This window comes from Vicia villosa, linkage group LG5 (genome assembly GCF_029867415.1).
Source record: "Vicia villosa cultivar HV-30 ecotype Madison, WI linkage group LG5, Vvil1.0, whole genome shotgun sequence".
NCBI classification, from domain to species: domain Eukaryota; kingdom Viridiplantae; phylum Streptophyta; class Magnoliopsida; order Fabales; family Fabaceae; genus Vicia; species Vicia villosa.
Window position 1 is genome coordinate 154,710,068 of NC_081184.1, and position 144,179 is coordinate 154,854,246.

Below are 144,179 nucleotides of genomic sequence, written 5' to 3' on the forward strand. Positions count from 1 at the left end.
CGAAGAACCATATATTTGCAAAACGAAATCTTCAGCTAACACGTACCCATTACAAATGATCTGAAACTCAAATCTCAGTTTGCTACACTATCTCTTTAAATCTGATTTCCCTTCTTCATAATAAAATCTAGCCGCTACAAGCTTTCAAGCGTTGTTCCCACTGCCGCACAGGGGTGACCCTGAGCACGGACTCGCATGGCGGCAGCTCAGGCCACCATACTTTTAGGGGCACCAAAAAATTTTTATATATATATATATATATATATATATATATATATATATATATATATATATATATATATATATATATATATATATATATTGAAAGGTAATTTTTTATGGTTAAGTATGTTTTTGGTCTCTGTAAAAAAATGACATATTTTAGTCCCTACAAAAATTTTATGCATGCAGTTTTAGTCCTTACTATTTTTAAAAATTTTGAAAAACGTTTAATAACCCTTAAACTTTTAAATTTTTGAAGGATTTTTTTATACGTGTTTAGATTACTATAACATTTTTCTTTACCAAATTATAGAATTTTTTAAAAATGAGAGGAATTAAATATGAATTATTTAAATTTCAACAAATAATAGTAAAAGTAATCATTAAAAAATCTCGACTTTTCAACAAATCTCGACTTAGAAATCAAATTTTGAACTTCTTTTTTTCGAGAAACTTTTTATAACGTTCTAAACATGCCTGTAAAATAATCATTAAAAAATTCACATTGATTTAACAGTAGGGACTAAAACTACGTGCATAATAATTTAGTAGGGACCAAAAAATATCATTTTTTTAATAAGGATCAAAACCAAAATTTGATAATTTTATAGGGACCAAAAATATACTTAACCAAATTTTTTATTATGAAAATATTTGCTAGAATTTATTTTTTTAAAAATACTGGCTGACAAAATTATAGAGACACTACAAAGTCAAAATTAATAAATAAATTTAATTTTTCTTAAATAAAATATAGAGTAGACTAAAACCAATTAATTCTCCTAAATTAAATCAATTAATATTTCCTATAATTTTAGCTACTAAAGAGTCTAATTGGGCCAATAAAATTAAAATAATAATATATGAAATATGAATCATTGAAAAGATAGATTTGTAACTCTTTATTAAGACTCAAAAGTCAAATAAGGTTACTCTAGTTTATGAATTTTTTAAAGTCTATGACACAACAATTCAAGGATAGTTTGAGGAATTACAAAATATATTGGAAACTCTTGGTATAAATATTAATAATGTGAGAGGACAAGGATATGATAATGGATTAAACATGAAAGGTAAACATCAAGGTGTACAAAGAAAATTATTAGATATTAGCCATAGGGTATTATACACACCATGTAGTTGTCATAGCCTTAATTTGACACTTTGTGATATTGCAAATTCTTGTACTAAAGTTAAAGATTTTTTCGGAGTGTTACAACGTATTTATACTATATTTTCCCATTCGACAAAACGTTGAAAAATTCTTATAGACAATGTGAAAGGTTTAACTATTAAACCATTGTCGCAAACACGTTTGGAAAGTCATGTGAATAGTGTATATGCAATTAAATCTCAAATTCCAGATGTAAGAGAATCACTACTTCAACTAGTTGAACAAGATAATGATCCCAAAACTAAAAGTGAAGTCGAGTCTTTAGCAACTCATGGAATTGGAAACTTTAAATTATTAGTAGTTATGACTATTTAGTTTGAATTATTAATTGTTGTTAATGAAATTAGCAAAAATTTGCAAAAACAAAAAGACATGACCAATCGTTAGTTGGTCTAGTGGTGATTGGCGCTAGACTTGGTAGGGAGACCCACGGTTCGATCCCCCGCAATTGCGATCGGGAGGGGGCTGGAACCACTTGATGCCAAAATTGACCCCCGAACCGGACTAAACCGGTGGTGATAAACCAAAAAAAAAGACATGTGTATTGATTTTTGGATTCTTGCTTAGTATTGAAAGACTTAGATCATTATCTAAAAAGGACTTGAAAGCATGTTGTAAACATCTTGAAACTTGTTTAAAACACGACAGTGCTCTTAATCTGGAAGGTGAAATTTTGTTTGAATAATTGAAAGTTATTAGAGAAGTTTTAACAGTTGAATCAAAATGAACTATATGATATTGAGCTCTTTAAAATTTTTAATTGTTTTCCTAATGCATGCATAGCTTATAGAATAATTTTAAATTTTTTTTTTTGGAAATAAGGAATATATTAATATTACCAAAAAAACAGTTACAAAACAAGCGACCCATAGGGTCCAGCAGAAATGGGATCAAACCCACTCATTACATCAGTAAGTATCCAAGCTTTTCTCTAAGCTTTGGCCTAGCCCAAGCTCTATTGACAACATTCTCTATAATATGGGTAACTATATCACTATCTATGGTATCTTTCCTATACACTCTTCTATTTCTCTTCAACCATATGGCATATATACATTCAGCCAAAGCTATCTTGTAGAATTCTTTTCTCCAGTTCTTACTCTTGCACAGTTTGATCGACCAGTTCTTCACTTGCATCCATCCTCCCTCTTGATTCTCAATATGAAGCCATCTCATTACCTCCTTCCAAATGCTCCTAGTTGCACTGCATTCAAAAAACATATGCTGCAAAGTTTCACTTTCCAGACAGAAATCACGCTTTGTATCACTAATCATGCCAAATTTCACCAACCTATCTTTTGTAGCAAGTCTACCATGGCAGGCTAACCACAAGATAATTTTTGCACGGGGTCTAGCTTGATTCCCCATAATCAGCCCTTTCCAGTCCATATCTTCAGATTGCTCCATCAAGCTAGTATACATTTTCTTCATCTTAAACTGCTGGCTCTGTTTCATATGATTCCACTGAGCAGAGTTTTTTACTTGGTCCCTTATTTGCAACAGCACTTTAAACATCCAAGAGAAGGAGTTTTTCCTTTGCATCTCCATTATTGAGTCATTCTTCACATAATATGTGTGAATCCACCTCACCCACATACTATCCTCTTTCCTGCAGAGATTCCAAAGAAGTTTAGTCATACAAGTTCTATTCCAAACAGACATGTTGATAATATTTAAGCCTCCTTTCTGCTGCACTTTGCAAACCTGATCCCAAGCAACTGGGGACTTCTTTGCATTGCTGTCTTTTCCAGTCCAGAAAAATATTCGACACATAGTATCAATCTGCTTCAGTACTCCTTTAGGGAGGGGGATGCACTGCATCCAGTAATTTGCAATACCAAAAATTGTACTTTGAATCAACTGCACTCTCCCAGCATAGCTGAGGAGATGTGAGCTCCAATGCCTCATACGATCCCCAATTTTATCACACAAAGCAAGACAATGTTGGCTACTGAGTTTCCTACTCATCAAAGGTATACCAAGATACCTAAAAGGCAGGTTACCAGTGCTGAACCCAGTGACCTCTCCAAGGCATTGCTGCTCAGCAGCCTTCAGTCCTCCATAATAGGCCTTGCATTTTGCTGGATTAACCCTCAGCCCAGTTGACATAGAAAAACTATTAAAGGTATCCATCATCAATTGAACAGACTTAGTCTCCCCCTTAGAAAATAGCAAAAGATCATCAGCAAAGCTGAGATCAATCAGGTCAATATCTTTGCACTTGCTATGATACTTGAAATCAGTATGTTTCAGCTTATCCATCTTCCTGTGCAAGTATTCCATGACTATGACAAACAACAAGGGGGAGATTGGATCCCCTTGTCTCAGCCCTTTAGCAGCATTCAATTTACTAGTTCTCTTACCATTGATGCTGAATTGATATGTCACAGTGGTAACAGCTTTCATGATCAATCCAATAAAACTTCTAGGGAACCCTATCTCAATCAGGATATGTTCGAGGGCCATCCAACTCACAGAATCATAAGCCTTCTTTATATCCATCTGCAGCATGCTCCTTGGTGTCCCCCCTTTTCTATTGTACCCTCTAATGAGCTCATATGCAACCAGAACATGATCATGGATATTCTTCCCTGGGATGAATGCAACCTGGTTCCTGCTAATGATAGTATTCAGTACACCACTAATCCTTCTAGCCATAACCTTAGAAATCAGTTTGTAAATTGTTGAGCAGCAAGATATGGGCCTAAAGTCCTTCAACATACAAGCCTGGCTGTGTTTAGGAATTAGAGTGACTAAGGTTGAATTGATCCTAGGATCCATCTTACCTTCATTAAAAAACATCTCCACAGTCTTCATCACATCCTCTTTCACAGTTCTCCAAGAGTGCTTGAAAAATTTAGCTCCAAAACCATCAGTCCCTGGGGCTTTTAAATCTCCAAGGCTCTTTAGGGCTGATTCCACTTCTTGTTCAGTGACTGGTCTGATAAGCTCTCTCCTTTGATCCCTGTTCAGTTGCCTACCACTCCTCATAGCCACAACATCAATCCCTTCCAGCTCTTTGTCCTCAGTCCCCAGCAGCCTACCATAGAAATCCAGGATTTCTCTTTCAATATCATCCTGTTCAACTAGCTCAGTACCATCTTCTTTACATAACTTGTTTATCATTTTCTGCTTATTCTTACTTTTCAGGGCAGCATAGAAAAATGCATTATTCCCATCTCCAAGCCTTATCCAATCAATCTTTGCCCTTTGTCTAAGAATTTTCTCCTCTGTTTCTATAAGACTTAGGACCTCCTCAGTACACATTTTCTCTTTCAAAATCATAGCCAGATTCATCTTATCCTGTCTCAGCTCCATTTGAGCCTTAGCAAGATTCTCTCTAGCTTCCTCTATCTGCCTCTTTATACCAATCAAAGGCTTGCTCAAGCTTCTAATGACATGTTGCACTCTCATCAGTTTATTCCACAACTGGTTTTGGGGGGCTCCTTTCATATGCTTCTTCCAGTTCTTATCAACAGCCTCATGATAACCATTTCTCTCAACAACAACATTTATGAACTTGAAATGACTCTTCCTCTTTATCCTCTCTTCATCACTTTTAATGCATAACAGGGCATGGTCAGAAACACCAGGCTCCATCACATACACAGTCTTGTCATAGTTTTGTTGTATCCAGTCCATATTCCCAAGAACCCTATCAATGCAAGAGTAAATAGGATCCTTAGAATGTTTGTTAAACCAGGTAAATTTCTCCCCTTTTCTATCAATCTCAAACAGGCCAGCATCAGTCATCATATCCCTTAGGTCACAGAATTCTGCCTCTCTCACCTCTTTCCCTCCAATTCTATCATGCACTCCTAAGACATTGTTAAAATCACCAAGAATACTCCAGGAACCAGACAGGCTATCACCAATCCCACCAATGTCTCTCCATAATCTTTTCCTCATTACAAGCTTATTCGAGGCATACACAGCAGTAATCCAGTTCACAAGGTCCCCCTTAGTATTATGCACACTACAATGTATCATTTGATCAGTTTGGAGACATTCCTTAAGTTGTACTCTACTGTCATCCCAAAGAATCCAAATCCCGCCATTACTGTGACTCTCATAGTTATCAATATAACTCCATTTATTACCAAACCATCTCCTACAGTCCTTAGCTTTTTCTTTTTTCACACGAGTTTCTAGTAAAATAGCAATATCAGGTTGCAAATTAAAGAGACGGGAGCTAATCTCTTTTACTTTTGCAATCTTATTTAACCCCCTCACATTCCAAGATATAATCATTTATCAATAAGAGGATTCACCTGTGGCCCTCTCCATTCTCCTAAGGTATCAAATCCATTCTGACTAAAAATATGTTTTAGACTATCATCCAGAATTGCCTTTTTACCTCTATTGCTTCCTCGAGTTACTGAAGTCCAGGCTTCCTCTTCCTCTTGATGCTGCTTTGGCTTCTCTGAACTTTTTGCTATGTCAGGCTTGCTCTGCATGATCTCCTCTGACTGTTTTCTCATCTCATTTTGTTCTGCAGGTTGACCCTCCACAGTGTTGCTGGGTTCTCCTTCAGATACTTGGCTATCTTTCTTTTGCTTCCAGATTTTGATGGCAGGTTTTTTCTCAACATTGCATACATGCCCTACTCGTTGGCACTTCTCACAATAGCTAGGCCTCCATTCATACTCCACCTTTTGTTTCCTCTTGTTTCCCTCATAATCTCTAATAACAATTTCCTCACTCAATTTTTGTGTAACATCAACTTCCACAAGAATACGTGCATACGTAACACGAAGCTTCCTTGCAGTGCACTCATCTGTATACAACGGATTCCCAATAACACTACCTATCTTCCCCAGGCTTCTTTCTCCCCATAGATGCAATGGCAGCTGTGGCAGTGTTACCCATATAGGCACCGTGCGAAGCATGTCCCTAGCCATGGAGAAATCAGGCCTCCATTCCAATATAACCATAGGCATATTGTGAATTGTGTAAGGCCCCTTCAGCATCACCTCCTCTCTCTCTTCATCACTCTTAAACTTCAGAATGAAATATCCTTCTTCATTATAGAGCATCTCCGGCATTTGCACAAAGTTCCACATCTTCCTCATATAGTTCTTCACTGCGTGCATACTGAGATTACCTCCAATCGCATACATGATTAGTGCAGTATCCCAGTATCGAATCTCTGCTTCAACATCCTCCATCTCTATAGCCACCTCCTTGACGCCATCCACAATCATCGGTGCTACAAATGGAATAGCCTTGCCATTTGCAGTTTGACGATTCCCTTTGATGACATCAACCCACAATTTCACCTCACCCTTTGTACTCCCATCAATTTCAATTTCAAGATTAGGGTTTAGCACGCTCTCACCGCGCGCGCTTTGCTTCCCTTCCTTCTCCTCCACCGTCCTCTCTACCTTCTCCTCCAAAACCTCGATAGTTCCTTCAGTACCTTCCTTTTCCGCCGTCTCCGCGCCGGAAATTGGTGTCACCGGTGAGCACGAAACCTTCTTCGGTGGTCGCCCTCTCTTGCGTGACATCGCAGCTTAAAAATATTGACTATTTCTATCAGTGCTGCATCCACTAAAAGAAGTTTTTCTAAACTAAACTTATTAAAGTCTTATTTGAGATCTACTATGTCACAAGATAGATTAAACAGTCTTGCGTTGATTTTAATTGATTTTTTTTTTGAAGAACCTTTATTATGAACGAATTATTAATAATTTTGCAACAAAAAATGCTAAAGGATGATATTTAAATAATTTTAAAGGTTTGGTCAATTTCTTTATAGGAAAAAATATCGGATCAAGAAGAAGAATGAAAAGAAGAAGAATAAGTCTCTTTATAGTGGCTTATGTTTTGATGTAGCATAACATTGATTCAAAGATCCATATATGTATTCTTTTGCACAATGTCAAATGAAAAATTGTTTTTTATCAAATTATTTCTTCTATCATTATGTATTTATTGTTAAAAAATAATTATAGGGGCGTCACTCTTTTGATTCGCCCAATGCACCCAAGTTCAAAGGATCGACCCTGCTGCCGCACATACAAATGAGAAAAATGAATGTCGGATTTGAAATCTTTGTTGCGATGTCTTTCCATTGGACCGAATAATTTCATGTTTTCAACAACCTCTCGTTTCTCCTCTGGAATATGTAATGAACAAAAACCTCGTGCAGTAAAGTTTTTCTTACGCAAATTTATGCTTCAAATTTAAAATGATTAAATATACAAAACCCCCTGTAGTGTTAGCGAGTTTTGATTTTAGTCCCTGTAAAAAAAATTGGATTCCCCTTGTAATATTAAGATTCCATATCTTTAGCCCCTCAGATGACCAAGTGTTATAAAATCTTCAAATTTGCTTATGTGGCATGTCCACGTGGATTTTCTTTTATTTTTTATTTATTTTTTAAAATTCACGTGGATTTTTTTAAAAATAATTTTTTTATGAGGGGGGTAAATCAAAATTCGTTAATATTGTAGGAGGTAAAATACATTTTTTTGGATATAAAAACAATTATCTATTTGAATTTTTTAATTAAATGACATTTTTTTATATAAAATATAGTCCTTGTTTTGAATTTTTGCGTTTGCGTTGTCTGCTGCCACTCTCTATTCTTGGTTGTCTTATTTAGCCCCCTAATATTTCATGAATCATTTATTCAGTAAGAGATCCTTTGAAGGGTCATCCCAAACCCTCTGAGAGCCAAATCCATTAGAACATGTTAACTGGTTACTTGCTCCTCCTTCCATAATTCTCTTGCCTGTGTCTCTCAGCCCCATATTAACTACAGTCCATTTGCTTCATCATCTGAAGTTTCATTGTCTATGTTTTTTGCTTGTTCTCAATTACTTCAGGTTGTTATGTGTTCATTGTTTCTTCTCTTTATGGCACTTATGACTTACCTTTTGACATTTATCACAATATTGAGGCCTCCATTCATACTTCACCTTTTGCTGAATTTTCTTTCAATCAATGTTTTTGATGGTGATCGTTTCACACAGCTCCTGCGTCACATTCACTTCCACCAATATTCAGGCATAGGTTACTCTTAATTTATCCATTGTGCACTCATATGTGAATATAGTGTTACCAATAACGCTCCCTGTCTTTCCCAAGCTCCTAGCTCCCCACAAATGGAGAGGCAAATGTGGTAGTTTATAAGGGTTATTCATCATCAGTACATCCATTTGTTGCATCATTTTGAATTTGAGGATGAAATATTATTTCTCATTGTAGTACATAGCAGACATTTGGACGAAATTCCAGTATTTAAGCATATAATTCTTCGTAACACTCATGGTCATGGAAGTCCCAACGACGTATATAATTAGCGAGGTTTCCCATAGTCGCGTCTTTGATTCAACATCAGCTTCTTCAATCTCCACTTCAATCGCTCAATCTACAACTTCGTTCCATTCTCCTTAACCTCTAAAGGTTGTCCCTCTCCAGTCCTAGAAGGAGTCGATTTCTCTCCAAACCCTAATTATTGTTGCTTTGTGTTACTTCCTTGCTTTGAATCATTATCCCTTTATGTTACGTTGTTAACTAGTGTACCTTGATCGTCTCTCGCCATTCATGTTGAGCATGTCGCCGGCGATCGGGCCGCTTTCTTTTTCGGTCGCCCCCTCTCCCTTGACATCAAAACCCTTAAATGATAAAATTCAAATAGATAATTGTTTTTATATCCAAAACAAAAAGTATATATTTTACCTTATGCAATATTAGCGAATTTTGATTTACCCCCCTCATAATAAACAACAGTAATAAAATTATTTAAAAAACATCAAAAAAATCACGTGAATTTAAAAAATAATAATAAATCCACGTGGACATACCACATAAGCAAATTTGAAGATTCGATGCCACTTTGTCAACTGAGGGGCTAAAAATATGGAAACTTAACATTTTAAGGGGAAATCCAATTTTTTTTTACAAAAGTTAAAATTAAAACTCGCTAATGTTACAACAAGATTTTGTATATTTAACTCAATTTAAAATGTCCAAATTTATTTTGAAACTCTATTTTATCATTTTATCTCAAATCTAAATTTAACTTCCATAAATTTTTGGTTATTAGATAACTTTAATTTTTATTTAGTTCTGATTTGAGTAAAAAATTAAAAAGTCCATTTCCAATTTTGAAACTTTTCCCCTCTCACCATATAATCTAAAAGTTTACCACATTGATTGATTATCGTTTATATTAGCGGGATATCCGTGCGTCCGCACACGTACTGATTTGATACACGCACTTTTTTAGCAGATATAAATTATTGGTTATAAAAATATTTGTATCATCAATATACTTCATTTCAATTCTAAAAATAATTGTATCAATAATAGACTTTTTCTAATTTATTAAAATATTTGTATCAACAATACACTTTTCTCTTTTATAAAATATTTGTGTCAACAATACTTTTTTCCCATTTATAATAATAATTATATCAACAATATATTGTTTTCCATTTATAAAAATGATTGTGTAAAATTAAATACAATATATTTTGTAAAGATAAAAATATTATATGAAAAGTTAATGATGAACTAATGTTTTATAAAATTAAATACTATTATTCATGTAATTTTATCTCTATTTACATAATTTGTAGAGAAACTTTTGCTATGTTGGAAATCCAAACATGCATTGGAACCCCAATACATAACACATTTCTATTCTAAGTGATAATGTTTGCTTGCTGCTTTTATCCCTCTTTTTTCTCCCTCACGTATTGCTATAATCAATACCCACTCACACACATCTTTTTATTAATAATGAAACTCTCACACATGCATCAATGTATAATATTATAGATTACTTACATTCTATTGTGCATATTTGACCGGGTTCGGTTACCGATGGTCGATGGATAGCTTTTTTGTTGTAATTTTTTAGAGTAGTGCTATTTAGTACGAAGTAATTTGAAGAAGAAATGAAAAAATGAGTACGTGTCACTATTTTAGTGGTAAATTTTAAATTAATTTTAAATTTAACTTCCTTTTTAATAGGGATCATGGGGTTGTGATGATAATGGATGGTTGGGATCTATTCTTGCATTTCTTGTTTTTCCACTTTCTTACTAATAAGCATTTTCCAATTTTTTATACTCTATTAATCAATTTATAATTGTCACATTTTCTTCTTGTATTTAAATTAATAGTACACTTTCACATATTTATAGTAATGATACACATTTATATTGTTACTATTTTAATTGTATAAATTTTAATTTGTTATATACATTATATTGTAAACAAATTAAACTAATTGAAAAATGACACACATTTTTAATCATATATAAGATAAATAAAAAATGTGAGCTAAATTAAGTTATTAAAAGCGAGGAAAGTTTAAAAAAAATGAAAAGAAAATAAAAGATATCAAAGATCGAGAGCATGCAATATATATATATATATATATATAAAGAGAGGGATGAGAGATATATTTACTCCAAGAGTCAGGGTCGCCCCAACACATATTGAGACTCTAGGCAAAATTAAAAATAATTTATAAATATTATTCATAAATGTTTACTTTTAGTTTTAATATTTGGATTTTTTTAAATATAAAATCACTTATTATTTGCTAATACTTAATTTAATTTTTAAATCAATAATAAAATTATTTAATCTAATATTTATTGAAATATTATTAATTATAAATAATTATTCATTTTAATTTATAATTTTAACTTTCAATAAACATAACAGCTATATAAATTATTAGCATTATTATCTTATAAAAGTTACATATATTTAGAAGAAAATAGAATAAATTATATTTATATAATAAATATAATTTTTGTATATTTTTCATTAATATTTTTTTAAATATTTACAATAGACTCCTAAAAAGAAAGAAATGATATAAAAAATAATATACGAAACATGGACAAATAACTTGACCAATGATAAATTAATACTAAGAAATGAGATGGTGTTTTTCATTGAATAATAAAGCCACGTAATATTATACCACTTTTAAACATATTTATTTTCAATTTATGGAAAAGGAACATAAAGCATCACATAAATATTAATACTATTAAGGGTTAAATAAGTTTTTGGTCCCTATAAATATCTCAATTTTGGTTTTTAGTCCCTATATAAAAAAAGTTGACTTTTAGTCCCTATAAAATATTTTTTGCACTCACTTTTAGTCCCTGTAGAGGGACTAAAAATGAGTACAAAAGTAATTTTATAGAGACTAAAAGTCGACTATTTTTTTAGAGGGACTAAAAGTATTTTTTGATAATTTTATAGGGACTAGAAACATATTTAACCCTACTATTAATGCTACAAAATATGGAAAAGGAACATAGAGCATCAGAGAAGTACTGATGCTGCTAATACTATAGGGTATAGGTAGTAAAAAAAATTAGAGGCCCTAGGCCATTGCCTAGCTTATCTGCCCTTTGGATCGGGTCTCCCAAGAGTAAGTGTAGAAGACTTACTCCAAATCTTAACCATTGATTTTCATTAATCTAACAGTTTTAATTGATCATTTAATTTAATTATTTTTGGAAATATTTTTTTATATAAAAAATTAATTAAATGCGCTAGATTAATGATAATCAATTGTTAAGATTTGGAGTAAGTCTTCAACACTTACACAAGTGAGAGCATTTTATAACGAGAGATAAGAAGAACAAATATCAATCATTGAATTCTTCAAAAGAGAGAATGTTAATACATTAGCATGGCTATAAAAAGATAAAGAGGTGGGAGAATTGAGTTTTGAATTCAAAATAAGTTGGTAAAAGAGAAAAAAGTATTGAAGTGACCTATGAGGAAAAGTTGATGTACTATGGTAACAAAAGATGAAAATAGTGTACTATCATGTCACATTGCATGTTAGTTACAAAAGTGTACGAAATTGATAACAAAGTACAATATATTATTTGTTTAAGACCAGGCGTGTAGCAACTACAGTATTATTTAACTTGACCGTGATATACTTATATTCTTTCCTACAAAATAATCTTAATAGTTGAATTTGAAAAATAATAAATTAAAGATATTCAAAAAGTCAAATAATATTTAATCATTTATTAGATACACATATGTCATTTATTATTTTTCTAACTATGAACAGATTATAAAGGAAATGAGATATCATTGATAGCATTGATTATTACATACACAAACGGTATATTCTTCTTTCCATTATATATTTTTTGTAAATATATAATGTATCTATCTTTTTCCATGATATACTTTTTATATCCTCATTTTATAAATACAATTTTTCCTTTTATAATTTTAATTTTCTAACAATCTATTTTTTTATAATAATAATAATAATAGCCTGTTTAATGTATCTTTTATTAGTTGATAAATAACTAAATAAAATTTAATTTAAATAATATGAACTATTATTTTGTACAAAAGAATACTAAAATATTAATATTTTTTAAAAAACATTAAGAATTATAAAATAAAAATATAACTTTATTGATCATGCCTGAAAATCAAATTTGTCAATTAACAAAAGTAGAGTTAAAGATAATCAATTGTTAGTTGATTCAGTGGTGATTGACGCTGAACTTGATAGGCAAGACCACGGTTCGATCCCCGCAACTTGGTAGAAGGAGTCGATTGTCCCTCACCAAAAAAAAAGTAGAGTTAAAGATGGTGTATAGTTGGAGATGAACAGAGAAAAAAGAAAGTAAAAGTAAGAAAACAATGTATGCCATCAAACTGTAAACTACACAGAAGGTCTACACAGCTAAGTTTTTTTTGGATACTTTTTACAGCTTAGTTTTGCTATTCAAAATAAAAGAAAAGTTATTCTCTTCCTTCTCACTCACGTTCCTCACTTCTTTCTCCATCTCTCTTTCTCCTTCTTTAGACAATGGGTCTAAATATTTTATCTTCATTGCCTTCAAGTAAAATTCAATCCCTTAAAGTTCATGCACCTGCAAAACAATGAATCTAACTACATTAATTAATTAAGTTGACATATTATTATAAAGAATTTTTGAAGTTGTTAAAATATTCCAGAGATGATAACTAAAGATTGAAGTTGTGCATAATGATTCAAAGACAATAGCTAAAGTAAAGCAAATATGAAAGATTGAAAACACACAAAAAATGAAGAAAAAAATGTTGAGGAGAAAAATAAGTAGAAGAAAGAAGAAAGGGAATGATGAAAGAGAAAATGGAGCGAGATTAAAAAAGAAAGAGAAGAAAAGTTATAGTGTTGTGAAGAGAGATGGAAGGGTGGAGAGATAAAGTGTATTTTATGAGAAGCAGAGATAAATGGCAGACAAAAACTTTTTTAAAAAGACTTTATTGGGAAACTGCATTTTGTAAACTTTTGGTTTCAAATGTATTTTTCTCTTTGAATGAAATCACTAAAGAAACAATTTCATTGGATAAAACGAAAAACATGTAGTTGAGATAGGACAATGCCATAATTTAGTCCCAAAAAGTAATATTTGGACACAAATTAACCTTGTTTTTCAATAGGTGGCTTTTTTTGAGCAAAGGGCAAAGTTGACTTAACCAGGTACATTTGTTTTCTTATATTATATATATATATATATATATATATATATATATATATATATATATATATATATATATATATATATAGATATATTGTTGTTAAATCAATTTTTTGGCCTATGATTTGGTTTCCTATTCATTATAATTTAATTTAACCTTTGTCCTAATTAATCTTTTTGCATAGTTTTATTTTGAAATCAAAACCTGTTGTGTTAAACCTATGAAAAAATTTTACTAAAAAAAATATAGTATTCATTTTATTTTAGTAATGGAGACATTTAGTAACTTGAACTTATTTGGATTGAGAGAATAATTGTATAGTGTTAGACATTAGAATAATATAATGATACTTATATTAAATATTAGTAGAATGTTACATATAAAATTATACACAACATTAGAGTGAGATGTATTATGTATAGAAAATTAAGCATACGTGTTAATCTATATGCTTAATTAGGTTTTATTAGAATCCTGGATCCGATTGGATCGTTATGTACTTCACTATTTTTTTGGTTAATGAGAATTAATGCTTTGATTCCAAAAAAAAAAAAGAAGTAATAATAGAATGCTGATTTATGATTAGTGAGTTTTAAAATTGAAATTTCACAAATTTTGCTATGAAATTGTAACAAACAAATATACTTTGAAGAATATGAACTTGTGAAACTTGATCATTTAATTAGAAGGATTATGTTTTCAGTTTGGCAATTGAAAACAAAAAGCACTTTATGATCGTATTGGTAATCTACTATTAGCGATTTTAAAATCATTTTAATTTGGATTGTCAAATATGTTTGACCTACAGGTTGATTTTTGGAGTGAAATTTTAAATGAGTTGTATTGGGATAAGAATCTTAAGTATAGTGTATTTATTTAAGGATGAGTTTGGGAAAGAGATTCAGTTTTGAACTCATATTTAGAGTGTTGTGAATACAATGCCACGAACAAAGTATAAAATAAGGGATGAATAAAGGACAAGGAAGAAGAGGAACACAAGATTGGTTACAACAGCTATTCTTTTACTTTCTCTTAAAACAAGATTACAAGTTTACAAGAATAACAAATAACCTCTCTCACCCCAAATTAAGATTTGCAGCTTAGCAATGATGAGAGACTAGTATGCTATTTATTATAAAACCTAACATACTAACTAATGGGCTTTTTCAGCAAGGCCCATTACACAAGCCAACTTAATAAACAAGCTAACTTAACAAATTAGGGTTTAAACACTAAAACCTATTTTAACATGCTAACAACCCTAGCATCTTCGACATCTGCATGCTAGACCCATCTTCGATTACAGCATGCACACTTCGACACCAGCATGTGAACAACCTTCGACTTCATGCTTAACTCTGTCGAACTGTCGAACCAAGAAGCTACCTTTCGACCATACTAGAGTTCGATCCAATATCTCACAAATCTCCACCTTGGACCTAACTCTACAACGTCAAGGGAACAAACTAGCTTTCTTCATGCAGCTTTATCAACTGCATACAGTGGAAAAACTTGCGACTCGGCAATGTCTTGGTGATCATATCAGCAGCATTATCTTCAGTCGAAACCTTCAGCACTTGGACTTCTCCATGCTCGATTACTCCTCTGACGAAATGCAGCCTCACATCAACGTGCTTAGTTCGCTCATGATAGGCTGAATTCTTCGACAAGTGTATTGCACTTTGACTATCACATTTAACAGTGATACCTCGACCTTGAAGTTTCAGCTCCTTCGCAAAACCTTCAAGCCACAATGCTTCTTTCACAGCTTCAGTTAATGCAATATACTCCGCTTCAGTGGTTGATAGAGCAACAACCTTTTGAAGTGTTGCTTTCCAACTAATTGTTGTGCCAAACATAGTGAAAACATATCCAGAAATAGATTTTCTGGAATCCATACAACCTGCATAATCAGAGTCGACATATCCTCTAATTACTGCTTTACCATCTTCACCCAAGGCTCCAACATAAATTAGGACTCTTTTCAGAGACCCATTTATGTACCTTAAAATCCACTTTAATGCTTTCCAGTGAGCCTTTCCAGGATTCGCCATGTACCTGCTTACAAGACTTACTGCGTATGCTATGTCGGGTCTAGTACAGACCATATCATACATCAAAGAACCAACTATATTAGCATATGGGATGCTATTCATATAGGCTCTTTCGACATCAGTACTGAGACACTGATCAATACTCAGCTTGAATTGAGGGTTTGTTGGAGTCACAACTGGCTTCGAATTCGACATACCAAACTTTTCGAGAATCTTCCGTAGATATGCCTCTTGAGATAAGCATAACTTAGACTTCTTTCTATCTCTTCGAATGCCAATTCCAAGAATTCTGGAAGCAGCTCCCAGATCCTTCATATCGAACTCCTTATTGAGTTCAGCCTTCTGTAACACCCTGGATTTCCGCTTACCCCGCAGGGATTCCGGCCTACCAAGCATGTCACCGGCTTAATCAATAATCCCCCCTAGGTCCGCTTATCGGCTGCCCAGGAAATATTGTTTTTGCCTCCCGCAGGAATCGAACCATGTACCTAGGGGTTAAGTACATATTCATAGCAATTCCTGCTACCACTTGACCACATGGTCAATTGGTAGCAGGAATTGCTATGAATACGTACTTAACCCCTAGGTACATGGTTCGATTCCTGCGGGAGGCAAAAACAATATTTCCTGGGCAGCCGATAAGCGGACCTAGGGGGGATTATTGATTAAGCCGGTAACATGCTCGGTTGGCCGACACGGTTGATGCGTGCAGCGGATATCAGGGTGTTACATCTTCAACATTGTTGCTTGCTATGAGAATATCGTCCACATAAAGCAACAAAATAACAAATGAATTACCAGGTAGAAATCTGAAGTAAACGCAGTGGTCGAACTGACTTCTAATGAAACTTATGCGTGCCATGAACTTGTCGAATCTCCTATTCCACTGTCGAGGAGATTGTTTCAGCCCATACAAAGATCTCTTTAACTTGCACACATAACCTTCCTTCCCCTTTTCGACATACCCTTCAGGTTGCCTCATCAGGATCGTTTCATCTAGATCACCATACAAGAACGCAGTCTTCACATCCATCTGTTCCAGTTCAAGATCGAACTGTGCTACCATGGCAAGTAACATTCGAATGGACCTATGCTTCACAGCAGGAGAAAACGCATCATTGAAGTCGACACCTTCTTTCTGAGTGAAACCCCTTGAAACTAACCCTGCCTTGTATCTTGTCGACGTCACTCCTTCAATTCCTTCCTTAACTTTGAAAATCCATTTACAACTGACTAACCTTGCCCCAACAGGTTTCTTTATCAGTTCCCAAGTATGATTATCATGAAGAGATTTCATCTCATCATCCATGGCCTTCAGCCATTCAGTCTTATTTCGACTCCTCATAACTTCCTTGTAGGATCTAGGTTCTTCGTTTAGAACCTCACTTGCAGAGATTAAGGCATAAGCTATAAGATCTGCATACCCAAGCCTCTGAGGTGCCTTTATGACTCTTCTTGACCTATCTCTTGACAATAGGTAGTCATCGTCAGTTTCCTCAACTTCCTCAACATCTTCTGCTTCTTCTTCGTCTTCATCAGGGATATGCAATTCAGCATCAACATGCTCCACCTCAATAGGAATCTCTACCTGTTCCAGCTCTTCGTCAGATGTTTCTGTAGTTCGACCAACATCATCAGTTTTCTTAAAAGCCATTTCAGCTTCATTGAAAACTACATCTCGACTGGTGATACACCTCCTGTGACCTGGCTCTAGGCACCATAGCCTATAAGCTTTGACTCCTTCTGGGTATCCCATGAACATGCATTTCAGAGCTCTAGGTTCGACCTTGTCTTGACTAATATGAGCATAGGCTACACAGCCAAATACACTCAGTTTGTCGAGATCTGGTGGATGTCCCGACCAAACTTCTTCAGGTGTCTTCATATCTAACGCTGTCGAAGGACATCTGTTTATCAGATATGTTGCTGTCGAAACAGCCTCAGCCCAGAACACCTTCGTTAACCCCGCACTAGTCAACATGCATCTGACTCTCTCCAAAATAGTTCGATTAAACCTTTCAGCCAAATCATTTTGCTGTGGAGTACCTGCAGTAGTTCTATGCCTTGCAATACCAGAGGCAGCACAAAAATTGTCAAATGCCTCATTGCAAATTTCCAGGCCATTGTCGTTTCTCAACCTCTTGACCTTTCTGCCAGTCTGATTTTCAACCAGAGTCTTCCAACTTTTGAAATTCTCAAAAGTTTCATCCTTAGTCTTCTGGATGAATACCCATAATATTCTGGAATAATCATCTACTATGGATAGAAAATACCTTGCTCCTGAATGTGATGGACACCTTGCAGGCCCCCAAAGATCAACATGGATGTAATCAAGGGATCCATGTGTTCTTTGTTTGCCTTTGTTGAACTTCACTTTGCAAGATTTTCCAAGTACACAGGGTTCACAAAACTTCAGCTTTTCGACTTTATCTCCACCAAGCAGATTTTGTTTTCCTAATTCGACCAGACCCCTTTCACTGACATGGCCCAATCTCATGTGCCAGATTTATGTTTTCGACAAAGGTTTCGTGGATGCAACATTTGTCGAACCACTTACAACTTCAGCCTCAAGGGTATACAAGCCTTGTTTCTTCACGCCTCTCAAGACATCCTTCGAACCCTTCATGACTCTTAGGATACTTTTCTCTCCTTGGAAAACATATCCTTTCTTGTCAAATTCACCAAGGGAAAGCATATTTCTCTTCAAATCAGGAACATACCTGACTTCAGTCAACAACCTTATTGACTCATCATGGAGCTTGAATCTCACAGATCCAACACTTGCAATCTTGCAAACCTTGTTGTTTCCCAGCAATACTGATACACCATCTTGATCACATAATTCCTCGAACAAGTCTTTGTTTGGAGTCGTGTGCCAAGTGCAACCTGAATCCATAATCCACTCCTTCTTAGAGTCACTGCTTAAAACCACAAGAACATCAGATGATTCGAAATCATCTTGAACAATGGCAGCGTTGCCATTATCCTTACCTCCATGATATTTCAGGCGTTCAGGGCACACCTTTCTTGTGTGACCCTCCTTCTTACAATGGTAGCATCGAATGCCAGATGCTTCGCCACTGTAAGACTTCGACTGGCTTTTGCCTTTCTTCTTGTTGAACTTACCATCCTTTCGTAAGAGTTTTCCTTTAACGGCCAAACCTTCGCCAACAGTCGAATGTTTATGCTCCTTTCGTTCATTCAAGTCCTTAGAGTACAAGGCTGATTGAACTTCTTCAAACGTCAGGGACTCCCTTCCATACAAGAGAGTTTCTTTGAAGTGAGCATGTGATCGAGGCAAAGAACACAATAGTAACAGCGCTTGATATTCATCATCGATCTTCGCATCAATATTTTCAAGATCAAGAATCAGCTTGTTGAACATATCCAACTGCTCAGCCAATACTTTATCTTCAATCATCTTGAATGAATACAAAGCTTGCTTCAGGTAAAGTCGATTTACCAGCGATTTGGTCATATACAAACTTTCAAGTTTCACCCATAACCCTGATGCCGCCGTCTCCTTTGATACCTGCCGGAGAACCTTATCACCAAGGCTCAACAAAATTGCGCTGTGTGCTTTCTCGATCATATTCGTCTTCTCCGCTGCCGTCAATTCTGCATTCATGGCTGCCTCTCCTTTCAACGCTTCCAAACAACCCTGCTGAACCAGTAGGGCTTTCATCTTCAAGCGCCACAGACCGAGATCATTCACTCTGGTGAACTTTTCAATCTCATACTTTGTTGAAGGCATCTTCTCCATGCTCACCGCACCAATTTGTTGTGAATTCAATGCCACGAACAAAGTATAAAACAAGGGATGAATAAAGGACAAGGAAGAAGAGGAACACAAGATTGGTTATAACTGCCATTCTTTTACTTTCTCTTAAAACAAGATTACAAGTTTACAAGAATAACAAATAACCTCTCTCACCCCAAATTAGGATTTGCAGCTTAGCAATGATGAGAGACTAGTATGCTATTTATAATAAAACCTAACATACTAACTAATGGGCTTTTTCAGCAAGGCCCATTACACAAGCCAACTTAATAAACAAGCTAACTTAACAAATTAGGGTTTAAACACTGAAACCTAATTTAACATGCTAACAACCCTAGCATCTTCGACATCTGCATGCTAGACCCATCTTCGACTACAGCATGCACACTTCGACACCAGCATGTAAACAACCTTCGACTTCATGCTTAACTCTGTCGAACTGTCGAACCAAGAAGCTACCTTTCGACCATACTAGAGTTCGATCCAATATCTCACATAGAGGATGTAAGTTATAATTCTGGCTACACTGTTCAATTTTATATTAAAATGAATTGCAAGTTTGTGCCATCATTTAAATTCGTTGCACTTCTCCTACAAGGTACATACTTCACGCTCCTTCAATTGAATTGAATGTTGCCCTATTAAATTGAATTGAATTTGAATGCAGTGTGAAATTGGTGGAACAAGAACTTTGGTAGCGAGAAGAGAAAAGTTTGATTACCATGTTGCCAGTACGTGATGTTGCTACTGAAAGATCGTTGTTGCTGCAAGATTTTCCTTCAATATGCTCACACTGATTTCACTGTTCTACACACTTTTTTTGTTGTTGAAGCGATTTTGTTTGTTCTATTGCTGAAGAATGGATCCAAAAGTGTGTGATGAACTAGTGAAAAAAGCTTCGACTTTCAAGCGTGAGAAGATTCTTCAAAAAGTTGATGAATCAATTGTGTGTCCCACTTCGGAGAAAAAGACCAAACTATTATCCAACAAATTCAAGGATCCAATAGCCCAGCTTCCATAAAAGTAAGAACCATAATTAAAGAAACAATTTGATTTTTGAAATTATGTTTTTTTTTATGTTTCAAAGAAAAAAAATGTAAGTTTTGTATTTTTTTTTAGGGTTAATAGTCATTTCCCCTATCTTATAGGGTCCTTTTGAAAACCCCCCGTAAAAAAACTTGCATGGATTCCCCTAACATTTGTAAAATATCTCTCTTTAAACCTTTGGCAGGTCAACTAAAAATGATGATGTGGCAGTGTTTTTTATATTTTTTTCATTGTTTTTTATTTCCACCTGTGTTAACTGATTTGTGAATGGGCAATATTACCCTTAGCTGAGAAACAAAACCTAAAGGTACAAGGTTGCCACTGTTTTCATCTCTTCTTTAAATCCTTAATTCCTTTGCTCCTTCCATCTTCACCTTCTCACATGTGTTATCGTCTTCCTTCTATCGCAATTTCAATCAAGATCAATGAAAACCTCAGATTGTTCAAACTCAAGTGCATCTTCCACTAGTGCAGAAAGTACTTTTTACATCGGGCAAAAAGTACTTTTTACATCGGGCCTGGGCCCGATGTAAAGCCAGGCGATGTAATTAGTCAGAGACATTTTACATCGGGCCAAAGCCCGATGTGAAAAATTAACATACCACATCGGTTGAATTCAGACATCTGATGTGAAAAATAATGCAATTTTTTAATAAAAAATATATACGCCATATTTTACATCGGTTTTCCTACCCGTCCGATGTAATAGACAGTTTTTACACCGGTTTTTCACTTTGCCCGATGTAATAGATAAGTTTTTACATCGGTTTTCTATTTTGCCTGATGTAATATGTTTTTTTGCTTTTAAGCATATAATAGCTAATTTTGGTACCTAATTTTTTATATTTTTTCAACATCACACATACCACATTTAAGTCACTATTTTCATATTTTTCTATAACACAGACCCAAATGAATTAACCCCAAACTGCGATAATAATATCCCACTACAAAAATTTTCAAGTAATTAATATTTAATAATTACCAACCATTACATAGAAAAATGGTGCCTAACAAGTACCAAAAACATTATCCAACTCTAATTTCCCTTTATTAACTTTCAACCATAACCTAACAAAACAAACTAATACACTTTCATTTCATAATAAAAAAATTCATTGCCATTTTTGTAATTAGGAGGGTTGATCCCATCAAAAGGATTCAAAGTATCAAAGCTTATAATTCTTTAAAGTCTGTTAAGCACTCTTATATCATTTCCCACGTCTGCATTGGTAAAACCCTGCAAAAAGAAACAAATAACACATATCACACACAAGCATAATACAAAATAGAGAGTTGCTCCAAACCTTCATTATCAAGAAATTATCAAAGAAACATACCACTTTCCTAAAAGGCGAGCTTTGCAAAATCCCATTGAGAACAAGGTCCGGTTTCAATAGATTTACGGCAATCTCCCATGAACAAAACTTTTGAACACAAAATAGTATGTCATATGATAATCTCTTGGTTTTAAATGAATAAGACAAATACCAATATGTATAATAAAGGGTGGACAAATTCAATGAAAAATTACCTGCGAAAGTAATCAAAGTCAAAGTCATAGCCAATTGCCTAGCAAGAAGAAACAAAATGACAAATTCATTAAGCATCCTATTTGCTTACAAAAGTGTTTTTCATAGCCTACAATTGATTGAAATGTTGATAAAACAAAATTGTACCATAAGACCAGCCATTGTTGTCCCATAAGTCTTGTATAATGAAGAGCACAACTCAGGAACTTTAGCAGCATCCATTCCAAGCATTTGAAGCATATACACTACGCATTACACTACTTTCAAATAAATAAATAAATAAATTCATACTTGAACAACAATTTATCAAATAATTATAATTATGCCACTCAATCCCTCAAACGTGGAAAGCCAATGTGGTAAAGTCATTCAGTACCTTCAATATTTTTTGCAGTATGCGCTGAGATTCCAGAACTAAAAGGGTAAAGTGTGTCATCAATATCACCAAAAGCAAATTGAATTTATTTTTGAAAACACATCATACATAAGCACGTGACAGAAAAATTATTGAGGAGTTATAATAATAAAAGACTTACCCTGCCATGACCACAAATATGCAATGAGAATCAAGAAAAAGCAATACTGATAACGTAAACCCCTGAAGATCTTCACATTTTTGTCTTGATCAATAATATGGAAACCTTTCATGAGCTGCCATCGTGTGCTCAAATTCTTCAACTAAACCAAAATATGATAGCATACAGTGAATACCATTGTATCACACTGAACTACCGCACCAACCGATACTAAAATCAGATACCTATGTCAGTAGTAATTATTAGATATTACTGCACACCTTATTTTGGAGCTACTTTGGACACTGACAGTAGAATGAATATTATTATTAAGTGAAAAACTAGACACTGACAGTAGAATGAATATTATTATTAAGTGAAAAACTAGCCATCAGTGTCAAATAGTTCCAAAGCTTCCTTGATCTCCTGTCTCTTCTGTGTTGTCAAGTGATGTTGTGCTTTTGGTTTATTATTGTTGAACCTCCTGGAATCTCATCTACGTATAACTGATTGAAAACGAAATGGCACATCAAAAGAGAGTGAAAGATTGTTTCTTATAGAGAATATCTTAGAAAATCAAGTGAATCATATGGTAGAAGAGAGGATCGTACCATTTTCGTCTGAGAAAGGCACCACGGTTGGCAACAAAATTAAATCTACAAGAACATAGCACCTTATCAATGACAATTCGAATAAGAATAATAAACGGGTTAACAATGATAGTAACAAAATCAAAGATGGTTTGATAAGAATCGAAAATGAAAGGAGAAAGAAAAATGGGAAGGTTACCACGCAAGAAGCTGCGAAATGGAAGATTGACGCAAGAAGCTGCGAAATGGAAGATTGACGCAAGAAGCTGCGGAATGGAAGATTGACGGAGATACCGTAAGTTCTAAAACCAGAACCTGTAGTGGGATTATCAAGAGTACTGGTGGCCGTACCAGAAGTTCCAAAACCAGAAGTTCCAAAACCAGAACCTGCAGTGGGATTATTAAGAGAAACGGTGGCCGTACCGGTGGAGGATTCGGCGGGTGGATGCTTCACGGGTGGAGGCTTCGGCGGGTGGAGGCTTTCCAGGTTCGGCGGAGACTTTTGTGAAGAAAGAAGAATAACATATTATGTTTTGTTGGAAAGGGGGCTAGGGTTTTAGTGGAAAAGGAGACTTTTTCCATCGGTTTATAAATGGGCCGATATAACAGCCCATACTTTTTCCATTGGTTTATATATGGGCCAATATAACAGCCCATGAAACAAACCTTTTCCCATCGGTTTCCTAACTGACTGATGTAAAAGCCCACGCAGCATACCTTTTTCCATCGGTTGCGTATTGCACCGATGTAAAAGCCCTTATAACACAATTTCGTTTTAATTACAAATCTGCCACCGTGCTATTTTTTCCATCAGTGGAATTAAATGTCTGATGTAAAATCACTAAATCAAGTTTTTTTTCACATCAATTTGTTATAAAATTTGATGTAAAATCCTTTGACAAATATTTTTCACATCAGTTATCTTGATACCTGATGTAAAATCTTATAATCAAATGTCTTATTTTTAGTAGTGTTCAAATGGCATAAGAACTCCAAAATATGGTTATAATCTTTCCATGAAGTTGTTTGTTTCAAAATCGGCTACAAATTTTGGCAAGTACTCGAAGTGTAAGTTTTTGGGTAGAGAAGATGATTGTCACTTATTCCATTGGCATAATAATTTTTTTGGTGAAAGAGAAACATACACATATGGAAAAGTCCTAGATCTGATGAAGAAAATGGACAAAGATTTTGCGACACAGATGGAGAAGTCCTAGATCAGATGAAGAAAATGGACAGAGATTTTGCGACACATATGGAGAAGTCCTAGATCAGATAAAGAAAATGGACAAAGATTTTGCGACACAGATGGAAGAATTGAAGAATAAGGTTGAAGGCTTAAGGAGAAAGATGAATTTTGTGATAGTTATAATTATTGCTACCTGGTTTTTATTTCGTATAGGTTCATGTATCAGATATTAGGTTTATGTTATGTTTTGAATTAATGAAAGATCAATTGTAATGTATTGTTGTTGAATCAATGAAAGACGTTGTTGACTTAGTAAAATTGATCATTTATGGTGTGTAATGTGATGTTGTTATAAAATTGGTGCATAATGTATTGTTGTTGAGTAAATACAAAATTGACATAAAATTGTGATACTAGGTTTATGTTATGTTTTGAATTAATAATAATCAGTTGTAATGTATTGTTGTTGAATCAAGAAAGATGATGTTGACTTAGTAAGATTTATCATTTATGTTGTGTAATGTGATGTTGTCATAAAATTGGTGCATAATTATACCTTTCAAAATGCATAATAGGATATTGAAGGCAAATGCCTATTGTTATTACAAGAAAATGCATATTGTCATTTCAACCAACAAAGATGGGTACCTAATCGTGGCTTACAAAATGAGTTTCAAAATGACACATAATGTGCATAACAAACTTGTTCCAAACAGGACATTTAAAAAATATCAATTATTATTATTTTTACACAATTAATTAATTTAATAATCAATTTAAATTAATTATCTGAAATTCCCTTATTTCGAAATTAATTAACAAAAATTAAAATATACGGTGGGCTTTTGACCCGTGTCACTTTAACACATTTCCAACCCACAAATATACATCTTAAAGAGTAGTTGTAAACTATATTAACATCAATATTATTTAATTATTAAAAATAAAACCTAATAATTTTAATCAAGTTCTACTAGTCTCTAATTACTCTCCACACTTCCACCTCTAGGTCACACACCCAAGGAAAATACCCCTAAAAAACCCAAGAAGAAAGTTAGGAAGGCTGAAAAATCAAGCAAGGAGAAAATTGGAGGCGTGCCTGTAAAGGACACTGCTAAGAGAAGTGAAAATAAGGATGTGCAAGTCATTAATGATACTAGTTCAGAAGCAGAAGATGGTGAGACTATAAGGAAATTAACTAAAGAAAGCTTCTAAGGATAAGAAAGAGTTATTGGAGGAAGTGGAAAACAAAAAGCAGGTTATGAACAAAGTTGTCGAGGAAGTGGTGGAACAAATTATGAAAAATTTGGTGAAGAAGAAAAGGAAGTTGAGAAAGCTGATGAGAAAGAGGTTTACAGTGATGAAGAGATGCATGAAAATGATGGCAAGTCTGAGGACAGCTATGAGGAGGAGAATAAAACTGAAAAAAAGATAACAATGAGGATGAGGCTGAAGTGGACATGGATGGTAGGGAGAATGATAAGAAAAATGTTGAAGTGGAAGAAGAAGTTGAAAAGGAATAAGGTGAAAAAGAGAAGGCAGACTCGTCAGACAACTCACACAAATTGAAGCAGTCTCACAAATCTAAGGAAGAGGTGAATGGTGAAGTTACCCTAGTGGTCACTCCTAAAAAGAATAAGAATGCGGAGGTAAGCACTCCACTCCCAGCAAAGAAGGTTCAGAAGAAGGTATCCCTTGCCAAATCGAAGGCCAAGTCTCCAATAAAGCCTAGGCCCAAGTCCCCTCTATAGAAAGTCTCGATCAAGTCATCCCAGGTGCAAACACCTTTCGACAAAAGTTGTGTATGTGGAACCTAAAACTGCTAAAAAGTCAACCCTATCAGAGCCTGCCTAAAAGGAGGCTAGAAAGAAAATAAAAGAGGACCCCATGAGAATGTCTAGCCACTTAGCGAAAGGCAACCGTTGGTGCATCTCATCTTGATAACTGATAGTGAGAACACTCTCCTTACTCTTAATCTAGGGGAGTGGTGGCTTGTTTCGTGACCCTGATCATCCATTTCAATCATATCATATCATCTGTTAGTTTTTTGTGTCACGTGTTTTGTTGTTGTTAGCTGCTAAAAACTTTTGCTTTCAATTAATGGAACTTATTTCTGTTTTAGTTTAATAGCTGTGTTATTTCATTTACTTGCTAAAAAAATAACATAATAAAACAAAGGAACAAACTTAATGTAACCCCCATAAAGACATGCAACTTTAGAGAAACTTAGAAAAAATTTATTGGGACTATAACAAATCTGGAAACAAGGTCTTGATGCTCATCAATTGCACCTTCTGATGTTTCTGATAACCCCCGTCATGCCTCAAGTAGTTAGAAAAGTAGGTAAGCTCTTGGTAAATTTGAATTGTTTTTTTACTACGAAATAGGAATTCCACTGAAGGATTTAGTGAGAGGAGGTTAACACTGATGTTTAAGACTGAGTACAATGGACACGCTGTATATGCTTAAAAAATAAACACTCCAATGTGTGTAATTAAAGTAAAGCCAAAGTGAACTTCATCAATAAATAATAAGCTTTTGTGCCCGTATATGGAGGAATAATTCTTGTGTTTCTGAAACTGGAGGAAAAATAGTTGTCTACACTGTTGGTAACAGGTTTGACTCATTACAAGTGAGATCCTGTCAAGTAAAAAGGTGAAGCAACTACGAATAATATAATTTTCAATAAATGTGTGTGTGCGTGTGTGAGTTCTAAGTATAAAGTCACAAAATAGACAGTCAAACCCCCTGTTGAAACTGGAAATTGAGTTATTAGACCATATGATAAGGCAACCAAAGATAAAATTAGGCTGACTAACTTAACTGAAGAGTTCTAGCGTGACAAGGTGCATCAGAGATATAAACAACACATACACAATTATGATTAAGCTTCAGGGCTGAGTTGTGCCAAATTTAGAAACAAAACCCTTGAGATAATTTATGAGTTGTTGATGAGGTTGGTGTTGTTAAAAAGGTGGTTACTTGGAAGAAGTTTCTCTGTCATTTCCTGTCGCATCACTTGAGGACATTCAAGATTAGGGGCGTGTTAACCCATATTTCGTGAGTTAATACATGCTTTAATCTTTTTAGTTATTAGTAGTTAACTGCTTTTTAATTTTTGTTTTACCGCATTTTAGTTGTTTTTAGAAGAATTAGCTTGGAGCACGATAGATGCTCCCTTTTGTTGTCTTGACGTGTTTTTGCTTAATTTAAGGTTAACTTTGTCGAGCTGAGGCAAGACTGTTGTGGTATATAACGAGGAACACAAACTGAAGCAATAGTTGGACTTAGCAAGAGAGGAAAGAGTGATGAAGTCAGCTGGTTTCTAGGGCAAACATGGAAGGATGGCAACAATAAAGGGAATATTTGTTGTGCGAAGAAGAAAACCCATTTGAATCAAAAGGATAAGGCTTAGAGGCACTAGAAGACAAATAATAGTACAATAGTAATATGTGCATTGTGCAGAGCCGCTTGCGCTTATAGGGCAGTCTGCCACAATACACCTTGTCCCCCACCAATGTTCCCTCGTACATGATACCTTGTTGGCAAAGCAGAAGAACGAGGAAATGATGTTAATTATTACACGGGCTTGATGTGATTTCCTCATATTAGACCTATGATCGAAGACATCACAAGAAACCCTAGTGAAAGACTATATATAAGACCTCGAGGAGAATGAGAAAGGAGTTCAACAACTCCAATAAAAAATACAGAAGATACTACGTGTGAGAAAAATGGAGCGCAAAAAAGAGTTTTTCTTCTTCTCACCCAATCATGTACCAGCTGCTGAACTCATGTGCGATTGGAGTCACCTCTTTAAGATTATCCATCTCAAGAAGTTCTTAAGTCTCTCTTAGATTTATGTCTTTTTTTCATTATTTGTGTAAGGATGTTCCTTCTGAGAACTATGCTTGTAGTTTGTACTAAGTTAATTATGAGCTAAACTTTTTGTAGTTGAGCAATGTGAAGTTAATATTAAGTTGTTTTTTATGTTAAATGACATGTGGTTTAATGACATGTTTTATTATGTGTTAACCAGGTTATAAATCCACTTCATTGAATGATCAACTTAGGAATAGATAACAATAAGTGGATTTCATAAAAAAATGGTTAAAACGAGATTGATAGAGATATTCACTCACCTAGCTCACTTAGAGACAAGGAGCTGTAACTATTGAGGATTTCAGAACAAAAACAGACGTATGTTATGGCTATAAGTGAGACTTAGAGATTTGTTCCGTTGCCCTTTTATGCATGCTTTGATGTTGTAAAAATACACCATAAGATTATTCCGACCTCGCCAGTCACGACACAACTCATCATAACACATATTTACCTCTATGTTATTAATGGATCATAACTTAACTCAATCACTTTTGATATATTTCCACTATCAACTTGCATTGTTTTAAGTTCTGTTTTACTTGAACATTGAACTTAATACATCAACTATTATTTCTCTCTTTGCTTATGCGTAATCTCAAGGATAATTATTTGCAAAATCAATCTAAGTAACAATTTCACTCCATGTGGGTACGATACTCTTATCTTTATCACTTGTTGCAATTAAACATACGTGTATACTTGCATGTGACACAAATAGACAAGCAACAATTGACACATCAACTAAGTATTCATTTTTAATTAACTCCTCGATTAAATCCTTCAAATGATCACACTCATTAGTGTTGTGCTCATTGCTATAATGGAATATGCAAAATTATACACTTGTCAGTAAGTGTCGACTCTTTCACGGGATGTGGATGTTGATCTATATGCTCGCATGTATAATCAAGACATCCAATATGACAAATCTTATGAATAATGAATATGCAAGCCAACTAGTAGTTGCTCAGTTTTGATGATGAAGTCAAGCAACTACTAGAGGATTTGCACACCAAAAGCGTACAATACCTTGTAGCTGCCGTGACACAAACTTAAGGTCGACCTGTACAAGACATTGGTGCTGATGTGCATGGAACCTGTTGCCGAAAACCCAAGCAACTCACCTCGACACAAGGAAAGGTGGTAATTCGATGAAATGTTCACTTATGGTCTGAACGAAACTCCAGATGCAAAAAATTACAGGGGGTCGAATCCTGCGACTCATCATAGAGAGAATAATCCAGTAGAGGAATTAAGTCCATTGACCCAAAACCTTTCTAAGGTAAAATCGATTGGCAAACGGTCATGTGCAGCCTAGTACCAAACGCCAAAGAAAGACATGTTAATCCATCTTTACACAACACAAGATTAATATTCTTAAGTTAAGAAAGACATGTTAATCCCATCCACACACAAATTAGTGTTCTCAAGTTTTATATTAGTAGATTTATTCAATTTTTGTCATATAATTTAACTTTAATATATTTATCTCATTAATTATTTGTTATAAACTCATTAATTATTTTATAAACTCATTCGCTAAGGGTGACATATCTCTCATTTGCATGTTATTACAAAGAAGTCTAAGATATTTTATTTTCATGCAATTCAAATTCAATGAGTCCAAATAAATGAAGAAACGCATGATATATGTGGTTGAGCACATGACAGAAGGCGCCCAAAGAAAAAACCGAAGAAAAGGCTACCGCAAATCCAGCTGGACGAGGACATTCGTGTCATTTTCTAATTAGGGTTTCCCAAACAATGCATCTTCAAGATTCAAACCGAGCTACGCTAAACTCACACGCCTCCTCAACAAATACACAACAACAGACCAATGAGAAATTATTAATTAAATTTCCATTTAAAAACAAAACCAATCATAATTCACCACGTGTTAATATCAACCAATCAGAAAATAACAATGAGATCACAGCGTAACCCGCGGGTGAGACAAAGACAGTGAGAAAAGAGAGTGTAGGTGGTGCTATTTGAATCACTGCTTTTGGTGAAACAAAACCCTCTCTCCCCAAAAACCCAAACCCTTGGCGGCTGCGAGACTCGTTCTCTCTCTCTCTATCCATCTTCTCTCTCTATCACTCTAGGGTTTCTCAAATCTTCGATTTGGGGCTTAAACCCTTTGTATCTCGATTCAGATTCAGATTCGTTTTGGGGGTTTCTGTTTCGTGATTTTTTTTTTGTTCAGAAGAAAGAACGAGATCTCGTTTTATCGATTTGAATATGGCTGCCGTTGCAAATTCCGCGGATCGTATCCTTTGTAGCTGTTTAAATTATTTGCTGTATTTTTCATTTCTTGATCTGTTTTTGTGAACTGTTGATTGGATCGGACTGTTTTTTTTTTACTTGATTTTTTGTTGAAGTTGATTTTATCGAGTTGAATCAAAGTTTTGAATTTTGTGGTGTTAGTTGAAATTCGAATTTGCGAGTTTTTGCTTGTTCCTTCACTTTATTGTATTCACAGAAGCAGTTGAATTGATGCAGAAGTTCACATTAGAACCTCAGCCCAAGTCCGTTGAAATTCCCGAGCCAAACAAGAAGGTAATAATTTTGGGTTTTTATTGTTGCTGTAGTTAATTCATTCATATGTTATTAGAGTAGCATCAGAGGATGAAATGTCATATTTTTCTTTTTTTTTATTTGTTTTTAGTGAGATTAATAAGTGATGACTGAATTTGGATTCTCTTGTGCTGATTCAAAATTTCAATTTTTTTGCAGGCTACAGGTAATCAATATGGATCAGTTGAGAATGGAAATGCTCTGAATGGTCAGATCCCATCTTATGAAAGGTCCCTAACGCCTGTGTTGCCGGAATTTATGGATCCCGCCATGTGCTATCTCCCAAATGGCTACCCATCTACCGCCTTTTATTATGGTGGTAAGTGTATGCAAATATTAAATTGATCTGTGTCTAATCAATATTCATTTTTTGTGATCTGATATAGAGCTTCTTTTAGGTTATGAAGGTACTGGTAATTTTGAGTGGGAAGATTTTTCTCGATACATGAGTCCCGATGGAGTTGATTTGACTTCTGTAAGTATGTTTTTCCTTCTAATGAAGTCAAGTATGAAATTCTGTTTCTTGATTTTAATTTTTTTATTAATTAGTCCCTGTATTTTCAGGGAGTCTACGGGGATAATGGTTCTCTAGTTTATCACCATGGATATGGATATGCACCCTACGCACCCTACTCTCCTGCTGGTTCTCCAGTCCCAACCATGGGAAATGACGGTCAGTTATACGGGCCTCAACACTATCAGTATCCCCCTTATTTTCAGCCCTTGACTCCAACCAGTGGGCCATTCACACCTACTCCTGCTGTCCATCCCCAGGGTGAAATTTCCACCTCTGTAGCTGCTGATCAGAAGCCTCTTTCTGTGGATACTGCAAATGGAAATTCCAATGCTGTTTCAAATGGAAGTGCTAAAGGTAAGGGTTTTGATACCTCTGTTAAACAATCTTATTAAAATTATACTATCTGTTGAATACTGTATAAAACATAGTTTGTTTTGACAGGTCGCACTACTTCTGGTTATCAGGATCCCAGATTTGGTTTTGACGGAGCTCGCTCACCTGTCCCATGGCTAGATGCCCCAATATTTTCAGATGGGCAGCCAAGACCTGTAACTAGCACTGCGATCTCATCCTCAATATCAAGTGGCAACAATGGTACTGCTTCAAGGAACCAAACTTACCGCCCCAATTCTCAATATATGGTATGCAAAGCATTTTTAAGCATTTTGTTTTGCATTTTATAAGGCCTTGATAGCAAAATAATTCTTGCTTGTATTTAAGTTTCAATTTCAATTTTACTATCTGCGAAAATCTACCGTCGTTTTATTTATTTATTTAATTTTATTAATATTATTCGGAAACCTTTCTTTTCCATAGGGTTTGCATCATCCTAGACCAATTCCTGCCATGGGAGCCAACCCTGGGTTCATGAGTAGAATGTATCCAAACAAGTTATATGGGCAGTATGGCAACACAGCTAGATCAGGTATGGGTTATGGAGCACATGGGTATGATTCTCGTACAAACGGGCGAGCCTGGCTTGCTGTTGACAACAAGTACAAAACAAGAGGAAGAAATGGTGGTTACTTTGGGTATGGCAATGAGAACACCGATGGTTTGAATGAACTGAACAGGGGACCTAGGGCCAAGGGTGGCAAGAACCAAAAGGTTTTTGCACCGACTGTTCTTGCTGTGAAAGGGCAGAATTTGCCAGTTAGTGCCGATGAAGAGAAGGAGAAGACTTCTAATATTCCAGACCGTGAGCAATACAACAAGTCTGATTTTCCAGAAGAATACACTGATGCTAAATTTTTTGTCATCAAGTCTTATAGTGAGGATGACATTCACAAAAGCATCAAGTATAATGTATGGGCCAGCACACAAAACGGTAACAAGAAGCTTGATGGTGCTTACCAAGAGGCTCAGCAGAAACCTGGTGGCTGCCCTATTTTCCTTTTGTTCTCAGTAAGCATCTAGGTCCGTTGCAAATTATGTTTTCCTTTGTTTTATTGGTATAGTTTGCTCACATGAAACTCATTTGCAGGTTAATACAAGTGGTCAGTTTGTTGGGCTTGCAGAGATGATTGGTCCTGTTGATTTTAACAAAAGTTTGGAATACTGGCAGCAAGATAAGTGGAATGGTTGTTTTCCTTTGAAGTGGCACATTGTCAAGGATGTTCCTAACAATGTGCTGAGACACATTACATTGCAGAACAATGAAAACAAACCTGTCACAAACAGTAGGGATACTCAGGAGGTAATTGAGTTTTTGCTCATGTAGTTGTCAATTGGTTGTAATAGTGGGTTCTCATCTGATCAATCAATTTTGTAATTGTAGGTACTATTGGAGCCAGGTCTGAAGTTGATCAAGCTTTTCAAGGAATATTCTAGCAAGACATGCATTCTGGATGATTTTGGTTTCTATGAGGGCCGCCAGAAGACTATTTTGGAGAAGAAAGCAAAGCAGCAATTCCCAAAGCAGGCAAGTCTTTCTATCACTCTAGTTGCTCATGTTTTTATTTTATACGGGTTTATTGTCTTACTGATAGATTTTTAATTTTATTTTACTTTCTGATGCAGGTTTGGGAAGGGAAGCCAACGGAGGAAAAGGTAGAGGTGAATGGTGAAATAAATACTCAAAAATCTGAAGTTACCTCGGAGTTGCTCAAGGAATCGTCTACCATTGCTGTGAAGGACACTGAAAACCACACACTTTCTGAGAATGGAGCTGTTGCCAAAACTGGAGATGCCCCGAAGGGTGCTAAGCCAGTTGTATCTGAGAGTAAAATCGTACCGAACGGGGTTGCTAATGGTTGCTAAGTACTCTACTGCTTCCAAAGAGGCGGTGATTGAGTTTAATGGCATATATGTTCATCCTTTGCAATACTAAAACTCAGCAACTTGGTTCCGCCTGATTGGATCCGTCTCGCCTTCTCCTGCTGTGTGAAGATGATTGGTGATTAGTGAGATCTGTACATTGAGATAGGCTGAGCGGAGGTAGTTGATAGAATGCTAGCACCAGCCCCATGTAATTGCGTTTTGTTTACGGTGGTTAGTTCCTAACAGGTTTTTTCTCCTAGGGTTTTTTTGGGTTTTAGGGTTTCTGCTTAAGATTCTTATATGTTTTTGTTCGCTTTTTTTCTTTCCTTTTTTTTTTTACTTGGATGCTCGGTTTCTTGTCTTTTACTTTGTTGGCGAGTAGCAAGGGGTAGATGCAAGGTGGAAAATACTTGAAATATAGTTTGCTTTAAGTTTTTTTAAGTCTGGTTAAATTAAATTTTGATGATTGAATTGCGCCTACCAAGAAAAATATAATGGACAATCTATTATGTAATCGGGTGTTTTTCTGGCTATGAAGTTCACCATATTTAGTTCTAGTATTTTACTATTTTTAATTAATTAGCCTTTCATTGTCAGTGCATATATATTATATTAATGATGTTTGGTAGAGGGAGAGTCGGCTGACGATTCTGCTACTGCATTAAAAAGAAATCACTGAATCATATCCTTCAAAGGAAACTAGAGGGGAACTAGAAATTGCGGTGTATGAAGATTCAGTTATGAGAGATTCCTTAACAATTCCTCCTCAATTGATTAGTGAGGGCAGGTTCCGTCTTGTGTTTGTGATGTTTTTCAAATTTCTAAGCTAGTTCTGGGCTGTTGAATCGTTCATTAGCTACTTGTTCATAGTTACCTTTTTTCTTGAGGAATAAAATTTGACCGGTAGATTGGAGCCAAGGATGTAGAAGGGGAAAGCGCAATAATTTTGGCCGTTCAATAATTTACTATTAAATAAAAAACTCACCAACTCTGATAATTTAAATCTGTCTATTGTGGTATACATTTATGAACTAGTGTCCGCATTATGTGCTACATAAATTTAAGACCCATGAAAGCTAAACGTCCCCGCTACGCATAAGCAGCCTTAAATCAACTTATGCCAGAAGTTTTTCTCCTAGGTCACCCTGGTCGTTCTTCCTTACTCATCCATGCAGTTCCTCCTGAAATAACGTTTTCCATTAGACAAAATGCATTAAAATTGATCAGCACTGAGGAACAAGGGCATTCAGTTTTTGGTGAATATGATTAAGAAATGGCTATAACAATGAAAACCAATGCATGGACACTTTACTTTTTACAAGAAAACAATACTTGAATATGTTATCATTTTAACTTGCAAGAATATCAAATACATAAATAAGTTTGTATAACTTGCTCAGAAGTTTGTGTTCAATAACATCATTAGCTATTTAGGCATTTCCAGATCTGGTCTCCTATCAATCACTTTGCTCATTGAATCTTCAGGAAATGCTTCAGGATAAGTTGTCGTAAGTTTCGTCTTCATGTTTCTGCAAAAGGCAAAGTTTATTGAAGTTTTAGCTTTTGAACTCATAATGTAAATAAATGGAAAGCAGATATAAATAAAGTTATAATTAAGCTAAACATATATAGAAGGTTCTGTATTGTATAGTGCAATTTTAGCCTTACTCTCCCCTAGGTTGTTTAATCACAGATAGCGGCGAGTAGCGCCGGACCCCCAAAATGCTATAGCGGCATAGCGGATAGCAGGATGACCGCTATTGCGAGCTTTAAAAACTAAGGTAAATATTTAACATGAATACATGAATACTTAAAATAAGTTCCAACAACAAACAAATTGCCTTAAAAACAGAAGTTGCAACAACATGCATAAATTCCAACACCACCACAATATAAGTTCCCATCAAAATCAAATTATAAATGTGCTCAAAATGACTAAACCAAATTCTAAACGTAAGCAAAATGACTAAATCTCATCCGTCTCATCTTCACTTCTAAGTTCCACCACATTAATATCATTTAGCTCATAACTTGATTCAATTTCAATTCTTCTTCCACCTCCAACTTCTCCATTAGACATTAACGTAGCAACTCTAGAGTTGTCTAGTATCTCTTGCTGGTTCATTAGCCCATCGGCACTAGGAGCTTTTATATTAGTCAAACTCTTTACTTCTACTGTTTGTTTGCTCTCTCACTTCATCAATCATTATCAATCAGGTTTATCAAATATTGTAGTTCACAATAAAAAACAGGCGAGATGGCCCAAAAAAACAAACAGTCTTGCATCTCCTGAAGGCCACCCATGGCATCAACATCTGAGACTGAGTTCCGTACTTGCCACCACTTCTGTCTCTTCGATCAGTAAGAAGTCACATTGAGGTTTTTGCTACTGATTTTCTAGCACAAGCCCTTTTGTCTTCTCTTCTACTGTTTACATGCTTCTCTACTACCACATACTCTTGTTACCCCAATTTAAATCTTGCCATCATCACCATCAAAGACAGCATCACTTGGCTTGTTTCCAGTGTTTACTTCCTTCTCTAGCAACAATTGCCTTTGTTACCTCAAAGAAAATCCTTCACGTCAATCTGTTATCACCAAAGACAACTTCATCTTCAACACTTAGTATTACTTCTAGACTCTAGTGTTCACTAACTTCTCTAGCACCAGATGCCCTTGTTATTTCCCAACGTCAACCTTTCATTGTCATCACCAGAGATAACTTTGTAACCTTACAAGATTCCAATTCACTAAGAGGTAGACCAAACTATATTTTGCTAAACAATAGCATTACATTACCCCCTTTTTACTTAGAAAATTAGATGACAAGTCTCTATGAAGAGTTACCATTTAAATCAAATCAAAGATCAAATAATAATAATAACAATACCTTAGTTTGAGAAAAATATAATCAAGGTCAGATTTGATAGACTTCAATACACGAGTATTTCTGGCCATATCACCGGAAATCTCAGTGAAACAGTGTTGAGAGAAATCATTGAAATGAGATAACACTGCATTGCTATCTTGCAATCTTCCCAATCTGAGATTCAATACTCCGAAATTCAGTATAATTTTTTGATTAGAATGTATGGAAAAAGAAAGGGAAATTGAAAGAGGAACGTACATGGTGTGTTGTAAATGGTTAAGGGAACGAAGATCATCGGAACTAACGAGGGTTTTGAACTCACTCGAAAGCTCTTCGGAGCTCAATTTCATCGATTCCGATTCTGATTCTTTCTCTGACATTTCCGCAACCGTGACGGAATGAAACGGTTTTTTCTTCTTTACCCTTTTCACAAAAATGAACAACAGTCAACAGAAGTTAAATTGGGCTTATTGGGTAAAAAAGACCAATATATTCTGTTGTTAGTACTATTCGCACCTTCCATTTTGCTGACATCACTGCTGAATGACTAAATTACACTTCACTACTCTTTTTTTATTTATTGTTTTCTATAATTTGGTTTTCATAAACTAGTTTTCGAATTACATATTATACACCACGTATTATAGCTAGGTTGTTTTGTTTTTTTTTTAAATGATTATTTTAGTGTTACATAAATTTATATAAAAAAAATTATAAAAGAAACTTTTCACAAATTTTTCAAATAAAAATTTGGTATGAATAGTTATTTTTTAAATGTTATTTTAGATATTTCATCATTTTATTGAAATTTTATTTGGATATAAAAATTTCATAAAATCACTTAATTTTAAAGCTATTTCAAATAGTTTTTCACAAAAATATTTTTGAAATATAGTTTTTTTGAAAAAATTACGATTTCAACTATGTTTTAACTTCTATAATGTAAGTTTATGTTATAGATTGTCAAAAATAATCTTTCAATTTTAAAAAAATAAATATAAAAAGCTTATAAAATTTTATAAAATGGTTTCATAAAATCCTTTTTCTTAAAAAAAAATAATTTTTTTAAAGCATACCCAAAGACCACATTCATATTTTGTTCATTAGGTCTTTAAACCTGCTCCTCTTGAATTCTTTTGTTATCAAGTCAGTCAATTGGTTCTTAGTTTTGTAGTCAAGTTTCAATTTCTCTTTGGTTACTTGATTATGAAGAAAGTGACATTTCATCTCTATACATTTCCTTTTATCATGTGCTACTGAGTGATTGGCTGTTATTAGTGACATGTTGTCAACATGTAGCTCCTTTACCTTACTTATATTCAATTTAAGTTCCTTCATGAGCATTTATAAACATAGGCTTTGATATGTTTTAAGTGATGCTCCAACATACTCAATTTCACATGTTGAAAGATGCAATGAGAACTGTGATAATACAACTAATATCAAATATGAACATGTATCATGTAAGGCTGTTCCTTTTGTCTTGAATTGATCACCACTCTAGTTATTGTCAGTGTAGCCAAACACAATGGGATCATTTTTATTAGGGAAATGATAAGCTTACACTCTTTTTTACACTAACATCGTATAATTATACATATAATACATACATTCTATTATTTTATGACTTATTTTGTCTCGATTTCTGTGCAAGGAAATTTTTCTTTTGTTAATTTTTACGGTGTAAGCTACGGTGTATAGGAAAAGAGAGTAAGCATAGCATAGCTCTTTTTATTATTATCATGGTATAGAAAGTAGAACACCATGATACACAATTTCCTTTACAAAAACCTTAGAGAGTGTTTGAATGAAGCATTTTAATGAGGTAATTTTAATGAGGTAATGTAATGTTTTGAGGGAATTTAAAATGATTTGCACAAAATTTATTATTTGGATAAAAAAATGAAGAATTGTTAAAATGATAGAAATTTATGGAGTATTTTATCTAAGTTAAATTTAATCATTTTGAAATGACACCAAAAATCAAAGAATTTGTAATTCCTTCATACTCCATAAAATGTATTTGTTACTATTATTTCTTCAAATTTTGCAAATCGGTCCTCATATTTTCCAAAATTACAAAATTGACCCTAAATTTTTTAAAAAATTGCAAATTAGTCCTTAATAATTTTTAAAATTTACAATTAGGTCCTTCAAAATTTTTAAAATTATAATTTCGTCCCTACTTTTCAATTTTTTAATTTGGCCCAAAAAAAATATATTTTATAAAAAAGACCTCAAAACTCTAACAATGAATTACCTTAATACTCCATCCAAACAAAATAATTTAAAATGAATGGATTTCAATTGAATCATTTGAATTGCTTTGAATTTTAAATTCCTTTAAAATTTTAATTACCTCATCCAAACACACTCTTAGAATCCTCTTTAGCAATTGCTAAGTGAGATACCTTAGAATACTTTTAGCAGTTGCTAAGTGAAATAATTTTGATTATTTCATCCACATCAACACATCTCAATTAAATCTATTAGATTTATGATCCGTTTGTTTTGTTTTTTATAAGTGATTTTTATAGTATTATATATTTTTGTGTAAACAAAATTTGCATTAAAAAATTCATAAAATTTTTAAATTAAATTTAAGTTAAATAGTTATTTTTAAAATGTTATTTTAGTTATTTCATCATTTTATAAAAAAAAATTAGATATTAAATTATTAAAAAAACTGTGATTTCAAATGGCTTTTCATAAAAATTATTTTTGAGATATAGTTATTGAAAGATTCTGAACGCACCCCAAACATACCTTATACACCACGCAAATTTCCATTTTTGCCCTATGTTTCCGTAGATCCGGAAGCACTCCATATTTAAAAAAAACTTGATTCCGTATAAAACAAAAGAAGAAACAGTTAATTTCACCTTATATTTAATTTATCAATACTTCCTCAGATGCATCTACAGAAGCACCTAATGTTTTTCAAACAAAGGTACTTCCGCAGATCCATCTATGAAACATTATTCTATTTTTTAATTTTTTTTTAATATTGTAGATCACTCAATTTTTTGAAATCATCACACTCGCTTCTTTGACATTAATTTTATGGCATGTCTGCCATATTTTACTCTCTCCAGTTGAGAGTTATTTAAACAGTAATGCATTTAAAAGACAATAGTACATAGACCAATAAAAATACAATATATAAATAATGAAAGTCAAAGTGTCGAGTACATCATAGCAGCAGTACCTGATGTCCTCCGCGGCTATGCGGTCAAGAGCGCGCTTGTAGGGATCCGACATCTGGTTCCCTCGAAGGCGTAGGGGTGTTCAAAACCAAACCAACCCAATAGAAAACCGCAAACCAAACCAAACCAAACCGAAACCGCAAAAAACCGCATTTGGTTCAGATTAGTTTGGGTCATCTTTTAACAAAACCGTACGGTTCGGTTCGGTTTACGGTTTGTAGTTTGTAAATCGAACCAAACCGAATCAAACCGCATTATGTTACAACCTAACTTTTACTTAACTCACATCCAACCCAAACTTAAATCTATTACACTTTAGCCTTATAATTACGAACAATTTTATCATCCTTACACATATGATTTTAGTCCCAATCTTCTCAAATATCTAATAGCATTATCGCGCCTTTTTTGCCACATACATCTTCCCTCTTTTTTTATAATCTCTACTCTCTTATATACTTTCTTTTTCACCTTCTCATTTTTATGCAAATGTTCTCTATTTCAGTTTCGTTTTTATCACTCAGCTTCTCTAATCTCTCAACTCTTTTGTTTTTTGTTTTTCACCTTCACTAATCTCTCGTCTCTTCTATTTTATTGTTTCATTCTAATAATTTTTATATTATTTTATATTATTATTTTATGTTTATTATTCCACTTTTGTCTAATTTAATTTTTACATATTAATTAGAAAGTTGTTGTCAAAATATGACGAGTTTTGTTGTTATTTGAAAGTGTATGAATGTCTAAATACAAATTTATGTTGTCATCTATATGTATATGTATGAATCAATAAAATATTTGTAAAAAACCGAACCAAACCGCATAAGTTTGGTTTGGTTTGGTTCGGATTTTTTTTAAAAGCCAACCGAACCAAACTAGACCGCACGATTTTCTCTCTTGCGGTTAGAATGATTTTTTTCGTCAAAACCGCCCAAACCGCACCGCGAACACCCCTACGAAGGCGGGTGAAAGCACTGGCACGCGGCATGACCTCTGTGTACTCCTCTACCTCTCCCCAACCAATAATGTATGGAAAGTGCTGTAGTATCCAACCCTGAAAAAAACACGGTTATTTTAAAGTACGATAAAAAACTATAAAAAAGTAGAAGAGTATAAGATTGTTACCACCAAAAGAGTACAGTTGCCCGCCACTGTCCTTGCCTTCCACAGACATTCCTCCCCAAGTCTATGATAAATGTACGCTAGTACAACCGCTCCCCAATTGTACTCATGAATACGTGTCATATCTGATAAGTACGTCACGTAGACGACGTCTGTGTACGACGAGCTCGTGTCCACAAAGAGATGAGTGCCTATCAAATATAGGAAGTAGCATCTCAGCGCCCGCTCTCTGTGTGTAGCCTGCTCCAACTCGCCCCCCTCAGCATGTTGTGCCGCAGTAAGCATCGCATCATAATGTCTCTGCAGGAATCTAAACCTGACGTGAGCACTTCGTGTCCTCTCCACCTCCTCAAGGGCATCATCGGGATCACCCCTCGACTCAGCAATCAACATATCTTGAGCTTTCGCGTTCGTTAGCCTACTGTGACAAAGGAGGATACCCCTGATAGGTAGATGAAGTAGGCATGCCACATCATCTAGGATGATGGTAATCTCACTATGGAGTAGATGAAATAAGGATGTCTCAGGATGCCATCTCTCCGCAAAGGCCGCAAGCATACTATTATGTATAGTTTCGTAGCCGAGCATACAGAGGTCCCTCATGCCTGAAGCTTCTAGTACCTCATGAAACCATGGCTCGTTAGGCTGCGCGAGATTTTTAATCTTTCGCCCATGGATGCAGAACCTCTGGGGATCCCTACTCTGAAATTTTTAAATAATTTAAACGGTTAGTAATAAGCAAGGTCAGAACTGACGAAAATAAAAATTAATTAACAAATAAAATTTACCTCTCCATCCCATATACGCCTAGTTGCATGCTCATCATACCCTGTCAAAAGGGATGCATCTACAAGACCCCCAGGGTACCAAATAGGCTCCAGCACCGGCTCATCCTCGTGTCCCTGCGTAGGTGGCACAACAAATCCTACATCGCCCGTCACTGCTACATGCACAGGAGTAGAAGTAGAAGAAGTGTCACGACGACGTCTGTGGGGTGGTGGCATCTATGAAGAACCTTTTGCATCATCCTGGGGTTTCCGTGAAGTAGTTGTAGACGGAAAAGGCTCCTCAACTGGGACAACTGTAGAATGTCCGGTTGTAGCGGGTGTATGAACAGGAACAACAACTGAGACCCCCTAAACTGAGATAGATGTAGAATTCCCGGCTGGAGCGGGTGTATCAGGAGAAACAACAGCTCCATAAGTCACCTGAGATATAACATGCGCCCGTTCGCGACGCACAGATGCGTGCTGGGCAGTCCTCCCATGTATAACTCTATCTGGCCCGTGAGTGATAATGCCTGCATAGGTAACCGTACATGAACAATGAAATATTAATAAATAAGAATTTTTTAAAAAAAAAACACTCTTTTCATGTTAGTTTTAAAAACATTGGGTACTTCCGTAGATGACCTACAGAAGCATGTTAGTTGTCAATACATTGGGTGTTTCCGTAGATGGATCTATGAAAACTCCCAGCGTCCATCTCTTCCGTAGATGGATCTACGAAAGCAACTGAAACTCAGACAATCCAGCCACTACAAACTCTTTTTTTGTTGCTTGATCGCTCGTTTAAAACGTCAAACAAACCCTACATTGTCTCTAAAACTATTTCTAAACCTATTAATTCATTTCTACTCCTAAATATCACATTCCTATTCAATTTCAAAACTACTCTAAATTAACTAAAAATTCGAAAAACTTACCGATTAAAATATCGCTTTGAACTTGTTTGAAGTTGATGTTGACAAGAGATTTGAAGTTGAACTTGAAAGAGATTTGAAGTTGAGAGAGTATGAGGAGAGTTTGAGTTTGAAATGAAGAGAATGAGTGAGGGAAAAAGTCTGGCGTGAGTTATAACACCAAATGTTTCCGTAAATTCACATACGGAAGACTTTCGTAGATGCATCTACGGAACAAAGCAACGTTAAACAAAAAAAAGTGCTTCCGGAGATGCGTCTATGTAAGCACGAGGGAAAAATAGTCAGTTCGATGGTGCGTGAGAGATGCATGAGGTATGTTGAAAAATTGTCTAATTTTTTGAAAAAAATTGTGATTTCAACTATGTTTTAATTTCCAATGATATATATTTAATTTTTAGCATGTCAAAATTAATCTTTTAATTTTAAAAAACAAATATTAAAAAACTTGTAATATTTTTTTAAAAAATTATAAAAAATTATTTATAAAAATTAATTTTAAAGGTAAAACAAGTTGTTCCTTATCAAAATAACATTATAAAAAGATTATAAATATAATTATGTAAACAAATATTTTTCACAAGACTAGATTTTACTTCTTAGTCTAGAGTTATAATTAATTTTAACTCTCGAGCCATTTTAATAATTCTTATTAGTCTCTAAATTCTCACACTCAAAATGGACTAAAATATGATGGATTCTAACAAACAATACTTCATAGATGAAATACAATATTTTACCCTAATAAAATGAACTTCATATCTCATGTCTCATAGTTTTAAGCATTATAATAATATTAATTGGAATAATCAGATTAATTGGAATACACTCAAAATGGACTAAAATATGATGGATTCTAACAAACAATACTTCATAGATGAAATACAATATTTTACCCTAATAAAATGAACTTCATATCTCATGGCTCATGGTGTTAAGCATTATAATAATATTAATTGGAATAATCAGATTAATTGGAGCGCTAAAAAAAAATGAAGTTTTTTAAGAAATGAGAAGAAAAAAATTATGGAAGTAGTTATTAAAATGATTTAATTATAATTTATTTATTTTTATTGTTAATTATATATTTATGTGTTAAAATGCTTCATTCTGGATGACAGTGTAAAATTGTTTTACACTGACCGTGTATTCAAATTAATCTCTATAATAATAATAGTAATAAGTTAAGTAAAAAATAAGGTCGGAAACATAATTAAAAATTGTTTTCCAAGAAAAAATGGTTTAAAAAGTCAAAAAGGTATTTTAAAATAAAAAAGAATAATAATTTATTTTGATGAAAAAGATTACTCCTAAAACTGTATGTTGAAATTCAAAACTGGTACACCAAACCCATAATTTGGTTCATTTGGATTATGGCATAACTGAAAGTCTGGTTTGATTCTTTAAATATTTGTTATGATTAAGTAAACGATATGAGATTAAATTTGTGTTATGTCACCTCATAATTACATGAAGTGATAAAATATCAAATTGAGAAGTGAAAAATGTAAAAGTTTGTACACTATTTGTGGTGTATTAAAATAAAAATTCAGAGGTACTATTACATGCATAACCCAAACTCATTCCAACCCGATACCAGATGCATATTAGGAAGAACATTTTTTTTTATCTATTTTTGTGTGTGAAACATGAATTAGAGACATGTCTTTTGGTTAAGCTGGATTCTACATAAAGCTGGATTCTACATACTCCTGAAAATATATACATCAGTATATATTTTAAAAGGACAAGATAAGAAAACAGAATCAACAACAGTTAAGAATAGAGAGAAAATGATATTAGGTTAAAGTTAGAGAATCTGAATCCGAAACATTGGGATAGGATCCACTGACTTTGTGGAGGGAACTGCACCCTGACTTCCTCTCTATATCTCTCTAACAATCCACTCTCTCACCTCTATTTTCCCTCCGTTTTTTATCTGTTTTTCAATTCTCTCTCTACAAGAAATGCCTAAAGTTAGACAAAGTTAGAGAGGAGAAAGTTAGAGAATCTGAATCCCAAAACATTAGGGTGATTTAACTTGCAATACGTACTGTACTGTTTCTACTATGTTACTAAAAATATATTATACAATAGTTTCGCTTAGGTAGTTTATTAAGTGAACTAAGAGACAAAAAAAATTAAGCAAAATACCTGCAATTTGAACTATAGAAACTAATAGTTTAATAACTTCCTGCAAACATATCTCAAGGGGTGCATGATCGGGAGGAAACTATCAACCTCCTAATTTAGAGGGAGACAGTAGGAACAGAAACTTAGGACACTTAACCAAAGTTTTTCCATTCATTAATAGAGAAATGATAATTTATCATGTGTGCAAATAATAAGAGAACTGTGATTAATACTAATATTGAACTCCGCAATTCTAGGAGCCAAATAGGTTTTTGAAACCAAGGGAAATTAAAACATACTACAATGTTATGAATAGTCATTGAGTGAAACTACAATCAAAATTTCAAGTTGTGAACTGTAACACCTTTTTCTGAGACTCTTCATTCAGTTCAGCAAACCTGAGCATTGCTACAGATGATTTCCTATTTCAACACTTTATTTGCTAAGATATCAATACTTTGACAAGGAAGGAGCACTATTCCAAAGCCGCATTTTCCTAATTCACATAAACCACCTCACTCAAACCTGCAAGCAAAAAATACACATTGTTGCCAACAGAATGCAAACGTGCAAGAAATAAAGAAAGAGGAGGAATATTGGCATATTGATTACTAAGGTATTGCCCAGCAAAGTAGTCCAAGATTTTATTTCAGACATGCTTTACTATTCAACCAATAAACAGAAGTTGTAGCAGTAAAGTAGAAAGAACAAAGATGTCAGGGATGACAGAATAAGCATAATCTGACATTGGGATTATTCAAATAGAATTTAAGAAAACAATTGTGAATAAATTCCCTGTAGGTTCCATCTCAATTTCAGTACAACTTTCAGGTGAAAAACAAAATACAGCATAAGATTCGACAGTCCAGACAAAACTACAAAAATACATTATGTAAGAAATTAATGAAAAGATGCAGCATCACATTATTACCTCATAGTTTACTTCCTTAACTAGCAGGATTAGCAAAAAGAGCTTAATAGAGGGAATAGCTCTCAGTAACACCAGGCCAAAAGTTCTTGTAGATAGCCCTGGCAACTGGAAGAATTGCAATAAGGGCAATCTGAAGTTGGTCAGAACTGCTTGTCCTCACAGTGATCTGCCCGCTAAGCTTGTTGTTCAATCCAGCTCGAACCGCCATCTTATAGCTTCGTCCAAGAGAAATCTGTGACTGAAAATTGGCTCCCAAGGCTAAATCACCTCTCCACTGCACCAGAGAAAGACTCAAAGAAGACTGATCCTGACCAACTGGAAAATCTGCCTCTCTAAGCCTCACTTCAACATTGGCACCATAAGCAGAATCATTTTGAGACCGCACGGTCCCGGTGCTCCCCACTAATACCAGTCGTTTCCCCAGTGCTATTTGATCTTCAAGTTTCACACCGGTGGACACATTTTCACCCAAAAATGTCACAGACACCCCAGCGGCAGTTTTATTTCTTTTGAAATTCTTGAACTTGGTCTCACCTCTAACAATGTATGCCAGCTGCTTTCCAATGTTCTGAATGTCAAAGCCTGCCATGGTTGAACCATTTTCTCCATGTTTGGCAGCAACCGATGAATCCAAGTGAATGCTAAAATCTTGCTTGTCTTTTGTTACTTGAACAGTAACTGCTGCCGGGAACTTGTTGATAATGGCCATGCTGTTTTCAATGTTCACACCGTCGTAACCACAATCGTGGTCCCAACTATGAGTGTCTAAGACCGGCCTTGTCAGCAACTGAGAATTTGGTTCTAAGAAACGGTATCTATAGGCTGGACTGTCACTATCAAAGGACTGTGGCAACACCATATCAGGCAGAGGAACTTGCACGGCAGCTGGACTTCCATTCTCTTCATCTTCCTCCATGTAGCCATTATCATTTTCAAAGTTTTGACCTCCTCTTTTCTTCATGTCTCTCATCCTTTTCAACTCCTCTCTCCACTGCTTCTTCTGCAAAAGTTTCACTCGGTAATCATATTCCTCAAGATATGCCTTTTTCTGCTCTCCATTAAGCTTAGCAAACTGCGACTTCTTTAGAGGTTTAAATGGTGGGAGCTGGTCATATTCATCTTCACCTTCCTCTCCATCAGAATCAGATAAGTCAACCATTTCAATATCAGAATCACCGTTATCAATCCCACCTTGATCAGGGAGTTTGGGGTGGGCGCGTGACTGCAACAACCAAGACAGCAAGTATGGAAGTGGTGGGGCGCGGCTTCTAAAACCAAACAGCCTGCGGTTATCAGCTGCTTCCTGAGCCTTTGAAGTGTTAGTAGCCTCAGAGAGAATCTTCATTGAGTAACATAAAAGCAATAACAGAGGTCTCCAACTTTGACCATTAGGAAGCACCTTCTGGCCATCTCTATTTTTTCGACAAGAAGGATGGTTTTCAACTAGTGAAACTGGATTCATCAAATTTGGATTCATAAGACGCAGGTCGCCAACTGCCTGTCCAATGGTTTGTTGAACAATATGAGATCTTTGAGCAACAAATACATCATAACTTAGTGGGGAACCTGATGGCCCATCTGGAGGAGCAGAGGCAGCATGAGTCAGAGTGACAATCACATTACGCCATATTGCTGGACCGAGGGCACTAGTAACTGATCTCAACATGGGCAAATCATTCATATCTCTAGTTTGCAGGTCGAGGCGGTCCACATATAGAACAATATCAGGAGGAGAATTTTTGGTCAATTTCTTCACCGTAGACAAAACTTTTCTGTTGTAACTTTGCTCAAAAGCAGAAGATTTCAAACCTGGCGTGTCAAAGACCCTTATTTTCACTCCATCAACCATTCCAACAATTTCTGTCACAGAAGTAGTAGCAGGACCATATGCACTGAAGCTGGTTTTGGTTTCTCCGAAAATTGAATTAATAGTAGCACTCTTTCCCACACCAGTTTTTCCAAGAACCAATATATTTAAAGAAAATGCAAAATTGTCTCTTTCCTCGGCTTCAAGCCGGGAAGCACTCTCCTTTGCAGCATCTAGGCTGAAGATTTCACCAGCTTGCCTCCCTGCAACAAGTGTCAAACGATACAACACCTGTGCTGCTATTGATTCTTCAGTAGTAAAACCTAGTCTCTGAATCATTCTTAGGAATTTTATCCTAATTTCCTGCAATTTCTCCAGTTTCTTCTTATCTTCTTCACTCAAATCGGATTCAGAAACAACATTACCTGCTCTACTCATGGAAGAAGCAAAAAGATTTGGACGAATTGAACGTACTGCAGGTTTACCTGTCTGGAGAGATGGTCCCAAACCAGCAGGACGCTCGACAGAAAAAAGCCTAGATCCATCTTGAGCAGTTAAGGTGATACCACCACCATCTTCTCCCCCCGCTTCAGATGCTGCTTTCAAGAGAGCAGCCAAAGTAGCAGAATCAAAGAGCTCTTTGCTATCTCCTTCATCGTCAGATACAACTTCTTCATCTGAGTCGCTAACAATCTGGCCATCAATTCTGTCATCCTGTGAACTCTCACTGGCCCTAATTTGCTTCTCCAATTCTTCCAAGTATTTATTGGCAGAATCAGAGCCTCCAAAGATCATTGATTCATCCTTCGTATCCGACACCGAGTCATCAATCTCTCTGTCAATATGATGATCAACAGCAGCCTCAACATTGCTACTATCATCCACCTCAATCACACGATCAACATTGCTATCAGCTTCCTCCTCAACAGCAGTAGCAAAATGCGTATCATCTTCAACCTCGACAACACGATCAACATTGCTCTCGGCTTCCCCCTTGGCAACATTATCAAAATGGGTGTTATCTTCAACCTCGACAACACGATCAACATTGCTCTCAGCTTCCCCCTTAGCAGCATTATCAAAATGGGTTTCATCTTCAACCTCGACAACACGATCAAAATTGCTCTTGGATTCCCCCACAGCAGCATTATCAAGATGGGTCTCATCTTCAACCTCAGCAACACGGTCAACATTGCTCTCGGTTTCCCCCTCAACAGCATTACCAACACGTCTCTCATTTTCCACCTCAACAACATTGCTTTCCTCTTCCTTTTCAACAACATGATCAACATGGCTCCCACCTTCCACCTCGACAACAATGCTTTCCTCTTCCTTTTCAACAACATTATCAACATGGCTCCCACCTTCCACCTCGACAACATTGCTTTCCTCTTCCTTTTCAACAACATTACCAACATGGCTCCCACCTTCCACCTCAACAACATTGCTTTCCTCTTCCTTTTCAACAACATTACCAACATGGCTCTCATCTTCCACCTCAACAACATTGCTTTCCTCTTCCTTTTCAACGACATTACCAACATGGCTCTCATCTTCCACCTCAACAACATTGCTTTCCTCTTCCTTAACAACAACATTACCAGCATGGCTCCCACCTTCCACCTCAACAACATTGCTCCCATCTTCTCCTGCAACAGCACGGCTCTCTATGTTTATCTCATCTTCTGCAGGCTCCAAACTCCGAGTCACAACTTCTGAAATTTCTCCACCCTTCTCAGAAGAAGGAATGTCACTCACTTGCCTATGTGCAACACCATCATCAACTCCAATGTCGACAACTTCATCAGGCTTGGCATCGCCACCGACATTCTCATCAACAAAAACATCACCAGCCTTCTCATTAACAATGTCACTCACTTGCTCATGTGCAACACTATCATCTACTCCAATTTCAACTCCACTGTCAACAACCTTCCTAGACTCAACATCCCCGCCAACAACTTCATCAACAACAGCCACTTCATCACCCTTACTACCAACCTCATCAACAACACTTTCACTACCAACCTTCTCAATAGCTTCAAAACTATTATCAAGACTCACAACAGGAGCAGGAGCCACAACCTCATCTTTCACTCCATCCCCAACAACAGCAACACCTCCATCGACCAAAGGATTAACTTGAAGGCTATCAACAACAACATCCCCACCACTCGCAAACTTCTCATCATCATCAACAACCCCATCACCATTCTCAACAACACCAACACCAGAATTATCACCAGAAACCGACTCCACAACCACAGAATCAGAACGAACAGCTTCAATTCCTGTTCCACCATCCCCTTTCTCCTGTAAACCGTTATTAATTCCTTCTCCAACAACTTCACCCCCTTCAGAATCCACACTCTCAAAACCCTTATCATCAGCCTCCACAAAAACCTCATCCTCCTTCACTTCTTCCTCAACATCTTTCTCACCACCGCCTTTCTCCAAACCGACAACACCCAGCGAATCCTCCTCCTCCTCCTCCGCTTCGTCTTCATCATCAGCGGTCACCTTAGCAATAGGCCTCGGCGACTCTTGATCGAAAGACTCTTCTTCTTTCTCTCGAACGGTGGATTTGGCATCGTAAACAAGAATGGGCGTGGAAGGCTCAGCTTCGTCTTCACCGCTAACGAAACCGTCATCGGAATCGGAACCGTGACCGTTAACACCGTTAAGTAGGTTATTTGGTTCGTGAAATTGGGAAGAAGAAGATAGGGTTTGAGAATCCATGGCGAATGAAGAGAAGAAAAGAAGAGATAAGGTTTTAGGATTAGGCGGAGAGAGTGAAGTAGAGAAATGAAAAGAGGGTTTTAGTTTTATTTCACGCTAAAATACAAACCAATTAGTTTTATTTCTATGCTTCAATTCATATCCTATGATATCTATCGGATATTTGCTGGAGTGGAGAGTATTGACGCTTCCTTTCACTCAGTATTACGGATACTGCATTTTCATTGGATCGGTATTTATATTTATGTTTTTTATTTTATTTTGACTAACTTTTATTGTTTCACAAAATATATTAATAAAATATTCAATTAGTTCATGTATGTTAACAAAAAAAAAAGGAAAAATATTTATGCAATTAATACTGGTTATATGTATTGCCTTTATTTTTTTTTTCCTTCTAAATAATATGTTTTCCTTTATATGAATTAATATTTTATTATTTGTTTTAATCAAATAGACACAGTGTTAAGTTTTTTGATAAAGTTAATTTACTTTAAACAATGATTAACAATACAATAGTGTATAATAGATCTAAAATAAATCGATTTTGAGGTTCTGTCAAAAAAAAAAAAATCGATTTTGAGGAGTTGGGTTTCCTCTTTCTTAAGAATGTTTTTAATGATATTTATTTATTTATTTATTTTATTATCTCATTCACTTTATTACTTGACAATTTCATAAGGTGAAGAATGTTTAGAAAAGAAAATGAAAGTGAGAATGATATGAACAATAATTATAGGAAAGTCATTCTAAGTGTTTTTAGGGTGTATTTGCTTGAGAGTGAAAAGAAAGGAGGGGAGTAAAACTCTTCTTAAACATTTTTTTTATAGTTTTTTGAAAGGGTGAGGAGATGAGAGAATATGAATTTCGATATTTAAAAAATTATTATATTTAGGGTGTATTTTATTTTCTTTCAAATCATTATTTTTATGTGTTTTTTATATTCTTTTTATTAATTTATTATAATTATTCTTCATCTTTGATCGCAACTTTACGTGTCTATTAATCTGATGACTGCAAGTGCACAGTCGTGTCGTGTAGTTTTAAAAGATATCGAACTCACAGGAACTATGAATCGACCTACCGTTATCTAAGGTTACTATGTAAAGCTAAGGCTAAGCAAACTAGGGTTGTTTCTAAGGGGAACTTAAAAATCTTAATTCTAAGAAATATAATAATAATAAGCGGATATCAGTATGCATTTCGTCTAACTTAGGCGATCCGAAGTTCCATTGGCTATGGTTCTCATTTAATTGAAAATCTCTATTAACTACGTCATTTAAAAGTCTTCCTCTCAAACTCTCGCTCTGTTGATTTAAACTACTATCCTAACTCTTAATGTACGCTCTCGCTGTCCCATTAGATTTAGAAAAGCTTTTTGAAAACATCACAGTTGATAAAATGCCCATTTCATGAAGAGGTTATTTACTTAAATCTCCTAGTCTCAAACTCTCGCTCGGTTGACTCGGATCATGCTAGTATTCCCTAACGTACGCTCTCGCTGTCCCGCGTCGGGTTTAAAAACACTTTTTGAAAATAAATAAATTCTAATTAGTTTTAATACGCTCTCACTGTCCTTAAAACTAATGTTCTATGTCTACTATCCAATTAAAGATCTCAAACTCTTGCTATGTTGATTTTAACCTTTATCAGTTCTAAAATCTCAAACTCTCGCTCTATTGATTTTATAACTTTGGCATATTCAATTAAACACAAAACCAGAAACGAGTGATTTTTAATAAAACATATTTAAGCCAATTTATTCCGGATCCCTACGGTTAAATTACTTTACATACCGATATCTTAATTAAATTAGTCACACATATTGATACGGTTAAACATGCATAAATAAATTCGGTTCATAATTTTAGGCATATTAATTGGCATACAATATATCATGCAATAAAATAATAATTAAGACGGTAAATAGAAACCTGAATAATGTAAATCTGAATTAAATAAAACTTGAAATCTTCGAGTACTTGAACTTCCACCACAGGTCGGTTGGATCGTTCTTCAGAAATTATTCAGCATAAATTAAACAAGGAAATAAAACTAAATCTAATGTAAGGTTAGATCTGTTGAAGGTTCACAACAATTTTCGGTGTAGAAATTGCTGTGAGAAAAGAACAAAGGAAATAAAAATGCTGGAAAATAAATTAACTGAAAGCAAGAAAAATAATTCTGGTGCAAAAACTCGGACCCTGATAATGAATTATCAGTTCCCTTTTATAGTTGAATAGTATCGTTCATTTTCTCCCACGCTGTGCCTTTTCTCCGGATTTCATGTACCCTATTTTTGACTGAGTTGGAGACGTGCGTCTCAACTCTTGAAGTTGACTTGGCAAACACTTGGAGACGTGCGTCTCAAGTGGAGATATTTTAGGAGGCATGGAGACGGGCGTCTCCCTTTAGTGACGTAGCATTGAGCCCTTGGAGACGGGCGTCTCCCTTTGACTAGTGGGAGTTTCAGCTCCCACGTGGGCTGGGCTTCCACTATGTCTTTCGGGTCTTGTATGTTTGCACCTCCATATTTCTTATGCACCTCTTTTCACTTCTCTTTAATAAAAACGGATCAATTTTGCTCTGTTTCTTCTTCTTTTCACAAATACGCTCGCGCAGACTCATTACCTGAAACAAAGAAAAATACCCGCATAATACCAGGATAAAATAACATAATTAAATGAAAATGATAATAATATTTATGGAAATTAAGCTAAATATATCATATAAATTCGTGTTATCAATCTTCAGATTAATTTTTGTATTTTTTATTTAATATAAATTATAATTTTTGCACTTTTTATAATTTTTATTTTTATGCTCATTTATTTTATTTTTATTCTAATTTTATATATATATATATATATATATATATATATATATATATATATATATATGATTATTATAATTTAATCAAATTAGTTTAATATATTATTATAAATACTTAAAATTGACATAATAATTATGAAATTGAAATATTATAAAAGTAAAAATATATAAATGTAAGTTTAAAATAAAAGAAAATTAATTAGATTGAGTATTTGAATTTAATAGTTCACATCTTATGAAAAAATAATACATATTTATTTTCATCATAATAAAAAAAATACAATTTGTAAAGTGTAAAAAATAGTGTCGGGACAAAATTAATTTATAAATTAACTTTTTATAAATAATTTAATCTTGTAAGAATAAAGGTTAAAATAATAATTTAATAATTTAAAATTACAACTTTTTCTTTTAAATTTAAACTTTAAACATTAAAAAAGTCGCTGTAAAGAAATATTATCCATATATGACAAGTGATGTTTTTATCTTTTTTTTTTACTCTTTTTATTAAACCAAACACAAATTAATAGTGACATTTAGGGTGTGTTGGATTAAGGTTAGAAAAATTATTCATTTCAGGATTAGTATTTTTTAAAATAATATTTTATTTTATATATTTAATAAAAATTTAATTTTTTTTACGAATAATGATAAAGTTTGTTTAGTTTAAAAATATAAAATAAAAATAATAGTAAATATCAGTGATAGTGGAAAGTTAGAGTTAGTTAAACATATTTGATGTGAATGTTATATTTTCTTAGAATAAAAATAGAAAAATCATATATAAATAAGTATATTAGAATTAAAAAATACATTGAAATCAATACTATACTAAGAAAAGTAAAGCCTCTGTTAATTACATCTTAATCCCATATTAATCCATAGATTAGTTTCATTTTAAGGATAAAACTGTCATTGCAATTAAATTGAATTTGTCATTACAATTTAAATCATTTTAATCATTATTACTTATTAACATCATTACTCTTCACGTTCCCCATCAAAGCCTCAACATCTCCCCTATTCAATACTCTTCACGTTCCCCATCAAAACCTCAACATCTCCCCCATTCAATTAACCTCTTCAACATCTTCCCTAATCAATAAAATGCACATTCCTAGGGAAAGAATCCCTCATGCGTGCGGCCCTGCACCTTCAAGAAGCAGCCAAATAAGGATTAGGGTTAGGAGAATTTCACGTTCTCTTCTTCAGACTTCCTTCTCTCTCTCTCTAAAAAAAACTCAAGAGCGACAATCGGCTTTCATCGTCTTTCTCAGGCGAGCTCTTTTCGTACCTTATCCGATTTGGTTCACCGATGATGAACACCGCCCTCTTTTGATTTCTTCTTCTCACCATGAAACGGTGGCCGAGATCTTTTTGAATCTTCAAAATAGGGTGAGATCTTTTTGATTTTTCTGTTTTTTCTTTATTCTCTCTTCTTCTCTCTCAACGATTCTGAAGGGTTTTTGTGATAGGAAAATGATGAACAAAGTTTCAAGGTTTTTTGTATGAATGTACCTATGGCATTTTTTATGAATTGAATACTGTGTTCTTTTTCTTTCTTCACATAATTTCTGGAAAATTTATGTTGATGAGGAAGATAACGATGGAATTTTTTTAGGGTTTGATTGTTCTATGCGGCTGATGTTTCTGAACAGAGGGACTGCATTAAAAATTGTTCAGGGTCACAATTTCTGTTTAGGGATAGTATATTGATTTTCAATTTTCACTTTCGAATCTCTAATATAATTTTTTTATTTCAGGATTTACCTTCTTTGAGTTGATCTCTTCATGTTGGTTCTTGCTTCACGATGATTGTCAATGTTAGATCTGAAGGGTTGTTGTTACTTTTATTTGAATAAGGGTAAGTTTCTGTGCTTTTTTTCTCTCATCAATTAAATTAAATTTGTCATTACAATTTAAATCATTTTAATCATTATTACTTATTAACATCATTACTCTTCACGTTCCCCATCAAAGCCTCAACATCTCCCCTATTCAATACTCTTCACGTTCCCCATCAAAACCTCAACATCTCCCCCATTCAATTAACCTCTTCAACATCTTCCCTAATCAATAAAATGCACATTCCTAGGGAAAGAATCCCTCATGCGTGCGGCCCTGCACCTTCAAGAAGCAGCCAAATAAGGATTAGGGTTAGGAGAATTTCACGTTCTCTTCTTCAGACTTCCTTCTCTCTCTCTCTAAAAAAAACTCAAGAGCGACAATCGGCTTTCATCGTCTTTCTCAGGCGAGCTCTTTTCGTACCTTATCCGATTTGGTTCACCGATGATGAACACCGCCCTCTTTTGATTTCTTCTTCTCACCATGAAACGGTGGCCGAGATCTTTTTGAATCTTCAAAATAGGGTGGGATCTTTTTGATTTTTCTGTTTTTTCTTTATTCTCTCTTCTTCTCTCTCAACGATTCTGAAGGGTTTTTGTGATAGGAAAATGATGAACAAAGTTTCAAGGTTTTTTGTATGAATGTACCTATGGCATTTTTTATGAATTGAATACTGTGTTCTTTTTCTTTCTTCACATAATTTCTGGAAAATTTATGTTGATGAGGAAGATAACGATGGAATTTTTTTAGGGTTTGATTGTTCTATGCGGCTGATGTTTCTGAACAGAGGGACTGCATTAAAAATTGTTCAGGGTCACAATTTCTGTTTAGGGATAGTATATTGATTTTCAATTTTCACTTTCGAATCTCTAATATAATTTTTTTATTTCAGGATTTACCTTCTTTGAGTTGATCTCTTCATGTTGGTTCTTGCTTCACGATGATTGTCAATGTTAGATCTGAAGGGTTGTTGTTACTTTTATTTGAATAAGGGTAAGTTTCTGTGCTTTTTTTCTCTCATCAATTTATGTTCAATTTTTAGTGGTGTATTGAGTTAGAGTTTTTGATTATTTGTGTGTTGGCACTGTAATATATTGTTATTGTTATCTATTTTTTTTAATGGTCTAAATATTTTGTGAGATTTGGGCAAGCCATGATGATTATCACGTACTTTGCAAAATTGTTCAGGGTCACAATTTCTATTTAATGTTTAATGTAATGGCAAGCCAATCTTGGATAGTTCCTTTTCTGCGTTTTTTAGTGTAGTATTCATCATTATTTACGTGTTGGCACTTTAACATTCATTGTATAGGAATGTAAATATGTATAACTGTTGTGTGGCTCTTTTGAGTTGTTATATACGTTGTCAATTGCGGCATAGTGGGCATTGGCCGTTGTTGGAAGTGTTTAGATAGCAGTTTGCTGTAATAGCCATTGTTGAGCCTTGATTGAAGATAAATGTTCCGAAAAAATATTTGTTTATACAGTATAATTTAGAATGTAGATATGTATAAACAATTTTGAATATTGATAACTACAATTTCTGTTTGGTTATTCTTTTCTAAATTTATGAATTGTTTTCCTTTGTCTTATATTTCCAGGTTTCAGTAGATGCCTTTGAGAAGAAGTAGACGTCGACTTTAGAGGTCGAGTATATGAATATTCAAAAAGATAGAGACAAAGCCATTGAGAAGCTCATAGAATGAGGTAAATTCAACTTCTTCTGCCATGGATTTCATTACATGAAAAAATGGTATTTGAAGGAAAAAAAAAAGCATCTAGCATGCTGCTATTGTCTCCCATAGTTAAATATAATTGACTATTTTTCTATAAATGATAGTCGTACTTTTACATGAGAATATAATTAATAAAGAAATTTAGTTTTGCAACACCACTCATTTTGTGTGTTTCACAATGTGTGACAGATAAAGATAGAATGCATAATTGAAATATTTGTTAATTTTTTTTTTTGGATTTCTTAGAATGTTTGTCAGGAATTTGGTTGGATATCTCATTAATGTTTATTTTTTAACTCATGGCTGCAGGTTGATATCTTAAGGCTATGTTTGGATATCATAAAATCAACGGAGCGGAATGGAGCAGAGCGGAGTGGGATGGAGCGGAGTGGAGCGGAGCGGAACGAGGATACCATTCCATTGTTTGGAAATTTCAGGACGGAACAGAGTAAGTTGTTCATTCCGCCCAAATCGGATGGGAAGAAAAATGGTGGTAAGTGATGAAATGGAATGGAATCCATACCACTCCATTCCGCTCCACTCCATCCGTTTTTAACTTATCCAAACAATGGAATATCATTTTATTCCATCTCATTCCGCTCCGCTCCGCCCGGTTCCATCAATCCAAACAAAGCCTAAGAGATGAATCACAAAAGAGATGTAATTTTAAAGGTATGTGTCAAAAGAATGACAAAGGTGTGTGGTTCAGAATTTGAGAGAAAAGAACATGAATGTATAAAGGTGTAGAGTAGAAAAAAAAGTTTATTATAGCTTTATTTTTTATACTTTCATGAATGATTATATAGACAAGTAAGAATTGTATTTGTTAGCATACATATAATGTATGACGACTATTATAGCTGGTGGCTCCAAAATAGATGTTTAATTCTATTGGCTTTAGAGACAAGTATCAATCATTATTCAAGTTCTATCTCTTCGTAGTGTAAGCACATATTGATCTTGATGTGTTTAGATATATTAGTTTTAATATAAAGATTATTAAAATTGTTCTTTTGTTTAATTCATTTTGCCAATATTTTTATTTTTAAATTATTTTTAATTTAAGATACAATATTTCTCAAAATAATATATAAAAATTTGAAATATATATTACTGATGTACAACAATTTTGCTAAAATAGTTTTATTTTTCTTTCTATCTTTTTCAGTTTTTGTTACATTTTAAAAACAAATGTGCGGAATATTAATAGAATCCATACATTTATAATACAATTTTTATTTTTAAATTATAGGCATGCCCGACGGGCTGAACCTATTTTTCTAAAGGGCCAATAAAATATTTACTCAAATTGAATAGATATTATAGGTCATATATTTAATGACTTCTAGGTTATTTGCATTCCAAAAATTTGAATATGTTTAATGACTCTGAGTTATTTTTTCAAAGATTAATCTCAATTTGTTTATAATTAAAATTCAAAATTTTTTAAACAACTAACTTATAAAATAAAATACAAGAATAGTAAATCATTAAGAAATATTTGAAAAAAATAAGAAATTAATTGATTTAGTACTGTAATATTTGAACATTTTTACGATGAGTTTTTTTATATATATAGAAATGGTGTATTTGTTGTATTTATAGTGGTCTTAAATGTTAAGAAGTGCAAAAACAAAAATTTATTATTCTTTTTGCAAAAACAAAAATTTGAATGTTTTGAATATTTTAAATTTTTTTAACCAGTCAGTAATTACAGTCCCAAATGCTTCTTCTGACGAATTAAATAACGATAAAATATGTAGTATACGTTATTTTATTCAAATTAATTTATTCCAATTACTTTATTCAAATTATTTTATTCAAATTACTTTTTAATATTTAATTTTATATTTTGATTTGGTCTTAACAATATGCAAATCATATTTACACTTATTAATATATAAACTAGCCTATGATTTAAAATATCTTGACTTTTAATAATTATAAGTATAATATATTTATTTTGGGAAAGATAATATATTTATTTTTAACGATGAAAATTTGTTTTTATATTTAAAAAATTAGATCATTTAATACCTGTTACCAAATCAAATAAATATAATCACATATATTATATTTATTTATTATTTATAACAATGTACAATCCATGTGAATACACCGGTAGATGAATACTCATGGTAGATTTATAACGATGCTGAATGATTCATGTGAACGTCTTGTGCTTGGAGGAATTTTCGGTTGTTGGTAATATATTTTTTAGCTTCTTCAAAAAAAATGATTCATGCGAACGCACGAATAAATGACTGCTTAATTATTTCATTTGCGTATCTTTTATATATATTTATTAACCATCGTTATATATTTATTTATTATTTATAAATTAAATTCATTCTCACAATCATTATGATTATTTTTAAAACATATCATTAATATTTAATTAATATATGATCATAAAATCATATAATATCAATAGAATCCATAAATTTACAATTCAGAAAAACTTAAAAATTATAGGCATGTCCGACGTGCCGAACCTATTTTTCTAACAGGCCGACAAAATATTTACTTAAATTGAACAAATATTATATATCATATGTTGTAACGGGCCGAAAAAATATAGGTTTTTTAATCCATATATTAATTTTTTTGAATTTTTTGAAATATTTAACTCAATTTATTTATAATTAAAAATCAAATTTTTTAAACAACTAACTTATAAAATAAAATACAAGAATATGAAATCAAAGTGAAATTTTTTTAAACACTTTAAAATTAATGTTATGTTTCTATGACATTCAGAATTTCAAATATTATATTTTTTTAACCATCAAAACACTATATTTATTTAATATTTCTGACAATATTGTGCGACCTGTACGAATACACGTGTAGATGACTAATTAATTATTTTATTTATTTTTAAACTAAACTATACATTTTTTTACGGGTCGAGATTACTTAATTTATATATCTTTTATATACTTTCTTAACCATCACTATACTATATTTATTTATTATTTATAATGATATTGCGTGATCCGTATAAATGCATGGGTAAATGACTACTTAATTATATATATTTTATATACTTTTATTAATCATATATTATATTTATTTATTATTCATAATTACATTTGCGCGACCCGTGCGAACGCACGGGTAGATGACTGCTTAATTATTTCATTTATTTTTTCTACTAAAGTATATATTTCTAACTAAATTAAATTAATATTTATATAACAATTATAATTTCAAATATTTTTTATTTTTAATTTGCGTATCTTTTGTATATATTTATTAACCATCTTTATATATTTATTTATTATTTATAAATTAAATTCATTCTCACAATCATTATGATTATTTTTAAAACATATCATTAATATTTAATTAATATATGATCATAAAATCATATAATATCAATAGAATCCATAAATTTACAATTCAGAAAAACTTAAAAATTATAGGCATGTCCGACGCGCCGAACCTATTTTTCTAACGGGCCGACAAAATATTTTCTTAAATTGAACAAATATTATATATCATATGTTGTAACGGGCCGACAAAATATAGGTTTTATAATCCATATATTAATTTTTTTGAATTTTTTGAAATATTTAACTCAATTTGTTTATAATTAAAAATCAAATTTTTTTAAACAACTAACTTATAAAATAAAATACAAGAATATGAAATCAAAGTGAAATTTTTTTAAACACTTTAAAATTAATGTTATGTTTCTATGACATTCAGAATTTCAAATATTATATTTTTTTAACCATCAAAGCACTATATTTATTTAATATTTCTGACAATATTGTGCGACCTGTACGAATACACGTGTAGATGACTAATTAATTATTTTATTTATTTTTAAACTAAACTATACATTTTTTTACGGGTCGAGATTACTTAATTTATATATCTTTTATATACTTTCTTAACCATCACTATACTATATTTATTTATTATTTATAATGATATTGCGTGATCCGTATAAATGCATGGGTAAATGACTACTTAATTATATATATTTTATATACTTTTATTAATCATATATTATATTTATTTATTATTCATAATTACATTTGCGCGACCCGTGCGAACGCATGGGTAGATGACTGCTTAATTATTTCATTTATTTTTTCTACTAAAGTATATATTTCTAACTAAATTAAATTAATATTTATATAACAATTATAATTTCAAATATTTTTTCTTTTTAATTTGCGTATCTTTTGTATATATTTATTAACCATCTTTATATATTTATTTATTATTTATAAATTAAATTCATTCTCACAATCATTATGATTATTTTTAAAACATATCATTAATATTTAATTAATATATGATCATAAAATCATATAATATCAATAGAATCCATAAATTTACAATTCAGAAAAACTTAAAAATTATAGGCATGTCCGACGTGCCGAACCTATTTTTCTAACGGGCCGACAAAATATTTACTTAAATTGAACAAATATTATATATCACATGTTGTAACGGGCCGACAAAATATAGGTTTTTTAATTCATATATTAATTTTTTTGAATTTTTTGAAATATTTAACTCAATTTGTTTATAATTAAAAATCAAATTTTTTTAAACAACTAACTTATAAAATAAAATACAAGAATATGAAATCAAAGTGAAATTTTTTTAAACACTTTAAAATTAATGTTATGTTTCTATGACATTCAGAATTTCAAATATTATATTTTTTTAACCATCAAAGCACTATATTTATTTAATATTTCTGACAATATTGTGCGACCTGTACGAATACACGTTTAGATGACTAATTAATTATTTTATTTATTTTTAAACTAAACTATACATTTTTTTACGGGTCGAGATTACTTAATTTATATATCTTTTATATACTTTCTTAACCATCACTATACTATAGTATTTATTTATTATTTATAATGATATTGCGTGATCCGTATAAATGCATGGGTAAATGACTACTTAATTATATATATTTTATATACTTTTATTAATCATATATTATATTTATTTATTATTCATAATTACATTTGCGCGACCCGTGCGAACGCACGGGTAGATGACTGCTTAATTATTTCATTTATATTTTCTACTAAAGTATATATTTCTAACTAAATTAAATTAATATTTATATAACAATTATAATTTCAAATTTTTTTCTTTTTAATTTGTGTATCTTTTGTATATATTTATTAACTATCTTTATATATTTATTTATTATTTATATCGACTTTGCGTGACCCGTGCGAACGCACGGGTCCTTTACTAGTAATTTTTTAAAATTTGAATTAAACATGAGAATGCATTCTCTGGCCATATTCTCGGAAACATCTTTTATAACCTTAAAACAAACACATTCTTATAAAATACGATATTATTGAGAGACTAATAATGGTTGATAAAATTAATATTAAAAGAATTATATTATTTATTTATTAATTGATTAAATTTGAAAGATGGAATAGTAACTACCATGACAATAAAGTTAGATTATTTTCCTGTCTGCACGCAAAAAACAATAATTAGCAAAGAACAATGAAAAAATTGAAGTATTACAAACAAATTTACTGTGAACTTGTCAGTGGTATGCTTTAGATTTAAAATCCAAAAATTGTAGGAATTATTACTTTTGGCACAAATGCCCTATAAATTTTGTATAGAGTCGGATGATTATATGTAATCCGAAGAGTATCTCTTGTACTCAATTAGTATAGTACTTCATTGCTTATAATTTTTTTTATCTCATTTTATTTACCATAATATTTATAAAGAAGCAATAAGATATAAGATGAACAATATCTTTTAAAATACTTCGAGCAAATCTCTAAAATCTTGCTAACTGGAAAACTAAAAATCTTTCTTTTGTAGGTAGAGTAACACTTGCCAATAGTGTTATAGAAGCCATTCCGATTTATCCAATGATGACGAATATGCTTCCAAAGGTTTGTGTCAAGAAAATTTAAAAGCTGCAGCATGGATTTATTTGGGGTGATTCAGAGGTCAAGAGGAAGCACCATGCAGTTGGTTGGGACACTATCACCTTGAGTAAACAAGATGGAGGTCTTAGGCTGCGGGATCTTGAAGTTATGAATCAAGTGTGCATTATGAAACTTGGTGGTAAAATTATGAATGGTGATGAGGATTTATGGTGTAGATTGCTTAGAGGAAAGTACAAAGTGATTGATGCTACTAAGGATATTAAAGCTGGAAATTTAGACTATAATCTTTGGAAAGCTATTATGAAGAACTCTTCAGCCTTAATGGATTTAGGGAAGTGGAGAATTGGTAATGGTAATAAAATTCATGTGTGGCGTGACAGTTGGGTGGAGAGAGGACGTTGCCTGCTGGATATTAACATCAGTATTCCTACTTCTTTTACTGAAATGAAGGTTTGTGATTTGGTGGGAGTAGATGGTGAGTGGGATTGGCAACCCATTAGTTGGCTCCCTCCTAATATTAAGCTGCAGATTGCAGCTATACATCCGCCAATGATCGACTCTTGTGAGGACAATTCATGTATAAAGGGTTAATGGAAGAGAATGACCCGGTTCTTAGCAAGCAGTGGAGTAGAATTTGAACTCTGAAAGTTCCTGAAAGAATAAGGTTTTTTATTTGGTTATTGCACCATGATAGACTTACTACAGGAGAAAGATTGAGACAATTTGGGTTTGGAGATGCTAACTGTGGCTTGTGTGGTAAATTCATGGAGAGCACCCTTCGTGTGTTTAGGGACTACATCCATGTTAGAGGTATTTGGGACAATTCGATTCCCATTGATACTGTTCAGCAATTCTATGCTTTAAATTTGCGGGATTGGTTCATATTTAATATGGATGGACATATTAATTCAAGTCTTCAATGTGCTAGTGATTGGACAGAATTTTGGGCAACAACTTGCCATGCTATTTGGGATTGGTGGAATAAAGCTAAGCATGAGGAGCATTTTAGAAGACCTGTGGACTTGGTTAGTGCTATTGCAAGTAATATTCTTCAGTACAAGGCAGCTTTGCGCAATAACCTTATCATGGAGCGTGATCAAATTGAGAAGCAATTTAGGTGGTGTAATCCTGAGAATGGCTTTGTCAAAATTAATGTGGATGGTGCTCACTCTATTAATGGTGGATCTGGTTGTGGGGGAATTGTTAGAGATGAAGCTGGTAGGTGGTGTGGTGGTTTTGCTAAAGGTGTGGGTAGTAGCAACCCCCTATGGGCTGAACTCTGGGGTATTCATGAGGGTTTGAAGTTGGTGGTGGAAAGAGGCTTCGCGCAATTTATTCTTGAGTCGGATTCTAAGGAAGTTGTCGATATTAGCAACAAACATAGTGGTAATAAGTTGGGTAACAACAATTTGGTGCGTCAAGTCCATTTTTGGATTAATGCTTTGGATAAGGTGGAGATTCGACATATTTATCGTGAGATTAATGGTTGTGCGAATAGGCTGGCTCTTCATGGTAGAAATTTAAGGGTTGGTTATGTCTTCTTCCCAACTATCCCTAGTTGGCTTATTAATAACTTTGTTAAAGATTCTATGGGTGTTTTGTACCCTAGGATTGTTAGTGTTTAGTTTTCTTGTTTTCTGGGTTTAGGCCCTCCTTTTGATAAAAAAAGAATTAAGTGATTGATTGTTGAATTACAATAAATTGTATCTGTTTTTTTTTTTTTTTTGGCTTTATACCACCGGTTTATTCCGGTTCGGGGGCGAGTTCTGGCATCAAGTGGTTCCATCCCCCTCCCGATCGCAGTTGCGGGGGATCGAACCGTGGTTCTCCCTACCAAGTCCAGCGCCAATCACCACTGGGCCAACTAACGATTGGTAAATTGTATCTGTTTGGATTTGACTCCTAATGATTAATGAAACACCAAAATATTTTGTTAATATCCACTTCAATTAAAAATGGTATGTTATGACACAAAAAACAAAAAAAGAAATAGATATAGAGGTATTCAAACCTTATCCGTGTGATACTACTAAAAATCACCTTCAACACAACACTTTTTATTTGGGCTCAAATTACATCTACTAAAATACTCAATCAAGTACCAGTAGATTTCATCACTTTTTGTAGCAGACCGAACCATGATTCTGAATTTTCCCCAACACTCATTCCATATATTAGGTATACGGGTTGTATGTGCATTGAATGAATTACCGGATGCACCATAGACATCACAGGTTGAAGTCCATACATTGGAGGGATTTGTCTGCTTGTGCTTGCAACATCCATATGTGCATGAATGTAAATATACATGAATCTAATACTTAAATGCTCCTTTTAATGGAAAACTTATAATGTATTCTTCTATTTTCAACCAACATTGATTATAGACAAAGTGAGAATTGACCAAAATAAACAGATTCAATTAAAGAATAATTAAACTCGCTTTAAAATTAAATCATTTTTGAACCTCTAGTCCGAATACCTCGACATGAGAAACCAAAGAGATATAAATGAGTTTTTATTAAAAAGAAAATAAGAATGGTATTAAGCTTGATTTGTTGCACAATGATTTTCACAAAGACCAAAAGTCGAGTTTGATGAAACATATCCACCTGTAGTGAATTCAATTAACTTTCAATAATTAATTAGTCTTGTAGCACATAAAGAGCTTAATTTGAACATAATGGATGTTGTAACATCTTGCTTGTATGATTTACTTGATAAGAACATAAAATTGAACAAGTATCTCCTGGGGCTAAAACAATATGGACACAAGTAGTATAATTGTCTCAATAAATATTTGCTAAGGGAGATATATACAAATAAGTCAATAAGTCCTTGTATTTTTATGAAAAGACCTAGAAAATAATTTTTCTATAATAATTGTCTATGTATATGACATAAGATTGTTAGAACTCCTGAAGAGATCCCAAAAGCTATAAATTATTTAAAGAAATTATTTGAGATGAAGGACTTAAAAAATAAAAAGTCCTTACTAGATGAACATGTAGACAATGAAACTTTCATATACCAAGAAGGTTATATAGAAAAAGTGTTAAAACGTTTTTATATGAGAAAATCTCGTATATAGAAAAATGTTAAAATGTTCTTATATGAACAAATATCATATCTTTTCTACCTCTATGATGTTAGATTATGGGATGCGCAGATGATTCTTTTAGACCTCGAGAAGAGGATGAAAAACAAATTGGTCCTAAAATATCATATTCTAGTGTAATTCAAGCACTAATCTATCTTGATAATTAGACACACCATGGTATATTAATTTTTTTTAACTCTACTAGCAAGTTGTAATTCTTCACCTACAAGAAGACATTTGAACATAGTCAAACATATACTTCAGACTTTTTATTTACTTATGATGGTCAAACTATTTCATGGTGACATACAAAACAAATCGTATCAGCAACTTCATTTAATTATGAAGAAATTTTTAACACTGCATGAGGCAAGTGGAGAATAAGTCTGGTTGAGATTCAAAATTCAACACACACAAATGACATGTGGAAAAAGAAATACAATAACCATATATGAAGATAATACATCATGCATTGCTCAATTGAAAGATAGTTACATTAAAGGAGATCAAACAAAACACATTTTTCCAAAGTTCTTTTTCACCCATGATCTTCAGAAAAGTGGTGATAGGAGTTCCAAAAAATTTGTTCATGTGATATCTTGCAAACCTTTCAGTGTAAAAAGTTTGGTCTTCATCGTCGAAGAAATAATCGTTCACCTGAGAAAAAAAATGAATTTTTCTTAAAAGGATATTGTACTCTTTTTCCTTCACTAGATTTTTTTTCCACTAAGTTTTTTTTTTCTAGTAAGGTTTTAACGAAACATATCCCGAACAAACATCCAGGGGGATTGTTATGAATAATGGATGGTTATCTTCCTATAATTTCATTTCTTATTTGTAATAATTTGTATTGATTAGTAACGAGGTAGTTCTCCCATAAAGAATGTAGTGTTTTTTTTTTCTTCACTAGAATTTTTTCTGGTAAAGTTTTAACGAGACATATTCTTTATGGACATCCAAAGGGGAGTGATATAAATGGTATGATTATGGATGTCCATCAATTAGGAGATTTTATGTTGATTTTTCATTTATTACATATGTCTTATAAATAAGATTCATATTGTATCAGAATCACTCACTCTCAGAATATGAATAATATAATAAACCTTATTCTTCTATTACTTTTTCGTTTATTTTATTTAGTTTCATAACAATATTTAAATTAATTAATTTTATATTGACCTATATGTAGTGATTTAAACATAAATTTTAATATTTTTAAAATAATTTTTATTGAAATATTTATAGAATAGTCCATGAACATAAGGGTTAGTTATTTCTAAATAGATATATCAATTTTGTATTTTAAGAAGTCTTAAAATATAATATTATCATCATCATTTACCATCTTAAGTATTATTGTTGGTGTAACTCAATTTCACAAATATAAAATATGTTTATCTAATTCATCTCATACTCCTCTAGGGGGAAGTGTTATATAATGACTCACATTTATATCAAACAATTTTATAAAAAGTGCGAATTTATTCATTTATATGTTTTTTTTTAGTAATTTTTTTTCATCTACGTACATTTATATTATCGTTGACATTGACTTTGTTAACGTGACATCGACTATTTTATTAAAAATATTTTTGACACAAAAAATTGATCCCTTAGCTAAACTATCAATTTCAAACCTATTCACGAGTTATGAGAGAGACGGTCACACTAAATTAATAACAATCACACAAGAGACAAATCTAAAATTTTAAAATTTTAAGATATTAAATTTATGAATTATATATTACTAAACCTACTTTTTTTTTTTTTTTTGGGTACACTGTGAAATTTAAAATAGCGAGAAGAAAAAAAGCACACCCCAAAAGAAAATCCCTACCTACTATTTTTTTGGTACACTATGAAGTTTAAAATAGTGAGAAGAAAAAAAAGCACACCCCAAAAAAAATAATCCCTACCTTTGAATTCATCAAAAATAGTATCAGCTTGTTACTTTTTTTTATTCTCTTGTTCTTTTATCTTTTAAATCTTCCTTATACTATAACTTTGTCCAAAGCAATTACATGCACAAAGGGAGTAAATATCCCGCCAGCATCTTGATTTGTTTTCCCTCCTAAACATTAAAGGATGAAATATGTTCAAATATTTTTATACATTTAGAAGTTTTGCGACATAAATAATGTAAAACTCCAATGCAACTTCGTCAAATTTGACAGTACAATATAGAAAAATAGGGGTCTCTCATATTTGATGTCATTGTAAACTAATTTACTCTAAAAATGTATCATTTTAAATTAAAAATAAATTACATTTTAAAAACTTTAAATCAAATGAAAAGATTTCAAGTGTAGTTTTCGCTAATTTTTATATCAAGCTTCAAACTTGTATATTTAACTTGCACTAGTACAAAAATGACAATATAATTTATAAATTTACACCCATTATACTAAAAACGGGTGTAAATAAAACACAAGATGGCAAATTCGTAAATAAAGTCTCATTTTTAGTATTGACGAGTAACCATGGACACCCTATTTTTAAAAAACGGGTGTAAATTAAAAAAAATATTATAATCAAGTGTTTATTACTCCCTTTTTTTTCAATAACGCGCGTAAATAGAAAAATTATTTGTAAAATAGTATAAGTTAATATTTGCATTTTCTTTCTCCTTTCATTAAAACCTAATCACCTGCTCTTAATTTCACCGTGTCAACTCCAAATGTTTCAAACCCCAATTTCACATCCACCATGAATCATTCTTCACAACCCGAAACACCTCCACCCTCTGATTCCATCACCTCGTCACAATCCGAACCGCCACCATCGTTTGATTCCGCCGCCAATCCATCATTTCCCGAACCATCTCCATCGTCCTATTCCACCACGCTATCCGAACCACAGTCACCACCTTCTTTGTTCCATTCCTCAGATACTCAAACCCCCGAACCAAGTGTTCGGTAAAAGTTCTGAACCGAGATTCTTCTTCCTCTATTTTGTGATGAAAATTTCGGAGTTGCTGTTATGAAACATTAAGTTATCCAAGTTGAATAGAAAAATATCATTGCATGTCTTAGCGACTGTGCCTCGTTCCGTTGGAGCTCTTTCCAGAATACAAGTGCTTTGGTTTAAGAGTAGGTATGACTCATGGTTCTATCATTGACAAATTTAACGCTTATGTTATCTTTCGCTCTCGACTTTATATGTTGTTCATTACTTCAATTGAAACTGATTTCTTGGATTTGATTTCAACTTCTACCGTCCACTTCTTGACTGTGAGCTTGTAGAAATTGAAGTGCTAATCAACAAATGGGTTGAGGATGCGATTCTCATTCTTCTTCAGACCAAAGTGATGCCCATTGTTGATGCAAAAAGAGAAGGAGCAATTGCAATATTTGGAGAAAAATATGGTTAAGAGGTTGGATTTACTACAAACACTTTTGATATTTGACTTTGAATTAATTATTTTGTCTATAGTTACTTTGCATAATTAATTTGTTGTGCCACTGAGTATGAATCATACTATCAATTAGTATAGAGAAGCTTTAGGACACATTTTATTTGAAATTTTATGCCACTGTTTGTGAATTTTTACTTGAGATAATCATTTATTACAATTGATTGGTTTATGAATGGTTATTGTGTCATGAATAGTGATTATTATTGATATAAAATTTTATGCCTCTGTTTGTGTAATTTTGTGCCATTGTTTGTGTAGTACAAGCTGATGTGAAAGAGGATATATTGAGCATGGTGGTCGATAGTCGGTGATAGCTTCTCGTTCCACTCAAATCACTAAATGCAACCATAATCTACATCTTGCAGAAAAACTAGGTACGGATTTTGAGTCTTAATTATATTATTTTCCTGTTTGCGGTTAGAGTTATGCTGCAAACCTTTATATTTCGACAAAAGACTGATAAATAAGACCGACGCGGTCAAAATTGCGGTTCTGATACTGTTATGGAATCTTCAAATTTTATTGCTGATAAATTAGTCTTTTTGCTCAGGAATTTGAAACACCTTTTTGTTGAAGGAACTCTACCACTAGAGCTTCTGAACCTTGTTCACATAAAGTCTACGTAAGCACTAGGAGAATTGGTTATTTGGGGGTCTGAGAGTCTAGGTGCGAGGCATTTGGAATTGATTTAGCAAGCTTGTTAGGAAGTTATTATTTTGGTAGGAGTTTTGAACTCCGATTTATTGCTTTCTACTGTTGTAGAGCTCTTGAGCTCATCACTTTATGTTCAATAATATACTGTTGCATCTTCAATTTACTGAGTTCTATCTTTCCGTGTCTGGCCTTTAATTTGAATTGTCGGTGCTACAAAGGAAACTTGTTTAGTCTAATTTAAGGGCTTTGAAGGCGGTGGTGAGGATTCAAGCACTAATTAGGGGTAGGCAAGTGAGTAAGCAAGCTTGCATGCATTGGTTCGTGTTCAGGCTCGAGTGAGAGCTCGGCGGGTGAGGATGTCTATGGAGGGACAAACTGTGCAGAATATGCTTAATGAGCAGTGTACAAACCTTGAACTTTTGAAGGATGCTGAGGTTTGTATCATGAATTGACAATGGGAAGTTTTCATGTTTTTTAGCTTTGGTGCTGTTTAAGGAGTATGTTTTGTGTATGGCAGGAAGGGTGGTGTGATAGTATTTGAGATTTTTAGCAGCAATACAGGCCAACCTCAAGCTCTAATTCACAAACAACCGTCTCGTTTTCCTTTCTCAAGAATCCTGAGATGAAAAAATAATGGAGGATGGAGTTGGTTGGAAAGATGGATGGCATCCAAGCCTTGGGAGACAAGATTGATGGAACAATCATACACCTTAAACCCCTTTTCAGTATTATTCTTTGGATATCACTTACTTTAAGTCTAGTCTTGATTCACACCTTTTGGATCTTCTGTGGAATAAATATTAGGTGAGTACACTCTCATCTTCTCCTTTATAGGGTAATGGAGACTATGTAGCTAGACAAATCTCGGACTTAGGTACTCTTCAGTGGTAAGCCAATCTTTTGGTTTTAGTGATGCAAATACATAGAATCAAAATTTACACTGAGAGAGATGTTTATGCTTGTCAATTTTTGTTAGTTAATTTGACATACCATTAGTAGTTTTCTCGATTTACTTCTTACAATCACAAGCAATCATTGTTTGTTAAAATCATTGGAAGCAAAAAGTTTATTGATTACTCTCATAACTGTCGTACCCACGCATTATGCATAAGTTGTCGTTTCGGCTACAATTTGAAAGCAGTTATCACTTATCACATTTTATAGAGAACTTCAATCCCCTATCCTCTATTCAAGTAGCATTTTCATCCATGTTCTTATAGTTGCCATTCTGCGGACTCTCTTTGCAGGCTATTTTTCTTCTTTATGAATTGAATTTCATTTAAGTGATAATCTGTATTGTATTTTTAAGGTTGAAACACGGAAGCATGGTAACAGTGCAGTTGGAGATGGAGCTTTTTTAGATTCATCTGCTGCGTTTTCTGACAAAGTTGGTGAATGGAACCCGGGGTTTGAGTTCAGTCCTATTTCTGCATCTCACAGCCTACAGCTAGGTTCGAAAGGTGAATCAAGTGAAAATGGAGATGGGTTTACTATGTTCAATCAAACTTTTGGGAAGTTGACAAATGCACATTCATGGCCAGGATTAAATCAAACTTTGGTTGGTTGTTGCAATATTGTTTCCTCATTTTATGCAATATTGTTTTGATTATTAACGAATATGCATTAACACAATCTAATTATGGATTTTTGGTATTAGGAAGCACCGAAAAAGGATAATATATATCCCACTTCTATAGAAGCACTCAATGATGATGGTGGAGCTTCCCTTGGTACTGTTGATCCATCTCTTGCATCACAATCTCATCAATCTAATGTGTGGGGCTTTGATTTTAATTTCAAATCTAGTTCCATGGCCGAAAACAATCTATTTTCAGAGTCATACTCTGTAACGGAAAAAAGCCACGATGAAAACAACAAAAGCAGTGCCTCTCCAGCCAGTGTAAATGTTGATTCAGATGTCAATTTGTTTGAATCAAAAGACACAGTCACGGAAGTAGGAATAAAAAATGAGGTACTGAATCAGTTTGAGTAATTCAACTTGTATACGTTTAATTTTTTTTATTAAGGATATTCAATCTTGAGTTCTTAAACTCTGCTGCCAGAGCTTCCTTGCAGGTTAATTCTTGTACTTATTTTTGTGTTTGGCTTGCAAGTTACCACACTTATTTTTATGTGTTTTGAATTGTGCGATTGACTAAAATGTGATGAATTATCACAAAAGACTCTCTACCTTTAATTTCATGTTATATCCAAGCTAAGTTAGGTGAATATGGTTGAGAGAATGCATCACATACAATCAAATGCAAATAGCTTATTTTTGTGTTTTTATTAAACAAGCAAATGTTTTTTGATGTTTCTTTTTTCTCTGAATATTCTTTTGGTCGTTATCTCTAGATGTAATGGAACTGTCTAAACTCAGAACACATGTCGAGGGGTGAGAATTTTTTTTATCTTTGTATAGCATTAACAAGCTTCTAGCTTTTGTCAAACAGAAAAGTTCCTCTACTCTACTGAAAATGGCAAGAGATGAAGAACATGGAATTTTACTTTCTGCTATACAATATGAATGAATAGTGACAGTTCCAACCAAACATGAAAGTCTCACAAGAATAGTTCTTATTAAGTTATAGTATTTTATTCCCTCATAAATCATTTGACTGTTGAAAGTGATATGAACAATAATGGTTTGAACAGAACATGAATCTTATCCTAATATTTGGTATTGTGGTTATTTATTGACAGATCCACAGTGGTTTCTCCAACTAAATTGTTGGATTCACACTCTATTTAATTCCAAAATTCCATGGGGTAATGCGGGAAAACTGCCCCACAAACTCCAATCCGTCGACGCGACCGTCCGCGGCATTCCAACTAAATTGTTTGTGTTTATGGATTATTTGCACAGGTACATATTAGAAAGGATAACTCAGCAGTCTCTTCTCATAGATATTGGAGTCAATCAACACAAGAGCCAGTCTCCTTGTTGGACCAAAGAGATTAATCCGTTGTGTATTAATTAACACTGAATATATTGCAGGCTCTGAGTGAGAAAGGCTATGAACTTGTTTCTGGTGGGACTGAAAATCATCTAGTTTTGGTGAATATGAAGAAAAAGGTAACCCGATAACTACTTTGACTTTGCTTGAGAAGATGAAGTCGGTGTACACGAATGTAGAAGGTCTTCCTCCGGATTGAATTGTGGAAAACAATTGCTTCTCCAGGGCGTGATATTTTGGCCATGGATGAATCCAATAGTACATGTGGAAAGCGGTTAGATTCAATTGGACTAGAGAACAACCGAAGCTAACCGTCAAGCATGGCGTAAAATTATATATGAAGAAAGTGTTATGACTTGGTTAAAATATAATTTTTATGTGTATGATTTTATAGTACTTGAAATATTATGAATGCACATGATTTTGTATACTTTTGGTTAATATTAAAAATATTTTGACTTAGTTAAAATATGATTTTTATGTGTATGATTTTATAGTATTTGCAATATTATGACTGAAAATGAAATATAACTAAACGGTGTATATGAAATAGGGTGTAAATAGATTTAAATATAATATAATTGTTCATTCATAAATGGCGCATTTACACCCGATTATTATTAAAATAGGGTGTAATTAAGAACGTATCTACACCCGATTTTTAATTAAAACAGGGTGTAATTAAAATGTAATTACGCCCAATTACACCCAATTTTTATTAAAACAGGGTGTAATTAAAACGTAATTACGTTCAATTACACCCGATTTTTACTAAAACAGGGTGTAATTAAAAACGTAATTATGCCCAATTACACCCGATTTTTATTAAAACATGGTGTAATTAAAAACGTAATTATGCCCAATTACACCCGATTTTTATTAAAATAGGGTGTAATTAAAAACGTAATTACACCCGATTTTTATTAAAATAGGGTGTAATTAAAAACGTAATTACGCCCAATTACACCCAATTTTTGTTAAAAATAATGGGTGTAAATGCGTTAGACATTTCTCACCCGGTGGATATACACCCGATTTTTATTAAAAATAATGGGTGTAAATTTAATAAAAAACGGGTGTAAATTAACATTTTTGTACTAGTGTTGGATACTTTTAAATTGATGTGAGACGTGTTGTCTTGTTACTTTAAATCTCAACTTTAATTTATTCTAAAGTTTATAATATTCATATATACACTTCACCTTAAACTCCAAAAGTGAAATTGGATTTAGATTCTATAAGCAATATCTCAATCCCAGATTTGTAAATGAAAAAAAAAAAACATGATTAAGAGGAGACTTAATTAAATGTGGTAGGTTAGATTATTCAGATTCAGAAAATAATACTACTTCTTGTATCAAAAAAAAAAAAAAATACTACTTCTGTCTAATAAATTATAAGAGTTAAGAAAATTAATTGAGATATTGAATTTGTTAATTATTCATATAATTTTATAAATTTATTCTTAAAAGAGATTTATTTAATGTTTTTTGTAAAATTATTTAGTATAAATTGTAGAAAAGGATATAACATAATTAAGATATTTAAGACTTATGAGTAAAAATTAAAAAAAGAGTTTTATATGCAGGATGGAAGATAGTAGTTATGAACAAAATTTATGAATTTCATGCTAATAATATTCTTAAAAAATTCTTCCAACTCTAAAAATAAGAGGAAATTACATTTACCCTCACATTAAATCTATTAAAATATCATCAACACATTTTATAATTTTACAATATACATTAATTTTATATGAAATCTATTTTTTTGGTTGACAAATATGAAGTCTATTAAAAGGACACCAACACCTTTTTATATTTTAGTAACAACTAAAATAACTAAAATATTAGGTATAGATGTATTCATCTACGGTTTTTTATTTTTACTTGTCACAAAAAATTTAGTTGGTATCTTAAGTTTAAGGAAAGTTAGTGGATATTTTAAAATTAAAAAGAGGTTTCGGTATTACTTTATTAAATTCGAGAGAAGGTGAGTGTAATTTTCCTTAAAAACAATTTCTTCATTGTGTTTATTATAAACGAATAAAGTAATCATAAACAAATACTTGATTGTAATCGATAGAATTGCAAACTATTTGGAAGATGCTCTCTATAAGGTGGTTATTGAGTCGGGACTAGTAGCTATTTGGGCTTGGTTGTTACTTCTTTCTTGTTGAGCTGTACATGTGGTTAAGCATCATATGTGGGATCACAAGTCTAAAAATCAGAAGCTCTCGCAACAACATCACATTTTGGAGTACTTAGCTTCTTGGAAAGACGAAGATGGTCATGCCAAATTTGTTGATAATGTGTTGGGTAACTATGAGCAAGATAACTTTGGTCATAGAGGAGTTCTTATTAAGGAAAAAGATAAAAAGATGAGCTCTAATGTCAAGCAGTGCTTTCGCAAGTGTTGGGGTCATATGGAGTGACCCCCAATAATGAACATATGATGAAGGCTTTGGAAACTAAGCACTCGTACATACCACTTCCTTCCATACTGACCACCTTATTCTCAAAAGCTCCATTAATGGGTGAAGTTGATAATATCTTTAAGTGCATTAAATTATTTCTCAAAGGAACTTCATGTGGTAGAGATGGTTTGTGAACTCAATATATATTAGAGCATTGTGTGGAGAAGATTATGATGTGGCGAGAGATCTTTTATGCAATCACTTAAGTGGTTGACTTATGACTAGGAGGAACATGTCCCGTGAGTTTGGCAGAGTTTGTTGCCGCTACACCATTGACACTGTTCTTAAATCCTAATGGTGGGATACATTCAATTATTGTGGTTTTATTTAAAGGAAGTTGGTATCCAAGGTTACTATGAAAGGGGCCGATAAAGATGTGGTATGTTATTTCAATTACTTTCAGTTTGTGATTGGGGTATCGGGGGATGCTGATGCCATTTTCCCCAATGCCAACATGGTAGTAAGCAAGCGACATATATATGGTTCCTTGTTTATGATCAGGGTATATTTCTCGAATGTTTTCAACATAATAGATCAATAAGCTCCATTGCACGATGTAAGGGTGAGACACAAGTCTATTTTTATCTGGGTTGAGTATCTTTATAGTCAGATAACAAGGTTTTACCTTGGGGATGGTCATATCATGTCAAACACTGAAGTGCAAGAAGTTTACTCGTTAATGCCGCTCCTTTTCGCTCTTGCTTTACACTCACTCATTCATTAGGTCAGAGACAATTGTAAGCTTCTTCTTCATGTCAGATATCTTGATGACGAGACCTTTTTAGGGGATTCATAAGGGGTGGCTAAAACCCTTGACATCATTTGGGAGATAGGTTTATATTAGGTCTTGAATTGAATATTTATAAGTCTGAGATCTTTTGGCCTACGTGTAATGGTAGTAAACTTTGTGAGAATTTATTTCCGTTGGACATTGGGAGATTGATGTTGGAGATGAAGTTGCTTAGATGTCTCGGTAGTTGATATGACTGCTTTACCAAGGGGTTGTCAGTGAAGAGAGCTTACAAGGCTACTGAGTTAATGTATCTTCTACCACTACTAAGGGATCATCAGAGTGAGCTTCTTCTACTTCGATCATGCATAGGTATTACAAAAAAAATTGGTCTAAGAATATGTCAACCTAATCATATGGACGAAGCAACTATTTAGTTTGATAAAGAGTTACGAAAGGCGGTTGGTGGAGGTCTTTTCTGTTGATAAACAAATGATTGTGTTGAGAAATAAGTGTTGGTTCTAAGTGTTAGGAAAAAACAAACATAGAGAAAAAAGAGGAACACAATAACAACACAAGATATTAACGTGGAAACTCCAAAACCGAAGAAAAAACCACGGTCGTTGTCGAATGATAACCATAAAATAATACTATGTGAAAATTATTACAACACATAATATACCCTTAACTACCCTAGGCCCCCAATACATCAACACCCTCCAAAACAAATATAACTACATCTCACAACACTCTAATACAAGAGTATAAGAAATCAAAGAAAGTCAATACAAGTTTAAAGTGATTTTGACCGGTGCATCTTGTAACAAAGAACTTGAATCTTATATATAGCCTTGGACTTCATCTTCCTTCACAAAACTAAGCGATGTAGAGCTTTGAAAAACTTTAATCCTATATATAACCTTGGACTCCCTCTTGATTCACAAAATTAAGCGATGTGGAACTTCTTCAACATGTATATTTTCAACCAACCCTAACAATCTTGAGATTTTGGGTTTAGATGTGGTGTCTCTGTCTCTTGTGGTCTTGGAGCATTGATCTCATTGGTGCTCCCGACTCTTCCGGACTCTCCAATAGTGGTATCAGAGCCTGATTCGACTTTGTGGGAGGAGCGGAAGCTGGATCCGGTGTTAGATCCTGTTATAAGATGTGAAAGACTCACACTATTGGAGGAGAATTTTAGGTGCAAGTGTGAGTGGTTAAAGTCCCGCATTGCCAATGATTAGGTGGAATGCTAGATTTATAAGAGAGACAACGCATTTACTTAACACCTTAAGGTTTTGGGTTGAGATGTGGCGTCTCCCTCTCTAGTGGTCCTGGAGCATTGGTCTCATTGGTGTTCCCGATTCTCCTGACTTAATATGCATGCTTCCTCCTCTTGATGACCCATCATTTTCTTCGGGGACCTTCAATAAAGGGTGGTTTCTTTACCCGGTAGAGTTGGGGGATTTAGTTTGTACTCGGCATTAGAGGCTACCTCATCACTTTTTGTGTTTTCTAGAGCCCAATCTTGAAAGTTACATAATCATATATTGAGAGGCAGTGGGGTATATCGTATGGACTTTGATTTCGACAAAACTTTAAATGGACTTTGATTTCGACAAAACTTTAAATGATTTTAGTGTTACAATTTTAAATTTTGACCTTAGCAGCTTTACTAACAAGAGCATCGTCCCTCCTAAAGTGCAACTTATTTTAGTGAATGTTTATTTTAGTAAAAATATTCAACACATGAATGTAAAGTTTAACAAGACTACGAGATAGAAAACAAATTTTTGATTGTTTACAGATTGCGACTTTCTCGTTACTATTCCAGTTTTATATAAATTTTATTATATAAAAAAGAGGTTATTTTAATTATCTGGAGCTATCTTACCAATTTCATAAGAATTTTATTTTTACTAGCCATCAATCACGGGCAAAAATTTAATTTTATCTATCCAAACTCATTAATGAACTAATCAAGTCACGGAAGGAAAAAAAAAGTCAAAATATTCTCTTAAGTGATTAGCAAAAGACAAAGTAGAAAGCGGCGAGAATAGAACAATAGGAGCTTTTTTTCTCCGACAGTTGTTCCATGTAAAGACAAAATTCACTGTTTCTCTTTCGCGTTCTTGTTCTTCTTTCAAAACAGCACCGTATAAACACTCGGAGTTCATTATATAACCTTTCACCTTCCATTGCAACTCCCAAACCACAATCTCATGGCTGAATCTACTACCCTCGCCGTCTTTGTCATTCTCATTCTCATTCTCGCCGGATATTCCTCCTCCAGAGACCTCCGTCCTTCCGATCACGGCCTTCTCTTTCAGACCTTATCACCGGCGGGAACGCATTCTTCGCCAGAAATGAGATCCTTCTTCAACAGTGACAATTCATCCCCGACAGTGTCGTCTTCGTCTTCCTCCGACGTGGCAATGCCAAATGCCATTACAACGGATAACCCCACTCCACGACCGCCGTCATGGAGTAGAGACTCCGGGGAAGACGGAGTTGCAAATGCATTGAAGGCGGCTAGTTTAGCGTGTGGAATCGTGGGAGCCTTTCTGATTTTGGCTTCCAGTTTGATCTATGTGTTCAAATACAGAAAGCGGGTACAAAATGAAGCTTTGCGTGGTAACAATATTGGTGAAATAGAAAATGATGATGGAAATAACAAATTGCAATTAGTGCTACGGGACCCTTCGAGTTGAGTTTGTGGCTTAGACTATATTTTAAAATTTAAACTATTGTGTAATTTTTTTATTGCTGTGTCAAGTAGTTTTCGGTAACTCGTTGATCGTAAGAATAAGAAAGATAGCATACGGTGGCTTCAGGCTTGTGAGACAAGTTAGTAAGCTAATTAACTACTAGGTAGACATCGCCTCTAGAAGTTCGTTGAAATTTTGTACCTAATTCTAGTTGATATTAGTTAGGATCATTGCATCTATATACGTGCATTATCACTTTGTATTACTCTTATTTTATGAATGGAATATATATTTGATCCTAAAACTTCATTCATGTTCATAATAGAGTTAAGACTCATACTTTAACATGGTATATGAGCTTATTTAAATTTTGTTACACCGCCTGCTATAAAGTTTTTACCTTCCGTTATTGGACAATATTATCTTACAAATCATTTTGAAAATTTGAGTTAGCTCAAACTCAAATTCTTTTAAGATGGTATTATTTCCATCATGATTATTCTTTATAAAAATGTGAAAGAGTATAACCATGTTTACTTTTATGACCTTTCTTTATGAAACAAAATTGAGCAACGTGGTCATTTTTATTAAAATAATTGCATTTGATAGTTGTCTAAATGCGAAGGAAGCACCAAGTGATGTGCACCATTGATCTATTTACATGCTCGTGATGTGGATCGTTAATGCTTTATCCTTGCCTTCGTATCTATGACCCTATTAGCTACGTTATAATGTACCTACCCGGCCTAGAGGCAAATCAAACCCTTTAAATACACGGGTCATGATTACTTTTATTCAATTGTTTTCTTTTGCATTTGTATTTGCGCTTACATATCAATTTGCATTTTTTTTATTTGAGTTCATATTCATTATCTAATCAAACACGCTTCAGGTATTCATCATTTTCCCTATTTTTGTCCTTTTATTTTTCACGATTTAGAGACAGCGATTCTTAAAAAGTTATATAAAAATGATTATGTAGTAAGACCAATATACAATATGGGATTTGTGAGATGTGGATACATTGTGTAGCAAATTAAAGGAATCTCGTAGAGTTAAGAATGTTTGGGAGTTATGACCGCAATTATAGTAGTCCCGACTCTAGAGACTATAGTGATATAGATAGTAACATTGTCTTTTCCTATAGCGACTAATACTGCTAACTACCATCAAATATTGTACGGTACTTAGCAATATTAGTCGCTTTGGTGGAGGTGTTGATGGGATTAAGACCCTCTCCGCTAGAAAGACAACGATGGCCTCGTTTCGTAAGGGCCTTTACAAGTTTTTTACTAGAGATGAAGGTGATGTCATATTAGAAACATGTAACGAGGGTGAAATGGTCAATATGATGATGCCTCAAAGACAAGAAGGTCAGTTATTTTACATGTACCATCTTGACATTTACGACCTACGAGTGGGGATTCCTTTTATCGTATTTGAGTCACATGTCCCCAAGAACATCGCGTATCCCCTCCCAAATACAAATAAACAGTTAGACCATTATCAAGAGGTTATATACTATGATGCATAGGTACGGGTACGGTACCCGATGCGGGTACCGATATTGGTACGGGATACGACATTTAAAAAAAATCAAGGTACAAGTACGTTAGTAAAATATAAGAGTTTTCTATAGAATGTATGTGTGGAGAACTAAATTGTTAGGTTCACAACAAACATCACTATAAAAGTTTTAAAAAATAAAAAATAATGTTAATATATAATGGCAAAGAAATTAAAATATATAAATATATTTTAAAAAATAATATATTTTCACTCGAAATCAAATAATGAGAAAAAATGAAGTACCACGAGTACGGTGCGTGTACCCGGTACGAATGCGTACCCGGTACCTCACCATATTAGAAGTACCCATGCTTATAGATCATATTAAGATTTTGGAAATCACACCTACACTGGGTGCCCATATTTGTCCAATTATTAAACCGTGAGGATTAATTCGTGAGGGTATGGGGAAGAGGGGAGTTCTCTATGATCATATTTTAAGAGACCAATGATCACTATTTTCCCTTGCATTTGCGAGTAACGTGCCATTAAACTGTTTCCACTGTGACCTCCCGAGGAGACGGAAAGAGAGACTGTCAAGTTCTTGGAGGCATTATAGATTATGAAATCAATGGAGGTGGTGGAGTACCATCGAAGCGATAAGAATAACGAAAAAGGTTGTTGATTATTCGTGTAAGTGTTTTGTACATTTGAATCTTCTAACTAATGAGATTATTTTTATATAAATTTATTTTTTTAACTTTTTTCAAAGAAGATGGTCCACACGTCTGTTGCTAAGAAGAAGTCTCTTCCTGTGAAGAGGAGGGATGATCAGGGAGTGGCGTGGTCTCCCAAATCCTAAAGCAAAGCCTCAAACTTGATAACCCAAGGTGAAAAGAAGACAAGGCTGATAGAGGATACATTTATAATTTTGAGCCATACACATTACCACCGTGAAAGTTGAGAGCGGATGATGAAACTTGGTTTCCAATACGGGATAAAAGCACAAGGTTAATAGAGATAAATACACCATTGGTCTAGAGGCAGAGACCTGCATAGATCTGGAGAGGATTTCCTCTAAATTTACCACTCCATCAGCTCCATCGGGGAGCAAAATTCCATCATCTCTTTGGAATAAATATTTTAATGCCAGAGGCTTTGTACATGAAAAAGTTTCAAAATTTGAAAAGGAAATGCACATATGAAGAACATGTTTTCATCGGAGTTCAAAGAAGGATAATCGGATTTGGAAAAGAAAGAAAATGACAGTTAGTGCAAAAGGTGAAACATAGTATAAGAAGATAAACTGCCTTTATATAACGCAATGAGGGAGAAAAACCAGTAGTGTATAACAAAGAAAGACCGACAGACAAAAGTTAACAGACAAGATCCACCTATGGATTATTACCACAATTGAGTGAACTTGAGCACTTTAAAGTCTAGTGTCACCCCTACCATAATAGTATAGCGCCACGAGGTAGGATATCCATGCGAAATATTTTGCAAAAAGACTCGCATTTAATGTGCGCATTCCCAAGGTTACATGCTCTCACTCTCTAGGCCTTTACATTTCTTCAAGATAGAAATTCGTCATGAGGACCACAATCAAACGGGACAAAGGCCTGGTATTCGAAAAAGTATCTTCACTCCTACGCAATGACAAACTTTGGGTGTGAGAGGTAAATAAATGTATAAGGACAATATTTATAAAAAAACACAAGTTTTATGGACAGTCAAAATAATGTCGCATATACAATTTAGTCTTGTTTAAATAATTAAATATTTGATTTTTATTATTATTAAGAGTATGTGGGGCCCATCTTGTTCCTATCTTGTTCCTTTTTAAAATGTATTTTTATTTTCTCTTATTCATGTGTGTTCCATCTCTTCTTGTTTTCTTTTTCAACGGTTTTTATGATTTCTCTTATTCATGCGTGTTCTATCTCTTCATAACGTGGCTTCATGCCAATAGCTACTCAAGAATTGATAGGGGTTTGGAGAACATGGAAGGGTTTCAAGACAATATGGATTCTACCCTCAAAATTTTGCCTCCTAGTGTTTCTGATCACTCTCTTATATATTTGACAGGTCAGGAGAAGCATGAATTCATAAAAGCTCATTTCAAATTCCTTAACTGTGTGGTTAGTAGACCTATGTATGTGTTGTGGGATAAATTAAATAGACTTTAACCAATCTTGAAGAATCTCAGCAAGTCTCTTTTACACATACAACATAATATTAACAAAGCAATATCTGACCTGCTTACAGCCTAACAAGTTCTCATTGATGATAGGATGAACATTATCAAAATTGAGGATGTTAAAAAGTGTATTGAAGATGTTATCAAATGGAATGAGCTTGAGGAAAAAGTATTCAAGCAAAAATCTAAACTTGAGTGGCTGAGGTTGGGTGATGGTAATAACTCATACTTCCATGCTTCCATTAAGACTAAACATAATGCAAAGAACATGAGGCATTTGTACAAAAATGATTTACATCCCAAAGTTATATTGAGGCTGAAGTCTTGAATTACTATGAAGGGTTAATGGGCACTAATGACAACATTGTACAATATATTAATGTGATGGCCATGAGAGAGAGGCCTCAACTTAGTATGGAGCATAGAGAGCCCAGTGGCCCGAGTTAGTGAGCAAGAGCTTCTTAAAGATCTGAATGGCATAGGTGACCTGAAAGCTCTTAGTATTGATGGCTATGGTGCTAGATTTTTCAAAGCTAGTTGGCAGGTAGTCAAAGATGATGTGATAACTGAAATCATGGATTTCTTTGAGAATGAGAGGTTATATAAGGATTTTAACAACATTGTAGTGACTCTCATTCCTAAGACTATGAGGCTAGGTCCAATAAGGATTATAGACCTATAGTTGGATGCACTACTGTGTATAAAATAATCTCCAAAACTCTTACTAATAGATTGGGAAAGGTGCTTGGCAGCATTATTAGTCAATGTCAGGGTGCATTTGTTCCTGGGCAACAAATCCACAATCACATTTTATTGGCCTATGAATTGATTAAAGGTTACTTTAGGAAAGGTGGTACCCGTATATTAACTTCTATTTTTTATTATATATAATATTAATTTTATTAACCTTTTTTATTTTATTTCTTGCTCTTATTTTATAAAAAAAATATATTGTTAAAGTTTATTTTATAGTAATAAATTTTAAAAATTGGATATTAATATTATTATTAATTAATTCTTATGAATGGATAATAAATTAAATTCACAAATTTAAAACAACTTGATTTAAAATAATCTAATCTAACACAATATTTATAAAATTTTATATATTTTTTAATTAATTCAAACTTAATTTAAATTATGGATAGTTTTGTTTTAAAAAGATAGATCATTAAATTTATTTTATAATAATATATTAAAAAAAATTAACAATTTTAGTATTATTTATGACTAAATCTTTTGATTAATTGTTCACTTTTTTAAGGGTCCACTTTTGATATTTGCCTTGGGCCTATAAAGAGTCATGACCGACCCTGATGAAAGGTTATATAAGGCTTTTAACAACATTGTAGTGACTCTCATTCCTAAGACTATGAGGCTAGGTCCAATAAGGATTATAGACCTATAGTTGGATGCACTACTGTGTATAAAATAATCTCCAAAACTCTTACTGATAGATTGGGGAAGGTGCTTGGCAGCATTATTAGTCAATGTCAGGGTGCATTTGTTCCTGGGCAACAAATCCACAATCACATTTTATTGGCCTATGAATTGATTAAAGGTTACTTTAGGAAAGGTGGTACCCGTATGATGCAAATAGATCTCCAAAAAGCTTATGACATGGTGAATTGGAATGCTCTGGAGTGTATTTTGAAGGAGATTGGCATGCCTAACCAGTTTGTTAGATGGATCATGCTTGTTGTTACCATTGTTTCTTACAGGTTCAACATCAATGGATGTCACTATAACCTTTTTGCAAGCAAGACGTGAGATTAGGCAAGGTGACCCCATATTCCCTCTCATTTTTGTTGTCATTATGGAGTATTTGAACATAATCTTACACAAAATGCAGAGGAACCATGATTTTAATCATCATGTCAAATGTGAGAAGCTTCGCATTACTAATTTGTCCTCTGCAGATGACTTTCTGTTGTTTTTAAGAGGTGATTATAAATCTATTGAGCTTATAATGAGTGCATTCAACAACTTATCAATGTCATTTGGTCTTAAAGCAAATCTTGAAAAATGTAGAATTTATTTTGGAGGAGTGGATGATAGCATAAAGAAGAACACTATCAGCCTAACTACTTTTAGAGAGAGCCCCCTCCCTTTCAGGTGCTTGGGTGTGCCTCTGACTTGCAAAAAGCTCTCCATCCACCATTACATGACTTTGGTAGATGAGATAGTATGAGGAATTAAACATTAGAGCACTAAACTTCTGAGTTATGCAGGGCGTGTTCAGCTTATAAAGAGTGTGACTTTTGCCATTGCAAATTAAAGGATGCAATGTTTTCATATTCCAAAACATGTTATTCACAAGATTGAATCTGTGTGCATGTCTTTTATTTGGACTGGTAGATATGATGTTAGCAGAAAGAATCCCACTACGTGAGATATTGTTGCAGACCTCGGGATTATGGGGGCCTTAACATCATTGATCTTAAGATATGGAACAAGGTATCAATGTTGAAATTGTTGTGGAATTTTAGAGGTAAATCTGATAGTTTGTGGGAGAAATAGATCCACACATATTATTTGAAAAAGGAAAGCCTGATGAATGTTCGTATTAAAACTTATAATTCTTGGATTATGAAAACTATCCTTAAGTAAAGAGAGAGCATTGCAGATGTCCAATAATTATGGGATCAATTGTAAGACAAGGATAGATTTAGAATGAAGGATGTGTACAATATGTTGCGAATTGATACTCCAAAATTGCTTTGGCGCAATCGTTTCCACTATAATGCTGCAAGGCCTAGGGCGCTTATGACTTTATGGCTTGCGTGCCATGGAAGATTGACCACCAAACATCGTCTGTTCAAGTTTGGTATGGTGGCTAACAGTGTTGTTTTTGTTCAAATGAGGAAACCATTAAACATTTGTTCTATGGATGCTCTGAGCTCAAGATTATTTGGTCCAAAGTGCTTGACTGGATCCAAGTTAAGCGAAATCCCAAAGAATGGAATGAGGTGCTTACGTGATTAATCCGGTGTACGAAGGGAAAAGGGTGGAGAACATCTATTTTGAAATTAGCCGCAACTGAGACCCTCTATGGAGTTTGGAAGTACCATAGTGACAAAAGCTATGGTAATAGTATAAATAATACTAAGATAGTGGATAATGACATGATTGTTTACAGGGGTGGTATAGTGGAAAACTTATACTAAGATAGTGGATAATGACATGATTGTTTATAGGGGGTGGTATAGTGGAAAACTTAGAGAACACATAGCTAAGTTGATGAAGTTCTAATTTTTTTTTCGGTGTCATTATTTAGGGCTGGATCTAAGCGATCGCAAAACACAAGTAAAATATCAAATTCTCCAACTCTATTTAATTGGGCGGCCTTAATAGACCTCATTAAATTTTAAAAAGATTTGACTAATTTGTATTCAATTGTATTTATACTCATCCGACCTTAAAGTAGAACAAGCTATGAGAACCTAGTCAAATAGCCATGATGCACACTTCTGCAATAGAAACGAAATCAATTTGTGTATCAAATTAAATTTGGCACAATCCCATGAACCCAAAATCTAAATCAACATGAATATTGGAATTTCAAACCAAACATTATCTCTATTTGATCAAAAAAACTAGTGTACTAAGTAGAAACAAAATATATAGATATTTCTTTAACAGACCAATAAGAAGAGATTCATAACAGTAATTCACCTAATGATCAAGAGATAACCACTCAAGTTCTAAGTTTAATTCTCCACATTCAACATTCTGAAGCTTGATTAACATATCTTGTTTAACCTTACCATCAATGATATTGACTATGCTATCTTCTACAAGTGCATTGTCATTTGATTTCAGCCATTTTCCTATTTGCATATCATCAAACATTCCAGCATCTCCAAATGCCATCGCAGATGTTATCAGAGGTTGAAGATCAATCTCTGCTTCTCCCATTATATCATCCGCCGAAAACAAGTCATGATCAAATACCTTCTGCAATAAAATCAACCTAGTTGTTAGTTTTCATATTCAATACAAGACAATTTTAATTTATAAGGCGCGATAAAATTTAACCTTACCAAACTTATCGTTCCATATTGCTGAGGAACAGATAACATAAGTTCCTCATTCCAAACCGGATTCAAATTACTCTTTATTATGGCCGTCTGAACAGTCTGAATGTAATAACATCGTTGTCAGTTCAAAAAGAAAGTTGTCAACAGATATCATTCTTATGCTAATGAAAACAATCAACCTGTTGGCCAAGCTTCAAAATAACGTATGGATCGCTTGTCATCATATCTCTGATTGCTAAATTTGTGCCTTTGACCACTTTCACTTTCAACATTCCAATGAATTCTACCATTCCTTCCTATATTCAACATCAATATCAATCAAACATCCATGAAACAGTACTATTCCTTCATATATTTAATCAAAGGGAACATATACAATTACCATATTCTTTGAACCACTAGTAGTTCGAAAGCTATCCATAATCTTTTTGGCGAAACTTGATTGACGATTGCTTTTGCTTTTGTTTGATACAATGCGCAGACTATGTTTCAAAAATTCTTGACGCTCATACTTTCCCCTGGAATTATAAATGCCACTATTAAAATGCTAGTCTTAACTAGAACATTGACGGGACTGGTACCAAAGTTGATGCTAACTTGACCAAGCACAATGGACTGTGATTAAAAAGAATAACACAAAAGAAGAGTAAAAAAAGTTGAATAAGAAAGAACAAAGGGTTGAGAATATAAGTTTTCATCTCGATATCTTTTGTGTACTTTATGGTGACAAAAAATGTACCAGGTTTATAAAATAAGGCAAATGACACTTTGTAAGTCTTAGAATTTTGGGTTGCGTCTAACTCAACTTTGCAAAACTGATTTGTAAACATACGTTCAGGCCATCTCTCATCCAACGTGGGACTCTTAATGTTAAGCATGTCTAACCTGATGAATTTTTCACGTTCCTCATGACTGGCATCTGGTCCAGGCTTTGTATATCCTTCCGGGATATAAGCCTCATAAATTGAATTTGCAGAGGCATTTCCTCCAACTTCCATCATTGCATCTATTTCATCACCCGACCATTCATCCAATGTCACCGACAAAATCTAACAAGGAAAAAGGAAATGGATGTATAAATGTATGTATATATACAATTAGTTTTTCAACTATTTCAAGACAGGTGGAAAAGGAAATCAATTGATTATTTCTCATCAATAAAAAGAAAATAGTTTGAAGTAAAAGATCATGAATGAGTGAGTACCCTTGATATATGAGTACCAAGACTTCTGTGCACACTGCAGCATTTTAAGCATACAAAAACTCCAATATTGGCTGACCTGAAAAAGCAGTTCAAGAAATTGAATTTCAGCTAAGAAAAGCTAATATACTTTCTACATATTTATAACTAAGAAAAGGTTATTTTGGATAAGCAATTACAACGACGTCTCATAATCCCTTTACAGAAGGAAAAAAAAACACGACACTCAAACCTTCGTTCTGAGAGCGACCATAAATCATAAAGAAAAAAGTTTTGAAGAAAATTGAATAAACTTACGCCCATTTAGGATCTGGAGAACCACAATCAGCGCAAAAACGATTATCTTTTTGAACCAATAAATCCTTCAATCTTCTTTTACCTGTAAGACACCTGCCAATCATTCAACCTCTCAAGGAAAAACTAAACCAAAACGGCTTTGTATTTCACGAGTAGACATATGAGACTTTTGATAAGGGTAAACTAGTTAAACGCAAGAGAATGTCGCATAACGAAAAAATCATAACATACTTGAGACAGGCCTCCCGAATTCCAAACGTCTATTCATCGACATCCTTGAAACCCACTAACAGCTGTCAAGTTAATCTACCTGAGAAAGCAACAAATATATCTGGTTATAGGCACTTGGCAACATAAAAATCGAACGAATTTCTACAATGATGATAACTGATAAGGTTTCTGCAACAAAAAAGTAAACAAATATAAAGTTTCAAGAATAAAATATAACTATAACAATGCTGGCGACAGACTAATTCCACTGCAGGGTTGGAAGACTAATTCCATTGCAGCATGGAGGCTAATCAAGTCAATTTTTTCGAAAGGGAATAAAGATCAATATACAATTCATAAACTACACGCACCCATGTGGGAGTTTTTCATTTTTTATTGAGTGGTTGGTCTATAAAACAAAAAAGTCAGATTTTTGTTTGAATTAACAGACATGAAAATTGTTTGGTCATATGTGTTGAAAAGTAAACTTTCTAAAACCGCAGAAGACTTAATACAAGCATTATGCATGCAACTTTTGTTCACAATCAATAAACAACAAAAAAACAAAAACAATGATGGGAATTGGGAACCCTCTTGAATCATGAAGCAAATATTAAATTTGAGATTTTGTTTTTCAATTACAATGAATTAGATAAGAATGTCTATATGTTTGTAAAAATGGTGAGAATTCATCAAAGATGGACATTTGCATTGTTAAGAAATGAATGAAGAATAATAGAAATGAATTGAGAAAGGAGAAAGAAATTACCGGTGAATGAAGGAATTGAAAACCACATGATGTCGGATGGAAGAGACATTTTTTTCTATGTCTGATTTAGTTGGCATTGTTTTGTGACAATGATTTCTTTATTTGTAAGGGGTGTTCAAGTCTTTCTTGTTTATTTTTACTGTTTCTCTTTAGCTGAATTTAACGTCAAAAAATGTAATTACTTTTATGTTAAAAAAATTGTGTGTTTTTTTTTTTTTTTTAATTATTAGTATATATAGATAAGGAATTAAAAAATAGGAGATAGAAGAATAACAAATAGTAAATGATATTTCATTAAAAAAATTAGTATTATTATTATTATTTCGTTAAAAAATTAGATTGTCGATGCAGATCTTCAAGATGGTGTTCTGTGTTGTTTTTGTGAGGTTAAGTAAGGTGGATCTACAAGGTTATTACTCTCACGCTCAAGTTTGTCTTTGAATAATGGAAATAAAGTTAGTTATAAATTGGAAAATTATACATGTTTCGGTTTATATGGTGGCTTTTATATACTGGGTGAAATTGGGTCTTCCTTGTATTGGGTTTGAAGTCGTTTCATAACAGTTTCCCGCAAGATTTGTTATATCGTGGTGCATGGGAAGTCTTCCAGAATCTGGGTCCGGTACGTCTAATATGATCCCATGTGGAGAAGTGGAAGAGGTCTCGAGACAACTTCACTAAATGCTCATCTCATCGTTAAAACGTTTCCCAAGTTACTTTACATCAGGCCCTAGGTTTATAAGTTAGGGTTGTGGCATTTTTGAAGCATCATCTGAAATGTTGATTTTTCACCTAGTGCACTTAAGTGTTGTTGCATTTTCGAAGCATCATCTGAAATGTTGATTTTTCACCTTCCAAATTTCTCCATTCACCAACATTGATTTGCTCATCCCTTTTACTATATAAGGGCCGCTATGACATTTCAAACAACTTTTTGTTCCCTCTCATATGTTCTTGTGACCTATTTCTTCTTCGTCTTCAGCACTTTTGTGATCTTTGTTTTTTGTCATCTTCCTTTCTTGTTAGGACCTTCGCATTGTCAAGCTTTCTCTACTTTAACTAGTATTTTCACTCTGCATTATTGCCCGGGTACAATCTTCTAACCATCTTCCGTGTGTTTGTTGTTTATCCCTTTTAGAGTATATCATGGCTAGCTTAGGAGATGTACCTGAGAACATAAACAAAGTCATTTATGAGAAACTAGACATCCCATATACTGAAGTTCTGGAAATCGATGGTCCCAACATCAATTTTATTATTTTGAGTGATAGTTGTCATACCCCAAAATTTGCCCTCATGTAGTTGCAAATGTCATTTTATTTCAAATAAGTGACATGACATGGTTGGTAAGGATTTGAGGGTAAAAGATACAAGAGCGAGTGTTCCCGGGCTCGATTCTCACTTTTAACTTTTCGCCCTTTTATTTGTTTTCTAATTTTAATTCTAACTTTATTTTTATTTATTCAAAAAATCACAAAAAATTGCATTTTTATTATTTTAATATTCAATTTTCGTTTTACTATTTAAGCATTTTTTAAAAATATTAATTTTTTAAGTTTTTTTTCATTTTTATTCACAAAATATCCAAAAAAATAAAATAAAAAAATAATTTGTTCATTTTTAAAAATGTTGCATTTTAGGAATGAATCAATATAATTGATCCAATATATTAAGAATTGAAATCAAATTAAATTTGATTTTAATTTTTTTATTATATGATTTAATTATTTGATCATTACCTTTTTTATTTAACCTAAGAAATTTAATATAAATAAGGGACTAACCCCTATCTTCTCACGTACAGTAACAACAACTAATCCTAATTCACAGAAAAAAACTGCTCCCACGTACAGATTCTCAGTCACAAAAAACCAAATTCGTTTTCCAAATTGCAACTGAATTCAAGGCCTCTTGAAGATCAAACAAGCATGCTAGAAGGATTCTGAAACGTTTCCAATCGTTCCCAGGTGCTGCAGCGTAGCGAATCGCCCTCACCATATCACGGTTTGTTTCAGTTTTCGTTCAAAATCGATTGCATTCATTCGGTCATTATAAATATGTTTTAATTACGTATTCATGTTAGTAATGGTATTTGCAACGTATTGGAATGGTTTAATTTGAGATTAAGTGCAGGGATCATGATCTGCCATTGTTAGATTGCAGAGCTTTGAATTGGGTTTTTTAGTTTGAGGCAAAATTGAATCAAATCGATGGCATCACTGAAACCGTGGCACCAATTCCAATCGGATCATGCTTTTACTTTAAATTTATATTAGGTGTTGTTAATTTATGAAGGTTGCAGGTTCAAGAAAATACATAAAAAAACGATGTTGTTTTTCAGCATCCAACGAGGAAGATGAAGAGAAGCTGGGCGTGAGACCTTTTTTTTAGTTTAATTAGCGACTTTGTTTTTTATATTACGATTGTTGTTCATGACATTAACAGCAAATCACGCGTGGTCCAGTGGTGAAGCGACGAGTGATAAAGGTGTTCATGCGCAAGGGCAGGGGATCGATCCTTGCCTCATGCGTTTTGTTTCTTTATTTTTCCATGACTAACAATGCTCACAGATTCAGTGTTGGCAGCCCATGCACGCATACGACGCACTGGCTAATCCTAGCCTTAAGATCCAACCAGCTCAAGATCCAACGTCCCACAACGCAAGTCCATCATGGACCCTCACCAACGAGCCACAACTGATCAGAAGTTAAGTATTTTAGAATTTTTTTTTAATTTTAATTACACAGCCACTTTACCTTATTATATATATATATACTTGTTTTATTTGTTTTTTTTCTTTCTTTTATTTACATAAAACTTTATAATAATAATCAAACATTTTATTTTTTTAATAATATTTAATATTTAAAATTTTTCCTTTTGATTTAATATATGAATATATTATTTTATCTTCTTAATTATTTATTTATTTTAGAAAATTCATATATGCATTATTTAAATTCCAAAAATTCCTAATAAATTATTTTCACACTCAATTAATTAAATCCATTTACCATTATACTCAATTTGAATCCTAATTAGGGTTTGCCCTACACTGAATACATTTTATTTTTCATGCCTTTTCAGGGTTACTCTTAAAGCGCCTTCCGACTACGCGCCACGATTTTCACGAAGTTAAGTATTAATTTATTTCAAAGTCTATTTTGTTTCCGTTGATTTTAGGGTTTGCCCTTATATTTCTTGAACTATGCATACATTCACCGATTATCTGCCTTTGCCATTTTTTAGGGTTAACTCCGAGGCTTCCCCCACCAACCATATCAGATCAAATGCAAAAAGTTAAGTGCCCTTTATTTAATTACTTATTTCAAATTATTGTCTCGACCTTCTTATTTTAGGGTTAGAGACGTTCGCCTCTGAATTAGCCATACACTCACCCAATTTTTGGGTTGTTTGCCTTTTCAGGGTTCGTTGATCGCCAAAGCTACGAGTTTGGTAACCCTAAACTCTAATCTTTATTCTTTCTGTTTAATTATTACTTGTGTCAAACCCTGATTAAGGGATCCGCTGGTTTCATTGTCCCCTCCCCCGTATTACTGTTTCTTGCCTTATGTTATCTGCGTGGCTAGTAATTTAGGGAGTGACAACCATTAAACTGAATTAGCCTCACTAATTTACAAGATAATATAATTGAATATAATCACGTGATTGGTGCACACACGCACGCTTTTGGGTAACCCTCTCTGTTGCCTGTTGTCTGTTGCCTTGTTGCCTTGTGTTTTTGCAGAATAGCCAGTCCCTCGAATATGAGGATACCTCAGCCATGTTGCCTCGATAAAAGGTCATGAGACCCTAAAATGATGCTGCCTTCGATACACTAACATGACCTCGACCCTCGGAAGTTGCCCACGGAAAAAGGCTGAGGTATCTTCTGGCTGCCTATGAAATGGCTTATTCTGATCCTTGCCTCAGACTACCTGCCCTTCTATGGCATGGGACAGTCTTATGGCAAAGGATGCTTCGATGACCCTTCAACCTCCAAACGAAAGGCTTCCTGCCCTCTTATGGCAAGGATAGACCCTTTCATTCTGAAAGGCAAAAAGAGACCTATCATCTGAGTTTAAGGTAATTGCCCCTAATTGCCTTGCAATGCTCAAACCTTTTTATTATATTCTTTCTCATAATTTTTCAAAAGGGCAACGCTGATTCACAAGCTAAAGTCCCTATCTCTTTCATCTACATTTTCTAAACAAACGAGCAAGCAAAGCAATTAAGAGCCCATGGAAAACCATGGATGCAAAGGGTGCCTTACACCTTCCCTTTGCATAAATTACCCCCCGAACTTAGATTTCTTTTAAAAGGTTTTTTTCTGTTTCTTTTTGCCTTTCCGAACCTGTTTGGATAAAATAAAAGTCGGTGGCGACTCTTGCTTACCGCGACATTCCGATTATATTAAAAGTCAGTTCACCGTATTACAGAACTGGCGACTCTGCTGGGGATAAAAATTCGATAAAAGAGGGGTTACCTTAAAAGTTTAGGAATCACTTAAATGTTTTCTATTGTTTGCTTTGCTTGCTTTATTTTTCAGGGCTGTTTTGGGAAAATTGAAGGACGAATCCTATTCCCGGATTCAAGAACACTTAAGATTAGGAGCGGCATAGTCATGGAGACCCCCCTTGTGCATGCTTGGGGTTGGTCAAAATGAAGTTCGCGCTTGAGTTAGGCCTCCACTGGTTATTGTGTACCTCTTTTGCATGAGAGAGGTTTATGCATGTATCTTTGGGTGCGTCGGAGCTCAAGGACCTTTAGTTACCTTTAACCCATCTTGACTTTTAGGAACGTAGTGGGAGGGCTATTCTTGGTGCATGCCAAGTTATGGTCGCTACCCGATACTACAACTCTGATAGGTTTCTTCCTAAAGTATCATTGCGTGGTATGCATGTACCATGTTCGAGGGTGCTTTAGAGGGGGCTGACAATTCTGAGTCACTTGGTAGAACCCGTTGCTGAAAACTCCTTATCCATAGAAATACCCTGGGGAAGGACGCCTGATCAGACTCCATGCAAGCCTTAAGCCAAAAATTGTGTGACTTGTGTGACTTGATTGTGTTTGTTACTAACCATCGTTTCCTTGCAGGTTTTATTAAAAGGACTTGTTTGTCCTTACAATCTCACACTATGCCTAACAAACTTTATTCGCATAACATCATGACATCATGACATCATAAGCATAACATGATTAACTAACCCTTTCAAGGATCTTAGGAATTTAGGGCGCACAATTTCAGGTGCTCTTATCAAGGATTGAATTCCTATCCAGGGGCAAGAGGATTTATTTTTCTCTGGCCACATACCTTCCAATTCAAAGACACAGTACTGAATCAAGGGGCAAGAGGATTTATTTTCCTCTAGCCATATACTTTCAAACTTAGAAGGATCCCGAATCAGAGGCGATGACCCACTCGATATGGTGAGCTCGATTCTCAAAGAAAGACGTTCAAAGACAAAATTCAGATTTCTTCAAATAAGGACGCGGCCAAATCATTTTCTAATGTTGCTAACTAAATGCCTAAAGATCCTTGAAAGTATTGCATTCACATTCATAACATCGCATAACAGGTTTCTTACAATAGGTCTCTCATCCTTCCTCACTGTTTATTTCAGCATCATGAATCTCGAACAATCAGTTAAGGATCTCCAAGCTCAAAACACCGAGTTCCAAGCCTTGATTCTGAATTTGTCCAAGGGGCAAGAAGAACTAAAGGCACTTATGATCAAGAAGGAAAAGGATCAACATAAGCTTCAAGGTAGTGAAGATAGTCAGAAATCCAAACCTAAGCGATCATTTACTCCACTACACATGCCGCTGTCTCAAGCTCTGCAACAACTGCTCAATCAGAACTTGATAACTCTGTGGCCTCCATATTCACTTCCTACTAATCCCGCTCCTGGGTATAAGTACCATGCAAGATGTGCTTATCATCCGAACAGTCCTGGTCATGATACAGAGGATTGTGGACCGTTGAAGCACATGATCCAAGACCTCATTGATTGCAAGATCATTGACTTCAATTCACCTGAGAAACCTCATATGGCCAATGCTGGGTACAATCGGAAAAATCACGATAAATCCAACCAATCTGTGGGGACAATTCTGATCTCTACACCATATCAACAACAAAGACACAAGTCAGATACACCTAAGCGCCAATTCACAAAGATCAACATGACTCTGGCCGAAGCGTTGCAACAATTGTTGAAGAAAGGGCTAATCACTTTGAAGGACCCTCCGAGGAATCCTAGTACTTCCTCTTCTCGTTATAATCCTGATGCAAGGTGTGCGTACCACTCTAATAGTCCTGGACATGACACTAATAACTGTTGGACACTGAAGAATAAGATCCAAGACATGATCGATGCTGGCGAAGTTGAGTTCGATCTTCCTAAGACTCCTGTGGTGATCACCGTTCCCACGCCTAGTCATGACAAAACTGATTAATGTCAGAGTGGATGAACTTTAGATCATTAGATTTACTTTCATTTGCAATATCTATTCTGTTTGTTTAAACATTCAAATTATGATAGACATTATCTGTTTTAATAATCATCATCAGTGCATTGCATATGTTTGTCTTGAATAAATTATTTCGCTATCACTCTTTTTAAATTACATCTTTACTTCGCATATGTTTTATGATACTTAACTCCTGCTAAAGTTGTATACCTTTTGAGGGAGGATGACGAAAACGATACCGCAACCTCATACAGTATGCTTTTGAGCGGACTATGCTGACGATGTACAGGCATTGTTTCAATTCCTAAACAGTGGAGATATAAGGATGTTAATCCCTCGTCAACCCCTTTGAGCCTAAGAAGTAGAAGTTTATTTCTTGTACTAATTAAAACCCTTGATCATAACCTGGGGCATGGTAGTTCTCAGTTAATTTGGCTGTGCATTCTAGTTTAAGAGAATCATTCAGTACACCTTTCAACAAAGGCTTCAATCACAAACGGTCATCCGCACACATCAAAGAAGTGTTGGAGATGTCAATCAAAAGACAATGATGGTTCGTCAATCATCAAACAAGACAGTCAATATCTTCAAAAGAAAAAATGAAAAATATATATACAAAGAAAAGTCTGCTAAGTCAAAAATCAAAAGACGACTTAGGCAAAATCAAGGCATCCCGCTGACTGTAAGCTCCGAAATAAACAGTTCAGGCAAAAGTTAGGGATATCAAAAAGATGAAAAAGAGAAGTCAATAAATTTCGGAAGAACACAATGTTGTGACTACCAAAAGGAAGAAGTGACTGCCATCTCAAAAGTTCTCTTTGTTTGTGAACCATCGTCATTATCAAAGGTGCAAATCCAAAAGTCTCATGGAACCTGAATACATAAGTTGAATTAACTGAGCTTAGGACTGAAGATCATCACGAAGAGGGGTGGGTACAATCAAATTTTGAGCCTTTATCCTTTGTTTCTTAAACCGTGAACCAAGCCACGTTACAACCCTCGAAAGTCCTAATTGAAGCATGGTTAGTTCGAAAGCATACTGTCACCAAAAAGGTATCCCGACTCCTTAAGGTTTACTACAAATGTTAAGTTGATATCCTGTTTTTATAAATATCACATTGTTACGAATATCATGTTTTACAAATATCACGCTTTTACATCTCTTGTTTTAATGTTTTTTTAAAACTCAAGACAAACGTATGCATTGCATCTCATGAATTCATTATTAAACAAATTCTGCTACATAATTTCAAGTGTTAACAACAAAAAGAACTTGCACAGGGTACAACTAACGATCGAAAGTTATCCCGACAGACAAGATTACCCCGAGAAGCAATGTCTCCGACGTATACAAGGGGCATGGCATGTTTTGCCCAATCGATCTGGGGCAATCAAGTCAAGATTCCGAGAATCTCTCAAGGATGCCAAAACAATCAGGGGCATCATCCTAAGTTTATGATTACTAGGGGCATGTCGCTCATAGTAAAGTCCTCGTGAGGCGAATCTTTCCAAAGTTCCTACTAACTGGGGCAAATCTATGCAAGTCCAGTTTTACATCTTTACCAAATACTCAGTGGCGTGTTCTAATCAAATCCAGGAATGGTAGTACTATAATGCTGGGGGCAATGTTCAAGGCATCCATGCGTTCCCGTAATTCTGATTTCACAAGATCATATCCCCACAGAGTAATCATTAAGAAGATATCTTCAAACGCTCTCGACAAAGACATGGCTCCCCAACAAAGTTTACATCTTCAACACTGCTGGTTCTCCAACACTTTGCTCTTCTCCAACATGGTTTCCCTTTATCCCCAATCAGGGAATATCAAGTTACTGATCATCCCCAAGCAGAAATTATAAATCCCCAGCTGAGCATCCTCAAGACGAAATCAAACATCAAAAACACAAAGACCTGGAGATTTATTTTCTCGACGAAGATAACATAAATCATATTCGCATACCACATGACACAAACATACATCGCATACATCACTGCATAACAAATCCATAACATATGAAGTTTCTCATTTATTTTGAGATACTCATTACATAAACACATGCATCATGACATAAGAAAACTAATCTCTACTTTTCAGGATACTACTACCTCTATTTTCAAGTATTAAGTCGACACCTTTGACGGTTCCTTAATATATCAAGAGTTAAGTCGACACCTTTGACGGTTCCTTAATATATCAAGAGTTAAGTCGACACCTTTGACGGTTCCTTAATATATCAAGAGTTAAGTCGACACCTTTGACGGTTCCTTAACAACACACTTCAAATATAAGTCGATACCTTTGACGGTTCCTTATACAATCTATCTACATATCTGAGTCGATACCTTTGACGGTGCCTCAATGATATGCTTCAGAGTTAAGTCGATACCTTTGACGGTTCCTTAACAACCCACATCAAGAGTTAAGTCGACACCTTTGACGGTTCCTTAACGACATACTTCAGATATAAGTCGACACCTTTGACGGTTCCTTATACAATCTATCCGCATATCTGAGTCGATACCTTTGACGGTGCCTCAACAATATGCTTCGAATTTAAGTCGATACCTTTGACGGTTCCTTAAATAACCCAACACAGATTTGAGTCGATACCTTTGACGGTTCCTCAACATTCAAAAGAGGGAAGACAGCAAAAGCAGAAATTGCGTAACAATCTATACTCCAACAGCTATTAGATGGCATCTACAAGCCCATCTCCGACAAAAGTCCCTACTTCAGCTAGGGCAAATTTCTTGGTATTCTAGTGTTCAATCATCTTTCACCTTCAGATACCGACTGGCATACAAACCACTCTACATCTTCAGGTTTAAGATAATTGAACAGGGGCAGCTGTCATACCCCAAAATTTGCCCTCATGTAGTTGCAAATGTCATTTTATTTCAAATAAGTGACATGACATGGTTGGTAAGGATTTGAGGGTAAAAGATACAAGAGCGAGTGTTCCCGGGCTCGATTCTCACTTTTAACTTTTCGCCCTTTTATTTGTTTTCTAATTTTAATTCTAACTTTATTTTTATTTATTCAAAAAATCACAAAAAATTGCATTTTTATTATTTTAATATTCAATTTTCGTTTTACTATTTAAGCATTTTTTAAAAATATTAATTTTTTAAGTTTTTTTCATTTTTATTCACAAAATATCCAAAAAAATAAAATAAAAAAATAATTTGTTCATTTTTAAAAATGTTGCATTTTAGGAATGAATCAATATAATTGATCCAATATATTAAGAATTGAAATCAAATTAAATTTGATTTTAATTTTTTTATTATATGATTTAATTATTTGATCATTACCTTTTTTATTTAACCTAAGAAATTTAATATAAATAAGGGACTAACCCCTATCTTCTCACGTACAGTAACAACAACTAATCCTAATTCACAGAAAAAAACTGCTCCCACGTACAGATTCTCAGTCACAAAAAACCAAATTCGTTTTCCAAATTGCAACTGAATTCAAGGCCTCTTGAAGATCAAACAAGCATGCTAGAAGGATTCTGAAACGTTTCCAATCGTTCCCAGGTGCTGCAGCGTAGCGAATCGCCCTCACCATATCACGGTTTGTTTCAGTTTTCGTTCAAAATCGATTGCATTCATTCGGTCATTATAAATATGTTTTAATTACGTATTCATGTTAGTAATGGTATTTGCAACGTATTGGAATGGTTTAATTTGAGATTAAGTGCAGGGATCATGATCTGCCATTGTTAGATTGCAGAGCTTTGAATTGGGTTTTTTAGTTTGAGGCAAAATTGAATCAAATCGATGGCATCACTGAAACCGTGGCACCAATTCCAATCGGATCATGCTTTTACTTTAAATTTATATTAGGTGTTGTTAATTTATGAAGGTTGCAGGTTCAAGAAAATACATAAAAAAACGTTGTTGTTTTTCAGCATCCAACGAGGAAGATGAAGAGAAGCTGGGCGTGAGACCTTTTTTTTAGTTTAATTAGCGACTTTGTTTTTTATATTACGATTGTTGTTCATGACATTAACAGCAAATCACGCGTGGTCCAGTGGTGAAGCGACGAGTGATAAAGGTGTTCATGCGCAAGGGCAGGGGATCGATCCTTGCCTCATGCGTTTTGTTTCTTTATTTTTCCATGACTAACAATGCTCACAGATTCAGTGTTGGCAGCCCATGCACGCATACGACGCACTGGCTAATCCTAGCCTTAAGATCCAACCAGCTCAAGATCCAACGTCCCACAACGCAAGTCCATCATGGACCCTCACCAACGAGCCACAACTGATCAGAAGTTAAGTATTTTAGAATTTTTTTTTAATTTTAATTACACAGCCACTTTACCTTATTATATATATATATACTTGTTTTATTTGTTTTTTTTCTTTCTTTTATTTACATAAAACTTTATAATAATAATCAAACATTTTATTTTTTTAATAATATTTAATATTTAAAATTTTTCCTTTTGATTTAATATATGAATATATTATTTTATCTTCTTAATTATTTATTTATTTTAGAAAATTCATATATGCATTATTTAAATTCCAAAAATTCCTAATAAATTATTTTCACACTCAATTAATTAAATCCATTTACCATTATACTCAATTTGAATCCTAATTAGGGTTTGCCCTACACTGAATACATTTTATTTTTCATGCCTTTTCAGGGTTACTCTTAAAGCGCCTTCCGACTACGCGCCACGATTTTCACGAAGTTAAGTATTAATTTATTTCAAAGTCTATTTTGTTTCCGTTGATTTTAGGGTTTGCCCTTATATTTCTTGAACTATGCATACATTCACCGATTATCTGCCTTTGCCATTTTTTAGGGTTAACTCCGAGGCTTCCCCCACCAACCATATCAGATCAAATGCAAAAAGTTAAGTGCCCTTTATTTAATTACTTATTTCAAATTATTGTCTCGACCTTCTTATTTTAGGGTTAGAGACGTTCGCCTCTGAATTAGCCATACACTCACCCAATTTTTGGGTTGTTTGCCTTTTCAGGGTTCGTTGATCGCCAAAGCTACGAGTTTGGTAACCCTAAACTCTAATCTTTATTCTTTCTGTTTAATTATTACTTGTGTCAAACCCTGATTAAGGGATCCGCTGGTTTCATTGTCCCCTCCCCCGTATTACTGTTTCTTGCCTTATGTTATCTGCGTGGCTAGTAATTTAGGGAGTGACAACCATTAAACTGAATTAGCCTCACTAATTTACAAGATAATATAATTGAATATAATCACGTGATTGGTGCACACACGCACGCTTTTGGGTAACCCTCTCTGTTGCCTGTTGTCTGTTGCCTTGTTGCCTTGTGTTTTTGCAGAATAGCCAGTCCCTCGAATATGAGGATACCTCAGCCATGTTGCCTCGATAAAAGGTCATGAGACCCTAAAATGATGCTGCCTTCGATACACTAACATGACCTCGACCCTCGGAAGTTGCCCACGGAAAAAGGCTGAGGTATCTTCTGGCTGCCTATGAAATGGCTTATTCTGATCCTTGCCTCAGACTACCTGCCCTTCTATGGCATGGGACAGTCTTATGGCAAAGGATGCTTCGATGACCCTTCAACCTCCAAACGAAAGGCTTCCTGCCCTCTTATGGCAAGGATAGACCCTTTCATTCTGAAAGGCAAAAAGAGACCTATCATCTGAGTTTAAGGTAATTGCCCCTAATTGCCTTGCAATGCTCAAACCTTTTTATTATATTCTTTCTCATAATTTTTCAAAAGGGCAACGCTGATTCACAAGCTAAAGTCCCTATCTCTTTCATCTACATTTTCTAAACAAACGAGCAAGCAAAGCAATTAAGAGCCCATGGAAAACCATGGATGCAAAGGGTGCCTTACACCTTCCCTTTGCATAAATTACCCCCCGAACTTAGATTTCTTTTAAAAGGTTTTTTTCTGTTTCTTTTTGCCTTTCCGAACCTGTTTGGATAAAATAAAAGTCGGTGGCGACTCTTGCTTACCGCGACATTCCGATTATATTAAAAGTCAGTTCACCGTATTACAATAGTTATGGGTCTAGAGGAGGTTTCATTGAAATAGGAAATGTTTATCTTAGCTCTTTTGAAGGGGATGGAAAGGGGAAATTCCTACAATTCGGCTTATATGAAAGCGGTGGATCACCTTGCCTTTTCCCTTTAATCCTACAGTGAAATAAACGCATCTATAACGACCTAAGATGAGCAAAGAGCCCTTTTCTTTGTCGAATCCTTTAGGGCGGTATGCGGTCGGGACCCTACTGATATATAAATTATGGATCATATTACCTTTAAGAATACATATTCAATTTCTGATTGGCGTTATCTTTTAGATGACAGTTAGGAAGAAAAGGTAAGACATGGATGTGCAAATTTGGTGTCTCCACTAGATAGTGGGTTCTACCATTGGATGGATCCTGTATTGGTGAACACAATTTCTATTTTTGACAATGCGGAAAAGGTGGACAAGGCTCAGGTAAAAGTAAGCCCTCTTTGGATTGGTGGGTTTCTCACATGGATGTCAGCAAGAGAATTTGCAACTCTTTTGATAGGTGTTATGTCCCATTCTACGAGTCTCTCTTCACTTGCATGAGACTCAGGTTTCCCTTTAGTAGGTTTGAAGAGGATTTGATAAATCATTTGGACACCGCTCCTTCTCAACTTCATCAGTCTGCCTAGGCCTTTATTAAGGTGTTTCAGTATCGTTGTAAGTACCGGGGGAATGTGACATCCCTTAATCTTTTCTTCAACTTATTTTCGGTATCTCGTACTTCACGAAATCATGTATGTGGGCAAGGGATGCCTTATGTTCCATCAATAAACTAAGATTTTTGGCGTTTATATGGACAACTGAAAGGGTTTGAAGTACCATTTTTATCTTGGTGACTCCTTTGACATTGGAAGCTCGCACCTTTTTTAAAGTTCTTGATTAGGATTTTTCCACTATTATTAATCCTGCCTCCACGTCTTCCAAGTGCAGGGAGGAGATTAATAAATATTGGACTTGGAACCATTTCAACCGGAATTCCCTCAAATATGTCATCTTTGATGACAAATTAACCATAGAATAGGTTTCGATGAAGAAGGACCTGGTGACCTTATAGGAAAACCTGGGTTTCAAGGAAGGTCTTGGTCTTGAAAAAGTAGGGGCTATAAAGTATCCGAGACGACTCATCGATACCCGGGTTGTCTTGGATGCAACCGATGTTAATGAGAAAAAAATATCCTTTTAATGAGAAGGATTTGTTCTTATATTTGCTTCGATGTTTCTTGGATAATTACTAATTACCTTGTTCTTTTTTCAGCATCGATGGCTTCAATAAAAAATCTCTACAAGAGGATGAAGGACATTGCGGTCGTTTTTTCTTCCCAAACCCTTTGCCTCTCTTAGTCCCCGCATCAATAAAGACATCGAAGGACCTTCCTTCTTCAACTATTCCTATTGACCAACCTTTCACTAGTTTTGAAACTCTACTTGACTCCTTGCAACGACCGACCACCTCCAACCAAGGCGATAGACAAAATAAAAGATCAAATGATCACAATGAACAGGGTCGAAATATCTGTCTAGGGTAGGCCTGATATCTCCCCCGTGCGCATCGAGATTGAGCATGTAATAATCCTTCAACGTCGAGGTCAGAATATCCTCATGGATTCTTCTCCTTATCCTTTTCGCTTCTTGCAAATATGCATTTATAGTGTTTAACGTTCCTCTTTTGTCGTGATAAGCTATCTTCAGATGGACTATAGAGGCAACAACGTCTTTCTTAGCTCGGAAGGACCTTCATAGAATTCCTTTGAAGGCGTTCTTGCATTGTATCATGAGGAACAGAAGAGTCATTGCTCTCTTCCTTGTTCCTTCTCTGACTGATAGTGTCAAACCTATTGCTCCATAAGGATGAGTAGTTGAATCATTGAAAGCTAGCAGATCTTCTACTTCAGATAAATTCAGGTTCGTCCGATAGAGGCCTAAAGATTTCAATGCGTCTTCGTAAAGGATGTTATAAAAGCTTCCATCTTCTACTAGGAATCCCGTTACAATCAAATTAGTGATAACGACCGCGATGACCAAAGGTAGATCAAAATTCGAGATTATGTCACCCTTTTCCAAATCCAAGAACCTTAAATTTGATTGATTGTTTTGCTGAAACTCCAAACCGATATTTAGAAAAAAGCAATTGAGAGGTGATGAAGAATTGGATGCGACGACACTCTGAAATGTGTTGATCAATTATTAGACGTGAATATATGGATTTATCTTCTTAAACATCTTTAGAAAGGTTCTCGTTTATGCTCAATCGTTTTGGGTATGAAATCTTCTCCGGTTAGAGAACAAGCCATTCTCAATGGATACACGAGAATCGGGAGTTGATTCTCACAAACGGCACCATAGTTCTATTCCAGAACCATAAATGTGTAGAGTTGCGGAGTGGTGGTGTACCGACAAGGTTAGCACTCTGATGCTCAAGTCAATATGTGAATAAAAATAGAGTATTCGAATTGTGTTTGAAACTAGTTATCTGAAATGGTACCATCTGCATATATAAGGGAGCAGAATAACTACCTTGTTATCTTCCTGATGTGGAATGTGGAGGACCATTGAATGCATTGGGGATACAAATCTCTTGTTTCCAGGTCTTTAAGGGTCAAGTGGTCAGTAGAATGTTCGAGAAGCTTAATAGATACCTGATTTGAATTTGGAACACTCTCGTCTTTATGGCGGTTAGATCCCTGGAGGTGTGGTCAGATCAAGATAGATATGTTCGGCCCGGAGCAATTAGAATCCATTGAACATATGAACTATATGTACTCAACAAAGTAACAAGTGATGTAAGGTAGAAACTCCTCATCTACAAAGTTAATCTCTATTGGATTCGGGTTCTAATATAACGGAAATTTGAAATTAACATACTTGTAATAGAAAAGGTAAAGTTCTTCAGAATTACATGTCGCTTTGAATAAGTTATTCTTAAAAGACTTATGTGAGGAATCAAATAAAAAGAATATTTTTCAAGATGGATTCTCTAAACTGACCTTACCCTTAAGAAGCCTAATTCCTAAATATATTATGGGTCATCCACTAAAAAAATCCACTTCTTAAAGAACATAACATGTCTAATAGCAAGGTTCAAAGTCATAGAAGAGTGTTTGTCTCTACATAAAAGGATGACATTTCGAGATAATATATCGTCAATATCATCCCAGAAAACTAATACACCTACAAATTAGACATCTATAAGCACCGACCTCTTCTCAGTGTTCTCAACTATGTGAAGCATATTTAAAATAAATTGGAGTGTTCTCAACTATGTGAAGCATATTTAAAACAAATTGGTGTCACTAGTTAAATTATCAGAGACAAACACAATAACAAAGTTGTGTTTATCTATTAACAATATTAGATACTACTCTGGCCTGATTTATAAGCAAAAATTCTCTTTTTAGATTCATTGAATAATGAATGTATCTAGTCTACATAAAAAATAAGATCCATTCATTATTCAATGAATCTAAAAAGAGAATTTTTGCTTATAAATAAGGCCGAAGAGAGTATCAATGTAATGGGAATAAAAACTTCGTGAAGAGTATACAAGTCTAACCACTAGATTCAACCCCTAGTTATGATCACTCTCAAACAGTTCACATATTTGTTATATACATACCATTCGTCTTACTCTGACATATGATGTCTTTGTAGGTACAATATACCATTCGAACAAAAAGCATACGAGAAGAAAATGAGAAAATCAAATCACTACATCAATACTAGTAAATCACAATGAATAAAGTAAATGTTACATCACCGGATAAGTTCTCACAAAAAGAAAATAACATTAGTGTAAATGAATGACATCATCACATCAACATAAAACATAAATCGTAGAGAATTATGGGTAGAGCGGTTAAAATAGGCCAAAACCCATGAGTCGCTCCATTGAGCCCAAAAAAATTAGGGCCTCATGACCTTGAGAGGAGCACACTCTCAAGACCCAAGCGATTCACCGCTAGACCACACACGCACACCTCAAACCTGTGTTGTTGTTTTTCTTCTCCTTCTTCATCCATGTCTGGTTTTATTGAGTCACAGTGTCACACTATCTCCTTCATGCCAAACAGACCACATTTTTCAATTCCTCCCTTCTTCACAAAAACTCAACCTACCAACTCAAAATGCCCTACCACACCCTTTACCACTCTTATTCCAAACCCCAAAACCTCTTCAACTTCCTTAAACTTCACATTCTTAAACCACCTTAAAGACCAAAGACTAGATTCAGCACGTGCCGTCTTCAACAAAATCCCTTCCCCTCACGTCTCTCTCTACACCAGAATGCTCCTCGCTTATGCTCACAACCACAATCTCCCTGAAGCAATCAATCTCTTCAACTAAATCCCATCAAACACCAAAGACATAATCTCATGGAACTATATTATCAAAGCCTCAGTTCTCTGTGGTGATTTCATCACTGCCGTTAAACTGTTCGATGAAATGCCGCACAGAAACTCAATCTCATGGACAACAATAATCCACGGCTTTTTATCCGTTGGAAGAGTTGTTGATGCTGAAACATTCTTCCGTGCAATGCCAAGTGCTGACCGGTTTTCTTTCCGCTTTCATCACTGTAAGAATGGCATATGTTCTTGTGGGGATTGTAGAACATTGTTTATTCATTAATTTGTTCGTTAGAAAGTCTACTTGAGCTTACACTGAAATTACTGAGGAAGGCAAATGATTTGAATGTAAGTGAAAAATTTTATACACTGCAGATCTTTGATAAAGAAGGAAGAAGTGAAAAGTTTGGCATGACAATAACACATTTCATTGTCGTTATAGTCTGTTACACTAAGATAAGATTCTTATTAATGGAAGGAGCAAACAGACCATTCTGCGAGAAGCATGAACTAGAGCCGTCATCACCAACAAGGATAGAATCTGTTAGTTTTCCGTGATATGAAGCACAAGAAATCATGTTTCATATATAACAAGATCTATGAGACAATGTGCAGCTACCTGGTTACTCAAAACAATTGGATGATTTAGAATGTTGAACATGAACTGCATTAAAAGGCATTCAGGCCCGGCCCAAGGGCAAGGCAAGCAAGGTCTTTGCCTTTGGGCCTCACTTTTTGGGCTATAAGTTAGGCTTTTAATTGAGGCCTCCAAATAATTAATTAATAAATATATACTAACAAAAGTGCATCTTATTGTGTAATATGTACTGTCTCAACGGTGAAGTTAGTTATAAATTCTTTTTAAGGTAAGCAAGTTCAAGCCTTGTTGTCGCCACTTTTTTATTCTTATTTTTTTCTTTTCTTACTTTTTGTTTCTTATTTCTTCCTTTTCATGATTCAATTGTTATAATAATTAATAAAAACCGTGCATTTTTATTCCTTCAATGACTAAATTTCATAAATATTATTTTAATAAATAAAATTAATGTAAAATAAATATAGTTATCTTTTATTTTTTATTTGGAAAAGGTTGACTAAAATATCATAATTTTTTAAAAAAAATTTGTTTTAAATTTTGCCTTGGGCCTCCAAATTTATTGGGCCGGCCCTGAAGGCATTGTTATACATTTTTCAAACTGGTAATTTGAAACAGGTTCTATCAACTGTACCACACAAAGATTGTATTATAGTATAGGCTAAATATGATAGAATATATATATATATATATATATATATATATATATATATATATATATATATATATATATATATATATATATATATATATATATATATATATATATATATATATATATATATATAATTTACAAATTATTCTTATACTAGTATTGTTTAAATATCAATACCACTCTTTTATTTATTTTAACATTAAAGAGACTTAAACCCAACAACAACAAAAAACTACAAATACATCATCTTAGGGGTAGTTACAGTGTTACGCATCCTTTATTAATCTCGAAATAACATCCGCATAAAAAATAATCAACTCTGAATCAAGTAGCGATGGTAAGAATAACATATTCAAGGTGAATATACAAAAAATTTAATGAAAATGAACCAAAATTAATGAAAAGGGGAAACAAGAAAATGAGAGTAAATTAAAATTCAAATGAGTTTTTTTTTTGTCAAAAATAATCTAAAAACTATACGCAAGTGTCATACCCCAAATTTGTCCTACCCTTCAACTTCTAACTGGCTCAGACTTTGCACTCATGTACATACATCACTTAGGTCATAATCCATACCCATGCATTCATATCATAGGTGTTATTCAAGGGCTAGCAAGAAAAAGCTCTGCTGCAAAGAATTTTGATCAGAGAATGAGAAAACCGAGGTATAATCATGTGGCTCTATGTTCATTGAAGTCCTCCTGGACTGGGGTGTCTCTCTGCTTCAAATCAGGGCATTGATTGGAGAGTGTAAGCTTGCAAATCATATGGTTCCTTAAAAAGGGTTTCTCTGACCAAAGTCAACCAGTTGACTTTCTGGTCAACAGGTAATCAGGAATGGTTTCTATGTGTGAAAGGCTTCTCATACTGACTATATGGATGTGTTTGTTTGACCGGATTTGACTGGAAGAGATTTAATCGGGAATTTCATCAATAATCAGAGAAAATCAGAACAGTTGACTTTTGGGTCAAAATCAAAAGAATTATTCAAATGTTGACTTTTGGTGGAAAATCGGTCAAAGAAAGTCGAAGAACGGATAAAATCGGGAGTTTGATAGAAAGTTTCCAAAAATGGAAAAAAGACAAAAATGGAAACTTTTCAACACTTAGAAAAATTTTTTGATCCTTTGAATCATGATGAGCAGTCCACTTCAGCACTGATTTACACATGTCAAATGGCATTTTTTGGGAAAAGTTCCAACATCAAAGTTGTTCCTCTCATGGAGGTGAACAAGTTTGTAGTTGGATAATTTTTCATTTGGAGCTTGGGTCAAAAGATATTGAGGTCTGATCTTTCTGAAAATCCATTTAAACCAAGTCACAATCCAAGTCACAAGCCAGGTCATGACCAGGCATTTCGTCAAGCACGTGGCATGCCAAATCTCAAGCCAATTTTAGAGCTCTACAAAAATGCCATGGGAGCAAACTTGGTATCATTCTAATCCTTGCCATGTCTTCTTCCCAACAAGCCAAGAATTGAGTCAATCGGACAAATATTGAGAAGATTATAAGTCTCTAAAGTCAAGCCCTTGCCATAGTATACGCTGCAAGAAGTGCCAACCAAGATCCTAAGTCACGCGCATGCTTTTCATCGAGCACGTGGTGTGCTGACTTTGGGACTAATTTTAGAAGAATATAAAGGCCCATTAGATGCAATCTTGGTATCCTCATGTTCACCTCCATGTCCTCTTTACATTGATCATAGGGTTGATGCAAATGGTGAACCATAGATGGAGATATATGAGCATAGAGTGGACCTCTTGGCAAGTCACAAGTGCAATGCATGCGATGCCATTCTGCAGCCAAGCCTTGCACACTAGTTCATTCCATAATCAGCCATGCAATTTACTGAATACGTGAAAGCACGTAGAAAGCTTGCCACAATTGCCACTATTGTTCACTAAGCATGAGAGAAAGCCACACTATAGTACAACACACCTCACCATACACTCCATGAGCCACACAATCTTGCTACATAACACAAAATCCTTCACAAATCCAAGACACACTTCATTTCTCTCCTTTCTTCATTTCCTCAAAAAGATTCTCTCGGTTCTCTCTCATCCCTCTCTCTCACCACCACAACAAACCATAACAGACTTCTCTCTCCACCTTCAATCACCGTAACCAACGCCAACTAACTTCTCCGGCCACCGCAACCACATCACTTCCCTCATTCAACCTCTAACAACCGCAACTTCATCATCTTCATTGATCAACAACAACTACAGCTCTCTTCTCTCATCGCTCTTCATCACACTTTCAACATCATCACCACACGATCCTCATCATCTTTCTGCTAAGCACTGCAACTATCATCACCTTCGTACAAATGGAGTGGTGAGACAAGATTCAAGGAGGTGGAGGCAACTCGCAGAGATTTGTTCGTTGTGTTGGAATTCAAGACTTCATCAGGTAAGATCTGAAGACCCTCTCAGCATAATAGACACGCGTGATAGGCCATTTAGATCTGAAATGAATCTTATATGTATGCTTTGCTGTGTATCGAGTTGCTATGGAACTCTAAATTCTTGATCTGGTTCGATCTGTTGATATGCTGGTTGTTTACGTGTTTAAGCTTTGTGTTCATATCCGGTAAATGCTTAGGAATGGATTGATGTGTTTAGATTTAGTCTTAGTAAGGTTTGTTCAGGTTAAAGTCTCTGAAATATGGCTCAGTTTATATATTAGATTTAGAATTAGGTGAATCTAATGGTAGATCTAGAATCGGTGAGGAAATCCGAGTGGACCGGTGGCATTGTTTCTGATTTCTGAAAAAAAATGTTGAACGCCGCCGTTGGGACCGCCGGAGAAGATGATCGGCAAAAGAATCTCCGGCGCTCGTGTGTTTCATGAGTTTTTTCTTAGTTTACTACGTGGCACGAGTTCATTAGTCCAATTCCCACTCATTTGCGTTTTGTCCTTATTACAATCATTATGTGCAGCGATGGCGAGCTCTGATTGGTCCATGGCTATTCTTTTTGTCTTATATCACTTAAATTACACATGACCAATTGATGCTTATTATTCTGCATGTATGTGTCACGTCTCACAAATGATAATAACAATAATAATTTGACATGCTGAAAGTGAAATAAAATGTGATAATAATGCTGAATAAAAATGGGATTGAAATGGATGTGAGGTTGGGCCGCGTTCTGTCTGGGCCTAGCGCCAGATTCCTTTATGCACCTCCCAGTTCTGGCCCAGAGTGCTTTTAGTATAAATTTTAGTTCATTTGATTTTTGCTGATTCACCCCCCTCTGCTGTTAATAAAAAATAAATAAAAAATTGTTTTAAATAGAATAATGTGTGTAGAAATCTTTGATATTTTTGTTAGATTTTTAGAACTTAGTTTGTTGTTTTTAATGAATCCATTTCTTTAGGGTGTTCGTTGTGTTTTTAAGTTCAATCGGTTTTGCAAATTAATTTTGTTTAATACCTTAGGAGTAGAATTTAATTGCCATTTTTTGTGTGATATCAGTAGACTCATATACTATATTGTGTGGAAAAAATAAAAGTTTAAATCTATGTTTTGGTTAGGTTTTCATTAGATTTTCTATACCCGATTTATGTACGTTCCTAAACGGATAACCATGTGAATTTGACCTATAATTTGCTTTGCCCTTATGCAATTGACTTAGCTTCTTTTTGTACATATAATTAGGAATGTTTAGAGGTCCTAAAACCTGGAATTGAAGATTTTAGATCATGTTTTCCTATTTTACTTGATTTTTTCTTTCTCACATGTAAATACCTTGTTTTTGGTTGACGATTGCACCGTAACTTGTACAAATGATCCGTGATTTTGTGTGAAACTTCTTGGCATGACTTTGTAGTTGTCTAGGCATCTAGTAGAGGCTATTTGCTACTGACTTGTACCATTTGATTGCATGTTTCTAACTTCATTCACAATTTGAAACCGTTTAGCTAGTATTAACCTAGTGTTGTCTAGTTTTGGTTAGAGTTTTGTATTGCTTCATGCTAATTGACTAATATAGATTAATATAGGATATTAGAACTAGATGATTGAGTTTGCTACTGACTTGAGGCCTAGCTCATTGTGTTCACTTGTCTTTGTTTTGATTAATTGATGTTTGTCCGCTAATCGGTAAGTAACGATGCATGCGATGCTTTGACGACTTCTTGTGGATGTTTTTGTAGGGTACCGTGATGCTTTTGCATTTGATTTGGGACATTCAATCCCTTATTTTGCTACTGACTTGGAGCTTCTTTCTCTTGTTTCCATGCTTAGCCTCTCATTTCTTACTTTAATTTTGATTACATCTTGCTACTGCTTGCCATGTTCCCTTAGACTCTTCCTCCTTTGTTAAGAGGAATCGAGATAGGTTAGTTATCCTCGACCTTAGGACCATTTGTAGATTAGAATAACATAGATTAGAATGTTAGACCTAGTTCCCTATTGCATTCTTTTTCTTTTTCAACTCTTTAAAGCATTAATAAACGGAAGATGCGAATCACATTAAGAAAGTGATGGAGAAATGAGTGGGATTCATTCCCTAATCTATTTCTCAATCACTTAGTGACATAGAAGCGAGTGGGATTCATTCCCTAATCTGTTTCTCGGTCACTACTTAATGGGAGAGAAACGAGTGGGATTCATTCCCTAATCTGTTTCTCAAACATTAATTAATGGGAGAGAAATGAGTGAGATTCATTCTCTAATCTGTTTCTCAAACATTACATAATGGGATGGAAGTGAGTGGGATTCATTCTCTAATCTGCTTCTCGATCATTATACATTTTATGTGATTCGAATCGCAGAGTAATTTCCCTTAAAAAATACACAACCAAAAACACTTTAAGACATCTAATAATGGTTCAGACTAAAACAAAGTAGAGAAAGTGGTGAGTGGCCCGGTATTGGGAACTGTTCATCCCTCATCTACCCTAAAAGACACAAACCAATCATTTCTTTTTCTTCTGCCTCGTTGGCACCTAAGGGCAATGTCATTTCCGTTCGAACGCATCGTAGGTCTGTCCCCTTATGCAAGAACGTGAACGTTGACTCCGCCCAATTAAAAAATACAAAAACAAACAGAAAATCGCCAGCCGAGCTACGGTAACTCTGATTCCTGAAAAGGATACGTAGGCAGCGGGGTAGGGCCCGTGCGAGTACAATTCTTTATCTTCCCTACGTTTTGCATTCATTTCGCATTTAGACGTAGACATAGTTTTACACCCTTTAGATAGAAACAAACATAGGTGGATACCATCGAGTACGATGGGCGCGAGGGGTGCTAATACCTTCCCCTTGCGTAACCGACTCCCGTACCTTGATTCTCTGGTCGCAAGACCCTGTTCCTTCCTTTGTTAGGTTTTCTGATATTCCTTTCCCTTATGGGATAAATATATTAGTGGCGACTCTGTTCATTTTTCGCGAGCGTGCGACAGCTGGCGACTCTGCTGGGGATGTTGCTAGACCTGTTGCTGGTCCATCCTTAGTGAGTCGATCCTAGCCTGCGTTTGTTTGTTTATTTACTGGGTGTTTATTTGTTTTTTTTATGTCTATACCTTGTATATATGTTTGCATGTTTATTTTTCTGCTTGCATATCATGTTTATTTCTGTTTGCACATCATGCATATGGATTATATTCTGTGTTCCTTGGGGTCTTCTGTTCTGTTTTGCAGGTTGGGTGGGATGTTTTATGAGGTAAAAGGCCCAATACCCAGGCCAGAGTGACACATAGGATACCTAGGATAGAGTGGATAGTCATGACGCCAACAGAATGTCAGGTTCTGTTGATTGCGATCATGAGACCCACGACCAGTCGAGGTTCAAATGAGATACCGTTGTTGGCATGTATTTGCGACAATGATGGTGTTTCGGGAGAACTGATAACGCTGGAAACCATTGACCTACCCTGACCTAGACTACACCTGTGAGTGGGGTGGGATATACATGACAGGTACCGTTGGTGACCGTTCTGTTGGTGACTTGTGTTCTTATGGTTTCACTGTGCCTATGCCGAACCTTTGATCCTGCAACGTCCGATCTCATCCAGAGGCTACACACACTTCTCCTATGTGGGGAAACTTCCATTGCATCATTTACATCATGGCATATTTACCTTTCAAAAAAAAAAAGGGGGAGAAAAGAAAAAAGAAAAAGAAAAGAAAAGAAAAGGTATATAAAAAAAAGAGAGAAGAAAGAAAAGAAGTATTATTGTTTCTCATATGCATGCCATTTTTTTCAGGGTATCCAAGGTTATTATCTTCTTCGCTTGAAATGGCTAACAACGTGACGGTTACCAAAGAGGTTACTAGGCGCACCTTCACCTGCAGTTTCTTCCGTGAGGATATAACGCCTCTGATTCGTTTGAGCACTTCAGTTACTGGGCAAAACTTGGATGAGTTCAGGAAAACATACGGTCATATCCTACACATGTTAACTTCTCGGGTTGATGAATGGGCTCTCTACACACTTCTTCAGTTCTACGATCCTGAGTTACGATGTTTCACCTTCCCTGATTACCAACTGGCACCCACCCTTGAAGAATATGCTGATATCCTCAAGATTAAGGTTCAACACAGGATTCCTTTTGTATGTGTACCTGAGAAACCGAAAATGGACCGAATTGCTGGTGCTCTTTATTTGAGCATGAAAGATGTTACAGATAACTGGAAGCCTAATGGTGGAACCCACGGATTCTATGTTAAGTTTCTGATGAGGAAAGCTGATGCCCTTGTTATTGAGAAGAAATGGAAAGAATTCAATGCTCTCTTAGCTGTTATGACCTATGGCTTGGTGTTGTTCCCGAATATCCCGAATTTCGTCGATCTTACTGCCATTTGCCTCTTTATGGATCAAAACCCTGTGCCTACTCTCTTGGCAGATACTTATTATGCTGTTCATTCCAGGTATGGGACGAAGGGAGCCGTTGGAGGCTGTTTGCCGTTGTTATACGAGTGGTTCACTTCACACTTGCCTAAAAGTGGACCGTTTGTCACAACAAAAGACTCACAGAAATGGCCTCAAAGGATCATGGGGCTTACGGCAAACGACATCGTTTGGTATCACCTTGGGAAAGGGATAGAGGAAGTTATTACTAGATGTGGTAGTTTTAACAACGTCCCCCTCATAGGAACGAAGGGAGTTATCAATTACAATCCAAGGCTAGCGCTGCGTCAGTTGGGTTTTGCACTGAAGGACAAGCCATTGGACAAGGAAATATTTGAATCTGTTTGCTTTAAGAAAGGGGCCGATCCAGAGGGTCTAGAAAAAGTGAGGAGCGCCTGGAATAGTATTCATACAGATGACCGAACTTCCTTGGGAGGGAAGAATGCCATTGCTAAACAAGCCTACACTGATTGGGTAAAAGATAGAGTCAAGAAGCGCCTATTGCCTTTCCCGAAGGTTAAACCATTGTATGAACAACCACCTGAAGTTTTAACTGCCACCGTGCCAGCTGAGGACTATACCCAGGTACATGTGGAAAACATCCGGTTGCGTGAGAAAAGGGAAGATGCTAAGATAGAGTACTTCTTGGTGAATCAGAAAAGGGCTGAATTAGCACATGAGGTTAAAATGTTGAAAGGAGGATCTTCCAGAGTTCAAAAGAGGACTAGAACTGAAAGGGGTGACAAAGCTACCACTATCATTGTCGAGGATAACGAGAAGATCATAAAAAAGGCCATAAAAGAGGCAGAAGAGAAGCTCAAGCAAAAGTACAGAGAAGACTTGAAGGCCTGCAAGCTCCAGTTAGAAAAAGAGACTAAATATCAGCTGAAGACTATGAAAAAGAAACTGGAAGATGAGATTACTCAGAGAATAGCAGTCGAGACACAGCTGAAGGGAAGTCACCTCCGCTCCGCTCGACTAACAGAAGAGAATGTCAAGCTCAGAGATCAAATGGAAAGTATGGAGAATGCACCTGAGAAAGATTATCTCCCAGAATGTAAAGGATGTGACGAACTTAGGGAGTGCTGCAAGAAGTTGGATGGGCATTTGTTTCGCAAAGATGAGGTGATTCAAAGCCTTCTTAAAGGAAGAGATCGAGAAGCAACCAAGAAACTGTTTGATGAAACTAAGAAGTGGAGTGACGAGCACTTCAGGCAAGGAGGACCCCTGTTCTATGTTCAGATGGATTGATGTTTGAGTTTGTATGTCTCGACCACCACCAGACTTGTTGGATGGGGTCTTTTATTTCCTTTGTTGAACTATCTTGTTGATGTATGGCTTGCCCAAGTTTAAATCTCTGTTATGAATGAAAAAGAACTAGTTTCTCTTGATACTTATCTTTTGTCACGTTGTTAACTATTCTGGATCAATATTAAATCTTGGATACTCTGAAAATGGCACATCACGTCATACGCACACATGCACTCATACATTCACATTATCACATTGCATTTTTCAGGTTATTGTACAAGGGACTAATTGGGGTCCTTTTCTTCATCAGATCTCTTTCCCGACGACGAAGCTGACTTTCTTACATCCTTACCGCACCAGGAGTAACGAGAGAATCATGGAGCAATTTGAACAGAATCAAGCTGCCCTCCGTAGGGATATGGATGTTATGGGGGAAAGAATGGCCCAACTTATGGAGACTCTCCATGCCGTTGTTCAAGGACAGGATGAACTCAGAAAAAGCGTCGCTAGTTTGGTCAAAGATACTCCTACCAATTCTGCTGACGGAGGGGTGAAAACTAAAGAGACTCCTATTAATGAGACACTGAAAGTAGTGGACGACCACCATGAGGTTATTGATCTTGAACATGATCTTACCGCTGAGTTGACTGAGACTGCTAAGATGTACCAAGCTCTCGAAGAACGCCTTAAGGCTGTTGAGGTTGCTAAAACTTCGAGTTTCGACACTGCTGCTATGTGCTTGGTACCTGGGATTGTTATTCCCCCAAAGTTCAAAGTGCCAGATTTTGATAAATACAAGGGAGTCACCTGCCCAGAGACTCACATTCGTTCTTACTGCCGTAAGATGGCTGCTCATGCTGAGAACGAGCCTCTGCTGATGCATTTCTTTCAGGATAGTCTCACTGGAGCCCCGTTGGAATGGTACATGAAACTTGAGAGGTCTAATGTCAGTACTTGGGGACAACTTGTCGACGCCTTCTTGAAACAATACCACTACAATACTGCTATGGCTCCCAGCCGTGCCCAGCTACAAAATATGTCGCAGAAATCTGAGGAGTCTTTTAAAGAATATGCCCAGAGGTGGCGTGAACTGGCGTCCCGTGTCCAGCCTCCTCTTTTGGACCGCGAGTTGATTGATCTGTTTATGGGGACTCTGAAAGGGCCATATCTTCAACACATGGTTAGTAATACTTCTCCTTCCTTTTCGGATGTGGTCATCATTGGTGAGAGGGTTGAGAACTGTGTCAAAGCTGGTACCATTCAAGGTGTTACTAATCCTAGCAACTCAAGTGGTAATGGTAAGAAGCCGTATTCTGGGTTTGTGAAGAAGAAGGAAGGTGAGACTAGCACTGCCTCTGTTGACCAAGGTCGAGCTCCTGCATATTCTGCTGTTCCACCTCCTTATTATCCGATGCCTTATGCTGTTCCAGGTCCGTATGTCCCTCAAGCATATGCTGCCGCTCTTCCACAACCATGGATGGCACCCCAACAGCCTTTCGTACCACAACAACAAGCTGCTGTTTCTCAGAATCGCCAACAGAATCCTAGGCCTCAAGGTCAAAGAGGTCCACAGAGGCAAAGATACCCTGACAGGCGTATAGATCCGGTTCCAATGCCGTATGCTCAGCTTCTTCCCCAATTACTTGCTGGTCAATTAGTGCAACTCCGCGAAATGGGTCCTCCACCCGACCCTCTTTCCCTGGGTATGATGCGAATGCTCATTGTGAATTTCATTCTGGGGCTCCCGGCCACACAATTGAGAAATGCAGGGCATTCAAGTGGAAAGTCCAGGATCTTCTCGATGGCAAGCTCATCTCGTTCACTCCTACTGGTCCTAATGTGCAGAATAATCCCATGCCTCCTCATGCCGGTGCGACCCATGCTATTGAGTTATGTGATGATCAGATCCTAGTGAGTGATGTTAATGAGGTAAGGATCCCGCTAGCAGTTGTCAGAGAATATCTTATACAACAAAAGGTTTTGTGTGAACTACATGATTACTGCTTGCAATGTTCTTCTAACCCTGAGGAATGCACTAGGTTGAAAGAAGAAATTCAGAAACTAATGGATGAAGGTGTTCTTAGAGTGGAAAGGGTCGTTCCCGTCAAAGATGTGGCTACTCTAGAGATACCTTACCATCCTGCTGAGGTGTCAAAGAATCAGAGTACTCCCTTGGTCATTCGTGCTCCGAGTACTCCTTTGGTCGTTCAAGCTCCGAGGACTCCATTGGTTATTCAGGTTCCAAATATTCCTTCGATTCCTTCAACCTCGTCTATCATTCCCTCTCCTGTGAATGATTCTAAGGCTGTTCCTTGGAGTTATAATGCCGTGTATATTCGAGGGAAGAAATATGATTGTCCTCCAGTGGGTAATTCGAGCATCACTAATATTACTGGCACTAGTGGCATTACCCGTAGTGGTCGGATCTTTGCTGCCCCTCCTCCGCTTCCTAAAGAGACCAATAAAGAGGCTAGTACACAAGTAAAAGGAAAGCAAGTTGCTGTTGATCCCCCTGTGACACGTAATGCACAAGATGCCGAGCAACTCTTGAAAATCATTAAGAAAAGTGATTACAAAGTGATTGACCAACTCGATCAGACCCAAGCCAAGATCTCCATCTTGTCTCTCTTGGTACATTCTGAAGCTCATCGTGATGCTCTGATGAAAGTTCTGGCTTCCGCTCACGTAACTCAAGACATTACCGTGCCTCAGTTTGAAGGGGTTGTGACCAACATTGCTGCTGGTAATTGTTTGGGTTTTTCTGATGATGAGCTTCCACCTGAGGGTAGAGCACACAACAAAGCGTTGCACATCTCCGTCAAGTGTCTGGATGCTGTGTTGTCTCGAGTTCTGATTGATACCGGTTCTTCTCTTAATGTGATGCCCAAGACTACTTTGTTTAAGCTGAGTATGGATGGGATTATGATGAGACCATGCACTATGAGTGTCAGAGCGTTTGATGGCTCCAGAAGGTCCGTAGAAGGGGAAATTGATCTGCCTGTTCTGATTGGCCCTCACATGTTCTATATTGCCTTCTATGTCATGGATATAAGTCCTTCATACACTTGCCTCTTGGGTCGTCCTTGGATCCATGCTGCTGGAGCTGTGACATCTACCCTCCATCAGTGTTTGAAATTTGTTGTGAATGACAAGATTGTTGTGATCACTGGTGAAGAGGATTTGATTGTCAATAATCTGGCGTCGTACCGTTATGTTGAAGTGGAGGGAGAGATACAAGAGACACCTTTTCAGGCCTTAGAGATTGTGTCGGTTGATAAACTCCCCGTGGTTGAAAATAAGAAGGAACTCGGAGCACCCCTCTCGTCTCTGAATGATGCTAAGGCCTTCTTAGAAGCTGGTACTCCCCATAGTGCCTGGGGCAAGCTGATTGATGTTCATGAGAAGCGAGACAAGTATGGCCTTGGGTATCAACCATCTTCCTCTACTCAGCTCAGCATAATTCCTAGAAAGAAGGTGATTCCCCCCATTTCTCAAGTGTTCGTCAGTGCAAGCACCAGTTCTGGAAGTCAGGTTCTCGCCGTGGATGATGATGATGAAGAAGATCTCTCCAAATTCATTTGCCATGCTGCGCCTGGACAGGAACTCAACAATTGGACTATCTTGGACGTCCCCAGAGTCACTTTTATGGAGATGTAATTTTCTTGTTTCGATAAGTCATATGCTTCGCCCTAAGCATTTTGACCGCTTGTATAAAGAAGGGCCCCCATGTTGTTTCAATTTGTTTAATATTGAATGAAAATCATATCTTCGCATGCAATTGCTGTTCCATTTCTTTCATTTTTGTTTTTACTTAAAAAAAAAAAAAAACTTTTTCAAAAAATGGCAAAGCTTTTTCTTTCTCTTTTATGTGTTGCATTCTAAGGCATAAATCATCCATCGTGCAGATCTGGCTCGAATTCCATCAAAAATGATAATGTTACAGTTCCACGTCTTAATATCCTTGAGAATCCAATTGACCAAGCTGATGAGGATAGTGGGGAAGATTGTGAAGTCCCCGAGGAATTGGCAAGACTTTTGAGACAAGAAGAGAAATCTATTCAGCCACATCAGGAAGCCATAGAAATCATCAACCTCGGTACAGAAGAAGCAAAGAGAGAAGTCAAGATAGGTGCCGCTTTGGAAAGTGATGTAAAAAGAAGGTTGATTGAGTTGCTTCGAGAGTATGTTGATATCTTCGCCTGGTCATATGAAGACATGCCTGGTTTAGACACGGATATAGTTATGCACAGGCTACCTCTCAAACCAGAATGTCCGCCGGTAAAACAAAAACCACGAAGAACTCGACCTGATATGGCTTTGAAAATCAAGGAAGAAGTTGAAAAACAGTTGAAGGCTGGTTTCTTATCTGTGTGTGAATATCCTCCTTGGATTGCAAACATAGTGCCCGTTCCTAAGAAGGACGGGAAGGTACGCATGTGTGTCGACTACCGAGATTTGAATAGGGCAAGTCCGAAGGATGATTTCCCTCTGCCTCATATTGATGTGCTAGTCGACAATACTGCTCAGTATTCGGTATTCTCCTTCATGGATGGTTTTTCTGGCTATAATCAAATAAAAATGGCTCCCGAAGATATGACCAAGACTACTTTTACCACTCCGTGGGGTACGTATTGTTATAAGGTGATGCCGTTTGGTCTTAAGAATGCTGGTGCAACATATCAACGAGCTATGGTGACCCTTTTCCATGATATGATCCATAAGGAGATTGAGGTGTACGTCGATGATATGATCGCAAAATCCCAAACTGAGGAGGAACATTTGATGTATCTTGAGAAACTGTTTGCTCGTTTGCGTAAATTCAAGTTGAGGCTTAATCCAAACAAGTGCACTTTCGGAGTGCGATCTGGAAAATTACTTGGATTCATTGTGAGCCAACGAGGGATTGAGGTCGACCCTGACAAAGTAAGAGCAATACAGAATATGCCAGCACCAAAGAATGAAAAAGAGGTCCGAGGGTTCCTTGGGAGATTGAACTACATAGCCAGGTTCATTTCTCATCTCACTGACACCTGTGAACCCATCTTCAAACTGCTGCGCAAGAATCAAGATATCCGTTGGGATGATCATTGTCAAGAAGCTTTTGAGAAGATTAAACAGTATCTCCAAGAGCCGCCAATTCTCATGCCTCCGGTTCCTGGGAGGCCGCTTCTTATGTACTTAACTGTGCTGAAAGGATCTATGGGGTGTGTGTTGGGCCAACATGACGAGTCTGGTCGAAAAGAGTGCGCCATTTATTACCTGAGCAAAAAGTTTACCGATTGTGAATCCCGCTACTCACTACTCGAGAAAACTTGCTGTGCTTTGGTATGGGCTGCTCGCCGACTGAGGCAGTATATGTTGACTCACACTACTCTATTGATCTCCAAAATGGACCCGATAAAGTACATCTTTGAAAAACCGGCTCTTACAGGAAGACTAGCTCGATGGCAAATGCTTTTATCAGAATACGACATCCAGTATGTCACACAGAAGGCCATCAAAGGAAGTGTCCTTGCAGATCATCTTGCTCATCAGCCATTAGAAGAGTATCAGTCAATGAAGTTTGACTTCCCTGATGAAGATATCATGAAACTAGATGATAATGAAGGACCCGAACCAGGGGAGCGATGGACTCTCACGTTCGATGGTGCATCAAATGCTATGGGCCATGGTATTGGGGCAGTTTTGACTTCTCCTCGTCAAACTCACATCCCTTTCACAGCTAGAATATGCTTTGATTGCACGAACAATGTCGCAGAATACGAAGCTTGCATAATGGGTCTCGAAGCAGCCATTGATATGAGGATTAAGATCCTTGAAGTGTATGGGGACTCTGCCTTGGTTATACACCAAGTGAGAGGTGATTGGGAGACACGACACCCCAATTTGGTTCCTTATAAGGACTATATCTTGGAGTTGCTTCCCGCTTTCGAGGAAATCACTTTCAATCACATCCCCCGAGAGGAAAATCAATTGGCAGATGCTTTGGCTACTTTGGCAGCTATGTTCAGAGTTAGCTCCCCTAAAGAAGTGCCAGACATAAGGATCCTCCGTTACAAAGAGCCTGCCCATGTGTTCCCTGCTCATTGTCTCACTACTGAAGATGTGTATGATGAAAAGCCATGGTATTACGACATCAAGAGGTATGTTGAGAAGCAAGAGTATCCCGAAGATGCTACGATTGGTGATAAGCGAACGCTTCGAAGGTTAGCATCCAAATTCTTCTTGTCAGGAGACGTCCTGTACAAAAGAAACTATGATTCAGTTTTGCTCAGATGCGTGGATAGACACGAAGCAGAATTGATCATGCGGGAAATTCATGAAGGATCTTTTGGAACTCATTCCAACGGACATTCTATGGCCAAAAAGATCCTGCGAGCCGGATATTATTGGATGACGATTGAAAGTGATTGTTATGTGTATGTGAAGAAATGTCACAAATGCCAAGTGTATGCTGACAGAATTCATGTCCCTCCAACTCCTCTGAACGTTCTGACATCACCTTGGCCTTTTGCTATGTGGGGCATAGACATGATTGGGCGCATAGAGCCACAAGCTTCGAATGGGCACAGATTTATTCTTGTTGCTATTGACTACTTCACCAAATGGGTTGAAGCTGCTTCTTACAAGAACGTAACCAAGCAAGTCGTTACTCGCTTCATCAAGAAAGAGATCATATGCCGATATGGGGTTCCAAACAAGATCATCACTGATAATGGGTCCAATCTTAATAACAAGATGATGGCAGAGTTGTGCGAAGAATTCAAGATTGAACACCACAATTCATCACCCTATCGGCCAAAGATGAATGGCGCAGTCGAAGCTGCTAACAAGAACATAAAGAAGATCGTCCAGAAGATGGTCAGAACGTATAAGGACTGGCATGAAATGTTACCGTTTGCTTTGCATGGCTATAGGACTTCGGTTCGTACTTCAACTGGGGCAACTCCCTTCTCTCTTGTCTACGGTATGGAGGCCGTACTACCTGTCGAAGTGGAAATTCCTTCGTTGAGAGTCTTGATGGACACCAAACTCGATGAAACAGAATGGGTTCAAACGAGGCTTGATCATCTCAATCTAATTGAGGAAAAACGCTTATCTGCTATCTGCCATGGCCAATTGTACCAAAAGAGGATCAAGAAAGCGTATGACAAGAAGATTCGGCCTCGAGAATTCCACACAGGTGACCTAGTTGTAAGGAAGATCTTGCCAATTCACACCGATCCAAGGGGCAAATGGACTCCCAACTATGAGGGACCATACATTGTGAAGAAAGCATTTTCAGGTGGTGCTTTAATCCTGACGAAGATGGATGGGGAAGACGTTCCGCTTCCAGTCAATTCAGACTCAGTCAAAAAATACTACGCATAAAAGACCCGCTAGGTCGACGTACCTAGGCAAAAATAAGGGCATCCCGGCAAACCAAAAGGGTTTGGGCAAAAATTAGGGATAAAACAAAAAAAGAATAACCCGCTAAGTTGAAAACCCGAAAGGGCGACTTAAGCAAAAAGGGGTATCCCGCTGGATTGAAAACCCGAAAGGGCGATCCAGGCAAAAGTTAGGGACCAAAAGCGAGAGGCTGTAGTCTGAATATCCTTCACAAAGACCACTATACGCCCTTGGTAGAACGGACGGATCAATCCAACCATTACCCTTCTGAAGCAAAGCATTGAGAGGATCGAGGATATAGGAACTGTAGCAATATCAGTTTTAGTGGAAATCCGAGCATTCCTCTTTGCCATTTTACTCTTTGCATTTTATTTTCTTTTTCGCAACTACCTCATTTAGGAGTTGCTTCCTTGTACAGAAGCCTATTCACAGGCATTCCATCAATAAAATGATCTTTTGATGCAAAAGTCTTCTTTCTTTCTTTTTCGCATGCGAGATGTGATTTAATTCGTTATTAAACATTGCATTGAAAACGTGGGGGGCAATAATCACAAAATCAAAACGAAACATGATGTTACGTAAACATAAAAGTGCTCGAAGGGGCACCAGTTGCATCCGAACGTTGTTTTCTGTGCAGGTTGCAGGTTCTAGCCATCATCTTGACTCGTGACGTGTCACAAAGGTCGTCATCATCCCGCATGAAAGTTCCGGAATATAATTCATCAGTACTGGCGAGCACGGAGCACATGAAAAGGTCCATATCCCTATTTCACATGGCACACGAAGAGTGGTCTCTCAAAACTCGTGATTCCCCAAGCAGCTTAGGATGTAAGGAAAGTCGAGCAAAATCATTTCATCCCCAACAGAGTTATGTTCCAACCCTCAACGCAGTTACCAATAATCTTTGGTACTGTAGGGTTCCAATATCAATTCACGATGATGGTTCAAGATCACAAGGCAATGGACCCCAATGATCCTACTCTCCGGTTCCACCGAGGGCCTTTATTTGGCACTCTTTGCATATAGAATCCATTGCATATAGCATTTGCATCCTCAAAAGCGTAACATATCCGTCAAAAGCGGAACATTATGCCATAGAAAAAGTCAAACATGCGTACAAAGCATAAGCCAGATAATACGAATCAATGCTAAATCAAGCCAATGGCGCTTCTCCATATAAAGTGTTGTCCATACAAACCCCGATTGATATCTGCTACTACATCGCAAATCTCCTCCAACCACGGTGCCGATGCCTGGTATCCCAATCCCCAGTAAGTCCATCTACTAAGCTTTTCAAACACTCGTATGTGTCATTCCTTCGATACTCGTCTGTATCCCTTTTGATGCTCGTCTGTATCTCCTTTGATGCTCGTCTGTATCTCTCTTTGTGCTCGTCTGTACTCCTTTGATGCTCGTCTCTATCTCCCTTTGTGCTCGTCTGTATCCCTTTCGATACTCGTCTGTATCTCCTTTTGATGCTCGTATGTGTCATTCCTTCGATACTCGTCTGTATCTCTCTTTGTACTCGTCCGTATCTCCTTTTAATGCTCGTATGTGTCATTCCTTCGATACTCGTCTGTATCTCCTTTGATGCTCGTATGTGTCAGTCCTTTGATGCTCGTCTGTATCTCTCTTTGTGCTCGTCTGTATCTCCCTTTGTGCTCGTCTGTATCCCTTTTGATGCTCGTCTGTATCTCCTTTGATGCTCGTCTGTATCTCTCTTTGTGCTCGTCTGTACCCCTTTGATGCTCGTCTGTATCTCCTTTGATGCTCGTCTGTATCTCCCTGTGTGCTCGTCTGTATCCCTTTTGATGCTCGTCTGTATCTCCCTTTGATGCTCGTCTGTGTCATCCTTTCAATACTCGTCTGTACCTCCTTTTGATGCTCGTCTGTATCTCCCTCAAAACAACTGTCTATGTCACTTTATCTTTCTGTCAAACCTACTCCTCTCCCAACCATTTCCATCCCTTTGAGAACCTTGCATTGGCACTTGGCTACGTTACAAGCTATCACCGTTTTTCCAATTACTCGCTGTAAATATTTCTATCAAGAAAAACAAAAATTCTCCTTCCCCAGCAGATATCAAGGCAGAAATAAAAGGAATAAAAACCACTCCATCTCCTCAGGACAAATTTCAGGTCTTCGGTATTTAATCTTCTTCTACTTCGAGTGTTCGAAAGGCTGGCGCCAATCTCGCCTTCGAGTATAAGATGATTAAATAGGGGCAGCTGTCATACCCCAAATTTGTCCTACCCTTCAACTTCTAACTGGCTCAGACTTTGCACTCATGTACATACATCACTTAGGTCATAATCCATACCCATGCATTCATATCATAGGTGTTATTCAAGGGCTAGCAAGAAAAAGCTCTGCTGCAAAGAATTTTGATCAGAGAATGAGAAAACCGAGGTATAATCATGTGGCTCTATGTTCATTGAAGTCCTCCTGGACTGGGGTGTCTCTCTGCTTCAAATCAGGGCATTGATTGGAGAGTGTAAGCTTGCAAATCATCTGGTTCCTTAAAACAGGGTTTCTCTGACCAAAGTCAACCAGTTGACTTTCTGGTCAACAGGTAATCAGGAATGGTTTCTATGTGTGAAAGGCTTCTCATACTGACTATGTGGATGTGTTTGTTTGACCGGATTTGACTGGAAGAGATTTAATCGGGAATTTCATCAATAATCAGAGAAAATCAGAACAGTTGACTTTTGGGTCAAAATCAAAAGAATTATTCAAATGTTGACTTTTGGTGGAAAATCGGTCAAAGAAAGTCGAAGAACGGATAAAATCGGGAGTTTGATAGAAAGTTTCCAAAAATGGAAAAAAGACAAAAATGGAAACTTTTCAACACTTAGAAAATTTTTTTGATCCTTTGAATCATGATGAGCAGTCCACTTCAGCACTGATTTACACATGTCAAATGGCATTTTTTGGGAAAAGTTCCAACATCAAAGTTGTTCCTCTCATGGAGGTGAACAAGTTTGTAGTTGGATAATTTTTCATTTGGAGCTTGGGTCAAAAGATATTGAGGTCTGATCTTTCTGAAAATCCATTTAAACCAAGTCACAATCCAAGTCACAAGCCAGGTCATGACCAGGCATTTCGTCAAGCACGTGGCATGCCAAATCTCAAGCCAATTTTAGAGCTCTACAAAAATGCCATGGGAGCAAACTTGGTATCATTCTAATCCTTGCCATGTCTTCTTCCCAACAAGCCAAGAATTGAGTCAATCGGACAAATATTGAGAAGATTATAAGTCTCTAAAGTCAAGCCCTTGCCATAGTATACGCTGCAAGAAGTGCCAACCAAGATCCTAAGTCACGCGCATGCTTTTCATCGAGCACGTGGTGTGCTGACTTTGGGACTAATTTTAGAAGAATATAAAGGCCCATTAGATGCAATCTTGGTATCCTCATGTTCACCTCCATGTCCTCTTTACATTGATCATAGGGTTGATGCAAATGGTGAACCATAGATGGAGATATATGAGCATAGAGTGGACCTCTTGGCAAGTCACAAGTGCAATGCATGCGATGCCATTCTGCAGCCAAGCCTTGCACACTAGTTCATTCCATAATCAGCCATGCAATTTACTGAATACGTGAAAGCACGTAGAAAGCTTGCCACAATTGCCACTATTGTTCACTAAGCATGAGAGAAAGCCACACTATAGTACAACACACCTCACCATACACTCCATGAGCCACACAATCTTGCTACATAACACAAAATCCTTCACAAATCCAAGACACACTTCATTTCTCTCCTTTCTTCATTTCCTCAAAAAGATTCTCTCGGTTCTCTCTCATCCCTCTCTCTCACCACCACAACAAACCATAACAGACTTCTCTCTCCACCTTCAATCACCGTAACCAACGCCAACTAACTTCTCCGGCCACCGCAACCACATCACTTCCCTCATTCAACCTCTAACAACCGCAACTTCATCATCTTCATTGATCAACAACAACTACAGCTCTCTTCTCTCATCGCTCTTCATCACACTTTCAACATCATCACCACACGATCCTCATCATCTTTCTGCTAAGCACTGCAACTATCATCACCTTCGTACAAATGGAGTGGTGAGACAAGATTCAAGGAGGTGGAGGCAACTCGCAGAGATTTGTTCGTTGTGTTGGAATTCAAGACTTCATCAGGTAAGATCTGAAGACCCTCTCAGCATAATAGACACGCGTGATAGGCCATTTAGATCTGAAATGAATCTTATATGTATGCTTTGCTGTGTATCGAGTTGCTATGGAACTCTAAATTCTTGATCTGGTTCGATCTGTTGATATGCTGGTTGTTTACGTGTTTAAGCTTTGTGTTCATATCCGGTAAATGCTTAGGAATGGATTGATGTGTTTAGATTTAGTCTTAGTAAGGTTTGTTCAGGTTAAAGTCTCTGAAATATGGCTCAGTTTATATATTAGATTTAGAATTAGGTGAATCTAATGGTAGATCTAGAATCGGTGAGGAAATCCGAGTGGACCGGTGGCATTGTTTCTGATTTCTGAAAAAAAATGTTGAACGCCGCCGTTGGGACCGCCGGAGAAGATGATCGGCAAAAGAATCTCCGGCGCTCGTGTGTTTCATGAGTTTTTTCTTAGTTTACTACGTGGCACGAGTTCATTAGTCCAATTCCCACTCATTTGCGTTTTGTCCTTATTACAATCATTATGTGCAGCGATGGCGAGCTCTGATTGGTCCATGGCTATTCTTTTTGTCTTATATCACTTAAATTACACATGACCAATTGATGCTTATTATTCTGCATGTATGTGTCACGTCTCACAAATGATAATAACAATAATAATTTGACATGCTGAAAGTGAAATAAAATGTGATAATAATGCTGAATAAAAATGGGATTGAAATGGATGTGAGGTTGGGCCGCGTTCTGTCTGGGCCTAGCGCCAGATTCCTTTATGCACCTCCCAGTTCTGGCCCAGAGTGCTTTTAGTATAAATTTTAGTTCATTTGATTTTTGCTGATTCACCCCCCTCTGCTGTTAATAAAAAATAAATAAAAAATTGTTTTAAATAGAATAATGTGTGTAGAAATCTTTGATATTTTTGTTAGATTTTTAGAACTTAGTTTGTTGTTTTTAATGAATCCATTTCTTTAGGGTGTTCGTTGTGTTTTTAAGTTCAATCGGTTTTGCAAATTAATTTTGTTTAATACCTTAGGAGTAGAATTTAATTGCCATTTTTTGTGTGATATCAGTAGACTCATATACTATATTGTGTGGAAAAAATAAAAGTTTAAATCTATGTTTTGGTTAGGTTTTCATTAGATTTTCTATACCCGATTTATGTACGTTCCTAAACGGATAACCATGTGAATTTGACCTATAATTTGCTTTGCCCTTATGCAATTGACTTAGCTTCTTTTTGTACATATAATTAGGAATGTTTAGAGGTCCTAAAACCTGGAATTGAAGATTTTAGATCATGTTTTCCTATTTTACTTGATTTTTTCTTTCTCACATGTAAATACCTTGTTTTTGGTTGACGATTGCACCGTAACTTGTACAAATGATCCGTGATTTTGTGTGAAACTTCTTGGCATGACTTTGTAGTTGTCTAGGCATCTAGTAGAGGCTATTTGCTACTGACTTGTACCATTTGATTGCATGTTTCTAACTTCATTCACAATTTGAAACCGTTTAGCTAGTATTAACCTAGTGTTGTCTAGTTTTGGTTAGAGTTTTGTATTGCTTCATGCTAATTGACTAATATAGATTAATATAGGATATTAGAACTAGATGATTGAGTTTGCTACTGACTTGAGGCCTAGCTCATTGTGTTCACTTGTCTTTGTTTTGATTAATTGATGTTTGTCCGCTAATCGGTAAGTAACGATGCATGCGATGCTTTGACGACTTCTTGTGGATGTTTTTGTAGGGTACCGTGATGCTTTTGCATTTGATTTGGGACATTCAATCCCTTATTTTGCTACTGACTTGGAGCTTCTTTCTCTTGTTTCCATGCTTAGCCTCTCATTTCTTACTTTAATTTTGATTACATCTTGCTACTGCTTGCCATGTTCCCTTAGACTCTTCCTCCTTTGTTAAGAGGAATCGAGATAGGTTAGTTATCCTCGACCTTAGGACCATTTGTAGATTAGAATAACATAGATTAGAATGTTAGACCTAGTTCCCTATTGCATTCTTTTTCTTTTTCAACTCTTTAAAGCATTAATAAACGGAAGATGCGAATCACATTAAGAAAGTGATGGAGAAATGAGTGGGATTCATTCCCTAATCTATTTCTCAATCACTTAGTGACATAGAAGCGAGTGGGATTCATTCCCTAATCTGTTTCTCGGTCACTACTTAATGGGAGAGAAACGAGTGGGATTCATTCCCTAATCTGTTTCTCAAACATTAATTAATGGGAGAGAAATGAGTGAGATTCATTCTCTAATCTGTTTCTCAAACATTACATAATGGGATGGAAGTGAGTGGGATTCATTCTCTAATCTGCTTCTCGATCATTATACATTTTATGTGATTCGAATCGCAGAGTAATTTCCCTTAAAAAATACACAACCAAAAACACTTTAAGACATCTAATAATGGTTCAGACTAAAACAAAGTAGAGAAAGTGGTGAGTGGCCCGGTATTGGGAACTGTTCATCCCTCATCTACCCTAAAAGACACAAACCAATCATTTCTTTTTCTTCTGCCTCGTTGGCACCTAAGGGCAATGTCATTTCCGTTCGAACGCATCGTAGGTCTGTCCCCTTATGCAAGAACGTGAACGTTGACTCCGCCCAATTAAAAAATACAAAAACAAACAGAAAATCGCCAGCCGAGCTACGGTAACTCTGATTCCTGAAAAGGATACGTAGGCAGCGGGGTAGGGCCCGTGCGAGTACAATTCTTTATCTTCCCTACGTTTTGCATTCATTTCGCATTTAGACGTAGACATAGTTTTACACCCTTTAGATAGAAACAAACATAGGTGGATACCATCGAGTACGATGGGCGCGAGGGGTGCTAATACCTTCCCCTTGCGTAACCGACTCCCGTACCTTGATTCTCTGGTCGCAAGACCCTGTTCCTTCCTTTGTTAGGTTTTCTGATATTCCTTTCCCTTATGGGATAAATATATTAGTGGCGACTCTGTTCATTTTTCGCGAGCGTGCGACAGCAAGAAGGAAAGAAAATTCAAAATTGAAGAACTGGAACAAACCTAATTCAAATCAAAATTAATAGGGAAATGACCAGGGTTTGAGACAACAGTGGTCGACAAAAAATCAACTTTAAAATGTCACAAAGATGTAGTTAAGGCGCTTAGATTGTAACTTTCGCATACGATGTGTCGTTATTCTTAAAATTTATTGTAGTAATCTAACACAAGAACATCATATTTTACAGTTTTGATAATTGGTAGAAGTAATAAACCATTTTTTAAAATGTCGCATGTTCAATAGAAAAATAAACAATAAGATACTAGTAGTATTAGTAGTAAATAAGTTTTTCGATGAACTGAGTATTTAGGTAATGATGAATACAATGTGGAAGGAGCAGGGGATGGTGTTTGTTATGGTAACAGCTGTGAGTGAAAAGCAAAAGGAAAAGAACAAGACTAACTTTCTTCAATAATCATTTTCTATCCTTTCATTCATTCATCAATCAGTACATATATAGCCAAAGTTTGTTACACCAGATCCGCAATACTCGCTAAGTGGCACTGATTGGGATTCTTACAAAACAGAAAATAAATGACTCAGCACTAGGATAGAATATTCTAGTCCTTTTTCTTGGATGTTTGCTTCTTTACTGCAGGTACCACAAAGTCCTTTAGCCATTTGGGCTTTGTAGTATTCCTTTTGGGCCTTAGTTGTGGTATGATATCATCTATGTATTCTTCATCTGGCCCATCCCCATAATTAGATTGGATCATTACATCCCCTGGATCTTCAAAACACACCTTGTCCTCAAGGTGGAGTGTGGGGTAAGTTTTCACCATTTCTTCAAAGGTCTCCCAAGTAGTATCTTCATGAAACAATCCCTTCCACTGGACCAGAATCAAACGGTTACCATCAGTATTTTTCCAGTCTAGTATCGCAAGAGGTTGCACAGCAGGCATGTTATCGATGCACTCCGGTGGTAACTGTAACCCCGAATCAGTTGAACCACGACATGGCCTAAGTTTTGAGACATGGAAAACTGGATGGATACGACTAGTAGCGGGAAGTTCTAACTTGAAAGCAACATCATCAATCTGCTGAATTATTTTGAAAGGGCCAAAGAAACGTTTCGTCAGCTTGTGACTCCCCGTTCTTCCTACACTTATTTGACGATGGGGGCGCAACTTCACATACACAAAATCACCTACTTTGAAATGATGTGGGTTGCGTTTCTTGTCTGCGTATTCCTTCATAGTTTCCTGGGCTTTCAGTAGCTTCTTCTTGACCATAGCCAAGACAACATCACGAGTAGAAAGGTCGTAATCCACTGCTTGAATGTGAGTAGACCCTGCAATGTAAGTAGGCAGAGATGGTGGGCAGCGACCGTAAACAATCTCAAATGGAGAGAAGCCTGTTGTAGAATGTATAGATGTGTTATAATGCCATTCGGACCAGTGAAGGAATTGTCCCCATCGTCTTGGTTCCTCATGAACGAAACAATGTAAGTACTGCTGCAATGATTTGTTCACAATTTCAGTCTAGCCGTCGCTTTGAGGGTGGTACGTCGTCGACATCCGGAGTTTGGTGCCATTGAGACTAAACAATTCTTGCCAAAAGTGACTCAAGAATATAGGATCGCGACCAGAAACCATACTTCTTGGCATTCTGTGGAGTTTGCAAACCATTTTTGCAAATAAATCCGCAACTTTGGTAGCAGTAAATCCAGTTTGCAGCATGCCAAAATGTGCTGCCTTGGACAAGCGATCCACCACCACGAGAATAACGGTGAAGTTTTAGAAAGAAGGGAGCCCAACGACAAAATCAAGAGAGATGTCTTCCCAAACTCGTTCCAGTATTGGTAGCGGATTTAGCAACCCATAAGGCGCAATAGCAAGGTGTTTCGTTTGCTGGCAGACAGAGCAAGAGTTAACAAAATCAGTGATGTCTTGTTTTAAATTTGGCCAAAAGACGTTCTCCTTATATCGCCCATATGTTTTAGCTATCCCACTATGACCCCCTAAGGGTGAAGAATGAAACTCATCAAGCAGAAGCTATTTGAAAGAGGAAGTGGGTGGAATGTAAAGGCGCCCTTTGAAGAAGAGTAACTCCTCAAAAACCTGGAAGTGAAGGTGTGAGGAAGGATCTTGCTTGACTGCATCGACTAACTTCTGTATTTCATCAGTATTGTGAAATTCTTCTTTAAGTTTGTCAAGGAACTCCCAATGGGGAACCGTGATCAACAAGCAATGGGCGCGAGACAACGCATCAGCAACACGGTTTTGTGCTCCCGGTTTATAATGAATTTCATAAGAATAGCCAAGGAGTTTGGCCAAGTAGAATTGCTGCTCTGGGGTTTGTATAATCTGAGTCATAAGCTCCCTCAGGCTTCTCTGATCTGTATGAATGATGAATTTCCGTCCCAACAGGTACGTTCTCCACTTCTTTACTGTAGATGTAATAGCACATAGTTCACGCACATAGGTGGACACATTAAGGAGCTTGGGACAGAACTGCTTGCTGAAGTAACATATAGGGTGTCCTTTTTGAATTAACACAGCTCCCATTCCGGTGCCGGAGGCATCTGTTTCCACTGTAAATTCTTCCTGAAAATTAGGTAGAGCCAATATTGGTGCCTTTGTCATGGCTAGCTTCAAGAAGTCAAAAGCGGCTTGTGCCTTATCTGTCCATATGAATGCTTCTTTTTTAAAAGTTCTGTGAGCGGAGCAGCAATCTACACATATCTTTGAACAAACTTACGATAGAACTCGGTCAAGCCGAGAAACCCTCGTAACTGTTTGACTGTTTTCAGAGTTGGCCAATTAGTCATGGCTGTAATTTTCTCTGGGTCAGGCCCCACCCCGGAAGCTGACACTATATGACCAAGATACTCAATTGAATGTTGCGCCAGAGAACACTTAGATTGTTTCAGAAAAAAATCATTATCCAGCAAGCACTTAAAAACAGTTTCAAGGTGATCCAAAGGATTTTCCAAAGAAGGGCTATAGACAAAGATATCATCAAAGAATACAATCACAAATCGTCGCAAATAAGGCTCAAAAATCATATTCATTGCAGCTTGGAAAGTAGAAGGAGCGTTACAAAGTCCGAATGGCATTACCATGAACTCATAATGTCCTTGGTGTGTACGAAAGGCAGTCTTTGGGATGTCCTCATGGTGCATCCTGACTTGGTGATATCCCGAGCGGAGGTCAAGTTTGGAAAACCATTGCGTTCCATACAGCTCATCCAATAATTCGTCTATCGCAGGAATGGGAAATCGATCCTTCAGTGTAATAGTGTTCAAGGCTCTATAGTCCACACAGAAACGCCAAGAACCATCTTTCTCGCGGACTAACAGCACCAGTGATGAGAAAGCGCTAGAACTGTGTTGAATGATCCCATTTTTTAACATCCCACACTCTTGGTTCTCTATATCTTGTTTCTGAAAATGGGGGTATCGATAAGGTTTAACATTGACCAGATTCGCCCTATCAAGAAGAGGAATGGTGTGATCAACCAATCAGTGAGGCGAAAGTTATTTTGGGACTGCAAAAAGCGAGGAATAACACTCAAGCAACTGAAGAATCCGTGGGTCTGAAGGTGATTCCACCTTAGTAGGTGTGCCAGAGGTAGGAGTTATAATGACCTTCAGAAGTGTGTCGATGGCGTTGGTGGACATAAGACGTTGAAACTGATGCAGAGAAGCTTCTTCTGGAATTGGTTTTGGTTGACCAACCAGATGAATTGGTTGACCGGCGATCCAAAATGTCATAGTAAGTGATTCGTAATCCGTGAGGATATGTCCCAATGTTTTGAGCCATTGGACGCCTAAAACCAATTCTGCCCCACTTAACGGCAAAACAAACAAATCCACTTGAAATTCATGCGAACCCAAAAGAATAGGGGTCTGAGAGCACATCAAGGAGCAATGCAACTCATCACCGTTACCGACCAGAAATTGGAACGATGGAGCTGGACAGAGTGGAAGTCCCAATTGCTTTACCACTCGATCTTGAATGAAGTTGTGAGTGGAGCCACTGTCAATAAGGATAGATATGGGTTTCTGTTGTACTTGGCCCAAGACTCGAAGGGTTTGAGGTATAGTGTGGCCCATAAGGGCATGAAGACTGATTTGTGGAGTTTGGGGCTCAACACTAATTTCTGGGTCGGTGATGGGCCATGGGTAAGAGGCTGCGGTTCGGGTAAAGTTAGGTGTAAGTGGGTAGGGTCACCACCTGAGGGAGAAAAATCGGGTTCAACGATAAGGAGGTGGAACAAACGTTTGCAACGGTGGCCGGTTTGATAGCGTTCGTCACAATTGTAACAAAGTCCCTTCTCACGACGAGCTTGTAACTCCGTTGGAGACAAACGTTTGATGGTTGTTTGTGGTTTGGGTGGGGAAACGGTGAGGGTGGGTTTAAAAGATGAGTTGTGAGATGGATTCAGGGAAGTGGAGGGCTTTGGTGGTGGTGCATAGTATCAGCGACGGTCGAGGAACTTGTCCTCCTGAAGTTTGGCTAAGCTGATGGCTTGTGGGAGGGTTAGAGGTTGAAGTGCTTGAACTTCACGACGGATCTCGGGTTTGAGACCAGAAATGAAGCAGCTCAAGTAAAACGGTGGTGGTAATCCGGAGATTCGGTTGGCTAGTGACTCAAACTGAGTTTGATAATCCTTGACAGTGGTGGTTTGACACAACTTAAACAACGCACCTTTGGGATCTTCATACATGGATGGAGCAAAACGTGATTCCATATCACCTTTGATTTCAAAATTTTATTAAAATTAAGAAAAATTCTGTCTTTTCTATCATGTTATAATTATCTTAGATTTGAAATGATTATTTTAATTTGAAGAGATTTTTTCAATAAGTTAAAATATTTATTTACTATAGTTAATTTTTTTTTTAGCCTTTTTACTTATAGAGCAATTTTATAGAGAATGAACTTAACAATTTATAAATAGAGCAATTTTATAAGGAATTAACATAACAATTTATTTTTTTGTTTAACAACACTCAATTGCAAATAGAACAATTTATCTGTGTGATTACTTCTAAATTTGTACCTATGAGAAAACTAACGACACATTAATTTCATAAATTACAAAGAATAAATTAAATACATTAAAAGAGAAATTAAATTATGATACCAAATTCAGATTCAATATTTGCATGTATGTTGTTGTTTTCCACATCATTTTCTTCATTTTGTGCGTTCTTATTTTCCATATCATTTTTTTCATGTTGTATGTTGTTATTTTCTACATTATTTTCTTCTTCGTATTGTTCAATTTCTATAAGAACACAGAAAAAATAGAAAATCCATATGCAATTAGAAAAAATGAAAACTCAAACGAAAATCACAAAATAACTATAACAAAAATCACACTATAAGTAAGACATATATAAACCAACTAGTAAAGGACCCGTGCGTTATGGTTATATCGATTGCACGGGTCGCGTAAAATCGATATAAGTATTAAATAAATATTATATAGTAATGGTTAAAAAAACGTATATTAATTTATACGAATTAACAGATTCAACTCCAAAATGTCTACGCAAGAGTATGATATAGTGCAAACTATTTTTGAATATGTAGCTTCTCATAGTATTGAAGAGATCATCATTAGTTACCCAGGATAAGTATTCAGTCACTCAATTAAGTTTCCCTCTGTCATTCTTAAGTGTAAATTCTTGAAAAAGATTAAGTTAAGAGAGTGCAACTCGTTTAATGCTAATCCAGAAGGAGGTTTTGAATATTTGGATCTAGTGTACCTGGAAAATATGTTGGCAGAATATTATTTTGAGTTTCCTTGCTTCCTCAAATCCATGGGAAAAACTGGACAAACTTTACCCACTTGACGACTTTAAACATGAATAGTTGTGGCATGAGGTTTACTCAAACTCAATCATTGTATCCGTTTCGGAATTGTTTCAACCTTAAAACCTACAGTTGAGTGAAGTAACTTTTAAGAATGTTAACCTCGTGGATAATGAGTGGGTTACTAGAAGGTTTATCGTATCGGCTCCTCGTCTTATTAACCTCAACTTGTTGTGCAACAAGTTTAGATGCGTCTTTAAAATTCGAGTTGCTCACCTTTTGAAGTTCAATTACATGTATTCCATTTCAGAACTCTTATTTATGTTTAAAGTTATGGATCCACTGAGCATTGAGATTCATCGTGAAAAGGATCCTACTTTGAAAAGGTTGTGTTATCGACAACAAAAAACGTCGCATCAAAAAACGTTGCATGGCATAACTACTTTGCTACGGAGACATCAACAAGAAGGTTGTAGTAAACTATCCTTCTCTAGAATTGAGGTAAATAGAATTCTAACTTTGCCCCTTTAAAAAAAATGAAGTTAAAAAAAAAAGAAAAGTAACTACTCCCTCCGTTTTTTATCATATGTCGTTTTGGAAAAAAAATTATATTTAAATATAAGTCGTTTTGTAATTTCGATGTAGAAATAATTTTTATGTGGTATTCCAATACATTAGTTCAAATTCTCCCATTAAAACTGTGAAATTTTCAAAAAGTCTAACTCTCCATTAAAAATCTAAAAAATTTCTCTCCTAAACTTGAATCTATATATTCTGCAACTTTATATTCATTCTTCCTCTCATAAAAAAAACATTAAAATTATTGGCAATGGAAAATCCTAAAGATTCAACAATAGAAATAGTAGAAGATTCTTTGGATTCTACTATGATTTCCGATAATGAAGATGATGAAGACCTAATATCTCTAGAAATCGTACAAGATTCCATTGATTTAGAGATTGTTGAAGATTCCATGATGACCAAGATGATGAAGATTCTATGGATGAACAAGATGATGAAGATCCCATTGACTTAAACATTCGTCCGAATAATGGGTGGATAGATTTGAACAAATTTCCATACGAGGAAGATGAAACTCCAGAGGAAGCAGAGGGCGTAAAAAAGAATGGAAGAAGTTACGCAAGATTTATCTTTCAAAATTTTATTAAAATTAAGAAAAATTATGTCTTTTCTATCATGTTATAATTATCTTAGATTTGAAGTGATTATTTTGATTTGAAGAGATTTTTCCAATAAGTTAAAATATTTATTTACTATAGTTAATTTTTTTTAGCCTTTTTACTTATAGAGCAATTTTATAGAGAATGAACTTAACAATTTATAAATAGAGCAGTTTTATAAGGAATTAACATAACAATTTATTTTTTTGTTTAACAACACTCAATTGCAAATAGAACAATTTATCTGTGTGATTACTTCTAAATTTGTACCTATGAGAAAACTAACGACACATTAATTTCATAAATTACAAAGAATAAATTAAATACATTAAAAGAGAAATTAAATTATGATACCAAATTCAGATTCAATATTTGCATGTATGTTGTTGTTTTCCACATCATTTTCTTCATTTTATGCGTTCTTATTTTCCATATCATTTTTTTCATGTTGTATGTTGTTATTTTCTACATTATTTTCTTCTTCGTATTGTTCAATTTCTATAAGAACACATAAAAAATAGAAAATCCATATGCAATTAGAAAAAATGAAAACTCAAACGAAAATCACAAAATAACTATAACAAAAATCACACTATAAGTAAGACATATATAAACCAACTAGTAAAGGACCCGTGCGTTATGGTTATATCGATTGCACGGGTCGCGTAAAATCGATATAAGTATTAAATAAATATTATATAGTAATGGTTAAAAAAACGTATATTAATTTATACGAATTAACAGATTCAACTCCAAAATGTCTACGCAAGAGTATGATATAGTGCAAACTATTTTTGAATATGTAGCTTCTCATAGTATTGAAGAGATCATCATTAGTTACCCAGGATAAGTATTCAGTCACTCAATTAAGTTTCCCTCTGTCATTCTTAAGTGTAAATTCTTGAAAAAGATTAAGTTAAGAGAGTGCAACTCGTTTAATGCTAATCCAGAAGGAGGTTTTGAATATTTGGATCTAGTGCACCTGGAAAATATGTTGGCAGAATATTATTTTGAGTTTCCTTGCTTCCTCAAATCCATGGGAAAAACTGGACAAACTTTACCCACTTGACGACTTTAAACATGAATAGTTGTGGCATGAGGTTTACTCAAACTCAATCATTGTATCCGTTTCGGAATTGTTTCAACCTTAAAACCTACAGTTGAGTGAAGTAACTTTTAAGAATGTTAACCTCGTGGATAATGAGTGGGTTACTAGAAGGTTTATCGTATCGGCTCCTCGTCTTATTAACCTCAACTTGTTGTGCAACAAGTTTAGATGCGTCTTTAAAATTCGAGTTGCTCACCTTTTGAAGTTCAATTACATGTATTCCATTTCAGAACTCTTATTTATGTTTAAAGTTGTGGATCCACTGAGCATTGAGATTCATCGTGAAAAGGATCCTACTTTGAAAAGGTTGTGTTATCGACAACAAAAAACGTCGCATCAAAAAACGTTGCATGGCATAACTACTTTGCTACGGAGACATCAACAAGAAGGTTGTAGTAAACTATCCTTCTCTAGAATTGAGGTAAATAGAATTCTAACTTTGCCCCTTTAAAAAAATGAAGTTAAAAAAAAAGAAAAGTAACTACTCCCTCCGTTTTTTATCATATGTCGTTTTGGAAAAAAAATTATATTTAAATATAAGTCGTTTTGTAATTTCAATGTAGAAATAATTTTTATGTGGTATTCCAATACATTAGTTCAAATTCTCCCATTAAAACTGTGAAATTTTCAAAAAGTCTAACTCTCCATTAAAAATCTAAAAAATTTCTCTCCTAAACTTGAATCTATATATTCTGCAACTTTATATTCATTCTTCCTCTCATAAAAAAAACATTAAAATTATTGGCAATGGAAAATCCTAAAGATTCAACAATAGAAATAGTAGAAGATTCTTTGGATTCTAATATGATTTCCGATAATGAAGATGATGAAGACCTAATATCTCTAGAAATCGTACAAGATTCCATTGATTTAGAGATTGTTGAAGATTCCATGATGACCAAGATGATGAAGATTCTATGGATGAACAAGATGATGAAGATCCCATTGACTTAAACATTCGTCCGAATAATGGGTGGATAGATTTGAACAAATTTCCATACGAGGAAGATGAAACTCCAGAGGAAGCAGAGGGCGTAAAAAAGAATGGAAGAAGTTACGCAAGATTTATCTTTCAAAATTTTATTAAAATTAAGAAAAATTCTGTCTTTTCTATCATGTTATAATTATCTTAGATTTGAAATGATTATTTTGATTTGAAGAGATTTTTCCAATAAGTTAAAATATTTATTTACTATAGTTAATTTTTTTAAGCCTTTTTACTTATAGAGCAATTTTATAGAGAATGAACTTAACAATTTATAAATAGAGCAGTTTTATAAGGAATTAACATAACAATTTATTTTTTTGTTTAACAACACTCAATTGCAAATAGAACAATTTATCTGTGTGATTACTTCTAAATTTGTACCTATGAGAAAACTAACGACACATTAATTTCATAAATTACAAAGAATAAATTAAATACATTAAAAGAGAAATTAAATTATGATACCAAATTCAGATTCAATATTTTCATGTATGTTGTTGTTTTCCACATCATTTTCTTTATTTTGTGCGTTGTTATTTTCCATATCATTTTTTTCATGTTGTATGTTGTTATTTTCTACATTATTTTCTTCTTCGTATTGTTCAATTTCTATAAGAACACAGAAAAAATAGAAAATCCATATGCAATTAGAAAAAATGAAAACTCAAACGAAAATCACAAAATAACTATAACAAAAATCACACTATAAGTAAGACATATATAAACCAACTAGTAAAGGACCCGTGCGTTATGGTTATATCGATTGCACGGGTCGCGTAAAATCGATATAAGTATTAAATAAATATTATATAGTAATGGTTAAAAAAACGTATATTAATTTATACGAATTAACAGATTCAACTCCAAAATGTCTACGCAAGAATATGATATAGTGCAAACTATTTTTGAATATGTAGCTTCTCATAGTATTGAAGAGATCATCATTAGTTACCCAGGATAAGTATTCAGTCACTCAATTAAGTTTCCCTCTGTCATTCTTAAGTGTAAATTCTTGAAAAAGATTAAGTTAAGAGAGTGCAACTCGTTGAATGCTAATCCAGAAGGAGGTTTTGAATATTTGGATCTAGTGCACCTGGAAAATATGTTGGCAGAATATTATTTTGAGTTTCCTTGCTTCCTCAAATCCATGGGAAAAACTGGACAAACTTTACCCACTTGACGACTTTAAACATGAATAGTTGTGGCATGAGGTTTACTCAAACTCAATCATTGTATCCGTTTCGGAATTGTTTCAACCTTAAAACCTACAGTTGAGTGAAGTAACTTTTAAGAATGTTAACCTCGTGGATAATGAGTGGGTTACTAGAAGGTTTATCGTATCGGCTCCTCGTCTTATTAACCTCAACTTGTTGTGCAACAAGTTTAGATGCGTCTTTAAAATTCGAGTTGCTCACCTTTTGAAGTTCAATTACATGTATTCCATTTCAGAACTCTTATTTATGTTTAAAGTTATGGATCCACTGAGCATTGAGATTCATCGTGAAAAGGATCCTACTTTGAAAAGGTTGTGTTATCGACAACAAAAAACGTCGCATCAAAAAACGTTGCATGGCATAACTACTTTGCTACGGAGACATCAACAAGAAGGTTGTAGTAAACTATCCTTCTCTAGAATTGAGGTAAATAGAATTCTAACTTTGCCCCTTTAAAAAAATGAAGTTAAAAAAAAAGAAAAGTAACTACTCCCTCCGTTTTTTATCATATGTGGTTTTGGAAAAAAAATTATATTTAAATATAAGTCGTTTTGTAATTTCAATGTAGAAATAATTTTTATGTGGTATTCCAATACATTAGTTCAAATTCTCCCATTAAAACTGTGAAATTTTCAAAAAGTCTAACTCTCCATTAAAAATCTAAAAAATTTCTCTCCTAAACTTGAATCTGTATATTCTGCAACTTTATATTCATTCTTCCTCTCATAAAAAAAACATTAAAATCATTGGCAATGGAAAATCCTAAAGATTCAACAATAGAAATAGTAGAAGATTCTTTGGATTCTAATATGATTTCCGATAATGAAGATGATGAAGACCTAATATCTCTAGAAATCGTACAAGATTCCATTGATTTAGAGATTGTTGAAGATTCCATGATGACCAAGATGATGAAGATTCTATGGATGAACAAGATGATGAAGATCCCATTGACTTAAACATTCGTCCGAAAAATGGGTGGATAGATTTGAACAAATTTCCATACGAGGAAGATGAAACTCCAGAGGAAGCAGAGGGCGTAAAAAAGAATGGAAGAAGTTACGCAAGATTTATCTTTCAAAATTTTATTAAAATTAAGAAAAATTCTGTCTTTTCTATCATGTTATAATTATCTTAGATTTGAAATGATTATTTTGATTTGAAGAGATTTTTCCAATAAGTTAAAATATTTATTTACTATAGTTAATTTTTTTAAGCCTTTTTACTTATAGAGCAATTTTATAGAGAATGAACTTAACACTTTATAAATAGAGCAGTTTTATAAGGAATTAACATAACAATTTATTTTTTTGTTTAACAACACTCAATTGCAAATAGAACAATTTATCTGTGTGATTACTTCTAAATTTGTACCTATGAGAAAACTAACGACACATTAATTTCATAAATTACAAAGAATAAATTAAATACATTAAAAGAGAAATTAAATTATGATACCAAATTCAGATTCAATATTTTCATGTATGTTGTTGTTTTCCACATCATTTTCTTCATTTTGTGCGTTGTTATTTTCCATATCATTTTTTTCATGTTGTATGTTGTTATTTTCTACATTATTTTCTTCTTCGTATTGTTCAATTTCTATAAGAACACAGAAAAAATAGAAAATCCATATGCAATTAGAAAAAATGAAAACTCAAACGAAAATCACAAAATAACTATAACAAAAATCACACTATAAGTAAGACATATATAAACCAACTAGTAAAGGACCCGTGCGTTATGGTTATATCGATTGCACGGGTCGCGTAAAATCGATATAAGTATTAAATAAATATTATATAGTAATGGTTAAAAAAACGTATATTAATTTATACGAATTAACATATTCAACTCCAAAATGTCTACGCAAGAATATGATATAGTGCAAACTATTTTTGAATATGTAGCTTCTCATAGTATTGAAGAGATCATCATTAGTTACCCAGGATAAGTATTCAGTCACTCAATTAAGTTTCCCTCTGTCATTCTTAAGTGTAAATTCTTGAAAAAGATTAAGTTAAGAGAGTGCAACTCGTTGAATGCTAATCCAGAAGGAGGTTTTGAATATTTGGATCTAGTGCACCTGGAAAATATGTTGGCAGAATATTATTTTGAGTTTCCTTGCTTCCTCAAATCCATGGGAAAAACTGGACAAACTTTACCCACTTGACGACTTTAAACATGAATAGTTGTGGCATGAGGTTTACTCAAACTCAATCATTGTATCCGTTTCGGAATTGTTTCAACCTTAAAACCTACAGTTGAGTGAAGTAACTTTTAAGAATGTTAACCTCGTGGATAATGAGTGGGTTACTAGAAGGTTTATCGTATCGGCTCCTCGTCTTATTAACCTCAACTTGTTGTGCAACAAGTTTAGATGCGTCTTTAAAATTCGAGTTGCTCACCTTTTGAAGTTCAATTACATGTATTCCATTTCAGAACTCTTATTTATGTTTAAAGTTATGGATCCATTGAGCATTGAGATTCATCGTGAAAAGGATCCTACTTTGAAAAGGTTGTGTTATCGACAACAAAAAACGTCGCATCAAAAAACGTTGCATGGCATAACTACTTAGACATCAACAAGAAGGTTGTAGTAAACTATCCTTCTCTAGAATTGAGGTAAATAGAATTCTAACTTTGCCCCTTTAAAAAAATGAAGTTAAAAAAAAAGAAAAGTAACTACTCCCTCCGTTTTTTATCATATGTCGTTTTGGAAAAAAAATTATATTTAAATATAAGTCGTTTTGTAATTTCAATGTAGAAATAATTTTTATGTGGTATTCCAATACATTAGTTCAAATTCTCCCATTAAAACTGTGAAATTTTCAAAAAGTCTAACTCTCCATTAAAAATCTAAAAAATTTCTCTCCTAAACTTGAATCTATATATTCTGCAACTTTATATTCATTCTTCCTCTCATAAAAAAAACATTAAAATCATTGGCAATGGAAAATCCTAAAGATTCAACAATAGAAATAGTAGAAGATTCTTTGGATTCTAATATGATTTCCGATAATGAAGATGATGAAGACCTAATATCTCTAGAAATCGTACAAGATTCCATTGATTTAGAGATTGTTGAAGATTCCATGATGACCAAGATGATGAAGATTCTATGGATGAACAAGATGATGAAGATCCCATTGACTTAAACATTCGTCCGAAAAATGGGTGGATAGATTTGAACAAATTTCCATACGAGGAAGATGAAACTCCAGAGGAAGCAGAGGGCGTAAAAAAGAATGGAAGAAGTTACGCAAGATTTATCTTTCAAAATTTTATTAAAATTAAGAAAAATTCTGTCTTTTCTATCATGTTATAATTATCTTAGATTTGAAATGATTATTTTGATTTGAAGAGATTTTTCCAATAAGTTAAAATATTTATTTACTATAGTTAATTTTTTTTAGCCTTTTACTTATAGAGCAATTTTATAGAGAATGAACTTAACAATTTATAAATAGAGCAGTTTTATAAGGAATTAACATAACAATTTATTTTTTTGTTTAACAACACTCAATTGCAAATAGAACAATTTATCTGTGTGATTACTTCTAAATTTGTACCTATGAGAAAACTAACGACACATTAATTTCATAAATTACAAAGAATAAATTAAATACATTAAAAGAGAAATTAAATTATGATACCAAATTCAGATTCAATATTTGCATGTATGTTGTTGTTTTCCACATCATTTTCTTCACTTTGTGCGTTCTTATTTTCCATATCATTTTTTTCATGTTGTATGTTGTTATTTTCTACATTATTTTCTTCTTCGTATTGTTCAATTTCTATAAGAACACCGAAAAAATAGAAAATCCATATGCAATTAGAAAAAATGAAAACTCAAACGAAAATCACAAAATAACTATAAAAAAAATCACACTATAAGTAAGACATATATAAACCAACTAGTAAAGGACCCGTGCGTTATGGTTATATCGATTGCACGGGTCGCGTAAAATCGATATAAGTATTAAATAAATATTATATAGTAATGGTTAAAAAAACGTATATTAATTTATACGAATTAACAGATTCAACTCCAAAATGTCTACGCAAGAGTATGATATAGTGCAAACTATTTTTGAATATGTAGCTTCTCATAGTATTGAAGAGATCATCATTAGTTACCCAGGATAAGTATTCAGTCACTCAATTAAGTTTCCCTCTGTCAT

At 35.1% G+C, this 144,179-nt stretch overlaps 9 protein-coding genes, 1 long non-coding RNA gene and 1 pseudogene across 17 annotated transcripts; 6 read left to right on the forward strand and 5 right to left on the reverse strand.

The window, feature by feature from the left end:
- Positions 1-21,848: 21,848 nt before the first annotated feature.
- Positions 21,849-22,751, reverse strand: LOC131605783 (uncharacterized; annotated as a pseudogene).
- A 7,730-nt stretch (positions 22,752-30,481) lies between these two features.
- Positions 30,482-34,385, forward strand: LOC131603333 (YTH domain-containing protein ECT4). The gene is made up of 10 exons (XM_058875625.1): positions 30,482-30,744; positions 30,958-31,034; positions 31,212-31,371; positions 31,451-31,527; positions 31,617-31,923; positions 32,011-32,210; positions 32,386-32,973; positions 33,053-33,265; positions 33,347-33,490; positions 33,589-34,385. The coding sequence occupies exons 1-10, from the start codon at positions 30,717-30,719 to the stop codon at positions 33,826-33,828; spliced, it is 2,034 nt and encodes a 677-aa protein (XP_058731608.1). The 5' UTR covers positions 30,482-30,716; the 3' UTR covers positions 33,829-34,385.
- Positions 34,132-37,122, reverse strand: LOC131603334 (kxDL motif-containing protein LO9-177). Of its 2 annotated transcripts, none has more exons than XM_058875627.1 (4): positions 36,956-37,122; positions 36,719-36,871; positions 35,225-35,357; positions 34,132-35,009 (listed from the first exon to the last, which is right to left on the reverse strand). In XM_058875627.1, the coding sequence occupies exons 1-3, from the start codon at positions 37,075-37,077 to the stop codon at positions 35,255-35,257; spliced, it is 378 nt and encodes a 125-aa protein (XP_058731610.1). In that variant the 5' UTR covers positions 37,078-37,122; the 3' UTR covers positions 34,132-35,009; positions 35,225-35,254. The 2 variants fall into 2 exon arrangements, with proteins under 2 accessions (XP_058731610.1, XP_058731609.1); XM_058875626.1 differs by having other exon boundaries at positions 35,221-35,357; positions 36,956-37,121.
- A 3,734-nt stretch (positions 37,123-40,856) lies between these two features.
- Positions 40,857-42,029, reverse strand: LOC131605786 (protein MAIN-LIKE 1-like). Its single transcript, XM_058878095.1, has 3 exons — positions 41,814-42,029; positions 41,043-41,727; positions 40,857-40,957 (listed from the first exon to the last, which is right to left on the reverse strand). Exons 1-3 carry the CDS (start codon positions 42,027-42,029, stop codon positions 40,857-40,859), a joined length of 1,002 nt encoding a protein of 333 aa, XP_058734078.1.
- Positions 42,030-45,058: 3,029 nt separating this feature from the next.
- Positions 45,059-50,516, reverse strand: LOC131603335 (translocase of chloroplast 159, chloroplastic-like). The gene is made up of 2 exons (XM_058875628.1): positions 45,789-50,516; positions 45,059-45,382 (listed from the first exon to the last, which is right to left on the reverse strand). The coding sequence occupies exon 1, from the start codon at positions 50,332-50,334 to the stop codon at positions 45,832-45,834; it is 4,503 nt and encodes a 1,500-aa protein (XP_058731611.1). The 5' UTR covers positions 50,335-50,516; the 3' UTR covers positions 45,059-45,382; positions 45,789-45,831.
- Positions 50,517-55,161: 4,645 nt separating this feature from the next.
- Positions 55,162-57,609, forward strand: LOC131607857 (uncharacterized). The gene is made up of 3 exons (XR_009285426.1): positions 55,162-56,004; positions 56,613-56,718; positions 57,057-57,609. It is a non-coding gene; the product is annotated as an uncharacterized LOC131607857 (long non-coding RNA).
- A 10,764-nt stretch (positions 57,610-68,373) lies between these two features.
- On the forward strand, positions 68,374-73,262 carry LOC131603336 (uncharacterized). 6 transcript variants are annotated; one of them, XR_009284310.1, is made up of 7 exons: positions 68,374-68,858; positions 69,008-69,138; positions 69,439-69,554; positions 69,731-70,268; positions 70,352-70,638; positions 71,144-71,392; positions 71,492-73,262. XR_009284310.1 is itself a non-coding variant. In XM_058875629.1 (5 exons), exons 3-5 carry the CDS (start codon positions 71,327-71,329, stop codon positions 72,559-72,561), a joined length of 405 nt encoding a protein of 134 aa, XP_058731612.1. In that variant the 5' UTR covers positions 68,872-69,138; positions 69,439-69,554; positions 71,144-71,326; the 3' UTR covers positions 72,562-73,262. The 6 variants fall into 6 exon arrangements, 1 of the variants encoding a protein (XP_058731612.1); XR_009284308.1 differs by having other exon boundaries at positions 69,731-70,638; XR_009284309.1 differs by lacking the exons at positions 69,731-70,268; positions 70,352-70,638 and having other exon boundaries at positions 71,492-72,700; positions 72,833-73,262.
- A 4,837-nt stretch (positions 73,263-78,099) lies between these two features.
- On the forward strand, positions 78,100-79,009 carry LOC131607858 (uncharacterized). The gene has a single exon (XM_058879812.1). It carries the CDS (start codon positions 78,220-78,222, stop codon positions 78,706-78,708), a length of 489 nt encoding a protein of 162 aa, XP_058735795.1. The 5' UTR covers positions 78,100-78,219; the 3' UTR covers positions 78,709-79,009.
- Positions 79,010-79,960: 951 nt separating this feature from the next.
- On the forward strand, positions 79,961-84,605 carry LOC131605787 (uncharacterized). Its single transcript, XM_058878096.1, has 4 exons — positions 79,961-80,078; positions 82,303-82,369; positions 82,508-82,629; positions 84,136-84,605. The coding sequence occupies exons 1-4, from the start codon at positions 79,961-79,963 to the stop codon at positions 84,603-84,605; spliced, it is 777 nt and encodes a 258-aa protein (XP_058734079.1).
- Positions 84,606-85,094: 489 nt separating this feature from the next.
- On the reverse strand, positions 85,095-89,007 carry LOC131607859 (ADP-ribosylation factor GTPase-activating protein AGD12-like). Of its 2 annotated transcripts, none has more exons than XM_058879813.1 (9): positions 88,932-89,007; positions 88,184-88,262; positions 87,953-88,034; positions 87,659-87,734; positions 87,340-87,503; positions 86,837-86,972; positions 86,634-86,750; positions 86,458-86,553; positions 85,095-86,371 (listed from the first exon to the last, which is right to left on the reverse strand). In XM_058879813.1, the coding sequence occupies exons 2-9, from the start codon at positions 88,224-88,226 to the stop codon at positions 86,090-86,092; spliced, it is 996 nt and encodes a 331-aa protein (XP_058735796.1). In that variant the 5' UTR covers positions 88,227-88,262; positions 88,932-89,007; the 3' UTR covers positions 85,095-86,089. The 2 variants fall into 2 exon arrangements, with proteins under 2 accessions (XP_058735796.1, XP_058735797.1); XM_058879814.1 differs by lacking the exon at positions 88,932-89,007 and adding an exon at positions 88,401-88,526.
- Positions 89,008-113,284: 24,277 nt separating this feature from the next.
- On the forward strand, positions 113,285-130,111 carry LOC131605788 (uncharacterized). Its single transcript, XM_058878097.1, has 4 exons — positions 113,285-113,599; positions 113,684-114,577; positions 114,677-114,953; positions 130,047-130,111. Exons 1-4 carry the CDS (start codon positions 113,285-113,287, stop codon positions 130,109-130,111), a joined length of 1,551 nt encoding a protein of 516 aa, XP_058734080.1.
- The last annotated feature ends 14,068 nt before the right edge of the window (positions 130,112-144,179 follow it).

Coding starts and splice junctions, on each gene's coding strand:
- LOC131603333 (XM_058875625.1), top strand. CDS start 30,717: ATGGCTGCCGTTGCAAATTCCGCGGATC. Junction 31,924..32,010: donor TTCAAATGGAAGTGCTAAAG/GTAAGGGTTTTG, acceptor TTGTTTTGACAG/GTCGCACTACTTCTGGTTAT. Junction 32,974..33,052: donor CTATTTTCCTTTTGTTCTCA/GTAAGCATCTAG, acceptor ACTCATTTGCAG/GTTAATACAAGTGGTCAGTT.
- LOC131603334 (XM_058875627.1), bottom strand. CDS start 37,077: ATGTCAGAGAAAGAATCAGAATCGGAATCGATGAAATTGAGCTCCGAA. Junction 36,872..36,955: donor AACCATTTACAACACACCAT/GTACGTTCCTCT, acceptor ATTGAATCTCAG/ATTGGGAAGATTGCAAGATA. Junction 35,358..36,718: donor TATATTTTTCTCAAACTAAG/GTATTGTTATTA, acceptor TGCCTTTTGCAG/AAACATGAAGACGAAACTTA.
- LOC131605786 (XM_058878095.1), bottom strand. CDS start 42,029: ATGCCACCACCCCACAGACGTCGTCGTGACACTTCTTCTACTTCTACT. Junction 41,728..41,813: donor GGCGTATATGGGATGGAGAG/GTAAATTTTATT, acceptor TAAAAATTTCAG/AGTAGGGATCCCCAGAGGTT. Junction 40,958..41,042: donor AAGGACAGTGGCGGGCAACT/GTACTCTTTTGG, acceptor TGTTTTTTTCAG/GGTTGGATACTACAGCACTT.
- LOC131603335 (XM_058875628.1), bottom strand. CDS start 50,334: ATGGATTCTCAAACCCTATCTTCTTCTTCCCAATTTCACGAACCAAAT.
- LOC131603336 (XM_058875629.1), top strand. CDS start 71,327: ATGTTCAATCAAACTTTTGGGAAGTTGACAAATGCACATTCATGGCCA. Junction 71,393..71,491: donor CAGGATTAAATCAAACTTTG/GTTGGTTGTTGC, acceptor TTTTGGTATTAG/GAAGCACCGAAAAAGGATAA. Junction 71,807..72,537: donor AAGTAGGAATAAAAAATGAG/GTACTGAATCAG, acceptor ATTTATTGACAG/ATCCACAGTGGTTTCTCCAA.
- LOC131607858 (XM_058879812.1), top strand. CDS start 78,220: ATGGCTGAATCTACTACCCTCGCCGTCTTTGTCATTCTCATTCTCATT.
- LOC131605787 (XM_058878096.1), top strand. CDS start 79,961: ATGGCCTCGTTTCGTAAGGGCCTTTACAAGTTTTTTACTAGAGATGAA. Junction 80,079..82,302: donor GATGCCTCAAAGACAAGAAG/GTCAGTTATTTT, acceptor TATATTTGACAG/GTCAGGAGAAGCATGAATTC. Junction 82,370..82,507: donor TGTGTGGTTAGTAGACCTAT/GTATGTGTTGTG, acceptor CATTGATGATAG/GATGAACATTATCAAAATTG.
- LOC131607859 (XM_058879813.1), bottom strand. CDS start 88,226: ATGTCGATGAATAGACGTTTGGAATTCGGGAGGCCTGTCTCAA. Junction 86,973..87,339: donor GAACGTGAAAAATTCATCAG/GTTAGACATGCT, acceptor TTATAATTCCAG/GGGAAAGTATGAGCGTCAAG. Junction 86,751..86,836: donor CTAGTGGTTCAAAGAATATG/GTAATTGTATAT, acceptor TGTTGAATATAG/GAAGGAATGGTAGAATTCAT.
- LOC131605788 (XM_058878097.1), top strand. CDS start 113,285: ATGGCTAACAACGTGACGGTTACCAAAGAGGTTACTAGGCGCACCTTC. Junction 114,578..114,676: donor GGGCTGAATTAGCACATGAG/GTTAAAATGTTG, acceptor GATAACGAGAAG/ATCATAAAAAAGGCCATAAA. Junction 114,954..130,046: donor GAAAGATTATCTCCCAGAAT/GTAAAGGATGTG, acceptor CTGAGTATTTAG/GTAATGATGAATACAATGTG.